General features: G+C 41.8%; 2 protein-coding genes across 3 annotated transcripts; both read left to right on the top strand.

Annotated features, from left to right (window-relative positions):
* The first annotated feature begins 917 nt into the window (after window positions 1-917).
* On the top strand, window positions 918-33,455 carry SLC25A20 (solute carrier family 25 member 20). Of its 2 annotated transcripts, none has more exons than XM_034658282.1 (9): window positions 918-1,878; window positions 7,792-7,884; window positions 13,080-13,207; window positions 16,709-16,799; window positions 27,063-27,180; window positions 27,901-27,973; window positions 28,343-28,452; window positions 28,942-29,066; window positions 29,714-33,455. In XM_034658282.1, the coding sequence occupies exons 1-9, from the start codon at window positions 1,774-1,776 to the stop codon at window positions 29,774-29,776; spliced, it is 906 nt and encodes a 301-aa protein (XP_034514173.1). In that variant the 5' UTR covers window positions 918-1,773; the 3' UTR covers window positions 29,777-33,455. The 2 variants fall into 2 exon arrangements, with proteins under 2 accessions (XP_034514173.1, XP_011231655.1); XM_011233353.3 differs by lacking the exon at window positions 918-1,878 and adding an exon at window positions 2,305-2,907.
* Window positions 33,456-36,098: 2,643 nt separating this feature from the next.
* Window positions 36,099-132,762, top strand: PRKAR2A (protein kinase cAMP-dependent type II regulatory subunit alpha). Its single transcript, XM_011233354.3, has 11 exons — window positions 36,099-36,522; window positions 88,229-88,264; window positions 98,284-98,336; window positions 101,059-101,142; window positions 105,987-106,093; window positions 107,836-107,989; window positions 116,068-116,169; window positions 116,340-116,414; window positions 125,850-125,915; window positions 128,301-128,442; window positions 128,904-132,762. The coding sequence occupies exons 1-11, from the start codon at window positions 36,270-36,272 to the stop codon at window positions 129,035-129,037; spliced, it is 1,206 nt and encodes a 401-aa protein (XP_011231656.2). The 5' UTR covers window positions 36,099-36,269; the 3' UTR covers window positions 129,038-132,762.
* Window positions 132,763-133,645: the final 883 nt, after the last annotated feature.

The raw sequence follows: 133,645 nt of genomic DNA, 5'->3' as shown, positions 1-133,645 counted from the left end.
GACTTCTAGCCCAGCCAAGCTCAGTCAGATCCCAATCCTGATCCTGTTATTCATCTTTCTGCCCCCAGCATAGACAGCCTGCCCATCTTCCCCACTTCAGGTTTTCCTCTAGCCTGAGAGTACTACAAAGGAGGACTATTATCAAGTCAGCTTGGCGGTGAGGTACCTGCCGCATGTCTATTGTTCACAGCTTTTTTGTTTATTTGTTTAAGTTTTACTTATTTAAGTAATCCTGACATGGGGTTTAAACTCAAAAACCCTGAAATCAGGAGGCTCATGCTCTTCCAACTGAGCCAGTCAGGCACCCCTGTTCACAGCTTTATAATTGAATATTTTCAAACGTACAGAAATGATGAAAAAGTAAGATAGTGAATACTTGGATACCATCCACCTAGAGTCATTAAGGCAAAAATATTAACATCATCCTTAACTCCTCTCTCACATACCTTATGTTCTATTCATTAACAATTCCTTTAGATTCTTCTTTCAGAATATATCCAAAATCCAAATACTTCTCACCACCTCCTTTTCTGTGCCATATCCAAGCAAGCACCTCTGACCATGACTTTTAGCTTCCTCAATGCTCCCTGCTTTCTCCTTGCTCCTTACAGTCTATTCTCACCCAGCAGTCAGAAGGATGCTGTTAACTATGTCACTCCCCTGCTCAAAAACCTGAATGGCAGGGCACCTAGGTGGTGCAGTGAGTTGAGTGTCCGCGTCTTGGTTTCAGCTCAGGTCATAGTCCCAGTGTCCTACGGTCGAGCCCTGCATTGGGTTCCACTCTCAGCATGGAGTCTGCTTGAGTTTCTCTCTCCCTCTCTCTCCACTCCCCCACCATGCTCTAGCGCATGCATTCTCTCTCTCAAATAAATAAATCTTTAAAAACAAACAAACAAACCCAGAATGGATTCTGTCTCCCATTTTCTTCAGAGGAGAGGCTGATGTCTTCATAGCGGCACACAAAGTCTGTTTAATGTGCCAGTATTATCTCCATGTCTTTACCGCTATTCCTTCCTTTCCCTCACTCTGCTATAGCCACAAAGGCCTCTCTGTGGTTGCTCAGTCAGGCCAGGCACAGCCCACCTCAGGGCTTTTGCATTTTCTTTTCCTCTGCTTCTTAGGTCCCTAACTCTTCACCCCATGTCTTCGGACAGGACTCACTTTCTCACCTCCTCAGTGAAACCCTCTTTTACCTACTTAAAACTGCCTATTACTCTCCTGCCCTCTCCCATACTGTCTAACCCTCTTTCCAGGTTTTTCTCCATAGCAGTTACCACCACTTGATACTCTACGCAGTTTTCACTTATCTTTGTTATGCTCTGTAAGCTCCACAAGGACAGGGACTCGTGTGCTGGGCTACCATGTGTGCCTCCAGCCCCTGGAAGGGCGGCTGGAACATAACGGAGCGCTGTCGGCCTCAGCTGAGTGACTGGAGGAATGGGAGCCCAGAGTAGAAAACATTCAAGCCCGGGAAGACTTCCTGGAGGATCCCATCTAACCGCCGCTCTCCCAAACACCGCCCAGAAGATGCGGGAGCCGGCTCCGCTTCCTCGAACCCCGCCTGTCGGGGGCGGGGCCTCCACCGGAAGCCTCCCTCCCCAGCGGAAGCCGACCCTGCGCCTGGGCCCTCCTCCCAACCTGTCTCCGGCTCTTGCCCCGCCCACCCGAAAGTGGGTGAAAGGTCAGCGCTGCCGGCGGTGTGGCTGGGGCTGTGGAGCAGGACCCGTCTGGAAGAGATAGCCGCACACTGCCGGCGAGGCGGACGGACGGACCATGGCAGACGAACCGAAGCCCATCAGCCCGCTAAAGAACCTGCTGGCCGGCGGCTTTGGCGGCATGTGCCTGGTGTTTGTGGGGCACCCTCTGGACACTATCAAGGTGCGAGGAGGCTGGGGCGCCGGCTGGAGGGAGGAGGCCCGGGAGGGGCGCGGAAAGTAGCGTCTCCCACCAGGCGCAGCCCAGGATAGAAGCGGGGCATGAGAAGTCTAGGGAATCTCCCTTTCACTCTTTTCGAGGATCGGGGTTGGGGCGGGGGGAAGCTGTTCCTCGCGCCCCAAAGAGCCAGACAGTGCAGAGAGAGCAGCCTCTAACCGTCCATCAAGGGCTCGCATTTAAAGTTCTCTGTCCCGCATCCTCTCCTGACCCTGAGCCACTTCTTTGGGGATAGGAAAGAAAAAGCGCCTCCCCAAAGTTCCTATATCAGCAAACCTTATAACATTAACAGCAGGATTGAAACAGGTCACCTGTTAAAGCCCTCCTCAGGNGTCTAACCCTCTTTCCAGGTTTTTCTCCATAGCAGTTACCACCACTTGATACTCTACGCAGTTTTCACTTATCTTTGTTATGCTCTGTAAGCTCCACAAGGACAGGGACTCGTGTGCTGGGCTACCATGTGTGCCTCCAGCCCCTGGAAGGGCGGCTGGAACATAACGGAGCGCTGTCGGCCTCAGCTGAGTGACTGGAGGAATGGGAGCCCAGAGTAGAAAACATTCAAGCCCGGGAAGACTTCCTGGAGGATCCCATCTAACCGCCGCTCTCCCAAACACCGCCCAGAAGATGCGGGAGCCGGCTCCGCTTCCTCGAACCCCGCCTGTCGGGGGCGGGGCCTCCACCGGAAGCCTCCCTCCCCAGCGGAAGCCGACCCTGCGCCTGGGCCCTCCTCCCAACCTGTCTCCGGCTCTTGCCCCGCCCACCCGAAAGTGGGTGAAAGGTCAGCGCTGCCGGCGGTGTGGCTGGGGCTGTGGAGCAGGACCCGTCTGGAAGAGATAGCCACACACTGCCGGCGAGGCGGACGGACGGACCATGGCAGACGAACCGAAGCCCATCAGCCCGCTAAAGAACCTGCTGGCCGGCGGCTTTGGCGGCATGTGCCTGGTGTTTGTGGGGCACCCTCTGGACACTATCAAGGTGCGAGGAGGCTGGGGCGCCGGCTGGAGGGAGGAGGCCCGGGAGGGGCGCGGAAAGTAGCGTCTCCCACCAGGCGCAGCCCAGGATAGAAGCGGGGCATGAGAAGTCTAGGGAATCTCCCTTTCACTCTTTTCGAGGATCGGGGTTGGGGCGGGGGGAAGCTGTTCCTCGCGCCCCAAAGAGCCAGACAGTGCAGAGAGAGCAGCCTCTAACCGTCCATCAAGGGCTCGCATTTAAAGTTCTCTGTCCCGCATCCTCTCCTGACCCTGAGCCACTTCTTTGGGGATAGGAAAGAAAAAGCGCCTCCCCAAAGTTCCTATATCAGCAAACCTTATAACATTAACAGCAGGATTGAAACAGGTCACCTGTTAAAGCCCTCCTCAGGAAAAGAGCTAGGCAGAGGCGCAATAATTCTAGAGATGTCTTTTTTTTTTTTTTAAGATTTTATTTATTTATTTGACAGAGTGAGAGGCAGCCAGCGAGAGAGGGAACACAAGCAGGGGGAGTGGGAGAGGAAGAAGCTGGGAGCCTGAGCCTGATGTGGGGCTCAATCCCAGAACGCCAGGATCATGCCCTGAGCTGAAGGCAGACGCTTAAGGACTGAGCCACCCAGGCGCCCCTAGAGAGATCTTTTGAAACATTCTCTGGGCCCCCACCGTCATCTCCTTCTCATTTTCCCCACTGCAGAGAGGGGGTTGGCCATCTTCAGCCTATCACCTCCCATCAGCTTGATAGGCCTCCTGTGGGAGGTGATGATAACCTCAGAGATTGAGTCCCTTCCAAAGAAAGCACGGGACCGATTTCTCCCAGGGCCAGGATGATCCTCACAACTCCCACATGAGGAAGCCATAATCAAACTGAGGCTCTGGGAAGGAGGAAACTCATCAGGGCTAGCTCCCTGTCTTCACATCCTACCTCAGTTCTTCCCCCTGCAGCACTTTTAGCAAGGCCTGCCTGGAGCAAAGTCCATGCCCTGTGACTTAGCATTCAAAACTTTATCTGAGTTTTTTTTTTTTTTTAAGATTTTATTTATTTATTTGACAGGGATAGAGACAGCTAGCGAGAGAGGGAACACAAGTGGGGGGGTGGGAGAGGAAGAAGCAGGCCCACAGCAGAGGAGCCTGATGTGGGGCTCATACCCATAACGCCGGGATCACGCCCTGAGCCGAAGGCAGACGCTTAACCGCTGTGCCACCCAGGCGCCCCCAAAACTTTATCTGAGTTTTCTAACCCTATTTCTGGAGATAGCTCTGGAGCTTCTTCCACAAGAGATAGGTCTGGGGCCATTTCACTCTTGGCAGGTTTGGGCAGCAACCTCCTTGCTGCCTTTAATCACTCTTTCAGAGTCAATCTACAGGGAGATCAGGATTAAAGCAATCAGGCTGGTTAGGGCACTGTGAAACATGAAATCAGATGTTTATTTAGCTGATGGTAAATGTGGTGTGTGTTAGTGCTTCCCAGAAAATGGTTGTTTTAGGCAGCACAGTCTAGTAAGAGAGAATTGTCTGGTGTCCCATCCTACTCTTGATCCATGTAGCCAGATGTCTTGTTAGTTCCAGGCATTTGGGACCTCTCTTCTAAGAAAGCAAAACCCTTCTTGGCTACCTTACACAAATGTTGCTCTTAACTTCTGAATCCTCTTGCCCATCCTCCCCACAGATGTCGCTCTCGGGAAGGGCCCAGTGATCTCTGTACTGAAGTGTAAATGACTGAAAATGTTCCCTGGCATTTTTATCAGCCAGAAAAGCCTCTTTTACACTTAAACAAAACCACAAATTGCTGATTGCCGTCCTTTTGACCTCAGAGAGCCACTTGCGCTCCAGTCAAAGCCTGGTCTAGGAGCACCTTCAAAGGTCCAAGGTCACTATTTGTGGCCTGAGAAGGCAAGAACTGCAGTACTTCAGAGTTGGAGCTTGGAAAGGCTGTATGGCAGGTGGCTAAGGGCTGGCTGAGTTCTGACTGGAGAAGTAGAAAAACCCAGACATTCTGGGCGTGGGGAGGGCAAGACTGAAAGCAGATACAGGCTTGGCAGTGGGAGTCAGGCTGTAAAATAAGATCAACCATGGGGTACTTAAATGTTCTTGCTGGCTTGGATGGTGGGTGTCATGATGGGACAAGGATGAGATTTACACAAAATCACAGAAAGGGATCAACAGTTTTGATCCATTGCTCCCTCCCTACCAAGCGAAGAAGGTTGTGCCTGATCATGGAGGAGCTGAAAGCCAATATAAGGGATTTTAGATATAAAGCAGTGGGAGCCTCTGGACATTTCTACTGTTCTGTCCTATAAACTCAGACTTGTATGTCCTCTCCATTGCCTAGAGAGTGATTCCTTATTGTGACGTGTAAGGCCCTAATAAATATAAGAATGAGAGATTCTAAAGAAACAGAGGAACAGCATGCTGAAAATGGTGTTTTGAAAAAGTTGGTATGATAGCAACCTGAGAAGGACTTGGAAGCCGAAGAACTCTGAGCAGGAAAAACAGCCAGGAAATAGACTACAGAAGAAACTGGATGTATCAGTTATCTATTGCAGTATAACAACTTACCCCAAAGCTTAGTGATATGAAAGAACAGCAGCCATTAACTCTCACAGTCTTTGTGAGGCAGGATTTTGGGGGCAGCCTTAGGCAAATAGTCTGGCCCAGGGTTGCTTGTGAGGTTGCAGATGTTGGCTGGGATCCAGAATGTGTAAAGAACTCTTACAAGTTAGGGGTGCCTGGGTGGCACAGTCGTTAAGCATCTGCCTTCGGCTCAGGGCATGATCCCAGAATTCTGGGATCGAGCCCCACATCAGGCTTCTCCACTAGGAGCCTCCTTCTTCCTCTCCCACTCCCCCTACTTGTGTTCCCTCTCTCGCTGGCTGTCTCTCTCTGTCAAATAAGTAAATAAAATCTTAAAAAAAAAAAACTCCTACAAGTTAATAAAAAGACAAATAGCCCAATTAAAAAATGGGCAAAAGGCTTAATATTTGGTAAATATTAAGCAAATTTATAGAGACATAAAGTAGATAAGTGATTGCCAAGAGTTGAGAGGAGAGAAGAACGGTGAGTAACTACTAATGGTGTGGTGTTTCTTTTTGGGGTCATGAAAATGTTATAAATTGATTGTAAGGAAGGTTGCACAATTCAAAATACTAAAATACAGAATTGTGCACTGTAAAAGGGTGAATTTTGTGGTATGTAAATTATATATTATTAAAGGCATTTAAAAGAAGTACGAACCAGGCTGCCTCGCTGGCTTAGTTGGTAGAGCATGTGACTCTTTTTTTTTTTTTAATATTTATTTATTTATTTTAGAGAGAGAGAGTATGTGCTCAAGCACAAGCAGGGGGAGGGGCAGAGGTGTAGAGGGAAAGAAGCAGACTCCCCACTGAGCAGGGAGCCTGATGCAGGGCTTGATCCCAGGACTCCAAGATCATGACCTGAGCCGAAATCAAGAATCAGAGAGCACGTTACTCTTGATTTTGGGGTCACGAGTTTGACTGCCACGTTGGGTGTAGAGATTGCTTTAAAAAAAAAAAAAAGTACTGAACCAAAGACAGTGCACCTGCCCCCACAATAGGTGTTATCTGGGACTACCCCATTGGTGTCCATGTGGTTCATTCACATGCGGGCACGTTCATGCTGCCTGTGTCAGGAGGCCTTTTTTCCTCTGCACATGGCCTCTCTAGGCTCCTTGAGTGTCCTCATGACTTGGTGGCTGACTTCTCCCAAAGCAGATAACCTGAGATAGAGAGAGGCAGAAGCTGGCCTTTTTATCACCTAGCCTTGGAAGTCGTATAGCATCAATACCACCACACTCTATTCGATAGAAGTGAGTTCACTGAGTCTGGTCCACATTTAAGGGGAGTGAATTAGGACTAACCTTTGAAGGGGAAAGAGCATTAAAGAATTAGTGGACATAACTGAAAACCACTACACTGTATGGATGGGTTAGAACTTGCCCTGGGAGAGGACTCAGACAGAGAGAGGAAGAAATTAGGATTCTGGAAGCATCTCGAAGGACCACTTTAACAGACTTGGTTCCCATGTCATAAGAGCAACAGGATAAGTAGTCAGAGGTGATGCTATGGTTTCAAATTCTGAGAAAGAGGGTGGCTAGGTGGCTCTGGCACAAATGGCACATTCATCAAGAGGGTGAGATTCCAGAGGTGATTTGAGGAGGGAGATCTTCTCCAGGCAGTTAGAAGTGTAGCCCTAAAGATGGGAAAGAAGGTCTGGAGATGACCAAGTGATCGTCATCACTGAGCAGAAGCTGAAGCCCTGCAATCTTGAGTTTTCTGAAAGGGATTGTGGGCCAGATGGGTAGGGCGCTGAGCCTTGAAGAATGCCTGGAGTAGAGAAGGACATAAAGGACGGAGTTGTAAGAAGGGAGGTTTCAAGAAGAGATAGTTTGAAGCATTGGATGCCCCAAAAGGTCGAGAAGGATGAGAACTAAGAAGAGTAGCATTAAATCCACCTTATTCCAGAATGCCTCTGTGGAGTGCCTTACCTAACCACCAGCATACCACCACAAATGGAAGGGGGGGTGGTGGCTAGAGCGGGAGCTTTGCATCAGCCAGGCCTTATTACTGGCACATCACTTGAATTCCCTAAGCCCAGTCTTCTCATCTGTAAGCTGGGAATACCTATCCCATTGGGTCACTGTGGGATCCATTAGGTAAGAAATAAATGGTGGAAGTAACTGGATGAGGGGAAAAAAGAAGCATGCTACTTGTGACCTGTAAGTGCAGCCTTTGAATAAACTGGAAGAAAAAGAAGTCTGAATCTAGCAGGTTAAGTGAATGCCGAAGACATGTACACAGGCACAGCTTTCTCTGTTCGGAGTTTGGCAGGCAGTTCTGTTTCTGGGAGATGACTGTATTTTAACTTCTGGTTTCAGGTCCGACTGCAGACACAGCCCCCGAGTTTGCCTGGACAGCCTCCCATGTACTCTGGGACCTTCGACTGTTTCCGGAAGACTCTTGTTAGAGAGGTATGGTACCCAAGTGCTGGGCATTCTTACTCAGAGGACCACATTCCCAGAGTTGGTTCGTTATCCCCCTGGGGGATAGAGTGACTTTCTGCTGGAGGTCTAGCCCACAGCTGCGGCTGTCTCATCATGCTGTCCTATGCCCTCCTGTTGTTGCACTGGAGTCTTTGATAATTCCAGCCACTTTTATATGCAAGACCGAAGCTAATAAAATGGTTCTCTCATTTGGAAGGCAGAATTAGACCACAGGGAATTAGTGGGGAATAATTAGAGATGTGAAATGAAAGAAAATACAAATCTGGATCAGTTGGTTCAATAGAGGTCAGTGTTAGAAGTTCATGTAAAGTCTCGGGGTGCCTGGTTGGCTCAGTTGGTGGAGCATGTGATTCTTCATCTCAGGGTCATGAGTTCAAGCCCTACGTTGGGCGTACTTAAAAAAAAAAAGAGAGAGAGAAAAGAAAAAAGAATGTAATCAAAAAGTTCGTGTAAAGGGGTGCCTGGGTAGCTCAGTTGGTTAAGTGTCTGCCTTCAGCTCGGGTCATGGTCCTAGGGTCCTGGGATCAAGCCCCACATCAGGCTCCCTACTCAGCAGGGAGCCTGCTTCTCCCTCTCCTTCTCCCCCTGCTCTCTCGGTCTCTGTCTCTCTCTGTCAAATAAATAAATAAAATGTTAAAAATAAAAGGGGGAGGCACCTGGTTGGCTCAGTCATTAAGCGTCTGCCTTCAGCTCAGGTCATGATCCCAGTGTTCTAGGATTGAGCCCCACATCAGGCTCCCTGCTCAGCAGGAAGCCTGCTTCTCCCTCTCCCACTCCCCCTGCTTGTGTTCCCTCTTTCGCTGCCTCTCTCTCTGTCAGATAAATAAAGAAAATCTTTAAAAAAAAAAAGTTTATATAAAGTCTAGAGGAAAAGTCACCCAGCCTGAAGAATAGTGAGAGAGGCTGGCGAGTCTTCAGACCCCTAGACAAAGACACAAATTGGTTTGGGGTTTTTGAATTACTTAATAACTTTTCAGGTATTTCTTAGAGTGAAAACATGAGATTTTATTTATTTTTATTTTTAAAAATTTTATTTATTCGTTTGAGAGTGAAAGAGCTCATGCGAGAGAGCCCAAGCAGGGGGAGGAGCAGAGGGAGGGGGAGAAGCAGGCTCCTGCTGAGCAGGGAGCCCTATGCGAGGCTCAATCCCAGGACCCTGGGATAATGACCTGAGCTGAAGGCAGGCACTTAACTAAGCCACCTAGGCGCCCCTATTTATTTATTTATTTTTAAAGATTTTATTTATTTATTTGAGAGAGAGAAGGGAAAGCACCCAAGCAGGGAGCGGGGGAGAGGGAAGCAGCAGAGGGAGAGGGATAAGCAGACTCCCTGCTGAGCAGGGAGCCTGGCTCCATCCCAGGACTCTGGGATCACGATGAGCCAAAGGCAGATGTTTAACTGACTGAGCCACCCAGGTGCCCCTGAAAACACAGGATTTTAAAAAAGTTTTTTTTACTAGTGATATTTATTACTCACTTCATTAGCACATATGTTAAAAGACCTTGTTGAGAACTTTTCCTTCACTGCCTAAAATATAACTCTCATATGAAAACTCTATTAAACATATAATCCTTACTAAAGGTACAGAAACTGAGAAGTAGATGTTACCCAGATAAAGAGGGAATGTTGGTAAGTGATGGGCTCAGCCTTGGGGGAGAAGTTGTTTCCTCCAGGACCCATGCCTGAGATGGTGCTGCCCTTTGTTCTGTAAGGCATTCTTTCTTTCATCTATGCTGCTCGGAGCAGAATTTGACCAGCATCTGATTGAGGCTTTAGGCTTTGGGTCTGCTCAGAGTCCTCTGCCCCGGAGGAAGAAAGGCAGGATTACATGCCTCTTGGTCAATAAACACTGAGCACCTGTTTAACAGCTTGGCAGTGTGCTGGGGCCTGGAGTCCTGGAGGCCTGAGAATGGCTTGTATAAACCCAACCTCCTGCAGAGTCGAATAGGCTTCCTTAGTCCGTATGTGTGCGTGTCCCTGGTTTTTGCTGTGGAGACTGAGCTCTCTGCTTTCTGAAGCTGCCAGAGGTGGTGGGGCATGGAAGTGGCTGGGCCAGCATAATGGAAGGAAGGCTCGTGGAGTTCTCAGGAGGCATGGGCTTAGCCCCTTAGTACCTGGGCATCCTTCTCAGCCCAGGCAGGGAGCTGTGGGCTTTGGAAGGACTTGGTCACATGCTGCTTTTGTATATCCTCCTCAGAACCTTCTCTTTCCCCTTCATTCTTTCCTGTGTACTGCCTTCGGACTTTGTCCTCCGAGAGTCTGCTTACGGCCTGTGGCAATGTTAGACCTTTGCAGGGTCCAAGAGTGCTGACTTGTACAGCTGGCCCCTTTAGAAGGCTGGTGGTGAATGCCCAGAGTCTGTGGAGAGACCAGTGCTTCAGCCTGTGTCTGTGGACCCTCCCAGCATGTAGCACCACCCCGTTTCTCCTGCAGCTATCTCTCTGTCTTTTTTTAAAGATTTTATTTATTTATTTGAGAGCGTGCGCGAGTACGAGCTGGGGTGGAGGGTGAACAGAGGGAAAGGGACAAGCAGACTTTGCACTGAGTGTGAGCCCAACGCAGAGCTCAATCTCAAGACCCTGGGATTACGACCTGAGCTGAAGTCAAGAGTCCAATCAATGCCTAATGAACAGAGCCACCCAGGCGCCTCACCTGCAGCTCTCTCTTAAGGAACAGCTTTTTTTTTCTTTTTTCTTTTTTTTTAAGATTTATTTATTTGAGAGAGAGCCAGAGCACAAGCCAGGGCAAGGGGAGAGGAAGAGGGAGAAGCAGACTCCCCGCTGAGCAGGGAGCCCAACCAGGGGCTGGATCCCAGGACCCTGGAATCATGCATTACCTGAGCCCAAGGCAGACACTTAACCAACTGAGCCACCCAGGTGCCCCAAGGAACAGTTTTTATATATATATTAAGATTTTATCTATTTATTGAGAGAGAGAGATCTGAGAGCCCGCGCGCGTGTGTGTGTGTGTGTAAGGGTGTGCAAGTGTGCAAGCTGGGGGAGGGGCAGAGGAAAAGGGAAAGAGAATCCCCAGCAAACTCTGAGCTGAGTGTAGATCTCACAACCCTGAGACCATGACCCAAGCCAAAACCAAGAGCCAGATGCCCAACCTTGCAGCCACCCTTGCGCCCTTTTAATTTTTGTTTTTCAAATTATTCATTATTGGGTCACCTGGGTGGCTCAGTTGGTTAAGCGTCTGGCTTTGGCTCAGGTCATGACCCCAGGGTCCTGGGATCGAGCCCCACATCAGACCCCTTGCTCAGCAGGGAGTCTGTTTCTCCCTCTGCCCCTACCCCTGCTTGTGCTCTCTCTGTCTCTCACTCCCTCTCAAATAAATAAATGAAATCTTTAAAAAATTATTCCTTTTTTTTTTAAAGATTTTATTTATTTATTTGACAGAGAGACACAGCCAGCGAGAGAGGGGACACAGGCAGGGGGAGTGGGAGAAGAAGAAGCAGGCTCCTAGTGGAGAAGCCTGATGTGGGGCTCGATCCCAGAATGCCGGGATCACGCCCTGAGCCGAAGGCAGACACCTAACGACTGCGCCACCCAGGCGCCCCTATTCCTTATTTTGTATTGAAGTGATACAAGCACTTGGGTTTGTTATTAAAAGGCTTGTAACAAAGTAGCAAAGTGATTTATCCCCCCTTCCTCAGAGGCAACTCTTTTCAGCTCTTCCTGTTTCTACCTTTACTACTATATTTTATACATTTTTATATGTCTTAGCTACCTGTTTGGGGTAGATGATTTTTTTTTTAAAGATTTTTTTATTTATTCATTTGACAGAGATAGAGACAGCCAGCGAGAGAGGGAACACAAGCAGGGGGAGTGGGAGAGGGAGAAGCAGGCTCCCAGCCGAGGAGTCTGATGTGGGGCTCGATCCCATAATGCCGGGATCACACCCTGAGCCGAAGGCAGACGCCTGACGACTGAGCCACCCAGGCGTCCCTGTGGTAGATGATTTTAAGTCTTACATTCCTTTATCCCTTCTTTCTGACCTGCCCATATAATTTTATCATATTTTGTGGTTTAATCCAATTCATTGTTGTCATGATTACAACTTCATATATGTTTTTTTCTGTTAACTAAGTAAGGTACTATGAGGTACATTTTATTTCTTGTGTGACTGTTTTTCTTGAGGTTGGGTTATTAATTGTGTCAGTTTTTTTTGTTTGTGTTTCTTTGAATTGCTGTCTCTGTTATCCTATATCTGAAAAGCTCTGTGGAGTAGTTTTCTGTTTGGTTTTCCACACTGCCTAAACAGTTAAATCTGTTGTTCCACCCTGAGTTGTTTTGCTTTGTTTTTCTTGGAAACATCCCTTCTGGAGTCCTCCATCCTCATATTCTCGTGTGGGCTGGCTTCTTTCCAGACTGACAGTACTCAGCACCATCCTGGAAACCCCATTCACCTCTCTTGGGCTGAACCCTTAGTCTCCTGGGTCCCAAATCTTCCTCTTCCCTGGGTTACTAGCCTTGTTTGGTTGGGATATCTATCTGTCTATTTATTGGCTACTACATAGTTGATTTTATCACCAAACTGTATGAGTGAAAATTGATGTGTGGTCTTAGTATTGTTTCTAACAATAAAACCCCCATGTCTTAATACTTGGAAAACACAAAAACTTCTTAATTACCTGTCATCTCACCCCAAGGAAGTCAGATCACATTGTACATCTTATTTTTTAGCCTGCTTTTATGGTGGTCTCTAAGAAGACCTAGTAGTCTCTTCTCATGTTACAATGTGATTTAATGGCTGTGATAGTCCATTTATGGAATTCCCATCATTTGTCTTGTTAGTGTCCTGTTTGGGAGTTTTTTTGGTTTATTCCAAAATTTTGGGAGCTTATAATAGCCTGATGTCATTCCCTTTTTACATCTCTGAGTATTTTCTTAGAATAAATTTCTTAACAGAGAATTTCCTGATGAAAGGGTATGCTGCATATTGCCAGATTGCCCTCCAGAATGAAAGCTGTTTCCAGTTTCTTCAACAGTGTATAAGAGGACAACTATTTCTGGGGTTTTATTCCTATTTAAAGCTCTCTTTGCTTGGAGAAGAGGTGAAGGAAGGAAGCCACAAGCTAGAGGACGCACTACTTCCCCGTTTCAGCAGTATGAAGGGTGGTTGTGTCTATAAACAGCTTCTGCTTCTGTGATTCCTTGCAGGGCATCACGGGGCTATATCGGGGCATGGCTGCCCCCATCATTGGGGTCACCCCCATGTTCGCTGTGTGCTTCTTTGGGTTTGGTTTGGGGAAGAAACTGCAACAGAAATCCCCAGAGGATGTGCTTAGGTGAGTACTTACAGATCTGGAGCACTTGAAGCTGTTCTGTCTGGTGATGTGACATGGGTTAAAGGAAAAAATCTCGGCAGATAGGGAGTGGCTGTCTTCCTGGGCCCTTAACACTGGCTCCTGGTTGCTCCCCATGAGGGAAGTACTTGAGTTTCTTTTGCCTTGTGAACCAAAGGGAAAAAGAAAACAACCCAAAGCCCTCCCCCCTCCTCCCTATCAGGTTGTCATAATTTCTTCTGTGAAGTAGTATCACTTACTAGGGATATTAGTAATGTCAACCCCTCAGCATTGGGACGTCCCAATGCTCTAGTGTGTATGAAATGCTATGAAAAGTTCCCGGTGCTGCAGTAAAGCCAGAGGCAGCCTTGTTTTCCATCACCTGGTTGGGAAAAGGGAAGGTCTCAACTTTTGTTTTACATCATTTTAATAATATGGTTATAATTATTTCAGATATTCATTTCTCTGCCAAGTGAAATAAATTAATGTATTTTCTTTTCATAAACTTTAAGAAGTTGATTTGGGTCTGAAGAGGCAGGTGAGTCAGGATTACAGCTCAGAATTTACAAAGCAGTTAATCAAAACAGGTCAACTTCTTTTAAATTAAACGTAATTTAATTTTTAAAAAGATTTTGTTTATTTATTTGAGGGAGAGAGTGAAGGAGAGAAACACAGCATGAGAGGGGGGAGGGTCAGAGGGAGAAGCAGACTCCCCGATGAGCAGGCGGGCACTTTGGGATTATGACCTGAGCCAAAGGCAGACACTTAACTGACTGAGCTACCCAGGTGCACCCATTTTTTAACTTTTTTTTGTTTGTTTGTTTTTTGTTTTTTAAAATATTTTATTAATTTATTTGACAGAGATAGAGACAGCCAGTGAGAGAGGGAACACAAGCAGGGGATGTGGGAGAGGAAGAAGCAGGCTCATAGCAGAGGAGCCTGATGTGGGGCTCGATCCCAGAACGCCGGGATCACGCCCTGAGCCGAAGGCAGACGCTTAACCGCTGTGCCACCCAGGGACCCCCCATTTTTTTAACTTTTGACTGAAGTAGAGTTGACATATAATATTAGTTTCAGATGCATAACGTAGTAATTCAGCAATTATATACATTTATGAAGTGCTCACCATGGTAAGTGTAGTTACCATCTGTCACCATACGAAGTTGTTACAATATTATTGACTATATTCCCTGTGCTGTACTTTTCATCAGACCAGCTTCTTGGGATGCAGGGGAATTCTGAATGGAAACATGAGATGACAAGGTGGCTCAGTCTAAGACTTGCAAGGTGACAGCTCCTGGGAGGGCTGCAGGCAGCACAGAACCCACAGAGGCTAGCCAGGCTTGGGATCCAAGAGCTCGAGGAAGGAAGCCCAGGGTGCTATGTGGTTGTTTTCTGTTACTACTTTAGGCCACAGCATGTCGAGTAAGGGTCTAGGACGTAGATAGAGATGCTTGTAATGTGAAACTATTTCTGGAGTCCTTGTGACCCTTTGAATGTGCCCAGCATCTATAAACAGCCACAGGTGGCCGCAAATATGGACGTGTATGGGGTCCTTTTGAAGCTGTGTTTGACTGTTGGTAGTCCAAATATCCCATGAACACATGTCCTCTCTGAGCACCTGGTCCTCTAGTTCATGTACCAGCCCATAGCTGTCCCAGGACCATGCACTAAAACCTCCAGTGGGGTCATTGTTAGTACTTTGACCTGTGTTTTGTGTTCCCTGTACAGTCACATTAGTGTGCAGAGAAACACCCTTCTTGCTTGAGCAAAGGTCGAGACATTTGGGACCCCACCCCAATAATCCTGCCATGTTCTAAATTCTGAACATCAGCCCTGCCATGTTCCCTTCCCTGCTGTGGTATATAGGGAGAGTGTGAAAATGAGCACTACCAGGACCATATAGAGGGGATGCCCAAGAGGTCCAGACTCACAGATGCCAACCTGGGGTGGGAGTGGGAGGTGGCAGAATGGGCCAGGCAGTCATAGAGTGTCTACAGAGTACCCTGTGCACACACAGAGACCCCATTCAGAGGAGAGTCCTTACTCCCAGGAGACGGGGGTGTGTCTGACCTGGGGTATGGGCATCTTGCAAAAAACAGTTGGTCTCATGAGGGAAAGTTCAGTTGCGGAGAGGGCTCCTCTTGGGGGACAGTAGTGTGAACTGAGCCTGTGAAGGAGACCGTGCATGAAAGCAAGTGTCTTGACTGTTACACAGTCAACCTGTGTCTAGACTTGTCTGCTTGAGGTATATGTGTGGGCCCTGCCTGGAGGGAAGAACCTGCAGTAGATGTCTCCCTACCCCCATTTGACTTCTGCTCTCCAGATCTTGGGCTCCTTGTGGGTGGGACCTGCCCAAAGGCTCAGCTGGCAGAGACTTGGGGTCAGGAGGGGCCTGAGGCTCTGGCAAGTAATTGAAGATGTTTGGCAACATTTTTTAAATTGTGGGAGCTCTGTTGAAATACTAATTATGGCTTTGTGCTCCACCACCTCCTGGCCACCCTTGTATTACTGATCCCAGAAAGAAAAGGAGATTCCAGAGGTGGCACAAACAGCTGTGTGCTATAAATGCCTGGAGCCTCAGACTCCTCTAAATACTTGGTGTGGTTCATTCTTTGAGGGCCAGGGTGAGGATCTGTATTTCTGGCCACTGGGGGCCCAGTCCCGGCAGAGAGGGCCACAGAACCCATCATGCCTGTCTGGGTACCACCCCTGTCTGAGTCTGTCTCAGCATCTTAGCCCTTGCAACTGTCCTGGCTGCCCCTCAGCCTGTGGAGGTGGCCACAGCTGCCCCCCCCAGCCACGATACTGTCCTGCTTGTATCTTGGCTTAAAATGTTCTCAGGACGTTGGTGGTACAGAGGAAGTGAGTTTGGAGGGGAACTAGGGTCTACTGACACCCAGATCTTGAGTTACAGGCTTTTTTCCACAACAACCCTGAAATTTACAAGTGGGGAATCAAGGCTCAGTGAAGCCTAAAAACTTGTCCGTAGTCCCTGTGCATGGCAGACCCAGGGGAGGGAGCCATGTCTCACTATAAAGCTCGTCCCATGGGTGAGGCCATCTAAGTGTGCAGGTAGCCTTCCCCGACCAAGCTCCTATTTCTCTTGGCACTGAGAAATTTGCCCTGGGAAATTTGACATCAGAATACACCTAGAACTTGGCTTTTGTGCAAATGTGACTTATTTGTGCTGGGCTTCTCCCTAGTCCAAGTGCTTATTTTTTCTTTTTCTTTGTTTTTTTTTTCCTTTTCTTTTTAATTTAAATTCACGTTAGTTAACATAGAGTGTAGTATTGGTTTAAGCGGTAGAATTTAGTGATTCGTTGCTTACACGTAACACCCAGTGCTCATCTCAAGTGCCCTCCTTAATGCCCATCACCCAATTAGTGCATCCCCCCAACCCTCACTTATTTTTTCTTACAAAGTCACCCCCTTTGCTGGAATCGCCTTTTTCCTGGGTGGTTAGTCACAGGGGCTTGCCTCTGTTTTTTGTTTTCAATACAGCTACCCCCAAATATTTGCAGCTGGGATGTTATCGGGTATATTCACCACGGGAATTATGACCCCTGGAGAACGGATCAAGTGCTTGTTACAGGTAAGGGTGGGATCTGGGGTGGCAGGATGTGGTCTGGGGGGAGGTGGCTAGCTTTTTCCATTCAGTATGCAATTTTGTGTGGATGTTTATGTCCTTTCACCTTTTATAAAGGCTTCAGGTCAGGTGTGCAAAACAGTTTCGAGGTTTTCAGGAACATGGAAGCAGTCGTAGTAGAATCGAGAACCAAGACAGTATAACAAACCAACCAAAATGTCACACCTGTGACGTGTCATTCCAGACTTATCCACTCTTATTAACAGCTTCTTCAGGAACTCTGAAAGGTGAGTCATGTCTCTTCAGAGGTGGAAGGGAGGCTGCTTCTGTCCACTGTGTCTTATGTCTCTATCAGTTCCCCAAAGGCTCAGTGCCCTTGGAATGCCTGGCTCGGTTCATAGCCCAAGGCTGCTATTACCACACAGGGCTCCTTTAAAACAAAAAAGTTACTGCTTTTTTCTTCTAATGGCTGAAGTAATTTAACACACCATTCTTGCTAGAAAATTTTGATAATGCAGGGGCGCCTGGGTGGCTCAGTCGTTAAGCGTCTGCCTTCGGCTCAGGGCGTGATCCCGAGGTCCTGGGATCGAGCCCTGCATCGGGCTCCTCTGCTGGGAGCCTGCTTCTTCCTCTCCCATTCCCCCTGCTTGTGTTCCCTCTCTCACTGGCTGTCTCTCTCTCTGTGTCAAATAAATAAATAAAATCTTAAAAAAAAAAAAGAAAATTTTGATAATGCAGAGAAGCACAGAGAAAAAAAATGTATTTCTCACCCATGATACCATCCCACTGAGGTAACCACTGTTATGCTTTCTTTTTGAATTCTAATCTTTTTGGTAAACACGAATGTTAAGAAATATTAACTCTTGAAATAAAATTGGGGTCATATATTACATTAATTTTATAACACACTTTTTTCATTTGATGTATCCTAATTTTTTGTGTGGTTATTTCTCAAGCATCATGTTCTGCATATTATTTCATTACATGGCTGTCATTTACCCAATAATTCCTTATCTGGGGGCATGACAAATTATATACGATAGTGAAGATTTTTGTTAATAAGTTTCTGTGTGTGTACCTGATTATTTTCTTAGAGTGAATGTCCAGGATTGAAATTATTATGTTTAAAGGTGTATACTTTTTAGAAAAAGATTTATTTATTTATATATAGAGAGAAAACAAGTGGGAGGGACAAAGGGAGAGTGAGAGAGAATTCCAGGCAGACTCCGTGTTGAGCATGGAGCCTGACATAGGGCTCAGTCTCACGACCCTGAGATCACGACCTGAGCCAAAACCAAGAGTTGGACGTTTAACCAACTGTGCCACCCAAGCGCCCCTAAAGGTGTATACTTTAAAAAGAAAGTGTGTATGTTCTAAGATTTTACTTATTTATTTGTCAGAGAGAGAGAGAGAGAGCACATGTAGGGAGAGCGGCAGACAGAGGGAAAAGCAGGCTTCCTGCTGAGCAAGGAGCCCCATGCGGAACTCAATCCCAGAACCGGGGATCATGACCTGAGTTGAAGGCAGACACTTAACCGACTGAGTCACCCAGGCGTCCCTAAAAAAAAGTTTTTAATACCTATTACCAAATGATCCCCCTATAAAGGCCTATCACTTTCTATTCCAGTCAATAATAGAAGAGCGACCACTCAGCAAACTCAGCATCTAATTTACAATCTCTTCCAGTCTGGTGGGTGAAAAATTGGCATTGTTTTAAATTTTCATGCTTTTAAATGGTGGCGAGGTTAATTATTTTGATGGATATTCGTTGTTTGTATTTTTCCTTTGTGAAGTGCCTGTTTGTGTTCTTTGCTCATTTGTTTTTTGACTTACAAAAGCTTTGGACGTATTAAGGTTGTTAATTACTTACAGTATGTGGCAAGTCTGTTTCATGGTGGGCATCTGTCATTTAATTTTGTGTTATTTTTTTGAGATTTTGACAGTGCAAGCTTTATTCCAGTTTTGTGAATTTTTTAAATTAAACTTTTTATTTTTAGATAATTATGGATTTATGGGCAGTTGTAAAAAATAACACAAAGGAAAAAATCATAATAATACAGAGAGATCACATGTACCCTTTACCCAGTTTTCCCCACATCTGGTAAAACCTTGGTACAATATTACAACCAAAATATTAATATTGATACAATAAAGATACAGAACATTTCTATCATGCCATGGCTACATCCACTTCCCTTCTCTCACTCCAGTTCTTAACTACCCCAACAACCACCAGTGTGCACTCCATTTCTGCAATTTTATAATTTCAAGAATGTTCTACAAATAGAATCACACTACAGTAAACTTACCAAGTAAACTTTTTGGATTGGCTTTTCTGACTCAACATAATTTTCTGGAGATCTGTTAGATTGTTGCATGTATGAATTATTCATTCCTCTTTAGTAGTCCGTGATATGTTTAACTTTTCATCCATTGAAGGACATCTGGGTTGTTTCCAGTTTTTTACTATTAGGAATAAAGATGGTATAAACATTCATGTTCAGAAGTTTTTCTAAGAAAATAAGTTTTCGTTTCTCTGGGATAAATGCCCAAGAGTACAAATTGTTGAGTCATGTGGTAGTTGCATGTTTAGTTTTTAAAGAAACTGCCAAACTGTTTCTTAGAGTAGCTATGCCGTTTTCTATTCCTGCCAGCGATGTATGAGAGTGGTCCAGTTTCTCTGCATCCTCCCCAGCATTTGGTGCTGTCACTATTTTTAATTTTATCCATCCTGATATGTGTGTAGTGATCTCATTTTAATTTGTATTCCCCTAATAGATGAAGATGTTGAACATCTTTTCAGTGCTTACTTGCTATTTGTGTATCCTCTTTGGTGAAATGTCTGTTTTTGCCCATTTTCTAATTGGATCTTTTTTTAATTGTTGCGTTTTGAGAGAGTCCTTTATTCTAGATACTAGTGGTTTGACATATACATGGTTTGCAAATATTTTCCCCCAGTTTATAGTTTGTCTTTTCATCCTTTTAACAGAGTCTCTTTTTAAAGATTTTATTCATTTGTTTGATTTGAGAGAGATTGAGAGAGAGAGAGCCCGTGCATGCATGAGCAAAGGGAGGGGCAGAGGGAGAGGGAAAGAGAATCCCAAGCAGACTCTGCACTGACTGTGGAGCCCCACGCGGGGCTGGGTCCTAAGATCCCGAGATCGTGACCTGAGCTGAAGTCAAATGCTTAACCGGCTGAGCCACCCAGGTTCCCCCAAATTAAAATCGTTTGCTCAAAATACTGTTAAGGGGTACCTCGGTGGCTCAGCTGGTTAAGCGCCCAGCTCTTGGTTTTGGCTCAGGTTGTGATCTTGGGGTGGTGACATCAAGCCCTATGCAACCCTGCCCTTTAGGCTCTGTGCTCAGTGGGGAGTCTGCTTGAGATTCTCTTCCCTCTCCCCTTGCCCATCCCCCACTCATACTCTTTCTCAAATAAATAAATCTTAAAAAAAATCAATTGGGCGTATTTGTGTGGCTCTACTTTTTTGTTCTGTATTTTCTTTTATTTATCTATGTGTTTATTCCTCCACTAATACTACAGTCTTGATTAATATAGGCGTATACTAAGTCTTAAAATTGAGTAGACTGATCCCTCCGACTTTATTCTTTTAAAAAAAAACTTGTTCTAGCTATTCTAATTCCTTTGTATTTCCACATAAACTTTAGGATAATTTAGAAAATTGAGGGGCACCTGGGTAGCTTAGTCGATTAAGCATCTGCCTTCAGCTCAGGTCATGGTCCCAGGGTTCTGGGATTGAGCCCTGTGTCAGGTTCCCTGCTCAGTGGGGAGTCTGCTTCTTCCTCTGCCTCTCCCCCCGACTTGTGCTATCTCTCTCGCTCACTCTCTTTCTCTCCAGTAAATAAATAAGATCTTAAAAAAAAAAAGAAAATTGAGAAAAATTTTGCCAAGATTTATGTTGACTCTAAAGGTCATTTTGGATGGAATTGACACTATTTTGAGTCTTCCAATCTATGGACACAGTATGTCTCTCTATTTATTTAGAACTTTAAATTGCTTTCATCAGCTCTGTGTAGTTTTCAGCATATAAGTCCGGTACGTGTTTTCTTGTATTAGTCCCTAAGTCTTTTCTCTTTTTTGACTTTGAAAAATTGCATTGTGAATGGTACCGTCATTTTAATTTTGTTATCTACATGTTCATAGCTAGTTTATAGAAATAGAGTCGATTTTTGTATGTTAATCTTATGTCTTGTAACCTTCCTGAATCCCTTATTAGTTCTAGGATTTTTTTTTTTTTTGATAGAGTCAGTGAGATTTCCTATGTAGAGAGTCATGTCATTTGCAAATAGGAACCATTTTATTTCCTCATTTCTGATCTGTTTAACCTTTATTTCCTTATTTCACTGGCTAGAACTTCCAGTACTATGTTGAATAAGAATGACAAGAGTGGACATTTTTGCCTTGTTCTCAGTCTTACTGAGAAGTATTCACTATTTTATTATTAAATATGTTAGATGCACTTTTTTTTGTAGATGTTCTTTATCAAGTTGAGGAAGTTACCTTCTTTTACTCTTTTCCTGAGAGTTTTATCATGAATGGATATTGACTTTTGTCAGATACTTTTTTGCATTGATTGATGTGATTATGTGATTTTTCTTCTTTAACCTGTTAATGTGGTAGATTACATCAGTTGATTTTCAAATATTAAATCAACTTTGCATTGCTAGAATAAACCCACCAACCTGGACATGGTGTATAATTCTATTTATATATTGCTGAATTCTATTTGCTTATGTTTTGTAGATTTCTGTGTTTTATAGATTTGTACATCTATAGTCATGAAAGGTATTGGTCTGTCATTGTTTTTCTGCATTGTTTTATCTGGTTTTGGTATCAGGATAATACTAGTTTCATAAAACGAATTGGGAAATGTTTCTTCTTTTTTCTGAGAGAGATTGTGTAGAATTGGTGTTCATTCTTTAACTTGATAGAATTTTATAATGAAACCATCTAGACTTAGGAATTTGGGGAGGAATTTTAAATTTTCTTAATACTTACAGGGCTATTCAAATTACTTCATGTTGGGCAAATTGTAGTAGTTTATGTTTTTATTTTTTCATCTGTGTTGTCAGATTTGTGTGTGTAGAGTTATTTGTAGTATTCCCTTATTATCCTCTTGACGTCTACAGGGTCTGTGATGGTATCTTCTGCTTTATTCCTGGTATAGTAATTTGTGACTTCTCTTTCTTTTTTGTCAGCCTTACTAGAGGTTTGTTACTGTTTTTGATCCTTTCAAGAAAACAGCTCTTTGTTTTATTGATTTCCTCAACTCTTTTTCTATTTTCGATTTCATTGGTTTCCGCTCATATCTTTATTATTTCCTTCCTTTTGCTTGTTTTAGGTTTAGTTTGCTTTTCTTTTAGAAGGGTTTTTGAGGTGAGAGCTTAGATGGTTGATTTGAGTCTTTTCCTCTTTTCTGATGTTTGTAGTCAGTGCTAATGGCTTTCCTCTCAGCAGTGCTTTAGTTGTGTCTCACAAACTTAGATATATAGATATGTATTTTTAAAAATTTATTTAGTTATTTAAGTAATCTCCATACCCAGTGTGAGGCTCAAACTCACAACACCGAGATTGGCAGTTGCATGCTTTTCCGACTGAGCCAGCCAGGCACCTCTAACTTCTATATTAATTGCCAGTCAGTTCAATGTGTTTTCTGATTTCCTTTGAGACTTACTTTTTTGAATTATTTAGAAGAATGTCGTTTAATTTCCAAGTATTGGAGATCATTGATTTCTAGTTTAAGTCCATTGTGACCAGAGGACATACTCTGTATTATTTAAAATCTTTTAAAGTTCTTGAGGTTTGTTTTATGCCTGTGGTCTGTCTTGGTCTGTGTTCCATGGGCACTTGAAAGGAATGTGTATTCTGCTGTCATTTGGTGGAGTGTTCTATAAATGTCAATTAGATCCTGTTGGTTGATGGTATTGAATTCTTCTCTATCTTCGCTGATTTTCAGTCTTTTGGCTCTACCAGTTTGTTGATAGAGGGAGTTGAAATCTCCAAGTATAATTCTTGGTTTGTCTGTTTCTCCTTTCAGTTCTATCAGTTTTGTTGCACATAGTTTGTAGCTTTTTTGTTTGTTACATACACATTTTGGATTGCTGTGTCTTCTTGGTAGATTATATCACTATATAATGTCCCTCATATTACCATTATGCAATATCCCATAATTTTGCTTACTGTGTTCTTGCTTCCTTCCCTGATGTTTCAGGGTTCCTTCTTTCATTGTTTCTTTTCTGTGTAGAGAACTTCCTTTCACTGTTTTTGGGGGGCAGCTTTTCTTTTGGGGGAGGTCTTCCTTTGGCAAAAGATTCTTAGTTTTCCTTCATCTAAGAATGCCTGATTTCCCCTTTATTTCTGAAGTATATTTTTGCTAGACATAGGATTCTGGGTTGACAATTCTTTTCTTTCAGTACCTGGAAGATAGTGTGCCATTTCTTTCTATCATCCCTATTTTCTGCTGTCATTCTGATTGTTCAGGTAAGCTGTCATTTTCCTCTGGCTGCTTTTAAGATTTTTTCTTTTTTTTTTTAGAGGGCAGGAGGGGCAGAGGCAGAGGGAGAGAGGGAATCTTAAGCAGGGCTTAATGTGGGGCTCAATCTCACAACCCTGAAATGACCTGAGCCAAAAATCAAAAGTTAGAAGCTTAACTGACCGAGGTACCCAGGCACCCCAAGAATTTTTTCTTTGTCTTTAGTTTTCAGAAGTTCATTTGTGATGTGTCATTGCATGGATTTATTTGGGTTTATTCTTTTTTTTTTTTTTTTAAAGATTTTATTTATTTATTTGACAGAGAGAGAGAGACAGCCAGCGAGAGGGAACACAAGCAGGGGAAGTGGGAGAGGAAGAAGCAGGCTCCCAGCAGAGGAGCCCGATGTGGGGCTCGATCCCAGAACGCCAGGATCACACCCTGAGCTGAAGGCAGACACTTAACGACTGAGCCACCCAGGCGCCCCTATTTGGGTTTATTCTGTTTAGTATTTGCTCAACTTCTTGAATCTGTATGTTTATGTTTTGCCAATTGGTAAAGTTTTGGGAAGCTTTTGGCAATGGTTTCTTCAAGTACCTTTTCAGTCCTGTCCTCTTTTCTCTTCTTCTTCTGGGACCCTGAGGCCACAAATATTAGATTTTTTGTTATAGTCACACAGGTCTTGAGGTTCTATTCAATCTGTTTCAGTCTGTTTTCTTCCTGTTGTTCAGATTGGGTATTTTCCATTGCTGTGTCTTGCAGTTGATTTTTTTCCCTCTCTTGCCTCTGTTCTGCTCTTTTTTTTTTTAAGATTTTATTTATTTGAGAGAGAGAGAGAGAGGGAGAGAATGGGGGGAGGGGTAGAGGGAGAGGGAGAAGCATATCACCTGCTGAGCAGGGAGCCTGATGCGGGACTTGATCCCAGGATCCTGAGATCATGACCTGAGCCGAAGATAGCTGCTTAACCGACTGAGCCACCCAGGCACCCCTCTGTTCTGCTCTTGAGCGAGCCATCCATTGAGCTTTTTATTTTGGTTGTATTTTTCTTTTCTCCTTTCCTTTCCTTTCCTTTCCTTTTCCCAGTTGTATTTTTCAGTTGTATGGTTTCCATTTGGTTCTCCTTACATCTTCTATTTCTGTGCTGAGACTTTATTTCTTTGCTGTGGCTTTCTATATTTTTGTCTGTTTCAAGCATATTTATAATTACTTATTGAAGGATTTTTACCATGGCTGCTTTAAAATCTTTGTCATATAAACAAAAACGCAAAGAAAACAAAACAAAACTTTGTCAGATAATAATGACATCTCTGTTGTCTTGATGTTGTCATCTGTTGCTTGTCTTTTTCCTTTCAGTTTGAGATCTACCTGGTTTGGGGTATGATGGGTGATTTTCAATCGAAACCTGGTTATTTGCGTATTATGTTGAAACTGTGGGTCTTATTTAAACTTTCTATTTTAGCGGGCTTTCTCTGACTCTTCCATCAGGAAAGGGAAGGATGCTGCCTTGTTACTGCCAGGTGGAGATAGAAGTCTAGGTTTCCCACTTGGCCTCTGTTGGCACCTCAGGGTGGGGCACTTCTTTTTACTGCTGGGTGGGTGTGGGAGTTCCAGCATCTCCACTGACCCCGTAGGATAGGAGGGTGCTGGTTACCGGCTGTCAGGGATGAAAGTCCTAGTTCCCTACCTGGCCTTCTCGTACTCCACCCTGGCAGCATGGTAGGTGCCTTTTTAGAGCCCTGCAAGGATGGAAGTCTAAGCTCCCCACTTGGTGTTTGCTGGGTGTGGATGGGAGTGAGGCCCCAGGTGGGTTTTTTTTTTTTTTAATGGTATATGGTTGGAGTAGAGTGTTTATTGTCTAAAAATTTTTTATCTTTCTAAGCTGTCCCTTTCCTGGTCGTTTGTCTAGAGAACACAGGCTTTTGCTGGGGCTTCTTTTTGGTCTATGCTTGCTGGCATTCCTGCATTGCCAGCTTTCTCAGCTCCAGGTCTGAGATATATCAGAAAGAAAATCCAAGGAACTCACCACCATATCATTCCTCAAGTTCAAAGGCCCCTAGCCAGTCTTTCTTTTTCTCCAAACTTTCAGAGTCTTCTCATGTTTGCTTTAAGAATAACATCTAGGGTTTTTGGCAGCTCTTTCTGCCCATGGGTCCTGTCCCCATGCTTTAATATAACTACCTTTTTTACACCGAAAAAAAAAAAAACAACATCTAGAGTTTTTTGTTGCACTTTAGCAGGAAGAATTTATATTTCCAACTCAGGCTTTTCCTGCACTCCAGACTAGCATTTGGATGCTAATAGGTACCTCAGTGTCACCATGTGCGAAAATGAACTCCTGGTCTTCCCCAATCACGGCTCCACCTACAGCCTTCTGCAGCTCAGTTGGTGGCAACACCATCTTTCTAGTTGCTCAACTCTAAAGCCCAGGAGTCATCCTAGATTCCTCTCTTTCTCTCACTGTACATATCCCATTTGTTGAATAGTTAAGCTTGCTTTCAACATATCCCAAGTCTATCCCTTCTCATCCCGCCTTTTGCAGCCACATTGCTCCAGGTCACCTTCATCACGTAACAGTGAGAAGATTCTCATAATAATATGTCAATTCCATACCAATCTTCTTTGGCCCCCCACGTCACTGTGAGTCAGCTCCAGTGTCCCCTGGTCACGTGGGTCTCCTTGCTATTCCTTAGACATACCAGGTTTACGTGCGCCCAGATCATTTGGGGCAGTCATATTTTAAAAAGCTATTACTACTTGATTGACGTTGTCTTAAATTAATTATTTTTATTTATTTATTTTATTTATTTATTTTTTTTTTTAAAGATTTTATTTATTCGACAGAGATAGAGACAGCCAGCGAGAGAGGGAACACAAGCAGGGGGAGTGGGAGAGGAAGAAGCAGGCTCATAGCGGAGGAGCCTGATGTGGGGCTCGATCCCGTAACGCCAGGATCACGCCCTGAGCCGAAGGCAGACGCTTAACCGCTGTGCCACCCAGGCGCCCCTTATTGCTATTTAGAAGAGGATTCTTTCCCATTATTTTCAGGTTGTTATTGCTGGTATGTAAGAAAATTATTGGACTTACATGTTTATTTCATGTTTCTCCTTGGGACTGTTAAAGCTTAACTCTTCAGCTTTAATTATTCTTTGGTTGATGCCTCTGTGTGCTAGGATTCTTCTTGGCTCTGTGCTTGATGTGGATCTTGCATGGGGTTCTTTCTCTCAGATCTTTTCTGGGATTACTCCTAACTGCTTTACTCAAGCTCTTGTCTCTTAGGCCCTGGATCCCTGAGACTGGTATGGGGGCCTCTCCTTGGCCCTCCCCTGGCTCTGCACAGGATCTCTGTTCTGGCACTTAGAGCTCTGCACAGCCATTTCCTGTTCATCTTTCCTTAACCGAGCTTTAGGATCAGTGAAAGCTTGGAATGGATTTGGTACTCAGTGGGTATTTGTTGAAGGAATAAGTGAATGACCTTCCAACTAGCTTTATTGGGAATGCTCTTATATTGGAGAGAGTTTCTCCACTTATTTTCCAAATCCTCTGCTGACTTTTTTCTTGTCAGTATGTACATACTTTGTGATATTTTCATTTAACCTTATTTCCTAGTGATTTCCACCAATATTCTATGTTCCAAATAACTATCAGTTAGACAGTCAAGTTTTTCATTGGTCTAATCCTAATGGCCACTTCCACACTCACTTTGTAATCTTCTGTAACCTGCTGAGTCTGTTGACTTTGATGTTGCTGCTACTGACTTGATGGCTTTTTCCCTCCCTCTCAGATTCAGGCTTCTTCAGGAGAAACCAAGTACACCGGGGCGTTGGACTGTGCAAAGAAGCTATACCAGGAATCTGGGATTCGAGGCATCTACAAAGGGACAGTACTCACCCTCATGCGAGGTAACCTTTTAGGTTCTCCACCTGAGGTCACCTTGCCAGGGGTGGGGGGGCTCTCACCTGAGGTGGATTTGCCACAGAAGGTCTTACCTGGATCCCCAGATTAGCCTTGGCACTATACGAGCTACACTTCTGACAAGGCTGGCATGGTGTGTCCTGTTTTTTTAGGCAGTCTCACCCCTGGCCATCATGGTCACAAATGAGGATGGGAGGACCTCTATCCTTCTGGCAGGCTGGCCCTCAGGGATGCAAGTCAAAGACAGTGGCAGTTACAGGGGAGTGGCAAGTAGATAGAAATCGTGGCTGGAAGGGTAAGTGGGAGGAAAGAGTGACTAAGGACAGTGGGGCTTTCCCTGGTTTCGAGACGCATGTCCTGCTGGGGTGGCAATAGGAGAGGCAGACACAGCCTCACGCCTGTCCTGACATGGCAGCTTGGAGGAAGGCCAGAGGCTAGCTGTAGTTGTAACCTGGAGTGGGCATGCCCGTGGGGACCACTCAGAGGGGACTTTGAAGGTGAAATGATGTCATGCGTGCTCCCTCACACCAGCACTTGCCCCAAAGCAGCATCCAGTTACTGTAAAGTGATTACTGCAAACACAAGGTGCTGCTGAGGAACTTCCTAGGAAACCTTGAAAGGGCCAGCCCCAAGCTTGGCTCTTCTAAGTTCTAGAAATCCCTGAGGATTTTATATCTTTTACTTCGCTTCTTTCTTGCCCCTCACAGATGTTCCAGCCAGCGGGATGTATTTCATGACATATGAGTGGCTGAAAAATATCCTCACACCAGAGGGAAAGAGGTAAGGAGAACAGAAGAACTCAGAGGCCATTTTGCTCGGTCATGGGTTGGTTGCCCTGTACTGTGAGTGGGTCTAAAGGCAGAGTGGGGCTTGCTTCTGGTTCCATGTCCACTTTCCTCTCCTTGCTGCTGAGACCCAGCTAACACTGCTTACTCTGTACCTCACCTGCTAGGGCAAGTACATGAAACAAATTCATGACCCCTCCTCCAAGGAGTGGCAGCTACCATGTCACAGGAGCCCTGGCCTTGGACCTCCTCCCTCTGGCCAGTTTCTCCCTCTCTGTAACTGCCCCATCTGCCACGGGAGGGATGGTCTGAATGCCTCGCTCACAGCCTTTGTCTGACTGGCACTGCGGTTGGTATTCTGCAGTGTCAGTGAGCTCAGTGTACCTCGGATCCTGGTGGCTGGGGGCATCGCAGGGATCTTCAACTGGGCTGTGGCAATCCCCCCGGACGTGCTCAAGTCCCGCTTCCAGACTGGTTAGTGGAAGGTAGTGGGGTAGATGGGGGTGGAGTGGGTACCAGAACTGGCTGCTCCTGGGGTGCAGAGCTCTTAGGGCCCTAGAGATACCCACTGTTCACAGCAGCACCCAGCATCTGTCTGATCAACGTTTTCCCTTGCAGTCATTTGTGTCCTAGGAACCCTAGACTCATTTCCTGTTGGCCAAAACACAAAATAAGTGAGATAAGCAGTCAGATCAACTCTGCTGCCTTCACAGGAGCAGAAGGACTATTATATTCTTCATTCTTCTTCTCCACTCCCTCAGCATCAGTTATCCAGACATTGTGTCTGTTTATCCCAAAGTGAACTGTGTTGTCTGTGGACTGGTCCCAGATGACCAGGAGGGTGTCCTCTTCCTGATGCGGTGACCCTGCAGGAAGACTTGACTACAGAATTGTCCCCATGTGGGTCACCATAGGCAGGTCAGGAAGCTTCCTAAAGCCTTAACAGTTGGATTCCACCCACAGCACCTCCTGGAAAATATCCTAATGGTTTCAGAGATGTACTGAGAGAGCTGATCCGGAATGAAGGAGTCACATCCTTGTATAAGGGGTTCAATGCAGTGATGATCCGAGCCTTTCCAGCCAATGCGGTAAGTGGAAGGCAGGGGCTATGCTTTCCCTTCAGGGCTTAGAGCAGGGTCCAAGGTATAGGTGGGCTGAATTTGCTTGTTACTAGGATTGGACTGGGAGCTCAATTTTCTCCAAATCCCAGCGTCAGCCAGAGCCTCCTTATTTCCTTCTTTTCCTGAAGCTTCAGGAGGGGTTGTTTTTGGGATTCTTTGAGGGGAGGGGCTTTTTTTTTTTTTTAAGATTTTATTTATTCATTAGAGAGAGAAAGAGAGAGCACAAGCAGGGAGAGAGGGGGAGGGAGAAGCAGACTCCCTGATGAGCTGGGAGCCCCACTTGGGGCTTGATCCCAGGATTTCGAGATCACAACCCAAGCCCAAGGCAGACGCTCAACCATCTGAGCCATTCAGGTGCCCCACGAGGGGCCCCTTTGATCTCCTGACTTGGTCATCAGAAATGGGTAGTTGTGAGACATGGATTTTCTTCCCCCTCAGGAATATGAAAGCACAGCCTGATTCCCTGACCTGGGGTGGGAATGAAGTTGGGAAGGGGTTCTGATGAAGTTAGGGAAGGGTTCTGGTCCTGACACGGTCAGCCAAGCGTGGTGCTGGGGTCTCTGTGATAGTCACAACTCCTGCTAGCTTTTTTCTTCCTTCTAATCCTTTCTCAGGCCTGTTTCCTTGGCTTTGAAGTTGCCATGAAGTTCCTTAATTGGGCCACCCCCAACTTGTGAGGCTGAAGGCTGCTCGAGGCTTCTGGATGATGGAAGCTATCACGGAGGAGGAGCAGTGGGCAGGACTAGGCAGTCCTGAAAGGCAAAGGGAGGGGAATGGTGGGATCACAGCTCTGTACATGCACTTGTTGAGACCATTGCCTTAATGACATCATCTACCTGGTATAACTTGGTGTGCCATTTTGAAACTTGAATTTACTCATGTCAATTTATGGGATCTCAAGAGGATTTGGAGGTGGAGTAAGTAGCTTCTAGACCAGATACTACCTATGGTCAGAGAACTATCTACTGGTTAACTACAGGCCCTACTACACCCAAAATACTCGAGAAAGAGGGAATCTCAGCTTCTCACTGGAGACACTATGCATGTTTCAACCAGCTGACCAAGAGCTGGTGTTTTCTTTGATCCCTACCTAAGAACATCCACCAGATTTCCAGGGTATCACTTAATCCTGGCCTGCACATGGGGATGTGGACTTGAGGTCCACATCTCTCTGTCCAAGTGGGCTGAGCAAATGTGCCTAGGGGGAGGGGGAGATAGCCTGTTAACAGTCGGTTGATTTTTCTTTTTAAATGCATGCAAGCAATCAAAACTAAAACTACAGTAGCCTAATTTCCCAGGAGTAGATGGAGAGCTTTCCCTCCTACACAGCGAGGAGGGTTTTGAATCAACAGTCCTAGCCTGCTGAGATAAGTGACAAAGCCTGGGGTGTAGGAAAGGCTCTTTTCACACACTCTTTTCTCATGAGAGCACCCTATTTTAACAGGAAACAATAAGCATTGTTTCTAATTTTTGCATTGTGTGAAATTATTTTGATTCTGGGTCATTTCAGCAGGCAGCCTGTGGCCTTGGTGGAGGCTGTCAGGGATCTGGTATCCTTCTTTCGTGGCCTCAGGCAGGGACTTCAGGAGAAAGAGGAGGAAGTTTTGGCTAGCCCAGCCTTCCCTGACCGTCCTAGCAGCAGCTGCCTGATGGGGAAGGGAAGTGGATGGGGTAGAGGTGGGGTTTGATTGCTAACTGTTTTGTTTTGTTTTTTTTTAAAGATTTTATTTATTTATCTGACAGGGAGACAGCCAGCGAGAGAGGGAACACAAGCAGGGGGAGTGGGAGAGGAAGAAGCAGGCTCCAAGCAGAGAAGCCTGATGCGGGGCTTGATCCCAGAACTCCAGGATCACGCCCTGAGCCGAAGGCAGACGCCCAATGACTGAGCCACCCAGGCGCCCCTGATTGCTAACTGTTCCCATAGCCCTCCATACAAGTCTGCAGCCCTTCCCTTCATTCTTTCACCTCTCTCCCCTGAGCTAACAGAGTTGATTGTTCTAAAAGCCAAAAGCAATCCTGACTTATCATGTGAGTTTGGGAGTCACTGTGATCTGATGTCACCAGCCGGGTTTTGCTAATTAGGCTATTGATGATGCCCAGGTACATCCAGAGGAGGTAAGGGAGACAGGTTAATTTGTCCTTGTCTGGTGGCTGGCGAGGCTACTGGAGCTGGGCTTCTCTGGCATTGTCCCATCTGGTGGTCACAGTTATAGTTCTGCTAGCACGTCCCACCCTGCCGCAGCTGCACAGAGACCCTTGGACTTTGGCTTTAGCGCCATCACTCTGCATAAGAGGGTGAGGTGGCAGGGACCTACCCCCATCTGGGAGTGGGCGTGGTCAGCCCAGCAGGAAGCTGAAGATTTGGGGGTTTAAGGAAGGATACTTTATTCCTGGGAAGATGTTTTTGAGTGACCAGAAAGGAATTATGGTCAAGTAAAAACAAAAACAATAATAAAAAAACATCGTTTAGAGATGCAAATTGTGTGCCCTCTGCCTAGGAAGATAATTCAGTGTTATGCCTGCCCTCTCATGCTGCAGGATGTCTTTATTTAATCTCTCACTGGTTTGGAGAAGGCCACATATGTGTTTCCTGAAGCTCTTCTTGGCAGCACCCTGTCCTTGAGATAATCCTGCAACCTCAGCCTTTGCCTGCAAGCCCCCGTGAGTGCATTTGCATTCCAGCCAAGTGACAGCCATTCTCATGGCTCAGGATCACTTTCACAGTCTGTGCTTCTGGAGAATTTGCCCTTTGAAACAGCTTCCATTTTAAAATGGAATGTTTTGGTTCCTTGATGTCAGTGGTGGTAGATTCTTCTACTCCTTTGGTTGTTCAATAGGTGCTAAGTCAAATAGGGAAGCCCCAGGAGACATATTTGTGAAGGGAGCAGAGCAGATGGTGAGTAACTCCCTCCTGGCTGGCACTTCCTTTTTATGATCCACTTTGAAATGCCACCTGTTTCTGATACATCTCTTCTCTCCCTGATGGGGGTAAGCGTGGGGGAAAGACGGGCCCTCCTCAGCAATTTCTCTGTCACAGACAGCATTAAGTAGAAGCCAGACAGCAGGTGTTAAAACAACCAGCCGGTGATAACAGCCTCACCCAAGCACAGAGAAGAGTATAACTGGGTCAAAGGTGAGGGGCAGACAGTGGGATGTTGCAACAAGCCTATTAGAAGCAACAGTAGCGCCATTTCTGCTGTAAGGTCATACCATCTCCACAGCCCTATAGTTCTTTCGAGGCTGGAACTCCCTATGCCCTTTCTAACTTTCCAATGGTTCATTCTTAATTCTTCATCCCCATATAACTCAATGTTTAGTGGGCAGGGATTTTTACCCACGCTTTCAGATGTGGAAGCCAGTGCTCAGACAGGGTAAGCTGATCTGCCAAGAGCATTGACAGATTGATAATAGAGTGCAGATAATAGAGTGATGCCTGGGTGTCCACAGGCCTGAAGAAAGGCTTGTGATACTATCAGAGGCTGTCCTGGGGCTGCTTGACCCAAGGTCCAGGAGGCCTGTCTGTACTACAGGGTCAAAGCCTGGCAACTGGCCTATGAGTCAGGCCACAGGTAGCACAGAGTCCCAACAGGCACTGGGAAAGCCCCAGGGCTAGGTGTTCCCTGAGGGCTCTCTTTTCTGCTTTCTCTGCTCTGGTGAGCATATAGGCCTGTGGCTCTCTAGCCAGGCTCTCCCTTGCTTCCCTGGCTCTGTCCTTGCCTTGAGGGGTCTCTGAGGCTGACCCAAGATCCGCAGAAACTGACACTTTCTTGGGACTCAGTGTCCTGGGGAGGGGGTGGTTCACAGGTGTAGAAACAGGTGGCCTGGGAATTAACTGCTCCCTGGGGCATGGACACTTATTAAAATACAGCAGACTTCCTGGACCAAAGGCAGTGAATGCATGAGAGAGGCATTATAGAGGCTGAAGGACAGCTTGGGTGATGACAGAGAAAATGTAGCCCACTTCCCCAAGCCTTCCTGTCCAAGAGGCTCATAAACACTTCTAAGGCAAAATAGACTGATGGTGGTAGACACTAAATGAGCTGGGAAGACTGGACCAGAGGAGATAGGATGCAGGGGTGGTCAGATGACCAATAGGTTCCAGGAGACAGGTAGGGGACTGGAGTCCCTTAGAGATCCCTTTTGGGCAGAGAAGAGGGAGGTATTGCTGCTTGGACTGAGTCCACTCCCCCATCCCTAGTAGACAGAGGGTATCAGAGGGCAGAAGGTGTATAAACTGGGAGATCTGGGCCAAGAGCAGGCTTCCAGAGGGGTCTGAGGGAGTTCGGGTGTTTCCCTTCTCCTTGGAAAGAGAAAAAAAACCCTTTTAAATAATAAACCTATCAAGAGTACATGAAATCCACTGTTTCATTGGAAATAGTAGTTGGTACCCTACCCATGTTCATTTTCACCAGACCCACTGCTGTCAGGCTAAACATGTGCCCCGCCTGTGTTACTGTGATCCATAGTTGTAAACATCTCTGAGAATCGGCACCGTTGTGTTCATGTCTGCCTCTGGTTGGTGGTGTGGCAGTCTGTGCAAGATTTGACTGCCTGCTGGGTAGTGACTCCTAGGACTGGAGCATGGAGCTGAGCACCTGTCAGTGCTCTGGGGCCTCCTCTTCTCTCCCACAGCCTCTGTATTTCTCTTGCTTTTGAGGGTCTCTGTTTTTGCCTTTTCCCCCACCATCACTTAACTGTTGGTAGGTGTTTCCCGGTTACCTGCTGCCTGTAGGTTTGGTTGCCATGGTAACCTCTAGTGGTGTAGCTGGACAGGCTTGAATGCAGTCTTGAATCCTAGGAGGGTAAGGGTAGAAGATGTGGGATTCAGGGCCTTGGTATTCTCTCTTGCTTTAGGGCACTCTTCCTTGCCCAGCTCAACTGGGCATTCATGAAGGCCCTTGGGATTCCACTTGCAACAGAAGGGCTTCCCAGAAGGGGCAGAGATGGATCCCTGCTCTTGGACCAGGTGCTAGGGAGGGGAGCCATGTAGGGCCTGGAGGCTGGCTGTCCATCCTTACTCTCAGGCTGGTCTGTGGAGACAGGTTAGGAACAGCTGTGGGGTTCCTGCTTTCTGTGGCCCTCATTCCCTCCAGGTCCAAAGATGCCCTTTGAATGTCATATTTGGTGGATGGACGGATGGCCAAGCCTTGGGGCAATTGACAGCAAACCAGCCTACTCCTGGCAGAGGCTGATGGAGTTTCCTTGGAATGACTGGGAGAACCTGCCCACACCCAGCTCTGTCATCAGCCCTAGAGTAGCCTTCCTCTATCTTATTTGGAAGTTGAGGTGAGAGTCCTAACTGTACAGGCACCTGTCCCCTTTTAAAACATATAAAACCTGAAGAATGAGCAAGCTAGGGAGTGGAGTTGTGAATTTGCCTTTCCAAAGGGTTGGTTGTAGGATTGTTTGAAGTAGGAAGATCCTCAGGTGTGGTGGTGCAGTGGGAGTGACACCCAGGTTTTCTGGGTATGGGCTGACTCCTTGGAAGGGTCAGTCTACTCAAGAGCAGAGGAGTTGATGAACCCCGCCTCATTAGCTTCTTACTGCCCATCCTTAGTGAAGTGTTCATAGGCTGAGATCAGAAACACACTTTAAAGAAAAGTATCCTAGTTCTGAGACAGGGGTCAGGAGAGCAATTTCACTCCACTTGCTGTGTGGAAGCATTCATTCATTCATTCATTCATTCATTCATTCATTCATTCAGTAAACCTTCTCCAACAGTATGTAGTAAGGACCCAGCAGGAAAAAGTTGGACGCTATCTCTGCTTTCACAAAGTAAATTGCATAAGACCTCCCCCTGGGGTCAAGGAACTTGTCCAGGGAGACACTGCTGTTTGGAATCACAAGCTTGCCTGGCCTAGACCGTGGATGGCTTCTGTACCAGCGGGGATCTGTTGCTCCTGTTTCCAGAAACTCAGTTCCCAGCAGCACTGAACTCCTGGCTGTGTGCCAAACCAATATGAGAGGCCTTAGTGCTGATTTTAATTAATACTGGGTAATTACCAGGTGGAGCTTAACCATCCCAAATTCCTTGGAGGTTCCCAAGCCTACAGCTCATCACTTTCTGTCTGGACCCAGGAAGGAGAGGCAGGATTCTGCCCTATGCCCACTGGGCCTTTCGTCAACACTGTGACCCAGGACAATCACCTTTTTCTATTCCCTTCCGATCTGGTGTGGGTGAAGGGGGCAACTTGAGAAATAGCCTAGCCTCTCCAGTTCACCTATGCCCCCTCCCTAGGGGCAAAGGATAACAGTGCCTTGTAGTCTGCTCAGCACCACCAGTATGGACCCAGGGTGGAGTGTGGGAAGAGAAGAGGCGTGCAGAATCCTGGTGGGAGTGCTCAAGAGAAGGAAGAGACACAGGTGGTTTCTGCTCTGTTCCTTATTCCAGTTTCTCAGTGTACATGTTTTGCCTAGTGACTCTTTCAGGTTTATTTCTCTGCGTGTGGCTCCCAAATTACTATGTCACTGAAACTCTGACTATCTACCACACCTACCCCGTTTGACGTATCACAGACCTCCTGCCAGACTTCTGAGGGCCCTATCATCATGCCACCATTCCACCCCGGGATCAGGGTGGTCCTGACTTTTTACCAACCCTTTGCTCTTGCTGTCCTCTATGTTCAGATGGCTTTTCTCAAGATTTTCCTGTAGTCGGATCCTGTCCAGGCCTCGGAGTCAGCTTGAATGTCACCCCCTAAAGTGGGCGCTCTTGCTCTCCACGGCAGCCAGAGACACACTGAGGTTGTAATGTGTGTGCCAGGCGTGTATCTAACTCTAGGCTGTGTCCCTGGAGCCTACCAAGTGTTGGCAAACAGGAGGCTCTTAGCGAATGTTGAAACAATATGTGAAAGGTCGTCGGGACTAGGTGGGAAGCACTGACGACTCCCTTCAGCGGGTAGACCGGCGATTCTACCCCGCGATTCTACCCCGGACCGCACAAAACCGGCGGGCGGCCCAGCGGCGCACGCGCACTGGGGGCCGGCGGTCGGCGGGGGCGCGCACCGAAAACGCACACCCGGCCGAAGGGCGGCGCGGCGCAGGGAAGGCCAGAGCCGGGTCGCGCGGGAGGAGACCTCGCGGGTGCCGGGCGAGAGACCGGCGTGAGGGAGCGCGGAGGCAGTGGCCGCCGGCGGCCCGGACCCGCCTGTCCTCGCGGCCGCCGCCGGCATGAGCCACATCCAGATCCCGCCGGGGCTCACGGAGCTGCTGCAGGGCTACACGGTGGAGGTGCTGCGGCAGCAGCCGCCCGACCTCGTCGACTTCGCGGTGGACTACTTCACCCGCCTGCGCGAGGCCCGCTCGCAACCCGCCAGCCCGCCTGCCGCCCCTCCTTCCGGCTCCCAGGCTCTGGAGCTCGGCCCTGGCCTGGTCGCCGACGCGAAGGCGGACACCGAGTCGGAGGACGACGAGGACCTGGACGGTAGGCGGCGGGCTGGGCCGACGTTCGCGGTGGGGGGACGAAAGGGGCGGTGCAGGGGTCTCCAGCGGTCTTAGAGGGGCTGCGGGGGCCGACCATACTGGGCCAGGACCTTGGAGCTCTCGAGCGGAGTTTGTCGGGGTTCCCCGTGTCGGGGTTTCCCGAGCCGCGGGCGTGAGCCCCGCGTGCGCCACTTCCCAGCTGAGCTCGGGGGTCCTCCGAGCCCGGGAGCGCACCGAGTGAGTTGTCGGATTCAGCCTGGGAGAAAACGTGCGCGCCTTCGGCCCGCGTGGTGGCGCGGAGCCCACGTCGGCCTCGCCTCTGCTGGGGGACCCTTCGCCGGGTTTGGTTCCGAAGACAAGGACGCTTACAACCACCGACTCATCTTTAATAACCAGGACGGTAACTTTGTTTGGAAATCATTCATTTTGTGAAAAGTTATGGTGAAAACTTTAAGCACAGGCGAAAGTAGAGTGAGAATAGGTGAAACGAACCCTTATATATCATCATCCACATTCAGCAGTTTAAATATCTGTCAAACAGTCACAAATGTTTCATCTCTCCTTTTTTTCTTTGCTTTGCTGAAGTATTTTAAAGGAAATCCCAGTCAGGTTATTTCACCTCTGCATAACTGGACATGGATTTCTTAAAATATTCTTACTATTTCTTAAAATTTCTTAAAATATTTCTTAAAATATATGTAATATATATTTCAAATTCGCTAAAACGATTGAATCAAGTTTGGTGAGGGTAAACGGTAACTTGTTGAGCATATAGGGTGCAGGGAAAAAAAACGAGTAACAGTTTCTATATCTGATTTAAGCAAGGTTGTCAAAAAACAATCCCATTTTCCTCGGTTGCTTCAACATAGGTTTTGTCAATTAACAGTAGAATTATCCTACTTTTCAACCGTCAAAATTTAACAGAACGATGAAAACAGAGACAAAGTTAGAGACTTAGTGTTATTAGAGCATACTGGAAAAAAACACAAAGTAGTTCTGAGTCGAATCCACATTCAGGTCCGCTAGCAAGGAGTTAATCATTGGTCATTGCTGTTGGAGGTTGTAAGTTCAGTGTTGTGGACAGCTTCCCATAGTTTATTCACCGTCAACAGTAGAAATGGTTCTCAGTGTTTCTTTGACTTTTTGCACATTCAGTTATGAGATTTTCACCTTAAGCCTAGAAATCAAATTGGTATTTTCCAAATCTCTTCCACAGATTTGCTCTGTGGTCTAAGACAAGTGGTTAAACCTGTTTGATTTCAGATTCGCTCATCTTTAAAATGGGGACAGTGACAGTGATCTCCCAGGGATAAATGTGTCTCAAAAAGTTTTATTTCAGGAGTGACTCCTACATTTATTTCACTGTCATATCTATAAATCACAAATGCTTTGTGAAATTTTTGTGTACACGTATTAGTATTTTAGAAATTAGTCCTAGATGAGTAAAATGGAGTTTACAGGTTTGTGTTATATCTACATTTTTTGTCATCTTTTATATCTTTTTCAAAATTGAGTTAACTTAAATCTTTGTAACCCTGTGCTTTATTTTATTGGCATGTAAATATTTGTTGTTTATGTCTCTAACGTGGCTGTGCTACGTATAATTATAGAAATCAACACAAGGTGAACTTCTATTTACAGATAATAGACTAAAAATACATTGCACACAATGAGATATCACTTCACACCCATGAGGATGGCTATTATGAAAAAAAATTGCAAGTGTCAGTAAGAATGTAGAGAAGTGGGAGCCTTTGTTCATTGCTGGTGGGAATGTAAAAGGGTCTAGCTGCTGTAGAAAACAATTTGGTGGGTCCTCAAAAAGTTAAATATAGAATTACCGTATGATTGAGCAATTTCACAGCTATGTATATGTCCCAAAGAATTGAAAGTGGGGAGTCAAACATATAGTTACATGTCAGTGTTCACTGCAGCATTATTCATGGTAGCCAAAAGGTGGAAACAACCCATGTCCCATCAGCAGGTGAATGGATAAATAAATTGTGGTATATACATACCATGAAATGCTATTCATCCTTTAAAAGGAATAAAATTCTAATACATGCTACAACGTGGATGAACCACGAACACATTATGCTAGTGCAATATGCCAGACACCAAAAGACAAATACATGATTCCACTTACATGAGATACCCAAAATAGGTGAATTCATAGAGACAGAAAGTAGGATAGAGGTTAACTGGAGCTGGTAATGGAGTGTTATTGTTTAATGGGTGTAGAGTTTCTGTTTGGGATGATAAAAAAGTTCTGAAATTGGATAGGTGTGACGGTTGCACAACACTGTGGATGTACTTAATGCCATGAGCTGTACACTCAAATAGTTAAAATGGTAAGTTTTATGTATATTTTATCACAATTTTTTAAAAGACCAGAAAAATATACATTACATATTCAGTGATTAGGAACATTAATAAGCCCAGAATACCTAAAATAAGAACTAGGATGTGTAGAGTTGGATCTGTTTATAGCAATGGAGATTTTGTTTAGTATGGCTAACCACCAGTTCAGTTTGTAAAATTGTATGCTATTTGAAACACTCAAATAAGTTACTAGCTGTTATTGGTTTTAATAACAATGTTTCGATGTCAAACAGCACACCAAGTATGAAGTATGGTAATGAGTATTTAATTCTTGGGAAAGCCTGAAGACTTCAGACTTATTCTTAATAAGTTACTGTAACTGCATCCTCATGAGAACAATAAATTGGCATCCAGACTTGATTCACTTCTGTACTTACCATAAAACATTTATACCTGTGGATCTCCCAGCATATATATGTGTACACACACATATACATATATACATACATACATACATATATATATATATATAGTAATAGCTTTGTGGACTATAACTCACATACTATATAATTCACTCATTTAAAGTGTATAATTCAGTGGTTTTTTTATATTCACAGATATGTGCAACCATCACCACAATTTTAGAACAATCAATTTTCATCACCCCCAAAACAACCTCATATACTAGCCATCAATGCCAACACCCCCATTCCCCTCTAATGTGCTTTCTGTTTATAGATTTGCCTATTGTGGACATTTCATATAAATAGAATCATATAGTATATGGTCTTTTGCCCTTGGCTTCTTTTGCTTAGCATAATGTTTTCAAAGTTCATCAATGTTGTAGCATATATTAATAGGTTACTCCTTTTTGTTGCTGAGTACTATTCCATGTATGGATATACTGATTTTGTTTATCCAGTCATCACCTGATGGACATTTAGGTTGTTTTCACTTTCACATAATTCATGCCATTATGAATAATGTTGCTTTGAATATTCATGTGTACTGGTTTTCATGTGGATGTATGTTTTCATTTCTCTTTGGTATATATATGTAGGAGTAGAATTGTTTGACCATGTGGTAACTCTATTTTTAACCTTTTGAGGAGCTGCCAGATTGTTTTCCACAAATGGCTGCACCATTTTACATTCTAACCAGCAGTGCATTAAGAGTTCTAGGGGCGCCTAGGTGGCTCAGTTGGTTAAGCGCCTGACTCTTGATTTTAGCTCAGTTCTTGACCTCAGGGTTGTGAGTTCAAGCCCTGTGTTGGGCTTCATGCTGGTTATGGAGTCTACTTAAACAAGCAAACAAAAACAAACCAAAAACCCCCTCTTAATTCTATTCCACTGATCTGTGTATCTGTTTGTGTGCCACTGACTACACTGTCTTGATTGCTATACTGTAGATTTGTAGTAATTTTGGAATCAGCAAGTATGAGTTCTCCAGCCTTGTTCTTCCTCAAAATTGTTTTGGCTTTCGGGGTTCCTTGAATTTCCATATGAATTTTAGGATTAATTTGTCAATATCTACAAGGAGGGCAACTGGGATTTTGATAGAGATTGCATTGAATTTGTAGATTAATTTGGAGAGTATTGCCATCTTAACATTATTCGTCTGATCTATGAATATGGGATGTCTTTCCATTTGTTTAGATCTTCTTTAATTCCTAAATTAAAGAATAACAATGTTTTGTAGTTTTCAGATATAGGTTTTACACTTCTTTTGTTAAATTTATTCCTAAGTAATTCATTCCTTTTGATGCTATTATAAATGGAATTGTTTCCTAACTTTCATTTTCAGATTGCTCATTGCAAGTGTATAGAAATTAAATTTAAAATATTGATCTTGTATCTTGCAACCTTGCTGAACTTGTTTATTCTAGTAGTTTTTTAAGTGGATTCCTTAGGAATTTTCCCCAGCATTTTTTACTGCACAGTGTATACCACATAACATAGGAGTAGGCCCAGACAGCATTAGCAGAACTTTTTTGGAACTGCTTAATAATAATATTCCTGCAGTTCACATAGCTGGATCTCTCAGCAGGATTTTGACACTGTTGAACCACTCTCTCCTGAAATTCTCTCCCTCTTGGCATTTGTGTCTTCATTCCCTTGGCCCTCCATCCACCACTTGGCCTCCTCTCTGCCCTTTAAATGATGGTTCATGATCTCTAGAATTTAGTATGTTACCTTTTCAGCTTCAGTGAGCAACCGTCTTCCTGAGCTTTTTTTACTGCCTTGAACCCGGACCTTCAAAATAAAAACTATAGCTTCAAAACTTTCTCTGCTGATACACATACCTGTTTATGCTTATTTTGCCAGCTGGTCATCTCTTATTCATCTCTCAAACTCATATGCCTAAAATTGATACTGTTAGCTTATTTGTCACATTGCTGTTTCCTCTAAGTTTTTTAGCTATAAACCTAGGAATCAGTCTTTCTCTGTGTCTCTCACTCTCTTATTTTATTCTCGGGGCTCGCTCATCTTTCCTTCCCCACTGTCCCTGTCTTGGATTGGCTTTTATTGCTTCTCAGGTGTATGCAGCTGAGCATCTGTGGGCTTTCCACTCATCTCTCCTCCACCCCGTCCATTCTCTACACTATCACTTAAACCACCCTTCTCCCACCTACCCCTCCCTGTTTAAATTGTGGTAAAATATACATAATGTAAAATTCGCCATTTTAACCTTTTTTTTTAAGATTTTGTTTTTAAGTAATCTCTACCCAATGAGGGGCTCAAACTTTACAACCCTGAGATCAAGAGTTGCATGCACGCATCAGCTGAGCCAGCTAGGTGTCCCCCTTTTTAACCATTTTAAGTATAAATTCAGTGGCATTAAATACATTAAATACATTCACAATATAACCACGTTGCTTGCTTACTTTTCTTTTCTTTGAATAAGCTCTGTGCCCAACATGGTGCTTGAACTCATGACCCCAAGATCAAGAGTCAGTATGAATTTTGTGATCAGTTTTTCCATATCTGTAAGAAAGCCTGTTTTCTTAAATTTTTATCATCAGAGTGTTGATTGTGAAGGTATACAACTACAGCTGATTTTTGTGTGTTGATCTTGTACCCTGCCACCTGTGGATTCTTCAGGGTTTTCTATATATAAGATCATGTAATCTGTGAATAGTTTTATTCCTTTTCAATCTGATTGCCTTTATTTATTTATTTATTTATTTATTTATTTTTTTTTAAGATTTTTTATTTCTTTATAAGACAGAGATAGAGACAGCCAGCGAGAGAGGGAACACAAGCAGGGGGAGTGGGAGAGGAAGAAGCAGGCTCACAGCAGAGGAGCCTGACGTGGGGCTCGATCCCATAACGCCGGGATCACGCCCCGAGCCGAAGGCAGACGCTTAACCGCTCCGCCACCCAGGCGCCCCTATTTATTTATTTTTTAAAGATTTTATTTATTTATCTGACAGAGAGAGAGACAGTCAGCGAGAGAGGGAATACAAGCAGGGGGAGTGGGAGAGGAAGAAGCAGGCTCCCAGCAGAGGAGCCTGATGTGGGGCTCGATCCCAGAACGCCGGGATCACACCCTGAGCCAAAGGCAGATGCTTAACAACTGAGCCACCCAGGCGCCCCTGCCTTTATTTATTTTTCTTGCTCCTGTGGCTAGGACTTCCAGTACTATGCTGAATAGAAGTGACTAAAGTGGGCATCCTTGGGGCTCCTGGGTGGCTCAGTTGGTTAAGCATCTGCCTTTGGCTCAGGTCATGATCCTGGGGTCCTGGGATCCAGCCCCCTGTCAGGCTCCCTGCTCAGCAGGGAGTCTGCTTCTCCCTTTCCCTTTCCCTCTCCCCCTCTCCCTGCTCATGCTCTCTCTCTCTCAAATTAATAACATCTTTAAAAAGTATAAAGTGTGCATCCTTGTCTTCTTCCTCATCTGGGGGAAAAGTTTTCAGTCTTTTACCATTGAGTAAGATGTTAGTTGTGGGTTTTTTATAAATGCTCTTCACCGTGTTGAGGAAATTCCCTTTATTTTTAAAAAAATTATTTATTTGAGAAAGAGAGAGAGAGCACGAGCGGGGTGGGGAGAGGCAGAGGGAGAAGCAGACTCCCTGCTGAGCAGGGAGTCTGATCTGTGGCTTGGTCCCAGGACCCTGAGATCATGACCTGAGCTGAAAGCAGATGCCTAACTGACTGAGCCACCACCCAGGTGCCCTGAGGAAATTCCCTTTAATTCCTTGCTGTTGAGTGATTTTATCATGAAAGGGTGTTGGATTTTGTCAAATGCTTTTTGTGCATCAATTGAAATGATTATGTGGCTTTTTCCCTTCATTCTTTTAATGTGGTATATTACACGGATTGATTTTTGTATGTTGAACCACCCTTGCATTCTTGGGATAAATCCCACTCGATCATGGTATAAATTATAATCCTTTTAATGTGCTGCTGGATGTAGTTTGGTGGTATTTTGTTGTCATGATGATTTTTTTGCTGGATTTTGTAAATCAAGTGAATATATTCTATTTAATTATTCTCTTTTAGGTTGCCCCCAGTTGTTTGCTTGAATGAACTTATTTTATGTATGTAGGTTTTTTTAAAAAACAATTGATAATTTTTTTTTCCTTAAGATTTTATTTAGTTGAGAGAGAGAAAGTGAGAGAGTGAGCAAGAATGCACAAGCTGGGGGAACTGCAGAGGGAGAGGGAGAAGCCAGCTCCCCACTGAGCAGAGAGCCTGACCCAGGATGCTGGGATCTGAAGGCAGATGCTTAGCCAACTGAGCCAGCCAGGCACCCCAACAATTGATAATTTATGAAAGTAGTTAATTTAAGTATCTGCAGTGGTGACTTCAACCTGATTCCTGGCTCAGTGCTGACGGAGTAATCTGTTTAACAATCTCAGGACTGTGCAAGTTAGTGAGTTACTTATAAATCCTCATCTGAAAAAGATTGCAAGTGTTAGTACCTTCACCACAAAGAGTTTTTTTGTCTTTTTGTTGGTTTGTTTTGATGTTTTTTTTTTGGGGGGGGAAGTAGGGGCAGAGGAGGGGGGAGAGATTGAGAGAGAGAGAAAGAGAGAGAGAGGAATCTTAAGTAGGTTCTACGTCTAGTGTGGAGCCCAACATGGGGCTTGATCTCACGACTCTGAAATCATGACCTGAGCCCAAATCAAGACTTGGACGCTTAACCATCTGAGCCACCCAGGCGCCCCAAGGAGTTTTCTAAGCAGTGATTCACAGAGTCTTGTTAGGCACCTGACTGGTCCTTTCATTTTGAGATTCTTTTCCTTTGCTCCTCTCATCAAGTCAGCATACACCTTCTTCAGAGATTTTATGTTCCGGCTGGTTAGGGTTAATTCTGGTTTGGTGAATCGCTACCTCTGGTTCCAGGGGTGACTTTCTGTTGTATTTAAGAGTCATGGATGCAGTTCAGCTTCCTGACAGAATCGTTCCTCAGGGAGGGCCGCTAGCAGGGAGTCAGGAGTAGGAGCCGGCACCCCAAGCTCCACTACAGTTGTGACCACGTCGACCTCAAAGAGTGCACAAGCCTTTTTAACATTTTTGGCTTATTCTCCTAGAATATATTGCTAGGAATAGAACTATTTTGTCAAAATGTACTTTTGTTTGTTATTTAATAAGTACTATGTAATCATATGCTTTTCAGAAGAATTGTGCTGATCAGTATACACCGTCACCAACAACATATGTGAATACAAAATTTGTACATTTGAAAACACAAGGTATTAAAATTCTTTAAAAAGTAGTAATTTTTGGAAAAATTTTCTCAATGTTTTAATTTCGATTTTATTCATTTTAGGAAGGTTGAATCTTTATCTTCATCTCATGTCTGCTTACATTCCATGTAGGGTTGTATACTTGAGATACTTATTTTGATTGAGTTGATAAGAATTATTGACTCCTTGCTTTTGGAAAGCGAGGGAGAGAGGAAAGTCAGGGTTTACTCCTCACACTCCTCCTGGGGTGAACCTGGTATTTTTCTTGGAATACTAGAGGGATAATGCTGTTAATAAAGATATTAGGTAAAGGAAAGCTGTCGTTTCTCTGCTCCCAGCACTTACAACACTACCTGGAGTTAATGCAGACCACACAGGTTAAGGGCTCAGTCCCACAAGATAGGACGCTACTTCGGTCCCAGCCTCCTATGCTTCTAACTGACCATCTGTAAATTGGGGGTTTCCATAACCCCCTCCTGGAGTTTGATAATTTGCTAGAATGGCTCACACAACCTAGGAAAGTACTTTACTTACTGTTCCGATTTAATATGAAGGATACAACTCAGGAACAACCAAATGGAAGAGATGCATAGGGCAAGGTATGTGGGAAGGGGCACAGAGCTTCCATGCCCTCTCTGAGTGTACCACCCTCCCAGCACCTCAGTGTGTTCAACCTGGAAGCTCTGAACCCTTTTATTTAGGGTTTTCTGCAGTTCTATTATGTAGGCACAGTTGATTAAATCATTGGTAATTGGTGATGAGCTCAATTCCCAGCCCTTCTCCCCTCCCTGGAGGTCAAGGGGCTGAAAGTTCCAATCACCTGGTTGGTTCCTCTGGTAACCAGCTTCCATCCTCCTTATTAGCTTAAGCTTGGGTATGGTTGAAAGGGGCTTCTTAGGAATAACAAGATACTCCTCTCAGTCACTTAGGAAATTCTAAGGGTTTTAGGAGCTCTGTGCCAGGAACCAGTGCCAGAGACCAAAGATATATTTCTTATTATATCACAATATCATACTCAGAATTGTTAAGATTAATCTTTCTTCCTCCCCTCCCTTTCTTCCTCCACTTCCTTCCCATCTTCTCCCCCCCCCCGACTTTTTTTTCTTAAATTAAGGGGAAGACAGAGTTGGACCTGTTGCATGAATTTGATAGGTTTGCAGGGTGGCCAGGTAGAAATAGCCATGGTAACGACAGCCTGGAACTGGGAGGCAGGTCAAGACTGAAAGAGAGTTGTGGGGAGCCATCAGTGTGGTATGGAAGTGGATGAGGCTGTCCATGTTGAAGAAAATAAGACTGTGACATGATCCTGGGGACCTCTGATATTCTGGGTTTAAAAAGTATGGGTAAATGCCAAGACTTAAGATTAGGATGGGGATGAGAGTAGTTTCTGATTCTTTTCCCCCCTCACTCTTACATTCATCCTTTTCAAGTTCTATGAAATACTGCCTCCAATTATTTACCTCTGCTATACTAGCTTTGATTCTATATGTTTGATAAATCTTATGTTTTGCTTTCTTTCTCTCTTTTTGTAATTGAGATATAACATATAAAATTTACCTTTTTAAAGAATACAATTCAGTGGTTTTTTGTACATTCACAAAGTTGTGCAACCATCACTGCTGTAAAATTCCAGAACATTTTCTTTTTTTCTGTTTTGGTGCAAAATGGTGATTTTATTTAAGTATGGGGACAGGACCCATGAGCAGAAAGAGCTGCTGCCAGAACATTTTCAGTACCCCAAAAAGAACCCCTGTACCCATTATTGTCACTCCTCATCCCTCTTTCTCACCCTGACAACCAGCAATCTATTTTCTGTCTGTATGGATTTTCGTATTTGGGACACTTCATGTACATAGAATTATATGTGTTCTTTTGCTCCTGGCTTCTTTTACTTAGCATGATGTTTTCAAGGTTTATCCATATTATAACATCTATCAGCACTTCATTCCCTTTTATGGCCAAATGCTATTCCATTACATGAATATTGCATTCATTTTATCCATTCATCAAATTACCTATTTTGAGTTGTTTCTACTTTTTTTTTTTTTTTAAAGATTTTATTCATTTATGTGACAGAGAGACAGCCAGCGAGAGAGGGAACACAGCAGGGGAGAGGGAGAGGAAGAAGCAGGCTCCCAGCCGAGGAGCCCGATGTGGGACTCGATCCCGGAACCCCGGGATCACGCCCTGAGCCGAAGGCAGTCGCTTTAACGACTGCGCTACCCAGGCGCCCCGACAAGTTGTTTCTACTTTTTGACTGTGGNACAGCAGGGGAGAGGGAGAGGAAGAAGCAGGCTCCCAGCCGAGGAGCCCGATGTGGGACTCGATCCCGCAACCCCGGGATCATGCCCTGAGCGGAAGGCAGTCGCTTTAACGACTGCGCTACCCAGGCGCCCCGACAAGTTGTTTCTACTTTTTGACTGTGATGAATAATGCTACTGTGAACATTTGTGTTAAAAATTTTGTGTGAACATACTTTTCTCCCCAGTTTTTTTGAGATACTTTTGACATATAACATTGTATGACTTTAAGATATACAATGTAATGATTTGATACATGATGTATTGTGAAATGATTACCACAGTAAGTTTGGTTAACATCCATCAATCACCTCATAGTTAACTTTTTTTTCTTGTGATGAGAACTTTAAAGATTTACTCTTTAGCAACTTTCAAATATATAATTACAGTATTGTTACCTATAGTCCCCATGATGTACATTACATACCCAAATTACATCACATAAAATTTTGTGTGAACACAAGTTTTGAAATGCTTTGAGTGTATATGTAGGAGCAAACTTGCTGGGTTATATGACAACTCTATGTTTAACTTTTTGAGGAACTGCCAAACTTTTACAAAGTGGCTGCACAATTTGACATTCCCATTAGGAATGTGTGAGGGTTCCAGTTTATCCACATCCTCACTAACATTTGTCTTTTGTTGTTGTTGTTGTCATTGTCTTTTTTAAAAAAAATTTTATTGAATGAAATTCACATATCATTAAACTCATCGTTTTATTTTATTTAAAAAATATTTAAATAATGTCTACACCCAACATGGGGCTCAAACTCACAACCCCGAGATCAAGAATCACCCTCTCTTCTGACTGAGCCAGCCAGGCATCTCTAAAAGTCATCATTTTCAAGTGAACAATTAAGCGGTGGAGTGCCTGCGTGGCTTAGTTGATTAAGCATTTGCCTTCAGGTCGTGATCTTGGGGTCCTGGGATAGATCCTTCCTCAGGCTTCTTGCTCGGTGGGGAGTCTGCTTCTCCCTCACCCTCTCCCTCTGTTCCTCTCCCCCCCACTCATGCTCTCTCTCTCTCAAGTAAGTAAATAAATAATAAAGTGAACAATTAGTGGCATTTAATACACTGACAATATTTTATAATAAGCACCTCTGTCTAGTTCTGAAACATTTCCATCACTCCCAAGTAAAACCCTTCACCCATTAAGCTTCTTCTCCCTGTTCCCTCCCCTGCTTCCTCCCACCCCTGACAACCACCAGTCTGCACTCTGTCTCCATGGATTTGCTTATTTTGGACATTTCATATAAGTGGAGTCATAGTATGTGATCTTTTGTGTCTGCCCCTTACTCTCAGCTTTATGTTTTCAAGGTTCATCTGTATTGTAGCATGTATCAATACTTCATTCTTTTTTTTTATTGCTGAATAGTATTCTGTCATATATACATGTATGTATATATACATGCATGTATTCTGTCATATATACATGTATGTATATATATATGTATATATACATGTATGTGATTTGTGATTTGTTTTTCCATTAATCAGTTGGTGGGCATTGGGCATTTTCCACCTTTTGGCTATTGTGACTAGTGCTGCTGTTGCATACCCGTGCATTTACTTGTTTGAATACCTGTTTTCAGTTCTTTTGGTATACACCCATAAGTAGAATTGTGGGGTCATGGCAATTCTGAGCTTAGCTTTTTGAGAGGGGCCAAACTTTTTTCCACAGTGGCTTAGCTATTTTACCTTCTTGCCGGTATACTTGGATTTCATTTTCTCCATGTCATTGCCCAAAGTTGTCTTTTTGATTATTGCCATCCTAGTGGGTGTGAAGTGTATCTTATTATGGTTTTCATTTGCATTTCCCTAATGACTAATAATGTTTCTTGTGTTTGTCCATTTGTATATCTTTTCTTTGGGGGAAATGTCTGTTTAGGTCCTTTGTCCATTTTAAAAACTGGGTTGTCTTTGTTGTTGAGATGTAAGAGATTTTTACATATTTCAGATACTGACTGGTTCCTTACCCAGTGTGTGATTTGCAAATGTTTTTTTCCTATTTTTTGAGTTGTCCTTTTACATTCTTGGAAAATACAAGTTCTGATAAAGTTCAGTTTGTCTATTTTTTTTTTCTTTTGTTGCTGTGCTTTGAGTGTCATACCCAGTATGCTTTTTCTGGGTCCCGACCCTAGCTCTCCTCTTGTGCTTGGACAACCACGGTAGTTTCTTATCTCAGACATCTTACTTCTCTGGTCCATTTTCCACCTAGTAGCCAGAGAGATTTTTTACTTTTATTTTTTTAAGATTTTATTAATTTATTTGACAGAGAGGGAGATAGCACAAGCAGGGGGAGTGGCAGGCTGAGGGAGTGGGAGAAGCAGGCTCCCCGCTAAGCAGGGAGCCCAATGCAGGACTCCATCCCAGGACTCTGGGATCATGACCTGAGCTGAAGGCAGATGGCTTAACCGACTGAGCCACCCATGCGCCCCTGAGAGATTTTTAAAAATGGAGATGAGATCACATCATTCTTCAGTTTAAATCCCCTCATTGCAAGTGGAATGAAATCCACGTTTCATCTGTGGTCTACACAATCCTGTAGGATTTGGTCCCTGTCTTTTTCTCTACTTCTCTCTCTAGCCCTACCCCTCCTTGGTTGCTAAGCTTGTTTCTACACTAGCCTCGCTCTCTCTCCTCAAGTACTTTGTGATTGTGGCTGGCCCTTCCTGTATCTTTCTCCTCTGGCTTTGACCAGCTGGCTCTTCTTTTAGGACCCAGCTTCAGATAGGCTTTTGCAGGTGCCCTGCTTAGAGTGGGTCTCTCTGTTGAGGTTTAATGGCACCCCAGGTGGTTACAGTAGAGCTCTGTAAGATCTGGAATTCTCATTTGGTTTTTGTTGTTTCTCCTTCAGTAGGATCGAAGCCCCTTGAGAATGGGAAGCTTTCTGTCTTATTCTTTGTCTCCAGTGCTTAGCTTACACCTGGCCCATAGTGGATACTTAAAAAGCCCTTGTTGAGTAAATGAGTGAGTGTATGATGACGAGCTGATTTTGGAGACTGATATCATAGAGCGTGAGAGCCCAGAGATGGGAGCTACAGAAGGGACTGGTCAGTCAGTGGTGTTGGAAGAAATGGAGAGGTCAGCAGTGATAAGGCCAGTGTTCAAGTGGTTGCACTCAGCTGTAATTCTCAGGATGTTGTGTGCTGGTCTCAGCCTGGTCTTAACAAGTATTGTGGTTAGACTGGCTCTTGTGCTTTTTATTATGATTGCAAGACACCCTTCAGCAATAACCATCAGGAAACTTTGAAAGAATAAAGGTTTAAGAAAAAAAAAAGAATAAAGGTTTATTATTTACAGGACCTGGAAATTACACAGCACACGTGGAACTACACAGCAAGAACATTGTGTGGGGTGGGGGCAGAGTGCGCGAGCACAAGCCTGGGAACAAGAGCGCAGGAGCACACACAGGCCTGGGGTTCTCCTTTTATTGGAGTTGAAGGTGGGACCTAGGGTTTGAAGGTGGGGCCTAGGGTTTAGGGGCTCTCTCTTTATTGATGAATTTAAAACATAAGAGGGGAAATTTAAAGCATGGGAAGAGAAAAGAAAAAGTGGGCCAAAGGACCGTTTAGCAAAATCAACCAAGATCTCTAAAACAAAGGAGCCTCAGTGAGGGGAGGCAGCTTGGGCTCTTTATCTAATCAAGTGGCTAGCAATGTGTTTATTCAAGATAGTCCTCTTGAAGTAGATGCCTCTTTGAAGTGAATGCCTCTTTTAATCAGTGTTTAAGTCAGTCACTTGCATTTCAAAAAAAACCTTCAAAACTGCTTACACTGTACTTAGCACTGTATAGAGCTCCAGTGGGGTTGTGGTGGAAGAGGTCAGGTGGCATTCGGGCAGGGCCTGTGTGTGTGTGTGTGTGTGTGGTGTGTGTGAGGGAGGGTGGCTGCAGATGGTGCAGGTGAGGAATGGGGACTACATTTTGAAGAAGAAAGGACCCAGTGAAAGCTTGAAGGAGAGGTGGCAGTGAGGGAGGTTTTTGTTTTTGTTAAGATACGGTCACCCCTAGCACGTTCCTGTGCGGAGGAAGAGGAGCCAGAGGAGAGGTAGCCACTGATGCAGCAAGGCCCTCAGGCTGGCTCGGTGAGAACAGGGAGAAAGTGGGGACACCTCATATTCAGAGACTGGAAGGGAGTGTTATTTACCTTCCCTGTTATTTAATTTAAAGAGTAATTTAAGGTATTACTTCAAGGCCTTGTCTTTTACAAGTTGAATCTCAGAGGTGAATGTTTAAGCTAAGGGAAAATTATCTCTTTGAAACAGGTTATTGATTTTTCTAGCTTATCTGTCTGTTGGCTATTTTGAATGCCGTAGATCCATGAGAAAGAAACAAATGCATTTTAAAAAAAAAGAAACAAATGCATGTTAAAGATTTTTATAATGCAGACCTTTTTTGGGGAAGGATCCTTTTTTTTTTAATCAACTTTTTGGGGTGCCTGGGTGGCTCAGTTGGTTGGGTGTCTACCTTCAGCTCAGGTCATGATCTTGGGGTCCTGGAATCAAGTCCCACATTGGGCTTCCTGCTCAATGGGGAGTCTGTGTCTCCCTTTCCTTCTCCCTCTCTCCGTCTCCCCCACTTGTGTGCTCTCTCTCTCTTTCAAATAAATAAATAAAATCTTTTAAAAAAAATACCAACTTCGGGCGCCTCATGGCTCAGTCGTTTAAGCATCTTCCTTTGGCTCAGGTCATGATCCCAGGGTCCTGGGGTCAAGTCCTGCATCGGGTTCCCTGCTCAGTGGGGAGCCTGCTTCTCCCTCTTCTCCCCACTTGTGTTCTCTCTCGCTATCTCTGTCTCTTTCTCTCAAATAAATAAAAATCTTAAAATTAATGCCAACTTCTTTTTACAAAATCTTTTATCTAGAAATTAATGAAAAGGCAACTTATTGGAACTTCTTTCAAGTCTCAAAACTTCACTATCTGATGAAAAATGAGCTATTTCTGGATGACTTTATTTGTTGGAATTTTCCATTTGTTGCTGTTAGAAACTTCTTACTCTGTTAAAAAAAAATGAAAGAAAATAAAAGGTCACTATTATGAAAATATTTAGGAAGCAATTATGGTAACGAGGGAATCACTAACTTTTACATTTCTAGAAATAGCCAGGGGGCGCCTGGGTGGTGTAGCGGGTTAAGTATCCAACTCTTGGTTTTGGCTGGGGTCGTGATCTCCGAGTCTCAGGGTCGTGAGAGTCTCAGGGTCGTGAGATCGAGCCCACTTTGGCTCCATGCTTAGTGTGAGTCTGCTTGAGATTCTCTCTCCCTCTGCCCCTCCCGCTTGTGCTCTCTCTTTCTCTAAAATAATAAAAAAAAAAAAAATAGAAAAAGACATAGCCAAATACTCAAAATTAACAATTAAATGATTGAATAGTTCTTGGATTAGTTTTTTTAGTGGAGATGCTTAATTGAGAGTGCTGAAGATTGCCTGCTTTTTTCCCAGCTTTCTGATTCTTACTATTCAAATTTAGATAAAGAATGATGTCCCTCAGTGATCTGCTGACACACTGATTTTATTACAGAAAAGAGCAAGACAGTCTCCAACTAGAAAAGTGAGGTACACAGTACTGTGACTCCCACACTGCTCCTCCTCTGCCTAGTCCTCCTCTTTGAGACTGACATTCATCACGTCGTAATGAACGTGTCTGTGACTCTGGTGAGACTCCTGGGGCCTATATTCCCTGGTGGGAATGGGCGCTCATCAGCTTTCTGGGTGTGGGAATGTGGGGTTACTGCTCCTCAGGGACCCAGCTCTTCACTTGTGCAACTAAAAGATATGCGGCCCTCTTCCTTCTTCCAAGCTTTTACAGTAAAATTGAGAACCTATTGCCCTTTTTGAAAACGGCTATGAGAATGAGTTGCGTGAAAGAAATAATTTTCCAAATACAAGAGAAAAGGTGGGCTCTCTTTGTATGGTGGCCCTTACTAAGAAAATATGATTATTTAAAAAAAATGAGGGGTGCCTGGGTGGCACAGTTGGTTAAGCGTCCAACTCTTGGTTTCAGCTGAGGTCATGATCTCAGGGTCCTGGGATCAAGCCCCACGTCGGGCTCCCTGCTCAGCGGGGAGTCTGCTTCTTCCTTTTCCTCTGCCCTTCCCACTGCTCGTGCTCTCTCTCTCTCGCTCTCACTCTCGTTCTCTTGCTCGCTCACTCTTTCAAGTAAATAAAATCTTTAAAAAATAAAATTAAAATAAAATTAGAGGATGCTTATTCACAGAACACAAAAGATATCTTTTAATACAAAAAACTGAACTTTCCCGCATGTTTAGTAACCTATGGGCTGTCTTTGAAATGCCCTCATTTGAAGGACCAAATACATTGGAGGATTCAAGTGCATAATATGTAGGCAAGGACAGGTTGGGCATATTTGCCCTTTTCGAGACTGAGGAACTTGTTTTTGTCATCTTTGGCACAGAATATCCTTAGTTTACAGTTCTGTTGAAGGGTGAGTTATTATTTCAAGATTAAATGTTTCCTTAGTAAAAGTGGATCGAGGCTTTCTCTTCAAATAAAAAGCAACTTGAAGGAAAATAATAGGGGAAACATTTTTCTCATTCAGTCTTTTTGTAATAATTTTAGATGATGTGGCTCCAGACTGAAATAGGTGTTGGCATAGCTATTTTTTGTCTCTAGAAACAGGTGGTCTGATAGGACTGGTCTTGTATATTGTATCTTCCCAATAAGTTCTTCTCATGTCATTTTTCCTGTTAAGTGTAAAATTTAGTTTATGATTCTTTGGAGTTAAAAAAGGTGGGAGTGTTCAGAGCTGGGTAACTAAAACTTTTAGCTTGTATTATTTATTTTGCATTTGAAGTTCCACTTAAATGAGTTTAAGATCTAAAAATAAATGGCTTGAATTTTTCTCAGTCCAAGCCCTGATACCTGGCTGGGAATTTGTCAGTAACAGTTTTTTTTTTTTTTAAAGATTTTATTTATTTATTCGACAGGGATAGAGACAGCCAGCGAGAGAGAGAACACAAGCAGGGGGAGTGGGAGAGGAAGAAGCAGGCTCCTAGCGGAGGAGCCTGATGTGGGGCTCGATCCCATAACGCCGGGATCACGCCCTGAGCTGAAGGCAGATGCTTAACCGCTGTGCCACCCAGGCGCCCCTGTCAGTAACAGTTTTAAGATGTGATACCCCATAAGATTTTGTGTCTGTGGGGCGCCTGGGTGGCGCAGTCCTTAAGCGTCTGCCTTCGGCTCAGGGCCTAATCCTGGCGTTCTGGGATCGAGCCCCACATCAGGCTCCTCTGCTAGGAGCCTGCTTCTTCCTCTCCCACTCCCCCTGCTTGTGTTCCCTCTCTCGCTGGCTGTCTCTCTCTTTGTCAAATAAATAAATAAAATCTTTAAAAAAAAAAAAAAGATTTTGTGTGTGAAGACAGTGACTAATGATGTTGAAATTTGTATAAAGATTTTTTTGCTAAGCCAGTGGCTGGAGAATTATTTTTCCTTTTGCAATGTTATAATTAAGCACTTTCGTTTTTTGAGACATCCAGTATTTTTAAAGAAAAGTAAAATGACGATTAGAGGATTTGTTTCATACTGTAAAAAGACATACTTGTCACCTTTTTGTTCTTGATGGCTCTTTCGGGAAAGATTGTTGAGGTTTTTTTGTTTGGGGACTCCATTACTTTTAACAAGGAGGTGATCTGTCTTGCCATTACTGGGCCAATGCCCAAATAATGGATTTTTCAACTGACAAAAGAGGAACCCCATCTGGTTCGTGATGTTAAGGGTTTTTTCCCCTAACAATCACTAGGTAACAGTTGGAGTATAGTTAAATTTAATTCATAAAAAAATCATTTTTTATTTTATATTTTAGAGAGAGCTCGAGAGGGAGGGAGGGGCAGAGGGAGAAAGAGAGAATCTTAAGCACGCTCCATGCCCATAGCAGAGCCCGATCCGGGACCCAGTCTCATGACTCTGAGATCAGGACCTGAGCCAAAATCAAGAGGCGGACACTTAACCAACTGAGAAATTCAGGCTCCCCGATGCATAAAAAATTTTAAAAATGGTGTGTAGTTTAGTAGATGAGTGCTATCTGAAATGCTAATAAGCGAGAATGGAATTTAGTGCTCTGAAAATGAGTGGACATCAGTGGTCTTAGATACCTTTTTTTATGTTTGTCTTTATTTTTGTAAGTTGGCTGGGGATTTTAGCATTTTGTTTTGTTGCATAATAAAGAATGTGTCTGGCCTTTGTGCCTTCCAAAAATCTTAGAATTTCCCAAGCAATAGGGGTGTCGTCTTATTCACGAGTCTCTTGGATCCCACCTGAGTTAGTGTTCATGAGATAATTCAGAATGGGCCCTGGTCACCAGAAAGACCAACCATATAATTAGAGGATTGGGACTTGGAGCCAGTCTGACTTCTGGGGGAAAAGTGGATCTGGAGTTGAGTTTAATCATGTGGCCATGATTCAGTCATGCCTATGGAATGAAACCCCCCAAAAAATCTTTGAACACCAAAGCTTGGTGGAGCTTCCTTTTTGGTGAACACATTTATGTGCTAGGAGAGTGATGTGCCCTGACTCCATGAGGAGAGGGAATGGAAAACTCTGTGTTTAGGACCCTTCTAGACCATAACCTTTGTGTTTCTTCATTTGGCTATTCCTGATTTGTATCCTTTATAATAAAATTGTAAGTTTTGTGTTTTCTGGGGTTCTGTGAGTTGTTCTAGCAAATCAAACCTGAGGAGTTGTGGGAACCTCTAAATTTGTAGCCAGTTGGTCAGAACTGTGAATGGTGTGGGGACTCCCAAAGTGCAGCTGGCATCTGAAGTAAGGGTGGTCTTGTTGGGGACCAGGTCCTTTAACTGTGACTGTGATGCTGCTCTGGGTGGTTAGCCTCAGAATTGTAGTGAATTACACCAGTTGGTGTCAGATGGGGCGCCTGGGTGGCTTAGTCATTAAGTGTCTGCCTTCGGCTCAGGGCGTGATCCTGGAGTTCTGGGATCGAGCCCCACATCAGGCTCCTCCACTGGGAGCCTGCTTCTCCCTCTCCCTCCCCCTGCTTGTGTTCCCTCTCTCGCTGGCTGTCTCTCTCTGTCAAATAAATAAAATCTTAAAAAAAAAAAAAAGAATACTTTTATATTCCTATTATAATTCTACTTAAATTGGTGGCCAGATGTGAGTTGGTGATCAGTAAGGGGACTTGGCTTTTAGTCCTTTCCAGCCTGGATAATAGGAAATAATTCATTCAGTCCATTTATATTTAGTGTCTATATGTGCCAAGGTCTGTACTAAACAAAAGGTGGCAGGAAAGCCCCTATCCCTCTTCCTTAGGAGCTTTGAGTGTGATATAGTAGACACATGGAGTTTTTGTGTGCTGTGACAGAGAAGGAGTGCTCAGCCCCTGGAAGGGAGCTGTCTTCTTTGAGTCTTGGACAACGGGACTGGGTTAGAGATGAATCTTTTTTGGGGGGTACTTTAGGAGCAGAGAGATGTCACACCTACTAGTTAGTGTACGCAGGGGCAGGGGTTGTGGGTGGCAGTGGTTATTTCAGAATAAGTGACTGTTTAGTGGTTGGATGTACGTGTTAGGGCAGTGTTTTGTAAACAGTGTGTAAATGAACCATCTGTATCAGAATCACCCTGCCCACTGGTTCCCCTTTCCCCACACATAAATGCTGGTTTTCTTTTTTAGTTTTTTTTTTTATGATGGAAAATGTTAATTATTGACAATAGTAAGAAGAATAGCGTAATAAACCCATCTACTCATCACCCAACTTCATGGTAGTGATACCATGGCAACCACCTCTGATTTATAGTGTTTGCCAGTTTCCCTTGGGAGTATTTACCCATATATTTACCTTGCTAATTTCAAGCTACCAACACAATTTCATTGAACAAGGAGTTGGGGAAAGATTCTTAGGATCAGTTTTCCTGATCTGGTGCAAGCTTGTGTCAGCTCATGAGTCATTTGCACTCACCTTCCTCCCAGATTATTAAATAAAATTCTAAAAAAAAAATAAAATTCTAGAAATAATTTTACCTATAAATGTTTAAGCTTATATTTTTAAGGATTAGTTTTAACAATATACCCAAATATACCCAAAACTTTTATTACATCTAAAATAATGAATAATAACTCCTCAGTATCATATACTCAATCTGTGTTCAAACTTCACACATCTCGAAATGAGGTCCATAGTTACATTTGGCTGCTTTATCTCTTTCTCTCTCTCCTTTTTAAGATGTTATGTATTTGACAGAGAGCACGAGCCAGGGAGTGGCAGGCAGAGGGAGAGGGAGAAGCAGGCTCCCCGCTGAGCAGGGACCCTGAGATCATGACGTGAGCTGAAGGCAGACATTTAACTAACGGGGCCACCCAGGCGCCCCTGGCTGCTTTATCTCTTAAGTCTATTTTAAACTATAGGATTTCTCTCTCTCTCTCTCTCTACTCCCTCATTCTCTCTCTTTTTCTTTTGAAGCTTATTCAAGAAAGTATATTTTATAGATTTTGTTTCACAGTCTGGAGTTTGCAGATTGTATCCCCATGATGTTTGCAACGAGTTTCTCTCATTTTTTCTCTTAAGTTCATAATTAGCACTTGAGCAGTGGTTACCAAAGTGAAGTTCCAGCATCAGCAATATCAGCCTGGGAAACTTGTTAGAAATACAGATTCTTGGTCTTACTCCAGGCCTGTTGAATCAGAAACCCTGAGGGTGGGGCCCTACAATCTGTATTTTTTAAAAGACTGTGTTTATGAAAGAGAGCGAGAGCGAGAGAGCGCGGGAGTGAGAGCACGAGGAGGGAAGGGGCAGAGGGAGAGGGAGAAGCAGGCTCCCTACTGAGTAGGGAGCCTGACATGGGGCTCCATCCCAGGACCCTGGGATCATGACCTGAGCCGAAGGCAGACACTTAACCCACTGAGCCATGCAGGCGCCCCTGCAATCTGTATTTCAACCAGTCCTCCTGATGATTCTGATGCACCCTGTAGTTTGAGAACCGTTGCTTTGTGGGCTAGCCAGATTCAGGTTTGTCCCCCACCTGCTACCCCCCACCACCTCCACCAATTATTTCATAACTTTTGATGTGTCTTCTGTTAGAAGGCACATAAAGCTAACTGGTCTTCTCATTTATGATGCTGATGATCATGTTGATTGTTGCCTAGATTATATTCATTAATTCACCAAGGTTTCAGATGGCATCAATTCTATCATTCTTTTTTCATTGCCTATTGGAATGCTTCTGTAAAGAAAAACTTCCTCTCATTAACTCTTAGGTCACCCAGCAGAATAGTTTGTTCAGGAAAGACAGGATGAATGCTTGAGTCTTTCCTTTTATTTACTTCTTTTCGGAATAATAAGTTGGTTTTCTAGTAATCTCCAAAGATGACCAATGAAGTCTTTTAAAAACTACCATTATAAAGTCAAGGATTTAATTGTATTTGATGTTTTAGTCCCTTGCCATTTGTTCTTATTTGATGCTCATATTATCCCATCTTTGTGTAATGGGAACGTCTTTAAGTTTCCTCTAATTTCTTTTGACCTGACCCTAGTAGTAGTTTCTATCATCCGTGATTTCTGGTAGATTTCTCAGTCTTGTTACATGTTTAGCTCCAGACCAGGAATCAACAATTTCTTCAAGGAGGCCTGTTTCCCTTTAGGCAAAAATGGTGAAGACCATAATCTGGATGGTAGGGGTGCTCATTGCTACTGGGGTTAGTCATATGTCCAATTCAAATTCAGGACTGTACTGCTCTTATTTAACCTAATGTATGTCCTTTCTCTAAAGCCAGAAAATTGCATTGTTCAATAATATAAGTACTCATTTTCTTAATCCCATAATGCATATACAACAGTCTGAGAATCATGAGACTAGCAGTATGATGTTTGAAAACTGTTTAAGATTTTCCTGAGTTCTTACTATCTTTAGGATAATATCCCACTAGGATATCCAGTTCAAGTCTCTTGAAGTAGTTATTTGTGTGGCTCTCCTCTCAGTTCAATATACAGTTAATTTACTTTATGATTTGGGGATTACTTTTTCAAATTATTTTTGTAATTTTATAATTCAAAGTTAAATCTACAAAATAAGGTACATTCCTTGAAGTTTGGTTTCTACCCTTAAAGCCTCCACTTCATTCCTTGCCTCCCCTGTAGCAATGTTTTTGAGCCTGGGGAGCTTTTTAAAAAAACACAAAACAACTGATGCTCAGACTCCATATCCAAGCAATTAATTCATAGCTCGGGAGGGGAATTGAAAGAGAGTGAGACCCAAGCATCAGTCATTTTTACAAGATTTCAGGTGATTCTCGTGGATAACTAAAGCTAAGGACAACTGATGTTTAATTTTTTTGATGATATATTGTTCCTTTAAAATGTGTGTGTGCATGTTTGCACACGCGCACAGATGGAGTACATCTATTTTGGTTCCTCGCTCCCTCCTTCCCTCCTTCTTTCTTCCTTCCTTCCCTCCCTCCTTCCTTCCTTTTGAGTATAGTTGGCATACAGTGTTATATTAGTTTCAGGTGTACAACAATGCTTCCACAAGTTTATACATTATGCTGTGCTTACCACAAGTGTAGCTAGCATCTGTCACCATACAGTGCTATTACAGTACCCTTGCCTGTATTCCCTGTGCTGTACCTTGTATTCCCATGACTTATTCATTCCCTAACTGGAAGCCTCTGTCTCCCACTCCCCTTCATCCATTTAGTCCATCTCCTGCCCTCCTCCACTCTGGCAACCGTCAGTTTGTTCTCTGTATTTACAGGTCTGGTTTTGCTTTTTGTTTTTTTATTCATTTGTTTCATTAGATTTCACATATGAGTGAAATCATGTGGTATTTGTCTTTTTCAATCTGACTTATTTCGCTCAGTGTAATATTGTCTAGGTCCATCCATGTCACAAATAGCACAATCACATCCTTTTTATGGCTGCATAATATTCCATTATATATATTTACACACATACGCACACATCCCACATCTTCCTTACCCGTTCATCTATTAACGGACACTTAGGTTGCTTTTATATCTTAGCTATTGTAAATAATGCTGCAGTAAACATAGCGCTGCATGTATCTTTTTGAATTAGTGTTTTCCTTTTGGTGAACACTCAGTAGTGGACTTATTGGACCTACTGCACTCTTCACTGAACATGACCTGGAGAGTTGTGACACACTGTGCAGTGTCAGAAACTCCTGGGTTTTCTTGCCACCTGCTAAAGCTGGAGAGTGCCAGTGTTATAGGTGTTACAGGACTGAAAAAAAGAAAAGTGACAGTTGAGTAATTTTTCCTCTAAAGTATATTTTTTAAGTACAAAATAAGGAATTCTAAGCACTTTTAGATAATTCTAAAAGTTAATGCTAGGGCATTATGAACACATGTGTGACTTGGGATCTGCATCTTACATTGTGTGATTCAGATTTACTAACTAGCATCATGTGTGATTTCCATTTAATTACTGGTCTGTGACATGTGTCTTGTGTTCGTATTATAACTTGTGAAATTTTGTTTGTAAGAAAATAAAAAGGGCTTAATTTTTAAATCTGTTTTTTATTTGACCATAAAGTTTATTTTATTTTATTTTTTGCATCATTTACTAAGGCCATTTTTTCCTCTCTGTTTCAGTCCAAGCACTCAGTAGATATTGTGATTGCCAGCTGATGTTCTATCAGTTTAAAACAGTTCTATGGCCACATGGGTTTAGAAATGCTGCTGTGGGTTGGTGACCCATTAATAAGCTTTATAAATGGGAGGGACACCATCATGTTTGTGCCCTAGGCTAGCAGTGTGAAGAACTGGTCTGAAGCAGGGCCAGAGTGAATGCTGGGACACCCCCTTGTAATCCATTGTAATGATACAAGTGAGTAGTGATTAGGGCCTGAACTGAGCCTAGTGAAAGAGTGTTAGGGGTTAGCAGGAATGTTATAAAAAAAATGAATGTTTACGGGGTACCTGGGTGGCTCCCTTGGTTAAGCGTCTGCCTTTGGCTCAGGTCATGATGCCAGGGTCCTGGGATTGAGCCCCATGTCAGGCTCCCTGCTCAGTGGGGAGTCTGCTTCTCCCTCTGCCTCTCACTCTTTCTCTCTCTCTCAAATAAATAAAATCTTCCAAAAAAAAAAAAAGGAATGTTTTACTTGAGTTGAGTCACCACGTCTAAGACTTGTTTTTCTGTTTTTCAAGTCCAGAAAATAGATGTTTTAAATACACCCATATACCCATATATGATCAATCCCTTGATGGCTGACTCATGTTAATTAAATTCACTGGAAACTGACTTACACAGAATCAGGCAGGTTGATATCCTTGGTTGATATCCTTGCTCTGTCACAGCTCTGACCTTCAGTAATCTCATTCTTAAAAGGGGAATTCTTGACTACTTTTCAGGGGTGGTGAATATTAAAGATAATGTATGCTATGTACCTATCATAATGACTGGTGTGGTAACTATAATTGGTTGGACAGTCTTTTCTATTGATCCTAGAGCTCCTGTCCTTGAAAACCAGGGAACTTGCCCATATTAAAATCTTTAGAGACTTGGATTATCCATAAGAAGTTTGATTGGAAAACATGGAATTATTATCAGCAATATAGCAATAGCTAAAGGGGATTGAGGTAGGTAGGGGAAGTTGTTGTTCTAGTTCTGGAAAAGCCAGATGCAAAATTGGTCTTTCTTTACCCTACAGCAGAGGATGATTCATCAGGGCCTGGATGGTTTGTGTTCCCAGAGTTGGTTTTGCCCCTGGGTTGGCAATGCTCTGTGCCACCTCTGACTTGACCCCCAGTCCCCATGCTTCTTCTGACCTTGCCACAGTCATGTCCTGTACTCAGGGCCCTGGGAGGTGTTTGGTCTCTTCCCATGAGGCATGAATTACGTCAGACTAACCAGTCCACCCTTGACCCTCTGTTACAGTCTCTGTGTTTACGAGATCATGAGGAATAATTAAAACTATCTGGTGGGAGAGGATGGTGACATTGCTTCTGAGGTAGGGAGCCTGGAGGAGCAGGAGGAGATCTGAAGGTGATTGATTTCATTCTGGACCAGTTGGGTTTCAGATTCAGTCCCTGAGGCTGGAATTCCAGCTGGCATTTAGCGAGCACTGGGAGTGTGGCTCTACAGAGGGCAAAAGTCATGAGTCAAGCTCATTTTTCATGTTTCTTCTCCTTTGCATATGCCTTCCTTTCTGCCTGGAATGCTGTCTTCCCCCTTCTTTGTCTGCTGAGCTACTCCTTGTCTTTTATCAGCCAGTTCAAGGGTTTCCTTTTCTGCATACCAGCAACTCTATAAGGTAGGTACTATTATTATCCCAGTTTTTTTTTAGATGAGGAAATTGAGGCACAGGGGTTAAATAACTTATCCAAGGTTACACTGCTAGTAAAGTGATGTAACACTGGGATTTGAACCCAAGTGGCATGGCTTAGACTCTGTTGTCATAACTACTTCATCTTACTGCTTTTTAGTTACTCAGTAAGTCACTTATTTTATGAATCAGGTGTCCACATTGCTCATCTCTATCTGTGGGATTCAAGGGGACAGGTTTTTCCTTTTAGGACAATATTTCCAGTGAGACAGAAAGCAACTCCAAAGTGTTCTCTTTTGTCTATTCCTCTTACCATTGTCTTGGTTTAAGCCCTCATCTCTTGTCAGGACTATTATTGTAGAACCATTACTGGTCTTCCAACTGTGTGTCTTACTCTCTTGGTGTCTTTTTTCATGGCTGTTACTGGAATCATCTTTCTAAGATGCATACATGACCCTGTTACTCCCCTGCAGAAGACCCTGCTTTGGCTCCCTAGTGCCTGTAGCATTTCCTAATCTAATCAAAAGAGTGAGCAAGATTTCTGTCCTTGCTTGGCTTGGCTTGGGTCAGGTTCCCATTCTAGAACAGGTCATTGTGCTGTGGCAGTGGAAACACTATGATTTGCCCAGGTTGGATCATCCACCCTGTCCTGTGGCCTAGGTGGAAGTGAGGGTGAGGGGCAGAGTTGAGAGTGAAACCCCACAAGGACTTCAAGTTTGAGAGAGGCCCCTCCTTTTTTTTTTTTTTTTAAGATTTTATTTATTTATTTATTTATTTGACAGAGAGAGAGAGAGAGAGAGAGACAGCCAGAGAGAGAGACAGCCAGAGAGAGAGAGACAGCCAGCGAGAGAGGGAACACAGGCGGGGGTGGGAGAGGAAGAAGCAGGCTCCCAGCAGAGCAGGGAGCCCGACTCAGGGCTCGATCCCCCCACGACCTGAGCTGAAGACAGACACTTAATGACTGAGTCACCTAGGCGCCCCGAGAGAGGCCACTCCTAAATGATAACTCCAGATATCTAGATGGAAAGAGGAAGAGATACTGAGTGATGCCATGGGGGTGGAGGTGGGCTTACAGCTAAATCCTGTTGCAGCTGTCAGCTTCCCTCTGCATTCTGGCTTTGGTTGGGCAGATGCTCAATTTGTTGGGTACTGGGATACAGAAGAGAGGAAGAGCATTCATTTCTGCAGGAGCGTATCATCCGGTGGAGACAGGGAGCAGGCAATGTGATGTGATGATCCCTCCACAGGAGCAAGCTGAGGAATTCTAATATACAGTATATTGCTGCAGTTCCATAATTAAACAGTGGTGGGACTTTTTCCCAAAAATGTAAAACAGGCATTGTATTTAATCACAGCTCTGCTTTTCCTGAGTTGTCAAATTTAGATAAATCACATCCTGGCTTAACCACTTCCTAGCTTTGTGCCCATCTATTTGAGGGCAGTTCTCTTAGTCTCAGTCTCCTTAGCTACAAAATGGGATGATAATAGGGTTGTTGAGACAATTGCGTTCAATGGTGCATTTGAAATTCTTGGCTCAGTACTTGCACATAGTGAAACTGAAAAAATTGTGACTAAAAAAAATGTTTGAACAGGGTACACATGGTGAAATAGCAGCTGTGAAAAAAATGTGAAACTGAGCTCCAGTCTTTTAAAGATCTATAATTTTGAAAAAATACAGAATTGAACTATGATATCCCTAGCATTTTACAGTCATAGCACCTTCATACATAGCATCATTGAGTCCCTCTTCAGGTCATTTGTGGTAAATAATACCGTTCTCATTGAATTTATGAGGATGCCAAGGCCTCAGAGAGGTTAAGTTCTAAAGTTAGAATGCGAGTCTGTCTTTGACTTCAAAACCTGTTACAACTCTTGGGGCCCCTGGGCGGCTCAGCTGGTTGAACATCCAGCTCTTGATCTCCAGGTCATGGGATCAAGCCCCCAGCCGGGCTCCACAAATCAGGGGAGAGTTTGCTTGAGAGCCTCTCCTTCTCCTTTTGCTTCCCCTGCTCTTGGGTGTGTTCTCTTTTCTCTCTCAAACAGATCTTACAAAAAAAAAAAAAATCTTAGGACTCTTACATTTGCCTCATTCTGCAAAGCCTTACCAAATATTAAGAATAAATGACTTATGGGGCACCTGGGTGGCTCAGTTGGTTAAACATCCGACTCTTGGTTTTGGCTCAAGTCATGGTCTCTGGGTTGTGAGATTGAGCCTCGGGGAGTCTGCTTCCCCTCTGCCTTTCCCTTTGCTCCCCCCCCACATATGCACACACACTCTCTGAAATTAAATAAATAAATAAATAAAATAATTAATGAGTTACGTTGTAAAATGACAGACTGAAGGTTGGTGGTATAGCTTTTGTCATTTGAAAGTATGGCAGATATTCCTTATGCAAAGAATTTGATAGGCTTAGTTGATTGACTTCAGTTTTTTTAACAGGCTAGGCTGATTTCTGTTGGTAAGAATGCCTTGGGTGTGGTAAAGGTGGGAGTGAATGTTGGCATATGAAGGAAGATAAGGAAGCCTGACTTGGCTCTTCACGAACCTTTGCATCAGAGCAGAGGCACCCAAGATAAGTGTCTGTATTACATAGTACCTCTTGGATGCAGTGTGTGTTAATGTTTATAGAAAAACTAGTGCTTTGGGGAATGGAAAATGACTGACTCTCCTTCTTCTAAATTGCAACATTTGTGTACTTGGAGGATTAAGAATCTTCCAGTTTCTTAGTAGCATGGCATCTCTGAATGCCAGTGCTTTCAAAAGAAACAAAAATCTGAAATGGAATATATACATTCAGTCTTTCGCAAAAATTTGCCAACACTTCTGAATATCAAAAGGCTTTAGCACTGGTGAATTAAAACCACCCATTTTCTTCATATCCTAAAAGACACATTGAAACTCATGATTAAATATTTACAGAACAAAAGCTTGGGGGCCCCTGGGTGGCTCAGTTGGTTAAGTGTCTGCCTTTGGCTCAGGTCGAGATCCCAGGGTCCTGGCCTGGAGCCCACATTCAGGCTCCCTGCTCAGTGGGGAGCCTGCTTCTCCCTCTCCCTCTGCCCCTCCCCCTGCTTGTGTTCTCTCACACTCTCTCTAATAAATACAATCTTTAAAAAAAACCCACAAAGCTTAAAATTAGAAAATAAAAGGGGACTAGCTGTTTGCTACTAGACAGAGCTATGCTCTGAATTGCTGGAGAGCTGCTCTGATTTAAGGGCTTCATAAGCTTTGAACTACTCTGTTTCTGTGATATGTTATTCATTTATAGCAATGATTCTCTACTCTGGTGCACATCAAACTTATCTCTTAGAACTTTATGGAAATATAAATGGAACAAGGCATTGAAGAATGTTAAAAATCAGCAGAAAGTTCAAAGTTTGTTCAAGATTCAAAGTACATCTTTCTTAAAAGAAACTGGAAACCATAAACCTGTTCACTCTTTGGGTGAATAGAAAGGATTATAAAGTCAGTTGAATATCCTACTCAGTGACCCTTCACTATTAACATTCTTGGTAACTGCCCCCCCCTTTGCCTTATCTAGCTTTACTTAGAACCTTTAACATGGCTCACAGCAGCTACCTAAATCACAAACTTTCTGGAAATTGCAGAGTTTTGTCAATCCCACAGAAGAATTGAGGCTCTGTTGCCCAAATCTCTGTAATCAAGTGGACTTTTGTTTTCTATATCCAGAAGCTGGGGAGGTACCTCCTATTCCTTTCTAATCAGAATCATACCCCAGTCTTTATCTCTTGTCTTTAGTTCTTTGTGCTTTAATATGTACAATGTTATATTTAATTTGGTTATTGTGACTAACACAAGATTAGACAAGTTTTTGCTGTCTGTAGAAATCAGTTGTGTTTACAAGTTCTCAGAGTTTAAAAAATCTGAGCACATTTCAGAGCCGAATTTTTAAAAGTTTAAACAGAACACAAGGCTTCACACAAAGTAGTAAAAACTTTTTTTTTTCTCACAGTTGTCTGTAACGCCAAATGAAAAAAAGGGTATGATGAATTATTTTCTTCCTATTAATATACCTCAGAACCTGCTAAGTCTGTGCCTTATTGTGTTACAGGATATGTTTGTTTATTGTTTGTTACCACAATTAGATTATAAACTCCACTGAAGACAGGTTACTTGTTTTGCTCTCCACCCTAATCCCAGTGCCTAGCATATAGTAGGCACTCAATAAATATTTATTGAATGAAAAAGAATGATATTTTCCCTGTTTTTCTCTTTACTCTGTTTCATTTCCTCTCCATCTTCCTTGTACTTAATATTGATATGAATCATGGCTAAGGGCTTTCAGTGTTTTTTTTTAATGAGTTTTATTGACATATAATACATATAACATAAAATTCATCCATTTTAAGCACACGATTCAANCAGTGTTTTTTTTTAATGAGTTTTATTGACATATAATACATATAACATAAAATTCATCCATTTTAAGCACACAATTCAATTTTTTTTTAAAGATTTTATTTATTTATGTGACAGAGAGACAGCCAGCGAGAGAGGGAACACAGCAGGGGGAGTGGGAGAGGAAGAAGCAGGCTCCCAGCAGAGGAGCCCGATGTGGGACTCAATCCCGGAACGCCAGGATCACGCCCTGAGCTGAAGGCAGCCGCCTAAGGACTGCGCTACCCAGGCNGAAGCAGGCTCCCAGCAGAGGAGCCCGATGTGGGACTCAATCCCGGAGTGCCAGGATCACGCCCTGAGCCGAAGGCAGCCGCCTAAGGACTGCGCTACCCAGGCGCCCCCACAATTCAATTTTTAAAAAAGATTTTATTTACTTATTAATTTGAAAGAGAGCACAAGCAGGGGGAGCGGCAGGCAGAGGGAGAGGGAGAAGCAGCCTCCCCTCTGAGCAGGGAGCCCAATGTGGGGCTCCATCCTAGGACCCTGAGATCATGACCTGAACTGAAAGCAGACACTTAACAGACTGAGCCACCCAGGCACCCCCAATTCGTTTATTTTTTGTAAATTTACAGAGTTGTACATTCATCACCACAATTTTAGAACTTTTTATTATCCCAAAAAGATCCCTTGTGCCTATTTGCAATCACTTCCTTTACCCACCCTGGTCCCAGGCAGTCACTAATCTGCTTCTGTCCTTCTAGTTTTGCCTTTTTGGGGCATTTCATTTAAATAAAATCATACAATACGTGGTCTTCTGAGCCTGGCTTCTTTCACTTAGCATAATTTTTAAAAATTGAGGTGAAATTCATATAACATACAGTAACTTTTAAAGTGTACACTTCAGTGGTATTTAGTATTTAGTGCACTCACAGTGTTACGCAACCACCACGCTTCTGGTTTCAGAATTGTCTCAGTGCCGCAGAAGAACACCCTGTACTTAGTAATCACGCCTCGTATTCCCTTCCCCCATTCCTTGGCAACCATCAGTCTGCTTTCTTTCTCTGTGGATATATGGATTTCCTTTCTGAATAATTCATATTCGGAATATGAATCATACAGTATTTGAGCTTTTGTGTCTGGCTTCTTTCATTTAACAGGCTTTCACGGTTCATCCAAGTTGTTACCATGTGTTAGTACTTCATTTCTTTTTATGGCTGAATAATATTCCACTGCATAGATAGACGGCAGCTTATTTCTTCATCTGTTGATAGACATTTGGGCTGTTTCCACCTTTTGGCTATTGTGAATAGTGCTGCTGTGAACATTTATAAACAAATATCTGTTTGAATACCTGTTTTCAATTCTTTTTGAGTATATACCCAAGAGTGGAATTGCTGGGTCGTTTGATAATTCTACGTATACCTTTTTGAGGAACCACTAGACAGTTTGCCACAACTACCTCACCATTTCACATTCCCATCAGGAGTGTTCAAGGGTTTGTTTCTCTGCATCCTTGCCAACATTCATTAACCACTTTTTTTTTTTTAAGATTTTATTTATTTATTTGACAGAGATAGAGACAGCCAGCGAGAGAGGGCACACAAGCAGGGGGAGTGGGAGAGGAAGAAGCAGGCTCATAGCGGAAGAGCCTGATGTGGGGCTTGATCCCACAACGCCGGGATCACGCCCTGAGCCGAACACAGACGCTTAACCGCTGTGCCACCCAGGCGCCCCAACAACTTTTTGAATTAAAGCCATCTTGGTGGGTGTGAAGTGGTGTCTCATTGTGGTTTGATTGGCCCTTCATTAATGACCAGTGATGTTGAACATCTTTTCATGTGCTTTTGGCTGTTTGTGTATCTTCTTTTGAGAAAAGTGTATTCAAGTCCTTTGCCCATTAAAGAAATTTATTATTGGGGCACCTAGATGGCACAGCAGTTAAGCATCTGACTCTTGGTTTCAGCTCAGGTCATGATCACGGGGTCGTGGGATCAAGCCCCATGTGGGGGTCTGCACTCAGTGTGGAGTCTGCTTGGAATTCTCTTTCCCTCTCCCTCTGCCCCTCCCGCTCATGCTCTCTCTCTCTCTCTCAAATAAATAAATAAATCTTTAAATAATTTATTATTGAAGTATATAATCGACCTATAGTATGTAGTTATATGATAGTGATTGACAATTCTAAACATTATGCAGTGCTCACCATAATTAGTGTAGTTGCTGTTTGTCACCATACAAGTTTATTGCAATATTATTAACTATATTCTCTATATTGTACTTTCCTCCCCATGGTTTAACTTATTTATTTTATAACTGAAAGTTTATACCTTTTAAATTCCCTTCACCTATTTCAGTCATCCCCCCACCCTCCTCTCCTCTGGCAACCACCAGTTTGTTCTCTATGAGTCTTTCTGTTTTTGCTGTTGTTTGTTTATTCATTTTAATTGGGTTGTTTGTCTTTTGTTGTTGAGTCATGAAAGTTCCATATATATTATGGATACTAAAAGTTATTAGATATATGATTAGCAAATATTTTCTGCCATTCTATATGTTGTCAAAATTTTCACTCGCTTAATAATGTCTTTCGATGTACATTTTGGTTTCAAATATAAGAATCCATTGAAAAATCCAAGATCATGAATATTTACTCCTATTTTTTTCTAATAGTTTTATAGTTTTAGCTCTTATATTTAGGTCATTGATCCATTTGGAGTTAATTTTTGAACGTGGAGTTAGGGTTCCAACTTCATTCTTTGCATGTGGATATTCTGTTGTCTTAGCACTATTTGCTGAAGACACTATTCTTCCCATTGAATGTTGTTGGAACTGTTGCTGAAAATCAGTTGACCATAGATGTTTGAATTTATTTCTGGACTCTCAATTCTATTCTGTTGGTCTGTATGTCTCTCCTCATGCTTGTACTACACTGTTTTTGAATACTATAGTTTTGTAGTAAGTTTTGAATTTGAGAAGTCTCACTTTTTTTTTCTTTTCTTTTTTTTTTTTTAAGATTTATTTATTTTCAGGGGAGGGGCAGAGGGAGAGAGAGAACCTTTTTTTTTTTTTTAATGTTTTTTTATTATATTATGTTAGTCACCATACAGTACATCCCTGGTTTTTGATGTAAAGTTCAATGATTCATTAGTTGCATATAACACCCAGTGCACCATGCAATATGTGCCCTCCTTACTACCCATCACCAGCCTATCCCATTCCCCCACCCCCCTCCCCTCTGAAGCCCTCAGTTTGTTTCTCAGAGTCCATAGTCTCTCATGCTTCATTCCCCCTTCTGATTACCCCCCTTTTCTTTGTCCCCTTCCTCTCCTACCGATCTTCCTAGTTCTTATGTTCCGTAGATGAGAGAAACCATATGATAATTGTCTTTCTCTGCTTGACTTATTTCACTTAGCATTATCTCCTCCAGTGCCGTCCATGTTGCAGCAAATGTTGAGAATTCGTTCTTTCTGATAGCTGAGTAATATTCCATTGTATATATGGACCACAGCTTCTTAATCCAGTCATCTGTTGAAGGGCATCTCGGCTCCTTCCATGATTTGGCTATTGTGGACAATGCAGCTATGAACATTGGGGTGCATATGGCCCTTCTCTTTACTACGTCTGTATCTTTGGGGTNGGGCCCCCAGTTTGTTTCTCATAGTCCATAGTCGAGAGAGAGAACCTTTAAGCAGACTCAAGAGTGCGGAGTCCCACGTGGGGCTCAGTCCCACAGCCCATGAGATCATGACGTGAGCTGAAACAGAGTCAGCCCTCAACCAACTGAGCCACCCAGGTGCCCCGGTTTTTCTTTTTCATATTGTTTTGGCCATTTGGAGCCTTTATAATTCCATGTGAATTTGAGAATCAGCTTTTCCATTTCTAGAAAAGAGGCCATTGGAATTTTGATAGAGATTGTGTTAAATCTGTAGATCTCTTTAGAGAGCATTCCATCTTAACAATATTAAGTCTTCTAATTCATGAACATGGGATGTCTTCCATTTAGTTAGGTTTACTTTAGTTTTTTTTTTTTTTGGTTTCTATGTTGTATATTTCTATAATGTTGGAATTGCTTAAATGAATCTATTTCTTTTGTTGGTAGAAAAAACAATAAAGATGATTTTGAAAAAATTTTAAATCCAGTGTAGTTAACATATAGTGTTATATTAGCTTCAAGTGTATTTCTTTCAGTGGTGTTTTGTGGTTTTCAGTGCGTACATCTTTACTTCCTCTGTTAAATTTATGCCTCGGTATTTTATTCTTTTTGGTTCCATTTAAGTGGAGTTGTTTTTCTTTTTTCTTTTCTTTCTTTTTTTTTTTTTTTTAAAGTAAACTCTGTGCTCAATGTAGGGCTTGAACTGAGGACTCTGAGATGAAGAGGCACATGCTCTACCCACTGAGCCAGCCAGGCAGAGGCTTAACGATTGAGCCACCCAGGCGCCCCGAAAAGTTTTCAGTTTTGCACAATTGGGTATGATGTTAGCTGTGGACTTTTATAAATACTCCTTTCCATGTTAATGAAGTTTCTTTCATTCCTGTTTTTCTGATTCTTTTTTTTTTTTTATCATGGAAGACTGCTGAATTTTATTAAATGGTTTTCCTGCATTTATTAAGATGATCATGTGGTTTTTTTCTTCATTCTATTAATGTGGCATATTACATTGATATTCTTATGATGAACTACCCAAGCACTCCTGTGCTAAATCCTACTTGGTCATAGTGTATAATCTTTTTTTTTTTTTTTAAGATTTATTTATTTATTTGAGAGAGAGCAAATAAGGAGGGAGGAGCAGCGGGAGAGGGAGAGACAGAATCTCAGGCCAGCTCCTTGCTAAGTGTGCGCCAGATGCGAGGCTCGTTCTCATGACCCTAAGATCATGATCTGAGTTGAAACCAAGAGTCAGCCACTTACCTGACTGAGCCACCCAGGCACTCTAGTGTATAATCTTTTTAATGTGCTGTTGGATTCAGTTGGGTCTGTTAGATTTTGGTTGTTTGTTTGGTTTTTTTTTTATCTGTATTCATAGGGAATATTGATCTAAAGTTTTCTTGTGATATCTTTGTCTAGCTTTGGTATCAGGATAATGCTAGTATAATTATGTATTAGGAAATGTTGCCTTCTCTGCTATTTTTTGGAAGAGTTTCAGGAGAATTGGTGCATGTTGTAAGTGAATGAAAGCATGAAAAATAACTCAGAATTTTGTTTTTACTCATTAATGAGTTTGCATTCGAGTTCTTAATTTTTCTGGCATTTATCACTAAATTTTATCCCTGAATTTTGTGATTTAAGAAAAAATTTTTTTAATTTAAGTAATCTCTATACATAACGTGGAGCTTGAACTCATAACCCCGAGATTAAGAGCCACATGTTCTGACTGAGCCAGCCAGGTGCCCCGAATTTTGTGATCTTTTGTAGTCTCTGTGTAGGCATTTACATCATATTCCTTACCTGTTTAAATAACTGCCTTGAACTTAGGCTATTTGCATTTCTAAAAACCTCAATTTTATTAATAATTTCATATAATTTATTTTTGATTATTGCTTAATCAATTACATTTTTAATATTTATTCCTAACTAAATATTTAGGCCATTTTTCAGTATGTTAACAACTGAACACAAATATAAAGTTATCATGAAATGAGCTCATTGTATATTCTTTTGAGAGGCTCACATATTTCAGCTAGGAAAAGAATGTATGAATTTTTAATACATAAGACACTAAGTTCTGATTCTCAATACTGTTTTCACTGTTCACTAACAAAGAGCTGGTGGTTCATAGTTCTATTTTGTTTCATACTTTACGTTGAAAGAGTATATTTCTTCTAGCAGTAATATATTTTCACTTTTAAATTTAGAAATTGTACAGGAGCATAAAGAAAATGTAAATTGTCCCTGATTCTACCCCCCAGAGAAATCCTCATTAACATTTTGGTGGTTTTCTTTTTTATTTATGCACGGGTGAAAACGTGTATGTAAAAACTGACATTGTATACCATAGTCAGGCAGTTTTTGCACTGATTAACGTACATGAGCATTTTTTCCTTGTCATTAAATAGTTTCAAAAACATGATTTTTTTTTCAACTAACATCTTCTTTTATTAAGTTAGAAGTTTTGGAGGTTTTTAAATTTTGTTAGTTAGCATGCAGTGCAATATTGGTTTCTGGAGTAGAATTCAGTGATTCATCCTTATGTACAACACCCAGTGCATATCACAATCAGTGCCCTTTTTAATACCCATCACCCATCTAGCCCATCCACCCCCACCGCTTTCCATCAACCTTCAGTTTGTTCTCTGTTGTTAAGAGTCACTTATGGTGGGGAGCCTGGGTGGCTCAGTCAGATGAGCATCCGACTCTTAGTTTCAGCTTAGGTCATGATCTCCAGGTTAGGAGATGGGGCCCTCTGTTGGGCTCCACACTCAGTGAGGAGTCTGCTTCCCCTCTCCCTCTGCCCCTCCTCCTGCTTGAGTGCTCTCTCCCTCTCTCTGAAATCTTAAAAAAAAAAAAGTCACTTATGGCTTGTTTCCCTCTCTCCTTTTTTTCCTTCCCCTTCCCATATGTTCATCTGTTTCCTTTCTTAAATTCCGCATATGAGTGAGATCATACCGTATTTGTCTTTCTCTGACTGACTTATTTCACTTAACATAATGCACTCTAGCTCCATCTAGGTTGTTGCAAATGGCAAGATTTCATTCTTTTTGATGACCAAGTAATATTCCATCGTGTATGTGTGTGTATGTATACATACCACATCTTCGTTTTTTAAAGATTTTATTTATTTATTTGAGAGAGAGAGCAAGCAAGAGAGAGCATGAGCATGAGCTGGGGCAGGGGAGAGGCGGAAGCAGGCTCCCCACTGAGCAGGGAGCCTGATGCGGGGCTTGATTCCAGGACTCTGAGATCATGACCCGAGAAGAAGGCAGACACCCAACTGACTGAGCCATCCAGGCACCCCTATACCACATCATTTTATCCATTCATCAGTGGATGGACATTTGGGCTCTCTTGGGTATTGTTGATAATGCTGCTATAAACATTGAAGTGCATGTATTCCTTTGAATCTGTATTTTTTATCCTTTGGGTAAATACCTAGTAGTGCAATTGCTGGGTTGTATGGTAGTTCTTTTTTTTTTTTTTAAGATTTTATTTATTTATTCATTTGAGAGAGAGAGAGCATGAGTGGGAGTGGAGGGAAGGGCAGAGGAAAGGGAGAAGCAGGCTCCCCGCTGAGGGGGGAAGCCCGACACAGGGCTTGGTCCCAGGACCTCAGGATCACGACCTAAGCCAAAGGCAGGTGCTTAACAAACTAAGCCACCAAGGCACCCCAGGATAGTTCTATTTTTAACTTTTTGAGGAACCTCCAAACTATTCTCCAGAGTGGCTGCACCAGTTTGCATTCCCACTAACAGTGCAAGAGGGTTCCCCTTTCTCCACATCTTTGCCAACACTTATTTCTTGTGTTGTAAATTTTAGCCATTCTGACAGGTGTGAGGTGGTATTTCATTGTGGTTTTGATTTGCATTTCCCTGATGATGAGTGGTGTTGAGCATCTTTTCATGTGTCTGTTAGCCCTCTGGATGTCGTCTTTGGAAAAGTGTCTATTTCATGTTTTCTGCCCATTTCTTAACTGGATTGTTTGTTTTTTGGGTGTTGAGTTTGGTAAGTTATTTATAGATTTTGGATACTAACCCTTTATCAGATATGTTGTTTGGAGATATCTTCTTTCATTCTGTAGGTTGCCTTTTAGTTTTGTTGACTGTTTCCTTCACTCTGCAGAAGTTTTTTATCCTGATGAAGTCCCAGTAGTTCATTTTTGCTTTTGTTTCTCTTGCCTCTGGCGACATGTCTAATAAGAAGTTGCTATGGCTGAGGTCAAAGAGGTTGCTGCTTGTGTTCTCCTCTAGGATTTTGATGGTTTCCTGTCTCACATTTAGGTCTTTCATCCATTTTAAATTTATTTGTGTGCGTGATGTAAGAAAGTGGTCCAGTTTCTTTCTTCTGCATGTTGCTGTCCAGTTCTCCCAACACCATTTGTTGAAGAGAATATCTTTTTTCCATTGGATAGTCTTTCCTGATTTGTCAAAGGTTAGATTTTGATGGCTTCCTGTCTCACATCTAGGTCTTTCATCCATTTTAAATTTATTTTTGTGCATGGTGTAAGAAAGTGGTCCAGTTTCGTTCTTCTGCATGTTGCTGTCCAGTTCTCCCAGCACCATTTGTTGAAGAGAATATCTTTTTTCTATTGGATATTCTTTCCTGCTTTGTCAAAGATTAGTTGACCCAAATGGTTGTGGGTCCATATTTTTTTTTAAAGATTTTATTTCTAAGTAATTATTACACCCAACGTGGGCTTGAACTCACAACCCTGAGATTGAGAGTCACATGCTGTATTGACTGAGCCAACCAGGCACCCCTCCAAAAACATGATTTTTGAAGGCTCTGTCATGGATCTGCTTAACCATTCTCTTAGGAATAAACATATTTTCTAATTTTCCATATATCCATGTTTTCATTCAGAACTCATTTTTTAACTTCTTTTGAAATAATTTCAGATTTATAGAAAAGTTCAAATAGAACAGAGAATTCTCATACACATTCCCCAAATGTTAACATTATACCACATTTGCTTTGTCATGTTCTTTTTCTCTGTTATGCACACACATTTTTTTTTTTTCTGAATTGTAATAGTAGGGCTGGGACTAGCATGAGGAGAATATGCCCATTTGCCTTGCGCACAAAATTTGAGTGGGTACCAAAAACCTCAGGAATCAAGATAGATGTTTTACTGCAATACTGAAATAAAAATTAATGTAAAATAATGTATGATTACTATAAACATTTTAAAGACAGTGTCAGTAATTGCAGGCATGATGTCTTTTTTCCTTTTTTTAAAAATTTTTTTATTTTATTTTTTTTAAAGATTTTATTTATTTATGTGACAGAGAGACAGCCAGCGAGAGAGGGAACACAGCAGGGGAGAGGGAGAGGAAGAAGCAGGCTCCCAGCCGAGGAGCCCGATGTGGAACTTGATCCCGGAACGCCGGGTTCACGCCGTGAGCCGAAGGCAGACGCTTAACAACTGTTACCCAGGCGCCCCCCTTTTTTTTTTTTAAAGATTTATCTATTTATTTTAGAGAGAGAGACAGAGAGAAAGAGGGCATGAGTGGGAGGGGCAGAGGGAGAGGGAGAGACTCCACGCTGAGCACCACCCTGAGATCACAACCTGAGCCAAAACCGAGAGTTAGATGCTTAACTGACTATACCACCCAGGTGCCCCAATGCCCCTTTATTTCTAAACATTTCAATGTGTTTCCTTTAAAAAAGGAGGGATGGTATTCTCTTACATAACCACAATACAATGATCAAAATATAGAAAATAACTTTGATGTAATTCTAGTACCTAATATCTAATCTACAGATGTTCAGTTTTTCTCAGCTGTCCTAGTAGTGTTCTTTATAACAAAACAACTTTTTCTGACTCAGGATCCTATCCAGGATCAAACGTTGAATTAGTTGTCTTGTCTCCTTAATGACATGACAACTTTGAACTAAACAATGACATCCTTTGAACTAAACAATGTTTATCCTTCATGACTTTAACACTTCTGAAGAGCGCTGACCATGTATTTTATAGAATGTCCTTTGATTTGGGTTTGTCTGTTATTTCTTCTTGATTAAATCCAGGTTATAAATCTTTAGTAAGACTACCACAGAAGTCGTGCTGTGTCCTTCTCAGTGCATTACATCAGAAGACACAAGGTGTCTTTTTCCCCCACTACTGGTGGTGTCTGCTTTAATCATTTGGTTAAGGATGTATCTGACCAGGTTACCCCACTGTAAAGTTATGATTATTTTCTAATTAGTTGATATCTTGTGGGGAGATACTTTGAGACTGTAAAGATACTATTTCTCTTCATACTTTTTAGTATCCATTGATGATTCTTGCCTTAAATAGTTATTTACTATGATGCTTGCGAAATGGTAATTTAAAAAATTTTCCATCACTCCTTTCTCATGTATTGGTCAGAATTTTGCTCTAAGGAAGAATTTTCCTTTCTTACTTATGTGTGTATTATGTTATTAATATATATCAGTATGGACTCATGGATTCATTCTTCTATGAGTTATAATCCAGTACTATCATTATTTATCTTGTTAAATACAGGGTTTTGTTTTGTCTTTTCTTGCTCAGGTCACAGTCTAATGTGTATCAGCTCCCCACACATTCAAGACCCAGGCTCCTTAAACCCCTAGAGTAGCCGTTTCAACTGGAAGTCTGGGGAAATAATTAAGCCCTAATGCCATAAGACATCTACTGCATGCAACAAGTTAATTTGTCTTAAGATTCTGGAGTGGTAACTAATTATATGCCATCCTTGGGAGAACTGAGGAATTAGTCTAGTCATTCACATCATTGTATTAAGGGCTTAATTCTCTCAGGAAACCCTGGTTGGGAAGGGCTTCTCTGGAGACTCAGTCTTCTGCTGACTTCTGTGCAACTGGTTGAAAGAGGAGGGAAGAGAACATAGAGGATCCCGTGGGAGGATTCTGTGAGGGGTCAGGCCAGAGTTGGCAACATCAATTGCCAATGTTCCATTAGCTGGAATGGTTCAGTGTTGTCCCTAACTGCCGGCTAGGAAACAGTCTAGCTGTGTGTCCAGTAGGAAAAGAAAACAGGATTTGGTGAACTCAGAGCAATCTCTGATTTGCTTCCTTCTTTACTCTGCTTCCTTACTCTGCTTTGCTTTTCTTTCTCTCACTTATTCCTGATGCCACATGTCTATTTCTTGTTTGTTTCTCCCACTAGAATGTAAATTTTGTTGATAATCTGTTTTATTTTCCATCTCCTGATACAGTATCTAGCACATAATAGGCAAAATCTTGAATTACCTCAAACCCTACTGTATGATGTTCCAGCATTAGAGTGTTCTTGCCATCTTTAGTCTGACAAGACAGAAGGAAAGGATATCTTGAGAAGGCTCATACAATAGCAGAGGCAATGAGGTATTTACCCCTTCTTTGTTGATGTGAGAAACGTTGCAAGGCATTCTGGAAGTGATATTTAGCCTTTGGGTTGTAATTTATTACTGAGTTTTGAAATCTATTTATTTTTTTAAGATTTATTTATTTTATGTTAGAGAGTATGTGCATGAGTGGGGGGAGGGGCAGAAGGAGAGGGAGAGAATCTCAAGCCAACTCCTCGCTGAGGGCAGAGCCAGGTGCAGGGCTTGATCTCACAACCCTGAGATCATGACCTGAGTGGAAATCAAGGGTTGGGCACTCAACCAACTGAGCCACTGAGGCACCCCTGAAATCGATTTAGAATCAATGACCAGCATTATGTGTTTTTTTTAATCAAATAGAATAGAGAATACTAGAGTTTATTGCATGTAATAAGGTTATATGTTTTCAGTTATGATTGTATATGTATATGTATACTGGGTTGCAGTATCAAATGTGTTTAATTGTGATAAAAAATACATAACATGTAATTTATTAAATATTTTTAAGTATACAGTTCCGTCGTGTTAAGTATATTCACATTGTTGTGAAACAGATCCCCAGAACTTTTTCATCCTGCAAATCTGAAACTCTGTACCCATTAAACAATTCCCTTTTTCCCCTGCCTCCTAGTTCCTGGTAGCCACCATTCTCCTGTTACCATATATTAAATGTATTTTTTACTGTCCAAAATACATTTGAGAAATATTGGTCTAAGACATCAGCAAACACTGTCTACTCCAGCTCAAACATCTGTGTGCCATTGTATGTCAGATCACTGTGCTAGGTGCTGGAGATTCCAAGATGAAGTAAACATTGCCTCTGCTTTTGAGACATTCCCATTCTACCTGGGGACAAAGACCAACAAAGCAAGTGCTGTTTGCCAAGCAGAGAAAGATAGGAATATGTTGTAGGCCAGGTTAAAGGAGAAACAAAGGCACAGAAACCTCAGAGTACAAGATCTGTAGCTTGGTGAGTCAGGAAGTGGCAGGCGTTAAGATTAGGGAGGGGAAATAAAAGATTGTGAAAAGTCCTTGAAAGAAATACTTTGGACCTTGTTCAGAGTCAATGGCAAGTTATCAGAGATTTTATTCATTGGGGGGAATGATGTAGTTAGTAGTCTGTATTTGGAAGATTGTCTGGAGCTGAATGGAAGGTACTGGTGTGCTCTCTGGGGGTATTTTTTTTTTTTAAGATTTTATTTATTTATTTGACAGAGATAGAGACAGCCAGCGAGAGAGGGAACACAAGCAGGGGGAGTGGGAGAGGAAGAAGCAGGCTCATAGCGGAGGAGCCTGATGTGGGGCTCGATCCCATAACGCCGGGATCACGCCCTGAGCCGAAGGCAGATGCTTAACCGCTGTGCCACCCAGGCGCCCCACTGGGGGTATTTTTTAATTTTTAAGAAGATTTTATTTATTTATTTGACAGAGTGAGAAAGAGCACAAGTGGGGGAAGGGTTAGAGGTATAAGCAGACACCCCTCTGAGCATGGAGCCTGATGTGGGGCTCGATCCTGGGACTCCTGGATCATGACCTGAGCTGAAGGCAGATGCTTAACCAACTGAGCCACCCAGGTACCCCATGGGTATTTTTTTAAAGTTGAGGCTAGAGAAAGCATAGAGAGTGGACAAGAATTTCAAGAGCAGACTCAAGTCTTGGTGCCCAGTTGAATGTGTGTGGGGGTGGGGGAAGGGTGATGTGGTGAGGCAGAGGGAGGAGGTATAGACAGGCTTTAATGGTGACGGTGACAGGGAGACCTAGTACAGATTTGGTCTCAGTCATTCAAGTGTAAACCTCCAGAGGCAATGAGAAATAGAAGTTTGGAGCTCAGGAACAACGTAGGAATATAGAAATGGTTTTGATACGTGTGTGTATTGGAGTAGTAGCAGCAGCAGCAGCAGGAGTGGGAGACGGAAACTGCTACAGAGGTTGCACAGAGAAGATGGCCCAAGAAGGAAGCCTGGAGCTTTTCAACAAGAAGGGCAACAGTGACAGAGAGTGCCAGTGAAACCAGAAAGGTAGGAGGAGAAATGAACAACATTTTGGCCAAGCCAACAGAAAGGGCAATTCGAAGAAAGCAGAGTTAGTCAACCATGTCAGGTGTATGGGAAGTCAGATAGAATGAGGAAGGGGCAGAGGGTGATGATGGTGAACTGTCAGCCTCTTGGTGAGTGAGGACCATGGCCCAGCTGCATTGGTACTGAGTTCCACTGAGGAGAAAGGTTTGTTTATCATCTAGTGTATGGCTCTGCGTGCTTTACCAAACAAATTGCCTGGGGTATTAAGATAATTTATTTCTGAATTTGCTAACCTTAAAAGCTTAGAAACGTGTTAATTTTGTATCTTTTATGAAGTTAAAGTCTCACTATGAAAAGACTTACCATCTTTTTCATGTTACCTAGTTTCTGTAGGTGGTCAGCATTGATACTTTTTAGATCTTTCCTCACCCCACTGCATGGGAAAGGCAAATCAATTTCAGATTAAAGAATTTACGTGAATTGGATGTGTTGTTTTGATTTAGAAACTTCTGAAGAATGTACAGTTTTCAAGATCACACAGTGAAGAAAATAAAGATGTTCCAACTTTTCCTGCTTTGGACTCTGCTTCCTTTGGAGTTGGCTTCTGTTAATTTAGGTCATTAAATGTGTTGTATTTTTACTCCCTAGAAGAAAGGTGAAATCAACCACAAAAGTGGTAAAGAGAGAGAGAGCATGAGCAGAGAGGCAGAGGCAGAAGCAGACTCCCTGCTGGGCAGGGAGCCCAACACAAGTTGGGGCCGATCCCAGGATCCTGAGATCATGACCTGAGCCAAAAGCAGACACTTAACCGACTGAGCCACCCAGGCGCCCCTGAATTGCATACTCTAGATGGTGAACGGTATGGTGTCTGAATTCTATCACAATAAAGCTATTAATTTAAGAAAAAGATGTTACTTTTGAAAAGTGGTATGTTTTCCGTTTTGTCCCCAGCAATTGCAGACTCAGCGCCCCTGAGAGTTTAAGCTATGGCCAAGTATGATTCTTTTTCTTTTTTTTCTTTTTTAAAAAAGAAAGTATAATTGACACACAATGTTATATTAGTTTCAAGTGTACACCATAGTAATTGGACAGTTCTATACACTGTTCATTGCTCACCACACTAAGTGTAGTCACCATATAGTATTATTACAGTTTTATTGACTGTATTCCCTATGCTGTACTTTTCATCCCCATGACTTATTTATTTTATAACTGGAAATCTGTACCTCTTAATCTCCTTTGCCTGTTTGGCCTGTACTTCTCTTTTCCTTTATATTGACTCACTCTTTGTACTTAAATGAATTTATTTTAAAATAGGGAAAAAAACAGTTTTAAAAATAACTTTTTAGGGGCGCCTGGGTGGCACAGCGGTTAAGCTTCTGCCTTCGGCTCAGGGCGTGATCCTGGCGTTATGGGATCGAGCCCCACATCAGGCTCTTCTGCTGTGAGCCTGCCTCTTCCTCTCCCACTCCCCCTGCTTATGTTCTGTTTCTCGCTGGCTGTCTCTATCTCTGTCGAATAAATAAATAAAATCTTTAAAAAAAAATAACTTTTTAAAAAAGATTTTATTTATTTGAGAGGGACATCCGGGCGAGAGAGAGAGAGCATGAGTGGGGGGAGGGGCAGAGGAGAGGGAGAAACAGAGTCCCTGCTGAGCAGGGAGCCTGATTTGGGGCTCCATCCCAGGACCCCGGGATCATGACCTGAGCCGAAGGCAGACACTTAACCAGCTGAGCCACCTGGGCGCCCCTAAAAAGAACTGTTAATGCTGATCTTAGAAAACTACTCAATTTTGAACCTGGTTCAACAGATTTTGCTTAGTGAAAGTACTAATATTTGATAAACTGAGCTAGTTCTAAGAAATTATTCAATCAGGACTCCAGATGCAAATTTCTAGTGGTGGCTTTTAACTTCATTTAAAGAGACATTTTAGACATTTCAAGAAAGAAGGTGCTTTCACAAAGTTGCATGGATGTGAGTGCTACCCAGTTACCCTGCTAGCACCCCCTGGGTGGTTCTTGATGTTAACCTCTATCTACAGCTACCTGTGTGGCTGGCTGAGAGCATGGGCTATGAAGCTAAGGCTGCCTGCCACCAAACCTGGTTCCACCTTTGTTAGTAGAGTGAGTTATTTAACCTTGTCTTCGATTCTTTTTCTATTAAGTATTACCTCATAAGGTTTGTGTGAGAATTAAGTGACTTGATACCCATAAAGTATTTAGGCCAGATCCTGGCACATAAGTGTTAGATATTTTATTCCATGTCCACAATTTCCAGCATTCTTTGTCATCTTGATAGGCTAAATTTGCTTTGGTTTCTGTATTGTTTAGGATTAGGTTTGTGAATGACAGAAAATCTAAAATAATAGCCCTTAAATGAAGCCTGAAGCATAGCAGCCCGGGGTCAGTAGGACAGGGAGCTTCAGGAAGTTGTCAGGAAGCCAGATTATCCTATCTTGCTACTCTGCAAGCCTATTCCTACCCTTTTTTAGAGTTAAAAGTCAAAAGAGGGGCACCTGGGTGGCTCAGTCAGTTGAGTATCTGCCTTCGGGTCAGATGATGATTCTGGGGCCTGGGATTGAGCCCCAAATCAGGCTCCCTGCTCAGTGGGAAGCCTGCTTCTCCCTCTCCTCCCTCTGCAGCTTCCCCTGCTTGTACTCGCTCTCTCTCTCTGTCAAATAAATAAATAAGTCTTTTTTTTTTTAAGTCAAAAAATAAAAGAGAAAGAGGATCAGTAATGTGATTGTTATTTGGAAATTTGAAGTAAATCTCAGGAGAAATAGCTGAAAGAATTGATGTGGTTGCCTCTGGGGAGCAGGAATTGGGAATAGAGAGATGGATTGAAGGACGACTGTGTTTTGCTGATATTGTTTTCTTAGTTATAGTTTTATAGTACTATTTGGCTTTTTAAAATTTGTGATATGTAATAGTTTGATTAAAGACAAAATTGTTAGAAAATCAGGATTATGTCATACTGTGCCTGTGCAACTTTTTTCACATAACAGTGTATCTTGAAGATCTCCCTGTCAGTTCACATTGGTGTGTTGCATCCATTTTAATGGCTACCTAGAGGTTTGTAGTCTAGCCAAACCAACATTTCCTTCATTTCTTCTTTAGACAATTTTCCTTTCCTTTCCTTTCCTTTCCTTTCCTTTCCTTTCCTTTCCTTTCCTTTCCTTTCCTTTCCTTTCCTTTTCCTTTTCCTTTTCCTTTTCTTTTCCATTTTCTTTTCCCTTTCTCCTTTCCTTTCCCAGCTATTATATACAATACTGTGGTGATTGTGTGATATATATATTCCTAACTGTTGCTTGGTTAAAGGGTGTTCACATTTAAAATTTTGACAGAAACTGCCAAATTGTCTTCCAGAATTTTAAGATCGCTCTGATAACTGTGTGGGGAATAGATTTCACGACCCTGTGGAGTAGGGCTGGTAGTTGGTGGACACATTTGGAGGCTGTTGTGGGTCATCAGGCAAGAAATGATGCACTTCAGGCTAGGATAACAGTGGAGTTGGAGAAAGGTAGACTGATGTAAGAAATAAAGTGGGAGGGAAAACAGATGGAGTTGTTGTGTGAGTAATAAAAGAAAGAAAAGAGTCAGTGATGATTCAGGTGGACCACTGACATCAATTAGAGTTACCACACGAGATGGGGGGCGCCTGGGTGGCTCAGTCGTTAAGCGTCTGCCTTGGGCTCAGGGCGTGATCCTGGCGTTCCAGGATCGAGCCCCACATCAGGCTCCTCTGCTGGAGGCCTGCTTCTTCCTCTCCCACTCCCCCTGCTTGTGTTCCCTCTCGCTGGCTGTCTCTGTCTCTGTCAAATAAATAAATAAAATCTTAAAAAAAAACAAAACAAAACAGAGGTACTACATGAGATGAACCTTACTTGTCATGGCCAGACCGGATGACTTCATAGATACTTTACAACTCTGACATTTTATGATTTTGGGATCTATGACAGCACCCTTATTTATAGGTTGAATGATATCTTTCTGCTCCTCCCCAGCTGGAAGAGAAAGAAAATGCATGCAAATAACCAGCTTATTACTTCTGAATATTGCCCTGCCATAGGATAGCTTCCAAAATGGCCCTTGCTCACCTCTTCACCCTCATCTCTGTGCTCTTGTCTCACATTGCTCATGCCATACATAACCCTTTCATTTCCTGAAATCACAAGCTTACTCAACTCCCAGCCCAACCATGCTGCTAACATCCTACCCGCTCAGCTCTTTAAGTTCAGTGTGCCTCCTGTTAGCCTTTCCAACAGTTGTAGAATGTTGTGTCTTCCTGAATTTTGCCTTGCCTTAGTTATGCTTGGATTATGATCTCCAGGTTTTTACTCCATGTCCTGTTACATTCATAATGAAGATTCTACTATCTTACTGATCACATGTTTGAACTTAAAGTAGAGACTTTTGGGGTGCCTGGGTGGCGCAGTTGGTTGAGCCACTGGCTTTTGGTCTCAGCTCAGATCCTGACCTCAGGGTCGTGAGATCAAGCCTCATGTTGGGATCTGCACTCAGCACGGAGTCTGCTTCAGATTCTCTCTCCCTCTGTCCCTCCTGCTTCTGCTCTCTCTCTCTCTCTCAAACNCACGGAGTCTGCTTCAGATTCTCTCTCCCTCTGTCCCTCCTGCTTCTGCTCTCTCTCTCTCTCAATCAAACAAGTAAATCTTTAAAAAATAATAAAATAAAATGGGAGAGACTTTTGGAAATGTTTTTGATTTCTCCAGCATGATCTTAATGTTATTCACCACATAAAATATCCTACTTGTTCCAAGAGAACCATAATTTTCAGGGCACATCAGCATGTAGGAATTCCTTTCATCAGGAATCATGAATTTTAGTTTCCACTGAGATGGCATTAATGTTTTTGAGGCACATGTTTTCAGACCAGGTTACATTTTAAGTCTTCTTATCCCACCAGTATTTGTTTATAATGAAAATCGGAGAACATTTGAGGCAGTGTTTTCTGTTGGAAGATTTTCTTATACCTATGCTAGTTGAATATTTTGTCTGATCCATATAAAGTCTGATGTGATCTGTTTTGAGCTTTCTATAAACAGGGGCGCCTGGGTAGCGCAGTCGTTAAGCGTCTGCCTTCGGCTCAGGGCGTGATCCCGGTGTTCTGGGATCGAGCCCCACATCAGGCTCCTCCGCTGGGAGCCTGCTTCTTCCTCTCCCACTCCCCCTGCTGTGTTCCCTCTCTCGCTGGCTGTCTCTCTGTCACATAAATAAAAATAAAATCTTTAAAAAAAAATTAAAAAAAAAAAAAGAATAAGGTGGTCTCTTTGCTGTAATTGCAGATAGCATTCTCTGGATGCCTTGTCAGTGTATCTTGTTCTAACAGCAGCTGTTTCTTCTGGCCCCGTAACACCTTAGAAGACATGTACTAATTTAAAATTAAATTGCACACAAGTTTAACAGGTGGCATGTTCATCCTCTCATTCATTCAAGCTAAAGACCTTAAGACCCTTGTTTTCGATTATGTTTTCCAGTGCAAGTCAGCTTTTTTTACACGTTTGAACTCTTTCATAGTAATAGAGAATGCTTCAGAAATTTAAAAAAACATTTTGTCTTTTTTGCATGATATATGAAAATAGTGATTTTAAGTTTGCATTTATTTATTTGTTTGTTTGTTAGTTTGTTTATCTATTGGGGTGGGGGGAGAGAGAGAGTGCGCACAAGCAGGGGGAGTGGCAGGCAGAAGGAGAAACAGGCTCCCCACTGAGCAAGGAGCCCAATGCGGGACTTGATCCCAGGACCCCAGAATCATTACCTGAGCCGAAGGCAGACGCTTCACCAACTGAGCCACCCGGGTGTCCTGATATTCTTATTTTGAACCACCCTTGGACTCCTGGATAAATCCCACTTGGTCATGGGGTATAATCACTTTAATATGTTGCCAGGTTTTGTGTGCTAGTATATTTTTGAGGATTTTTATGTCTATATTCATAATGAATATTTTCTTTACTTGGAGTGTCTTTGTCTAGCTTTGGTGTCAGGGTAATGCTGGCCTCATAAAATGAGTTAGGAAGTGTTCCCTTTGGTTTTTTGGATGAATATGGGAAAGATTGGTGTTAATTCTTTAAATGTTTAGTAGAATTTACAATGAAAACATCTGATCCTGGGCTTTTCTTTGTTAGGAGATTTTCGATTACCAGTTTCATCCCTCTGTTTGTTATAAATTGTTGAGATTTTTCTTTCTTCTTGAGTAAGTTTCAGAAGTTTGTGTATTTCCAGGAATTTGTCTATTTCATGTTTCATCTAGGTTATCCAATTTGTTGACATACTGTTTTTCATAGTATTCTCTTATAATCCTTTTTATTTCTGTGTATTCCATTGTAATGTCCCCACTTTAATTTTAGTAATTTGAATCTTCTTTTTTCTTAGTCATTCTAGCTAACAGTTTGCTGATTTTCTTGATCTTTTCAAAGAACCAACTTTTCGTTTCACTGATTTTTTTCTATGCTCTATTTTATAATTTCTCTCCACTCTGAATTTCCTTATTTCTTCTGCTTTAGGATTTAGTTTGTCCTTTTTTTTCTACTTCCTTAAAGTGTACAATTAGCTTATTAATTTGAGACTTTTTTTTTCTTTTTAAATCTAGACACTTAGGGGCGCCTGGGTGGCACAGCGGTTAAGCGTCTGCCTTCGGCTCAGGGAGTGATCCCGGCATTATGGGATCGAGCCCCACATCAGGCTCCTCCGCTATGAGCCTGGCTTCTTCCTCTCCCCCTCCCCCTGCTTGTGTTCCCTCTCTCGCTGGCTGTCTCTATCTCTGTCGAATAAAAAAAAAAAAATCTAGACATTTATAGCTATAAACTTCCCTATCTAGCACTACTTTCCGTACATCCCATAAGTTTTGGTATATTGTGTTTTTGTTTTCATTCATCTCAAGATACTTTGTAATTTCCCTTTGATTTGCATCTATACATTTGAGTCAATATAATTGTAGTAAGTTGTTGGTAATGATGTTTTACAGTGATTTTTTTCAGCATTTTTAGATTTTATATACCCAGACAGGGTACCTTGCATCATAGTTTTTAAAATTTCAATGTGTTATTTTTTTCTTAGAAGTTCCAAATTTTTTTAAAAGTCTTCCTGTTTTGCTTTGTTTTGGTTGTATCTTATTCCTTTATTTATGGTTTTGATTCCTGTTTTTATGTCTTTATTTCAAACATTCTGATCTCATTTTATAATAGTTCTTAATCTTAGTATCTAACCCTTTGTTTGAGATATTCCCTGATAGCACCCATGCTAAATTGTTTCATTGTATGTTTTAAAAGTTTTAAGTTGTATACTAATGTTTAGTGGGATTTTTATTATGGAAATTTCATGAGGCCTGGGTTGTGGGTGTAAGTTGGTATACATTTCATCTGTCTACCTGAGTGACAGCAACATGTGTTTTAAGTAATCAAAGGAAACTCCTACATCCCTCAAGCTAGAATGCAAGCTTCTTAAACTAGGAGTCTTTGTTTTATTTACCAGTGTCTTCCAAATTCTGTACTACAGTGCATGCCATTTACTAGGCACCCTACCTGTATTTGTTGACTGCATTTGTCGTCTTCGTTTGCTGGTGGGTGGATTAATTTTGACAGATCCATAGTTTTTTGGTTTTGTTTTTTTGTTTTGGGGTTTTTTTTTTGGCAGAGCCACGGTTTCATTGAGGAAGTAGGAAGGGACTATTCTGTCAATAATGGCTGGAGTTCTCTTTTGAATTTTTGCCTCTTTGTTGCTAACATGACTTTTACCCCATGCTGTGAAAAAAGATAATTCTAGTCTTGTTATGGTGAATGAGCATTTGTCTCCATCCTGGGTCTGTTTTTATTTCAGAGGCCTCACATTAGTTGAGTTTGGTTCTCTGAGCCATCTTCAGTTTGTTTTTCACTAATCTTCAAGTTTATCTTTTTATGGTGGGTGAGAAGGCATATTTTACATATTTTTTTAAATAAATATAATCAGATTAAGCTCTGAAGGTCAAAACCCACTTGGGGTGCCTGGCTGGTTCAGTCGGTGGAGCACGTGACTCTTGATTTTAGAGTCATGAGTTCAAAACCCACATTGGGTGGAGTTTACTTAAAAAAATAAATAAAATCTTTAAAAAAACATTGTATTCATGATATAGTTTAGTAATGAGAATTTAGATAGTCGTCAAACATAAGGAATGATAGGTGAAAAGTAGAAGAGATTAGCAAAGGGAAAATGTATGTGATTTTTTTCAACCTAAAGACATTTTTCTGATTAATACACTGAGTGTGGATGTACTGAAGGAGAATATAACTTAATGGTTAATTTCTTTTTCATTTTAGTGTAATGCTCATTAAAGTATTTTAAAATGAAATTTAAATGCTGCTATCCAGCAGGTCTTGGGATTATCTTTGAAAAATATTAAAGAAGAAAATTAACTATTTAATATCATAACATTATCAATAAATTTAGTATTTATTTATTATATTATATATTTATTATTTATTTTATTTATTATTTATTTATTTAGTATTTATTTGATATGATACAAATTAGGTGGAACATGAATGTAAACAGAAATAAAATTGCCACCTTCAGTACGTTAAAGTTATAAAGAACTTGTTTTCAAAGACGTAAGTTCTTCCTTATATTGCCTCATGTGATCATGTTTAACTACTATCTGTGGTTGATTATACAAGAGTATGAATTGCTCCAACATTTGGTATTAAGGTGCTTTTAGTTCTGTTGTTAAAAATGGGGTCATGTGACATAATGATGACTAAATGTTGCTTCTTCTTTGTTTTACAGTTCCAATTCCTGGCAGATTTGATCGACGAGTATCAGGTATGTATTCTCTTTCATAACATACTGCTAAAATGCTGTTTTAAGATGGAATTATTTTAAATAAAAATAAACTGATCTTTTAAATAAAAAGGTAAGTTAGTAGCATTATAGAACATTATAAAACTTACCTGTAATTCTGTTTCATTTTGAGTTCTGAGAATATATGTACATATTTGTCTCAATGTCATTAAAATTTTTTCATGTTCATAATTATGGCTTCTAAAAGCTACCTTTTTTTCAACGCTTCCATACATCACCCAATGCTCATCACAAGTATACTCCTTAATCCCCATCACTTGTTTAACCCATTCCCCCACCCACCTCCCTTCTTGTAACCATTGTCTTCTCCGTAGTTAAGAGTCTGTTTCTTGGTTTGCCTCTCTCTTTTCCCCCCTTTGCTCATTTGTTTCTTAAATCCCACATATGAGTGAAATCATGTGGTATTTGTCTTTCTCTGACTGACTTATTTCACTTAGCATTATATTCTCTAGCTCCATCCATATAATTACAAATGTCAAGATTTCGTTCTTTTTTATGACTAATATTCCATTAAACACACCCCCCATATTTTCTTTATCCATTCATTAGTCGATGGACACTTGGGCTTTTTCCATGATTTGGTTATTGTAGATAATACTGCTATAAATATCAGAGTGTATGTATCGCTTTGAATTAGTATTCTTGTATTTTTTTGGATAAATACCTAGTAGTGTGATTGCTGGGTCATAGGGTAGTTCTATTTTTAACTTTTTTAAGAACTTCCATACTGTTTTCCAGAGTGGCTGCACCAGTCTGCATTCGCACCAACAGTGCAAAAGGGTTCCTCTTTCTCTGCATCCTCGCCAGCACCTGCTGTTTCTTGTGTTATTGATTGTAGCCATTCTGACAGGTGTGAGGTGGTTTTGATTTGCATTTCCCTGATGATGAGTGATGCTGAGCATCTTTTCATTTGTCTGTTAGCCATCTGGATGTCTTCTTGGAAAAATGGCTATTCATAAAAACTACTTTTCATATTATTATTATTTCTGGTATTCTAAAATATGCTGTGTTAACTACTTGCATACATTGTTGACCCATTAAAACTATTCCCTCAATTATGGTGCTGGGTAGCATTCTCTGGTCAGAGACTGAGCATTGCCTGCATTTTTTCCTGTGTATTGCTTTCCAGAGTCAGTCTACACAATAGGCTGCAGGGAGAAAGACACCCTACAGAGGCTTCTCTTCCACCACCATCTCACTGACATAGATGGTGCCTACTACTTTAATTTAGATGTAAAATAGTACTTCAGATTGTTTTATTTGGTACTCCTTTGATTACTAACAAAAATGAATATTTTCCAAATATGAAAAATCTATTTTTATTTTCCTATATGGGACTAATTTGGTAATATTTTTCTCTATTATGATCCAGATTATTTCTTTAATAAGTTTAAGTAAATTTCTATCATGATTTTTAAACTTTTGAAATTTTTAAAAAAGATTTATTTATTTGAGAGAGAGAGAGAGAGAGAGAGAGAGAGAGAGAGAACATGAGCAGGGGGAGGGACAGAGGGAGAGGGAGAAGGGAGAGAATCCCAAGCAGACTCTGCTGAGTATGGAGCCAGATGGAGGGCTTGATCTCACGACCCTGAGATCAGGACCTGAGCTGAAACCAAGAGTCAGATGTTCAACTGACGGAGCCACCCAAGTACCCCACCTTTTGAAATTTTTAATGCAAAATTTTCCTGGTTCATTGTGCTACTTAGTTGAATTTTGCTATTTTTTTTATTGACTCAAAAATTTTAATATGTGACTGGTTCCGTGAACACTGTGGTGCATAGCAAGCTTTCACTAAATATTTATTGAATATATATATATATATATATATATATACATACATATATTCTTTTTTTTAATAATTTGCTCTTAAGCTGAGACAGTCCCCCTTTTTTTTATAAAGCTGATAAGTATATTTTCTGGATGTTTCCTTATAATTAAAATGTTTGACTTTTCGGATACATCTAGAGTTTATTTGACTGTACAGTGGGGATGTTAATGTGTTTCAAAATTGCTATGTGAGCTATATGTATCACATCATTCTTTCATATCCCCTCATTCTGGGAAGGTTTCTTGATTTTAAATTGTCACATGACCTAATATGTAGTGAGACTAGGAATCCCTTTTCTATCCCTCTGTCCTTTTCTTTGAGAAAATCTGCTCATTTATGTTTCAGAAAGCCTTTGGTAAGGTTGTACACCAAAGTCTGTTGAAAGGAGATGGAAAAAAATGTTCTTATGTGTAGAGAGACATTACAGAGAAGAAATAGAGTGGAGATTAAGGTTGGTACGAGATCCATGAGCTATTATCTTCCATTTTTATTCGTCCTTGCCCTATACCCCCCTTTCCCCAAATGATTAGTAATATTTCTTGACATCTGTAGGACAGATCTGGGAGATGGAGAGTACAGTGACATCTCGTCCAGAGGTCACGCATAGTGTTCACGAATTGCTGCTTGAGCTTCTATCAGTGTTGTTCAGGCCTTGAACTCTGTGGAGAGCTCAGACAAGTACATGGTATTATCCCTCCTCCTCAGATTTTACAGTCTTATTGAAGATTTAAAACTTTTTAATATTATTCAGATGTTAAGTTAAAATAAAAGCTTCTTTAAAGAATCCAAAATGATTATGCAGAAGAGAAAATAGCCTGTAGGAACAGCTTATGTTTTTTTAATCAAGACTATGTGCTAGGTGCACAATTTTAAGGTCTCTCTAAATGCCTCCCTTGTGTCATTGAACATAATCCTCACATTAACCCTATGAAATACATGCCATCATTATCGCCACTGTACAGATGCAGAAACTGAGGACAAAGCGGAAGTCAAGTCACTCGGAACAGTCAAGGCAATAATGTGCCCAAAGGTAGCATGTGTCCTAACTACTACCCTTCCTATCTCTAAGGACCCTTTCTTATTACCCTCTGGACCTCTTGGTCAGTTTTCATCTAAATCCCCTAAATTCTCAGCCTGCACACTCTTCCCTCTCCAGCCTTTCATCTTCTGGATCTAGCTGAAGCTTGGCTTACCCTGCAGGCTTCTCAAATGGTGATTCTTCTCTTCCACCTTTCTTTTTTTTTATTTTAAAGATTTTATTTATTTATTCGACAGATAGAGACAGCCAGCTAGAGAGGGAACACAAGCAGGGGTAGAGGGAGAGGAAGAAGCAGGCTCATAGCAGAGGAGTCTGACGTGGGGCTCGATCCCATAACGCCGGGATCACGCCCTGAGCCGAAGGCAGACGCTTAACCGCTGTGCCACCCAGGCGCCCCTCTCTTCCACCTTTCTTGTAACATGGACAGGAGATGGGTAAATGTTTCTATACTCCTTAGTGCTTCCAGACTATTCTCTCTCCCTCCTCCCTACAACCCTCACCTTCAAACCTCATATCATTATATCCTGTCAGCCACTTTCCCTCCTTGTTTTAGTTATCTAATAATCCAAGGGCTGTTTTCTTATTTCCATATAGATGATTCTTTCAATGTCTTGCACTTCCATTCTTTGACCTCTTGTCTTCCACCCTACTTCAGCCACTCACCCCCAGGGTCATACTCTGGAATGACAAGCATTACAACTCTTTTTTTTTTTTTTTAGGAGTGGGACAGAGTGGGGGAGAGAGAGAATCTTAAGCTGACACAGGGCCCGATCTCATGACTCCAAGATCATGACCTGAGCTGAAATCAAGAGTCAGATGCTTAACCACTTGAGCCACCCAGGCACCCCAAGCATTACATTTCTTCCTAGTCAAACAGTGATCCTAATCTCCCACCACCTGCTGTCGCCTGGGCTCTTTTGCTGTCCTGCTCCAACCCTGACAACTTGATTTTCCTTTTTGTTCCTCACTTCATCTGTTACTAACCTTAAATTCCTTGATCAGCAATCATAACCATTCTGTGGCTCATACCCTCAATTTCCTTTTTCCTTTTTACTTGCTTGGCTAAACTATATTCTGTTTAAGGCCAGCTGTCCTTAATTCTGCCTCTGCACCATAGCAGTACTTGATTGAAGGAAAATACACAGCCTTGTTGACTGATCTTACTTTCAGTGCCTGATCATTCACTACTAGTAGGCTCTGGATGCCAGCAGTCACACTGTGTCTCCGTTCTTCTTTCAATCTCCTGTTCTCTCAGACAAGCCTTCATACCTTTTTTCTCCCAAAACCTGCACCTCCTCCTTAGTCCTCATCCCTGGCAGATGATTTTGTTCTTAATTAAGAAAATAGAAGCAACGGATGATAGTTTCCATAGACTCCCACCACCACATCTATCCTTCCTTACCTGCCTATGAGTCCAGTGTCTACCTGTACACTAGTTCATCCCTTCATCCTTCCCGCAGTTACCTCCTCTTTATCCTGCATGCTCTTTATCCTTCAACGGGATTATTCTTATCAGTAGAGAAACAGCATTGACTTCCACTTCTTAAAAAATAAAATAAAACTTTTTTTTAAGATTTTTATTTGACAGAGAGAGACAGTGAGAGAGGGAACACAAGCAAGGGGAGTGGGAGAGGGAGAAGCAGGCTTCTCGCCGAGCAGGGAGCCCGATGCGGGGCTCAATCCCAGGACCCTGGATCATGACCTGAGCCTAAGGCAGATGCTTAATGGCTGAGCTACCCAGGCGCCCCTAAAATAAAACTTTATTAAACCACTCTTCCCTCTCCAGCCACCACCCTTTTTTTCTCCACATCTTTACAGCAAATTCCTTGAAGGAGTTGTCCATATTTGTTGTATCTAGTTTCTCTTCTATTCTCTCTTGAGTCCAGTCTAATCAGACTTTTGCTCATGCACGTGCATTCTCTCTCTCAAATGAATAAATAAAATCTTTTTAAAAAGAGATTTATTTATTTATTTGAGGGGGGTCAGGGGGAGAGGGAGAATCTCAAGCAGACCCCCCACTGAGTGTGGAGCTGTTGTGGGACTCGATCTCGGGACCCTGAGATCATGACCTGCGCCAAAATCAAGAGTCAGGTCCTTAACTGACTGAGCCATCCAGGTGCCCCGCAGCCCAGTGTTGTAAATGTCTCCTCCTGTTGTTAACCTTTTACATGATTTTAGTATCGTTATGCCCTCTTACTCTTGAAGAGACAGACCAAGGATCTGGGACACAGAGAAATAGTGAATGAGTGGTGGGTGGATCCACGCCCAGACCCCAGTGCATGTAGTAGCTTTAGAGATGAGCTCTTCCCCCAAAGCAATGGAATTGAAAAGCTGTGCCTTCCAAGTTTAAGTTCTAGCAGAACAGTCCTATATCTATCATGTGATAAATTCATTAAATGAAGAGAGTTCATAAATTCTTTAACGGCAGCATTCTTAAAATAGTCCTAAAGTACTATTAACTGTCTCTGAGTTTGAAATGTTAGTCTGATTCTGTTAATTAAAAAACTTCACCCCCAGAAAACCCTTTCTTTTATTAAATACATGTTGAAGCTTCAAAGCATTTTAATAGAAATTTGTGTGTTGACATCATGCCACATCTGGGCAGGGAGTGTCTGACTCTGGTGATGACTGTGACCAGTCAGTCGGTAGAGTCTGCCGAGAATGTGGTGCCACGGTAGTCACTCATGTCTGCACAGTAGGTGCTCTTCCTTCCCCAGGGGTCCCTGCCTTTGAAGGCTTGCATGCTTATAATGGACTGAAGTACTGATGTTTGTCTTACTATCCTTTCACAGTATTCAGTATTTTTTCCACCAATGGCTGTCTTCAGGTGAAATATTACCAAGCATTACTGAAAATAATTGAGAGGGGCGCCTGGGTGGCAGAGCGGTTAAGCGTCTGCCTTCAGCTCAGGGCGTTATCCCGGCGTTCTGGGATCGAGCCCCACGTCAGGCTCTTCCGCTATGAGCCTGCTTCTTCCTCTCCCACTCCCCCTTTGTGTTCCCTCTCTCGCTAGCTGTCTCTATCTCTGTCAAATAAATAAATAAAATCTTTAAAAAAAAAAAAAAAAGAAAATAATTGAGAAAACCCAGGGTTACATACTGAATTGTGTCCCCCTCAAATTCCTGTGTGAGGCCTAAGCCCAATATGACTGTATTTGGAGAAAGGGCCTTTAAAAAAAAAAAAGAGGCAATTAAGGTTAAATGAGGTTATAAGGGTGGAGCCCTAATCCAATAGGCTTGGTTTCCATATAAGAAGAGGAAGAGATACCCGGAGTGCGCCACAGAGACAAAGGGCCATGTGAGGACACAGCGAGAGGGCAGCCACCCATGAGCCAAGTGAAGAGGCCCCAGGAGAAACAAAATGTGCCAGTTCCTTGACCTTGAACTTCCATCCTCCAGAACTGTGAGAAAATAGATTTCTGTTCTTTATGTCTCTCAGCCTGATATTTTGTTATGGCAGCCCAAGTTGACTAATACACACAGGCTGAGTCAGCTTTTCATGGGAGCTAGCAGGAGAGCTTAGAGCCTCCGACTGTGACCAGGATCTGAGCTCATTTCTTTGTAGAAATGAAAACGTTTTCTCTCACCGGCACATTTTAATGATTCACATTTCTGGGGGCGCCTCGCTGGCTCAGTGGAGTGTGCAACTCGTGATCTCAGGGTTGTGAGTTTAAGCCCCACGTTAGGTGTAGAAATCACTTAAAAATAAAATCTTTAAAAAGATGATTCACATTTCTGGATGACAGAAGCATCAATTAAAACTTAGAAGAAGAAATTGTGCTGGATAGTCTCTTGTCACTTTGTACAGTTTCATATTGCTGAACAGTGACATCTGGTGGAGAACTGTGACAATACAAATTCCCGGGAACAAGGGATTGTGCTCTTTCAGTCTTCATTTTCGGTGGGTCTTAAGCATCTCTAGTGACACTTAGTGTTGTTCTGGAGGCTTCATAGGGGATCACACAGACTCTGGGGCAACAATCACATAAACAGTTAAAAATGGACTTTTTTTTTTTTAAAGATTTTATTTATTTATTTGGCAGAGATAGAGACAGCCAGCGAGAGAGGGAACACAAGCAGGGGGAGTGGGAGAGGAAGAAGCAGGCTCATAGCAGAGGAGCCTGATGTGGGGCTCGATCCCATAACGCCGGGATCACGCCCTGAGCTGAAGGCAGACGCTTAACCGCTGTGCCACCCAGGCGCCCCAAAAATGGACTTTTATATGAAAGATGAGAAGAGTGATCTTGGATCAAGACCAGGAAGAAGTAAGGAGGTTGGATGGAAACCGAAAAAGCGAAGGGAAGTGAGTCTGGAGTTCAAAAGAAAAGGGAAAAAATTCAAAACCAGTTTTGAAAAATAAAATAATGCTTTTCCATAAATAGAAACATTAATAAGTTTTCTGGAAATAACTATTTTTGTTTAAATCACAGTGCTGTACCTTAAGACTTGAAGACTGTAACATCTGCCTCAGTTATGTTAATGTCTAAAAACATAAAAGTGAGGGGCACCTGGGTGGCTCATTTGGTTAAGCATATGACTTGATTTTGGTTCAGGTCATGATCTCAGGCTCTGTGCTCAGCGTGGAGTCTTGAGATTCTCCCCACCCCCCGCCCCCACTTGCTCAGGCGCACATGCATATGCTCTCTGTCTCTCAAAATAAATAAAATCTTTCTTAAAGACCTTTGAGTCTTTTTTAAAAAATAAAAATATAAAAACAAGCTAAGTCATTAAAGTACTTTCCTTCAAAATCAAAGGAAAAGCAAGCCTGGTGATAGGCCGGCCCAAGACTGCATCATTATCAGTAAAATCCTGTCAGTCTTAACCCTGCAGGCTTATTATTTTAAACTTTTTAAATGAGAATTTCCATACATATGCAGAAGTAGAGAAAGTTATTATAATAATACTCATGTACTCATCTGTCTCCAAAGTGAGGGTTTTTTTTTTTTTTTAAGATTTTTGTTTATTTATTTGATAGAGACACCGTGAGAGAGGGAACACAAGCAGGGGCAGTGGGAGAGGAAGAAGCAGGCTCCCAGCGGAGGAGCCTGATGTGGGGCTCGATCCCAGGGATCCGGGATCAGGCCCTGAGCCGAAGGCAGACGCTCAATGACTGAGCCACCCAGGTGCCCCCAAAGTGAGGGTTTTTAAATGCATTTTTCTAGGAACACACTTTGAGTTCCTGGACCAAGGAGTAGCAACTGGAGTACACCAAATAAAGGTCAGCTAGGAGACTCTTTCTGAAGTAGAATTTGTTGTATTCATTGGGTAAGAGGTGAAGGAAGAAAGTCATGACGAGTTGCCAGTTTCTGGCTTAGAAAACTGGGCTGCTTATGACAACGCTAATCAAAAGCACAGAGAACCAAGAGGCTTGCAGTTTAACAGTGTCTCCCCTCAGTGCGGCTTCCTCAAATTTCCTACCGAAATACCTATGAAGAGGCAAAAAGTGGCAGTATTAATGTCTGGAAACTCAGGAAGGTGTGTGTCTTTTTTTTTTTTTTTTAAGATTTTATTTATTTATTTATTTGAGAGAGAGCCAGAGAGCACAGGGGGAGCATCAGAGCGAGAGGGAGAGGAAGAAGCAGGCTCCCTGCTGAGCAGGGAGGAAGGTGTGTGTCTTAATCTTTAGGACAGATCTGAGATAAATGTAGCCTTTGGAATCGGGAATGACTTGGAGAAAGTTAATGAGTCCTTATCTACATCCTATTGTCCCTTCCCTGGCTCAGCTACCCAAAGCCTGGACCAGCCAGGGACGAGGCGGACCTTCCTGCAGAACGTCACCTGATGCTGGTTTAGGGACCAGAATGGTTATTTGTCCTCTTAACTCCCTTCTCCCTAATTTTTCTCTGTGTAAGGATATTGGATCTCTGTTGGACAGGCAGAGTAGTGATGGCATTACAGTATAGGAGGTGTGGCCCACACTAGAGTACTGCAGGCTAGGCAGGGAAGGGACTCCCGACTACATGACATACCATTTCTCAGGTTATTCTGTGAGTTCAGAGAATCAATAGAAATGGGAAGCTGGGATGCAGCTAGACCAAGGCTGCAGTGAGTAAATGTGTCTAAGAAACCAGGGGTTAAATCGAGAGCAGTGTGTATCAGCTTGTCCCCTAGTTGTTAGCCATCACACAAATGCATTGAGTGTAGGGTCAAGAACCATTTGCGTTCCTTGCCTGCTGACTTCCTGGTTCATCCTGCTTTTGTTTCCCTTTGGGAAAAAAAAATAGGTAAAAAAAACTTTTGCATATATACTAATATTTATATATTAATTTTCCCCTCTTCTTAGCTCTCCTTCTTTCTCATAGACATCCTTTCTTATGGAAGGGATAGCACACTTCATATATTCTTCACCTTGCTTTTTTTTCCCCTAGAACTCACTTTTAGCTGGTGGAGATCTTCCTCATTCTTTCTTGTAGCATATTATTCAGATAGTTAGTTATGTCATATTTTTTGGGTAGTTCTATCATTTCCGATATTTTGCTATTACAAACAAATGTTCAGTGAATATTTTCTGAATCTTTGAATTACAACAGAGACAAGTCCTGCAGGCAGCCGGCACAACAAACACAGGCTAACTACAAAAAAATCAAGTTGATTTTAGATTTATATAATATATTGTACCCAGAACAAAGACTGACACGTAGTATTCATTTTGTTTAAAATTCGTTCTTATTTTTAAGTCATTCATACGAATGACTTAATGAAAAGAATGATGTTGAGTGATTCTTTTCATAATTATTCCATATGCATATCCATGTGTTTATATTGCATATGTTGTACTCTCTGGTTTTCCACCTCTGCTTAAAAATTCAGCAGAAGACAGCACCTCCTTGCTTGTCCTTGCCACCACCATGAGATCTACTCTATGATATATTTTACCAACTCTCTCCTATTTGGGACTACCAATCCCTAGAAAGCTGGCATTTTAGCACCTAATAGAACTCCTGGCATGAGTAGGTACTTAATATATTTATTAATTGACAAAAAGACTTTAAAAATCATTACAGCTTTAGAAAACAGTGAATAACAGGAAACCATGTTCACTTCCTATTTTTCCAGTAAAAGTACACGTCTGTTTTATTCACTTTTCTCTTTATGTTTTTCTCTCCAAATTTAGTCTGTGCTGAGACCTACAACCCTGATGAGGAAGAGGAAGATACTGACCCAAGGGTAAGAACTGCTGCGAAGGCCTTAGGTAGAATTGTTTTATTCCCCACTCACTCCCCTCCACCTCTACATCATCCTGATAATTAAAGTAAATACAAATGAACATCTCAACAAGATGCGACTTTTTTTATCTACCAGATTGACAAATATTAAGAAGAATGAAAGCAGGACTGGTTGAGGTTATGGTAAGATGGGGTGCCTAGCTGTAGCTGTCAAAGCCTTAAACACAGTCAAGCCAACTGACTCAGCAGTTACCCGAAGGAGAATTCATCCCTAACAAGTAGCTGGATCCTTCCCAAGGATGTATAAACAGAGATCGTTGCAGTGTTGTCATAGTAAAAAATGAGAACAGTGCCCCCAAATAGGGGATTACCAGGAGCTAAGTTATGGTACATTCAAATTAAGAGAATCTGCAGCCATTTTCTAAAATAAAAAATAATTTAAAAAAATATTTATCTGGGGCATCTAGCTGACTCAGTCGGAAGAGCATGTAACATTTCATCTTGGGGTCATGAGTTCAAGCCCCATGTTGGGTGTAGAGATTACTTAAAAAAGTAAATAAACTTTAAAATACATATATATATATATATATATATATATATCCATCTGTGTAGTATTTATTAGTACAAAGAATTATTTCTGGGTGGATATATCCCAGATGTTAACAATAGTTGTGGCAGGACTACAGTTCACTTTTGGTCTTTTCTTAAAAACTCAGATTTTTTAAAACTTTTGTACAATTACCAAATTATTTTTATAAAAGCATATCTGAACCACCATTTTTAAAAGATTGATGTTATAAAAGAAGCTTTAATAATCTTTCAAGTATGCCTTAAAATGAGCAGAAAGATTTCTGAAAGATTTCTGAAGTATTCTAATAATAAAATGCTACCATTGTGTGAATATAATAGATATGTAAATTTAAAAATTTATTCTGGATATTATAAAATTCTTGATGACTTTTAAAAGTTAAAGCAGTTTAACAGTTTTTATCCATGCATTCCCTCTGTCCCTAGAGGGAGAAGCACCTGGGTGGCTCAGTCAGCTAAGCATCTGACTCTTGATTTCAGCTCAGGCCATGATCTCAGAGTCATGAGATGGAGTCCTGCATTGGGCTCCGTGCTCAGCGTGGAGTCAGCTTGGGATTCTCTCTCTCCTCCTCCCTCTACCCCTCCCCCTACCAAAAAATTTAAAGCATTTTTTTACTAAATTTTTAATATCCCAAATTTAAAATACTTAATACTTTTGACATCTGTTATTTCTCATCAGATTAAGAAATGTACTTTTTTTTAGTACTTAGGTCCCTAAATTATAACAGCAATACTAAGCACTAATTATTTTTTTAGCTCAATAAACATTTATTTAATATCAGTAATAATAATAACAGTTTTTTAGCACCCACTAAATACCAGGTACTGTTTTAAATACTGCATGTATTATTTAATCCCTCTGACAACTCTAATTTAGTAGATACCACCACCGCTACTACTAAACTGTTAATGTTTGAACTCCAGCATGTACAGCCATTATTTACTTGCCGTCTCCACTTAGATTTCAATAGGCAACTCATGCCGAATGTGAGCTCCTGATTATTTCCCTTTAAACATTCTTCTCCACCCATGGTCTTCCCCAGCTCAACTCATGGCAGCTCCATTCTCCCAAGGGCTCAGGTCCAAAACTTGAGGATCACCCTTAGCTCCTACATTCAGTTTTCCAACAAATCTGATGGGCTTAGTCTTCGAAACATATCCAGCATTCTCCTCCTTCTCAACACCTCGTGGCTACCACCCCGGTCCTGACCACCACCATCTGGCGCTGGAATAATCACAGGAGTCTCTTGGCTTCCACTCTTGCTTCCTTCCCTCAAGGCTGTTCTTCCAGTGTGAGCCTTTAAAAACATTAGTCAGATCTTTTTCATTCCTCTGTCAGAACCTTCAAATTGCCCCATGTGGCTAGGGAAAAGTTGTAGTTCTGTGACCTACAGTGCCCTCTGTGGTTTGGGCATTACCCTCACCTAACCCCCCGACTTGGTCTTTTCCTGATCTTTCACCCTTGCTCTGCATGAGTCATACCTATTTCTTGGTTCTTTCTCAGACATGCTCCTCACCTGCCACAAGGCCTTGTTTTCACTTATTGTTCCCTTCGCTTGAGGTGCTCTTGCTGTACAGATGTCCACATGACTCACTCCCTCAGGTCATCCTCATTGCCTTGAGATCTCCACACAAATGTCACCTTCTCAGTGAGGCCTCATCCGCCCACTCCACGCACACACTTTTTTATCACCCTTCCCTAACTTATTTTTCTCTTTAGCCTTGTCACTTTCTAACATATTTTACAGATTTATTGGATGAGAGCGGGTGTTTTTATCCATGCATTCCCTCTGTCCCTAGAGTTGGAACAGTGCCTGGCACCTAGTAGATGCTTAGTATCTGTTGAATGAGCAAATCGATAGCCTTTCGCTTTACAGATGAGGACGCTGAGGCTCCCAGGGGGTAACTGACTTGCTGCTAGTCACACAGTCAGTGAGTGGCCCCAGGGTGAGTGCTCTGCCCCTGTCACATTGCCCCTCCGTGGTCAAGGCACTGCTTGGTGTTTGTGTAGAATTAAAGTCATAATAAACATGCTCTTAATTTTCCCCACTTTTTAGGAGAAGAAATTTACTGATCTGTAAAGTCAAATTTTAAAATGGAATAAAATATTTCTGTGCTTTCATTTGGATTGGCAGGTGATTCATCCTAAAACTGATCAACAGAGATGCAGACTTCAGGAAGCTTGTAAAGATATTCTCCTTTTCAAAAATCTTGATCAGGTAACATTGGTTTTTAAAAATATTTTTGTCTTTTAGCTTTTCTCCTGTTTGTCATTTAAACAATTTTTGTCATCTTAGCCTCAGCCATATGAGGCATAAAACTTCAGATTCATCTTACTTATAAATGTTTGCATTGCATTGCCTATCATAACTCATAATGAGGTTTTCAGATGACTTCTAGTATTTCTCTGAATTGCTTTCAGACTTCCTCCATGAAAATACCATCTGAGAACCATACAGTTTGGTCATGTTGAAAGGAAATGTTCAGGTTTGCATGACCCTGACTTAGTTTGGAGGGTCTGAATTTATGCTGCAGAGTAATTTCTCCAAAGATACTAGTTATGGAGTTCTCTTCTCTGGTAGCAGTTAACCCACTGGAGGTGTGTGACTTCTCAGGCCTGAGACGTGGAGCATCTCTTGTGATTACTTCTCAGCAAAGACCTCAGACATGGGGAGTGGTGTGTGTCTGCAGGGCTCTGGTACAGGATCTATGCTTGGTCCTGTCTTCCCTCCCTTGGTGGAGATAGAGAGCAGGGGCTACCTCATGAGGACAGAGAATCTTCGAATTTCATTACTTCTCTACTTTGAGAGCCACATGCTGAAGCTGCATGAGTGGCTGAGGTACTGGGCCTCCTGGAGAGTCCTAGAATGTGCAGAGACAAGAAGGATGGGATTAGAATTCCCCTACTACCCAGCTCCTGCAAATAAGTCTTTTAATGACATCCTCACAGCCATCCCTGGTATCTGTAAACCAGTCTGGTAGCTGTGTGGTTATAAGAATAGCCAGAGCTTTATTAGTCTCAGGCTAAATAAAACAAGGACCATGACCTCAAGGAGAGGCTGGTTGTGAGAAATACTGGTCTGTGTCTCCTGTTTTCCCTAGAAGATCCATCTGTATCAATGGAAAGAAGAGTTGCTTTTACCTACTGAACAAAACCCCTTGTAAATTTTATATCATCAGATGTTCTAAAGGAAGTTGCTATGTCAATCTAATATTCAGAGTTTTTTTAGTGTTGAAGAAATCCATTTTACCATTTTATTTAAAGCTAAAATGTCACGGGGCGCCTGGGTGGCACAGCGGTTAAGCATCTGCCTTCGGCTCAGGGCGTGATCCCAGCATTATGGGATCGAGCCCCACATCAGGCTCCTCCGCTGGGAGCCAGCTTCTTCCTCTCACTCCCCCTGCTTGTGTTCCCTCTCTTGCTGGCTGTCTCTATCTCTGTCGAATAAATAAATAAAATCTTTTAAAAAATAAATAAATAAATAAATAAATAAAACTACAATGTCAGATGTAATTATTTTTTTCTAACATTTTTCTCATGAAAATACTCAAACACAACAAAGTTGAAAGACTTCTCTGGAACACATATTTATCCACTGTGTTGATTCTACGATTAACATTTTACTGTGCTTGCTACGTTATATACCATCTACCCATCTTTCAGCAAAGGGGTTGGTAAACTTTTTCTTAAAGAACTAGGTAGTAAATATGCCTGTCACAACTACTCAACTCTGTTATTGTAGCAGGAAAGCAGCCACAGACAATACATAAATGAAAGGGTGTGACTGTGTTCCAGTAAAACATTATTTACAAAAACAGGCAGCATTTGCTGGCCCCTGCATTAACCTATCTTACTTTTTTGGGTTCATTTCAGAATAAGTTGCAGATATCATTATACCTTCCTTTAAATACTTTGGCATGCATATCATGGAACTAGAGTTCAATATTTGTTTATAGTCTTTTTTTTTGGGGGGGGGTCCAGAAAATGAGCTTTATTGCAAGCGCCCTCGGGCGAAAGAGCGATGAGTTGGGGGAGTCACGCCCAGGGCAGGGCAGCGAGGGTGTCCTTCAGGAGGAACTTTATTGTGTGCACCCTTGGGCAAGGTTCCGCTACTCCGGAGGGGGGAGTCGGGGAAGTCGCCTGTTTATAGTCTTTTGATAGAAAGTTTGTATACAATGAAATGCCTAAATTTTAAGTGCGTTCACTGAGGTTTGAGAACTGTATACACTTGGGTAACCCAAATTCCCTAACAAGTTGTGGAACATTGCCACCACCCCAAAAAATTCCCTCGTGCCCCCTTGTGATCAATTCTGGCCCCCCTTCTCTCAGAGGCAACTACTATTTTTTATTTATTCTACAATAAATTAATTTTGCCTCTCCTAGGATTTCATATAAACGGAATCATACAAAATGAACTCTTTTGTGTGAGACTTCCTTCAGTCAGCACAGTTTTTGAGGTTCATCCCTGTTGCATGTATCAGTAGTTCAGTTCTTCTCCTTTTTCACTTTTTATTTGGAATTAGTTTTAAACTGACAAGAAAACTGCAGAAATAGTGCAGAGTTCCCATATACCCTTCATCCAGCTTCCTCTAGTATTAACATCTTACCATAACCATAGGGCAATGAGCAAAACCAGGAAATTAACATTGTTACAATACTATTAGTTAAACTACAAACCTTATTGGGATTTCTCACTTATGGTTTTCTTTTTTCTCGTTAAGGATCCAATCACATTTCATTCTTCTTTCTCTTCAGTCTGTCATGGTTTTCAGTCCTTTCTGGTCTTTCATAATCTTGACACTTTGAAGAATACTGGTTTGTTGTTTTATAGAATGTACCTCATTTGAATTTGTCCAGTGTTTCTTCATGACTGGAATATGGATATACATTCTTGGCCTGACTGCTACAGATAGTATATTGTGTCTTTCTCAGTCCATGATGTCAGTGTGCCTTATTGCTGGTGATGTTAGTTCATTCCTTTTTGTTGCCGAGTAGTGTGCTGTTATATGGAAATACTAGTTTGCTATCCGTTTTTTTTCCCATTTCTCTTCAGTAAAATACCTGAGGTCTAAATTGCTGAGTCATAGGGTAGGTATATGTTTGATTTTATAAAGATCTGCCAGATCTTCTTCAAAGTGGTTGTACCATTTTGCATTCCTTCAACAATATATGAGATTCCCAGTTGCTCTATATCCTTACCAACATTTGATATTGTCTGTCTTTTCAAATTTTACCCATTCTGGTGAGTGTACTTGTTTCAGTTTTTAAAAATTTATTTACACCTACATTGGGTGTAAAGCTTATTTAAAAAAATAAAACTAAAAATATATGAATAAAATAAAAATTTATTTCCCAAATTTCTGGTTTTAAATTTTCAAATTTCAGAAAAGTCAAAAGAATAGTACCAGGAACACTCATGTATCCTTACCTAGACTGACCAGTTGTTAACATTTTGTCACATTTACTTTCTTTGGTGTGTGTATGTACACACGCATAAGTATATATGAACTGCTTTTTTTCTTTGTTCTGAGCCATTTATGAATATGTTTAAGACATCTTGACTCTTAGCCACTGAATACCTTAAGATGTATTTTCCAAGAACGAGGATATTCTCCTACATTAGCACAAGACCATTATTAACAGTGATGCAGTAAGTAATGTTATCTAACACCCACTCCATATTCAGATTTTCCCAGTGAAGTTCTCTACAGCCTTTTTGTTTTGTTTTTCAGTCCTGAATCGCATGTTGCCTTTGTTTGTCATGGTGTCATTTTAGTCATCTCCAACCTAGAACACCTTATTCTATGTCTTATGACACTGATGTTTTTGAAGAGTCCAGACCAGAAGAAGAGTTACTCAGAATGAGAGGCTGCCAGTGGACAGCCCACAGGCCAGTTACAGCTAGAATATGTTTGGTCTGTTTGGGACATGAAAATTTGAATTGTTACCTGTATTTAAACATGAGATTTCTGGCAACACTGGGCTCACATTCCATGTGAATGCGGAATGCACATGAATAGCACTACCTTTTTAGTATTTGCCAGCTTGTACAGTATTCAACACACATGGAACTGTGGAACTAAAGAGATGCTTTTAGCGGTAATCGGTTATTTTAGGTGGTGCAGTCACGCTGACAGACACTAAATCACATGGAATTACGCAGCAATAAAATTTTTCCTTGCCACGTCTTCAGTCCACATTCCTCCAAGGAGAAAGTCTTTCTTTGGGCTAAAGCTGGTTTTCGTTAGTGTCCCCTGACAGTCACTAATCTCCCTCCCTGACAGAGGGATGCTGGCCCTAGACAGAGACCACTGTTTTGTTCGAATTTAATAGCATTGTTTTGTTTTCACTACATTAACCAGTACAGTTAGTTACCTTCTGGTTATAGCAGGTAATGATAAGTAAGCAATTGTGTGTGTTGTATATAAATGTTTGAAGCAGTAGTAGCTGTCCAATAATCTCAATTTTTGAGTACCTCTTGTGTGATACTTTCCTTAGATTTTTCTTTTTTAGTCATAAAAATTAATGAGCTAGAAACTATTAAACCCTTTTTAAAATATGAATTAACTGAGGCTCGGAGAGGTTAAGTGATGTGTGTGGCTAGTCAGAGCAGTTGTTGTGCTGCTCTGTGAGGTAACTTCTAAGTCCCTCCCAGCCCTTTAGATTTGATGATCCTGTTAAGATCATCACCTATAGGAAGGTGGCATTGCATGGCTTTACAGATGACATAGTGGAGCCATCAAGGCACCTGACAGTCTGTGGGTGTGACTGGGAGAATGGGCACCATGATTTAGATACCTGTGGTTGTATAAATTACGGAATGTTTTTAAAAGCAGTACTGCCTCAAAAAAACCTTGGCAACTATGCTATATATATGGAGGTACAAAGCTGAATGGTCAGAGGAAAACATTTGTTTCAGGCAGCTTTAAGGATTTTGCTTGAATATGGAGAGCAATCTGATACTCGTACTTCCACTGTGTAGTCGCAAACTGAGATGAGCATAGTCATTTTTTGCCAGCAAATGTAAAAGCCATCTTTTCTCTTTGTGTGTCTGCGGTGCAGGAACAACTTTCTCAAGTCCTTGATGCCATGTTTGAAAGGACAGTCAAAGTTGATGAGCATGTCATCGACCAAGGAGATGATGGAGACAACTTTTACGTCATAGAACGGTAGGAGATGGAGCTTTGCAGATGTGTGGCTGCGCTTAGTACGATTCCTGACGCAAGGCATGTACTTTACCCTATGCTTTGCAAGCATACAAGCTTCTTAAGGCTTGTATGGAATTTAAGAAACAAAACAGAGGATTACAGGGGAAGAGAGAAAAAAATAAGACAAATCAGAAAGGGAGACAAAACATAAGAGACTCTTAATCATAGAAAACAAACTGAGGGTTGCTGGGGGGATGGGGTAACTGGGTGATAGACATAAAGAAAGGGCATGTGATATAATGAGCACTGGGTATTATATAAGACTGATGAATCACTGACCTCTACCTCTGAAACCATAATACATTATATGTTAATAAATTGAATTTAAATAAAAATAAATTTAAAAAGGGGGGGGAAAGAGTTGGGTGCTTAACTGACTGAGCCACCCAGGCGCCCCAAGAACTTCTCTTAATAAAAAGACATCATGAAAGGGAAAAAAAGGAAAAAAAAAAAAAAGCTTGTCCCTGCCCCTCTATCTAATGCTGTCCTGAGGCCTCAGTACAATCCATATTTGGGTTGCCATTATCAATACTAAAAAGTAAGATGTGCAAGATGTGCTTTATAAACATGTTATTTGCAGTGTTCAAGTGAATTGATTTCATAAAGAAGCCATTTTGCTCTGTTGTCATCTGGATCTTTTGGTCCCAGCCTAATTTTACACATGAATACACTGCCTCAGTTTCCATGTCCCTGACCCCAGGTATAAGCCATGTTGGGAGACATGACATGTGGGTTTGACCTGTTGGCCTTAGCGTGTCGTCAGCTGTTAATATCATCTTGGGGGCTGCTTCTGACCCCCTCTCAGACCTGAAAGGAACCACCCTCACCAGATTATCTCCTACAGAATGCCTAGAAATGGTGTCACTGGTAAAAGGGTCTCTTTAAGGAATTGTTTATATGTTGTTAATTATCTGCAGAAACATTGACACGTTTAAGTTTACCTCAGTGGTGTATTGAGAGTGCCTGTTTCTCTAAATGCTTGTCAGTTCTGAGTATTATTCTTTAGCAGTCATTACCAGTCAATAGGTAGAATGTTGTACCTTTTGGTTTCTTTATTTTAATCAGTTCTATAACCTAGTTTTCAACAAACTACAAAAGAAGACCCATGCAGTCATTTCAATCCCTTCAGGAAAAGCATTTGACAAAATTCAACTCCTTTTCAATGTAAAAACTCTCAGCAAACTAGGAATAGATGTGGTTTTACACCAAGCAGATGAAAGGAATTTTTTTAAAAAACCTATGGCCAACAACGTAGTTAATAGTGAAAGATTGACTGTTTTCCCCTTAAGATCAAGAACAAGACAGTGATATCTGCTCTCATTACTTCTATTCAGTATTATACTGTAGGTCCTAGACAATGCAATGAGGCAATGAAAAAAGGAGAAGAAAAAGAGGGAGGAAGGAAGGGAGGGCTTATAGATTACAAAAGAAAAAGTGAGACTGTCTTTGTTTGCTGATGACATGATCCTCTCTAGAAAATCCCAAGCTACAAAAAAGCTACTAGAACTGATAAGTGAGTTTAGCAAGGTCACAGACTACAAAGTCAGAATGCAAAAATCTATTGTATTTCTGTATACTAGTGAAAATCTTTTGGAAGTTGCCTATTTTATATCATATGTACCTTCTATTTCTGTACCACCTGCCAGGTCTAAAATTTTTTTGTTAGAAATAATAAATGAAATTATTTCTTGTTATACTTCCAGGGGAACCTATGATATTTTAGTAACAAAAGATAATCAAACTCGCTCTGTTGGTCAGTATGACAACCGTGGCAGTTTTGGAGAACTTGCTCTGATGTACAACACCCCGAGAGCTGCAACCATTGTCGCCACTTCCGAAGGCTCCCTTTGGGGACTGGTGAGTTAGAGAAATGATTCTTCTAGTGTGTCATAGTGTTAATTCCCCTTACTTCGGGGTTTCCTGTCCTTGGGCTGTTGGTTCACACTATATTTTATAGCTAGTTCTCTGAAAGACATTATGAAACATCTTGTACCAGTGTGTTTTTCCATTTCTCTAAAATGATTTGTCAACAAACCATTTACTCCAAATTGCAGGGGAAAGACTGGGTCTTATAATCTTGTAGTCATGTCAGTTCTTATTACGTTTTCTGTTTATGTTTTTATCAGACAGGTAGAGACAAAGGGGATAATTTTCTATACAAGAGGCAGCCTAGAAAAATAATTATCATGGAAAGCTCTGCCAACAGTGTTTTCCATTTCTAGCTGTCCCAGAATGAACTTTTGTCCATGGCCACCCATCCACTTGTTTATTGGTCCATACCAATATCCAGTAGGTTTGGATGACTAGAAAGGCTGATGGCCATATTCTGGGAAAGAGAACTTTCCTAGAGTGTCTGTGGCACAGCACTACTGTGATCCCTATCCTCTATTATCCATGGTCCACTTTGCTTCCTTCAGCATCAAGCCTTCAGAATCTGTAACTGTCTTCTTTCTTAAACAAATAATTATCCTCTTGTACAAATCCCAAATTTCACTTTTAAGATATTGACATCTGTGATAATTTGTTTCCATTTACTTTACAAGCAGAATTAAATGTATACCATAGCATTATCAATATAGTTCTTCAAATGAAGTCACATTTTAAAGACATAACAGAGCACTTTCCTGTAATATATTGACGTAGAACTAAGAATGTCTTGAGAAATGAGAGACATAATGGCTTAAGAATAGATCACACACTTGGGGACCTAGTGGTTGAAGAACTCAAGGATAGTGGTGCCTGGGTGACTTAGTTGTTAAACGTCTGCCTTCGGCTCAGGGCGTGATCCTGGAGTCCTGGGTTTGAGCCCTGTGTCGGGCTCCACCTCTGGGAGCCTGCTTCTTCCTCTCCCACTCCCCCTGCTTGTGTTCCCCCTCTCGCTGGCTGTCTTTCTCTCTCTCTCAAATAAATAAATAAAATCTTAAAAATAAAAGCAAAACAAAAAAACAACTCAAGGATAGGGGCTCCTGGGTGGCTCAGTTGGTTGAGCATCCGACTCTTGATTTTGGCTCAGGTCATGATCTCAGGGCTGTGCACGCCTTGCTTAAGATTCTCTCTCTCCCTCTGCCCCCCGCTTGCATGCTCACTTGTTTTCCATCTCTCTCTCTCTCTTAAAAAAAAAAAAAAAGAAAAAAAACCTCAAGGATAGCTCATAGATCAATAAGTAATGGGGGAAAATAAACTCAGTTTTAAAATGTACTGATGCCAGGGCACCTGGCTGGCTCAGTCAGTAGAACATATGACTCTTGATCTCAAGGTTGTGAGTTTGAGCCCCACATTGGGTATGGAGTCAACTTAAAAAAAAAGTATTGATGACAACTACTGGTCCAGGTCAAGGTGAAATAGCCCCATTCCTCACTGGTTTCCTCTCTTAAAACTATAGAAGTCCAGATATCATACAATAAACAAACTTAGGAAGACCCTGGAAGATGGAAAGGAGAAAGTGGAATGGCTAGGGATCTTGGGACTTAAAGAAGGACAAGAGAGTGAGTCCCAGATGGTGTTCTGGAAAAGCCTACAACCTAGATCCACCAACCAAGTACATACAAAAACAAACCCTTTAGCTAAAGGACCAGGAAAAGGTCAGCCTAGCAAAACAGATAATATCACCCTATTGCAGCCAAATACCAGAGGAAAAACTGCTTCTTCCTCCTCACAGCGTTACTGGGGCTAGCAGCAAGCTGAACTTACAGCCTCACCGAGCAGCAAAGAGGCAAAATGAGATTATATGTAGTGTCACTAGTTGGCACTCCACTTTCCCTGCCAGGGTTGTGTCAGTCGAGTCCAGAGGGGAGCTGAGCATTCACTTCCACGTGTACTTGCGCACCATACCTAGTAGAGTGCCTGCAAAAGAAGATTAAATTGGATACCTAATTTCACAACATAATACCCCAAATGTTAGAGAGACAATAGAAAACCACTTATTAGGGCGCCTGGGTGGCTCATTTGGTTAAGGGCTGCTTTTGGCTCAGGTCATGATCCCGGGGTCCTGGGATGGAGCCCCATATCAGGCTCCCTGCTCAGTGGGAGCCTACTTCTCCCTCTCCCTCTGCCCTCCCCGCCCCCTGCTCATGCTCTTTCTTGCTCGCTCACTCTCAAATAAATAAATAAAATCTTTTTTAAAAAAAGAAAAAAGAAAAAGAGGGGCGCCTGGGTGTCTCAGTTGTTAAGCGTCTGCCTTCGGCTCGGGGCGTGATCCCGGAGTCCTGGGATCGAGCCCCACATCAGGCTCCTCCGCTGGGAGCCTGCTTCTTCCTCTCCCACTCCGCCTGCTTGTGTTCCCTCTCTCGCTGGCTGTCTCTATCTCTGTCAAATGAATAAATAAAATCTTTAAAAAAATTTTTTTAAATAAATAAAGAAAGAAAAAGAAAAAGAAAGAAAAACACTTGTTATACATAGAACAGGGAAATTCTCAACCTGAGTGAGAAAAGACAATCAACAGTTGCCAATACGAAGATGACAAAGATATTGCAATTAACTGACAAGGATTTAAATCAGTTATCATATAATCAATAATATAAGCCATCAACAAGCAATTATGGACACACTTGAAAAAAAATGAAGAAAAAATAGAAGGTCTCAATGGAGAAATAGAAGATAGAAAGAAGATCCAAATAGAAAATTTTAGAACTGAAAAATAAAATGACCAAAATAAAAACTTACTGAATGGGCTCAAGAGCAGAATGAATATGAGAGAGGAAAAATATCTGTGAACTTGAAGGTAGAAAAATAGAGATTACCCAGTCTGGACAACAGAAAGAAAACAAACTGAAATGAAGTGAACAGAGTGTGTGGGATAATAACAAAAGATATAATATTTGTATCAATAGAATCCTAGAAGGAGAGGGGAAAGAGTATAGAACTAAAAGATTCTTCAAAGAAATAATAGTTGAAAACTTCCCAGATTTGGTGAAACAATAAACCTACAGATTAAAAAAACTGAGTGAACTCCAAATTGTATAAGCACAAAGAAATCTATGCCAAGAGAGGAAAAAATGCATTACCTGTAAGGGAACAAGTTTGAATGATACCAGATTTCCTGGCCGTGGAGGCCAGAAGGAAGTGGCACAGCATTTTTCAGTGTTGAAAAAAAATCTATCAGCTCATTCTATGCCTGGTGAGAATATCCTGCAGGAATGAAGATATGTTCATATCAAAGAAAACTAAGAGACTTTGTTACCAGCAGGCCTACCTTGAAAAAATGGCAAAAGGAAGTTCTTCAAACAGAAAGGAAGTGATGAAAGAAGGACATTTGGAACATGAAGAAGGAAGAAAGAACAACAGAAAAAGCAAAACATGGGGAGATAAAAAGACTATCCTTTTGAATTTTCTAAATCTAAAAAATTTCTAAATTTTCTAAATTAGATGCTTAAAGCAAAATTATTGTCTGATGTCGTTCTCAGGGTATGTAGAGGAAATATTTAAGACAATGATAGTCTAAAGATGGGGAGGGTAAAGGGGCCCAAATGGAAGTAAAGGTTCTACACTTTATTCCAGCTACTAAAATGTTGACATCAGTAGATCATGATAAATTACATATATAAATATAACACCTAGAGCAACCAATAAAATAATCTGTACAAAGGGATGTATTCAAAAGCTCTATAAATCAAAATTCTAAAAAGTGTTCAAGAAAACCATAGGAATACAGGAAAATGAAATGGAGGAACAAAAAACAGAGGAATAGCAGAAAACATATAGTAAAGTGGTAGACTTAAGCCCTAGTGTATGAATAATTACTGTAAATATAATGATCTAATTATACCAACTAAATGACAGAGACAAGTCACATAGATTTTTTTGATGACCTAACTCTATTCTGTCTGCACCAGCCTCACTCAAACATAATGATATAGGTAGGTTGAAAGTAAAAAGATAGAATTATATATATACCATGCAAACATTAACCAGAAGAAAGCAGGAGTGATTGTATTAATATCAGATTAGATAGACTTCATAGCAAAGAAAGTTACCAGGGACAAAGAGGAACATTACATAATAATGAAGGGGTTAATCTACTAAGAAGACATAGCAGCTCTAAGTATGTATATAGCAAACAACAGAGCTTCAAAGTATGTGAAGCAAAAACTGATAGAACTGAAAGGAGAAATAGACAAATCCACAGTTATAGTTGCAGACTTTAACACTTCTCTCTCAAGAGTTGGTGGAACAATTAGAAAACCAGGAAGGATATAGAAGAACTTAACCACACCATCAGCCAAAAAGATCTAATTGAAATTTATAGAACACTCCATACAACAACAGTAGAGTACCCATTCTTTTTAAGCCCATGGAACATTCACCAAGATAGACCATATCCTGGCATATAAAATGAAGCTTAACACATTTAAAAGAATTGAAATCATACAGCGTACTCTCTAACCACAATGAAACAAATCCAGAAATCAGTAGCAGGTAACAGGAAAATCTCCAAACACTTGGAAATTAAATAGCACATTCCTAAAGAATCTCTAAGTCAAAGAGAAAGTTGCAATAGAATTAAAAAAAAAAAAAACCAACTGTAAAACCACCTGGCCCATGGTTGGGGACTGAGAATTCAATAGATGGACATGAGAGAGGCAGTGCCCTTGGGGTCTGGCAAAAGGTAGGGGCTTACGGAATGGGACAACTGCGCCTCCATGGTTGTGGTGCTGCTATCACCATTCTCTTCCTGAAGCTCCCTCTCCTGAGATCCCTGCCTTGTCTTTCTGCTTCCTAGCCTTACCTTTTGCAGTCTTTTCTTCCTTTCCCTACTGTCCTTAAGCATCCTATCAAGATGCCCTTCCGGCCTCTGCTTTTCTCCTGCTTTGTTCATGCGCTTTATAGCCCAAACCCTCTCAAAAGCTTTAGTACCGCCTCCAGGAAAGTGACTCCCAGAGGGTCCTCTACAGCGTGACTTTTTGTACCTTCCAAGGCCTCAGAAATGCCTTGTGAGGCCAAAGCAGGGAGGACTTGGTGTTGTCACTTGAGTTTCTGCAAATTTCTCTGCATTCCTGCTCTTCCTGGGGGCATCTGCCACCATGACCACTGCACGCAGTCTCTGCTCCCATTCTCTCTTGCAAAAGTGAAAGTCAATAGAAATTTTCTTAGGAAACACTTGCAATCACGGGAAGGCACAGTATTCCTTTTCTCTTTTGAACTTCAGGCTTGACTCTAAACATTTGCTGCCTGAAAGAGCCACTATTTCACAGTGGGAGTTTCCTCTTCACAGCTCCATTGGAAGCTCCCCGAAAGCTGGGGTAATGTCTGGTGCTTTTGCACACCCTCCACAGCCACAGGAGCCGGGTGGGCACAGCACGAGAGCTCCGAGAAGGGTGGAAGTATCTGTAGAAAGGGTTGGAATGCGAATAAATAAGCCATTTTGAGAGATACCAGTTGTTTACTCTGCATCTAGAAATAGTTTGATATTGCAATTGTAGCAATCTTTGTACCATTGTAGAGGGATTTTTAAAATATAAATATGTATTTTTTTGAATAATAATTTTTTATTATGTTATGTTAGTCACCATACAGTACATCCCAAGTTTTTGATGTAATGTTCCATGATTCATTACTTGCATATAACACCCAGTGCACCACGCAATACGTGCCCTCAATACCCATCACCGGCCTATCCCGATCTTCCACCCCCCTCCCCTCTAAAGCCCTCAATTTGTTTCCCAGAGTCCATAGTCTCTCATGGTTCATTCCCCCTTCTTTTTACCCCCCCTTCCTTCTTCCCTTTCTTCTGCTACCAATCTTCCTACTTCTTATGTACCATAAATGAGTGAAACCATATGATAATTGTCTTTCTCTGCTTGACTTATTTCACTTAGCATTATCTCCTCCAGTCCCGTCCATGTTGCTGCAAATGTTGTGAAATCGTTCTTTTTGATGGCTGGGTAATATTCCATTATATATATATGGACCACATCTTCTTAATCACTCTCTGACTGCTGTAATGGGCCGCATGATTTGCCTACTACTTTTTTAAAGTCCAAAGTTAGCGATGTATCATTTAAAATGTTACTGTTACACTTTGGAATATTATTCCATTATCTTTAGAATTCAATTTCTACCTGTTTTCTGGGCCAATCTAGGCATGAGTGCTATGGAAAGAGGACAGTCAAAAGTTATTATTAAAATATTAAAAATATTAAAAATCTTTTTAATCCGAGATGCCCTTCAACAGATGACTGGATTAAAAATATTTTTTTGGTAATGCTTACTCAAATAGAAGGAAGAGGACTTTATAATTCCCATTTTCTCACTTTTGACAGTCCTCTTTCCATAGCACTCATGTCTAGATTGGCCCAGAAAACAGGTAGAAATTGAATTCTAAAGATAATGGAATAATATTCCAAAGTGTAACAGTCACATTTTAAATGATACAACACTAACCTTGGACTTTAAAAAAGTAGTAGCAAATCATGCGGCACATTAGAGCAGTCAGAGAGTGAATGGTTCTTTTCAAGCAGACAGATGGAGAAGAAATGCAGCAGAATCGGGCTCTATGCTGAAGAGCAGACAATTTGTACAGCAGTTCAGAGGGAGGTTTGGAGTCTGCCATAGCTCATACTAGGAGAATAGGGTGTAGTAAGTGACTCTCTTGTAAGGCAGATGAAACATGGTATGGGATAGGGGCTGGGAATTCTGTAGCTAATAGAATATGAGCCAATGAAACCCATCTGTAGCTAATGGAATATGAGCCAATGAAACCCATCTAGACATCTCAATTCGTTGTCTTCTGTGTGATTTCTCTACCCCACTACTGCCCCATCATAGGGAATACTAAAATAGCAAACTTACAGTTAAACATGTCCTTACCTTGCTATGTTTCGTTTTGCCAGCCTTGGGGATTTCATTATGTGCTTTCAAAGGAAAAAAAAAAAAAAAAAAACCCACCTTTCCACTCCTGACAGCCTGAGGTGGACAAAAGGTATAATTAACTTAGATACAAGAAACCTAAAACTAAGCAATTAACATTCTCCTGGCTCTGTGTCCCTCCCCACACGTATGTACACATATTTGAGAGGGGCCTGACGGTAGCTCTGGTTAGCTGTCTCCTGATCTGAATCCATGACTTGCTGGGGTCAAGGGACCTTTCACATTCCTGCTTTCCATCTTGAGTTTCCTCCTCTCTATTGCCGTTTATTTAAATCCTCCCCCTCTTTCAGGTCCCCTCCCAAATTTATAGTTTTTTGAATTTTATAAACATACATTTATATAATATATATATACATGTATTTGTATATACAAATACACACACACACACATATTTGTTTTTTAGGTATGCTCCACACCCAGTGTGGAGTGCAACATGGGGCTTGAGCTCATGACCCTGAGATCAAGACCTGAGCTGAGATCAAGAGTTGGACGCTTAATCAACTAAGCCACCCAGGCGCCCCACCAAAATTTGTATTTTTACAACAAAAATATTCTTGATCACTCCAGCCTACTGTGATCTCTCTCTCCCTCAGAATTCCTGTGGCTCTTCTCTTGTCTTTATCGTTCACCTAGCACATTTCATATGCTGTCTTGGACTGTAGATTTTTTATTGCCAGATATTTTGTATTGTCTCCCCATTGAGACTGTAAAGTCCGTCAGGGCAAGAGCCCTCTCATTGTTTTATCCCTTTTTTTTTCAAAGGTGCATGTTTTCACATTGAATAGTGGCTCTTAGCTTGCAAGTGTCTGGGAGTTTTGTATTTTGTATTCTGCTTATGACCCATAGGTGGCAGTCATGGAGTGCTATACAGCAAGCAGTTACACGGGGGACATCTGTCTGACACAGGCTGCCAGTCTTTCTCTTCCAGTGATGACTCAGATTAAAATGTCATTAAACAGTTGGCTCAGTACATTCCATAGTCCTCTAATTTTTGCTGTCATCCAGTTAATTAAACCATAGATGTTCTGTCACAGAGGCATTTACCAGAATTTTCTTGTTCTTTCTTGTAGGACCGTGTGACTTTTAGAAGAATCATAGTGAAAAACAATGCAAAAAAGAGAAGGATGTTTGAATCATTTATCGAATCTGTGCCCCTCCTTAAATCACTAGAGGTAAAGTGTATTTGAATAAGAGTCTGTTTATGGAGATTTAAGATTTAAAACTAATCTATTAAATTTTCAAATTGGACTATTCTAACCCGTTTCTGTGTTGTTTAGGTATTATTTGTGACTTTCAATTGAGGTCTTTTCCTTGAAGTTTATGGGTATGTCCATTGTTCCAGGTGTCAGAACGAATGAAGATTGTGGATGTAATAGGAGAGAAGGTCTATAAGGACGGAGAGCGCATAATCACGCAGGTGAGCAGGTCCCCGTGCAGCTTCTTTCCTGCGAGTCCCCTCCTGAAGGACTAGTGCATCCCTTGTCCTCTCACTTTGGGAGCTCCTGTTGCCAGCTACTAGAGTACATCTCCTGCAGAGTCCTCTGAAGCCCGCTGATGTTAATTTCGTGGACACATGCACATCTCTTGCCTCCATTCCCCTTTCGCTGGTTTCTGGTATTTGTTCTTTTGGACATCATTCTCTTTTGACCCTTGAGTAAGCTTCATCCATTAGTGCTAAAGCCTGGAGAAGGTCTAAGGGTTGTGCCCTTTACCTTCTATATTTGGCACAAAGGTGCCCTCTTAGCTAATCCAACATAAGCCAGTCTCTTCAGTCTTCAGTGATTGACCAGATTTGTAAGTTGTCTTTAATGTTTCCTTTGTGCCTTTCTCTCATGTTATTTTTGGGTGCTGTAAGGATCACCACACAGTGGCCTGGGTCATTGTGATGAGTATTGTGTAATAATTTTCCTTGTCTACTGTGTTTGCATCTTTAATTATATGTGAAAACTTCCAGATGTAAACTTCTCTGCCTGTGATTCTGGCAAGAACACTGGGAAGATACCTGGTTGGTCTGGGTTTGGTAATGTTCCCATCATGAACCCAGAGCTGGGGCTGGGAGGAGGAAAGACTCAGATTGGTCAAACCTAAATCCTGAGCGCATCCCTGGGGCCAGTGGGTGGAGTTGGCCCAACCAGCCTACAAGGACTAATCAGGCTTATTGTCACAAAAGGAGAGAGAGAAACTCCCAGAGAAAAGGGACTAAAAAACACAACTATGTCTGAGTGGCATCTCCAAATGCCTTTGTTTTCTAGGTACTCCTACTGTTAATAATTCCTTCAATTAAAAATTGGTTTACTTCTCTATAGACATTAAGATACACGGGTAGGACTAGATAAAGCACTGTAATGAAGGAACACGTGACTGTCCGTGAGAATGTTGGAAAGGAAGTATTCTGTATGGTTCTGTGAGGGAAATACCATTTGGGCTGGGCTTAGAATAAGTGCAGCTTAGGGGCGCCTGGGTGGCTCAGTTGTTGGGCGTCTGCCTTCGGCTCAGGGCGTGATCCCGGCGTTCTGGGATTGAGCCCCACATCAGGCTCCTCCGCTCGGAGCCTGCTTCTCCCTCTCCCACTCCCCCTGCTTGTGTTCCCTCTCTCACTGGCTGTCTCTGTGTCAGATGAATGGATAAAATCTTTAAAAAAAAAAAAAGAAAGAAAAAGAAAAGAATAAGTGCAGCTTCAGCAGTTGAGGTCAGGGAAAGGTCTCTCCGAACAAAAGAACAACATGAGCAGTGGCCTGTGGGTGTGAGCTGTGTTCCAGGGCAGGTGTTCTGGTCTGTTAAGAATGTGGGGCTGAATTGCAGAAATGGGAACATGTTGACAGGTCAAATTTGCTTCTGAACCTGAGGTGCTTTAATTTACTCCCAAAGGACCTCTAGTTCATTCTGAAAGCCCCAGGCCTTCGGGAGGTATATGAGAAAGTATGAGAAGCTGCAGTGTTTTCTGGAGTATCTGCCTTCTTGAAGATAGGAGTGCTGGGTGGCTGCCCAGAATGGGCAAGAATTAAGATGATCTCAGCTAATTCTAGACCCGTTTCGGCACTGTCTCTAGACAAGGGGTCTCCAAGTGAGGTCCCAGGAACAGCAGCATCAGCGTCATCTGGGAATTTGATAGGAATTATTAGAAATGCAAGTTCTTGGGAGTCAGAAACTGTGCTTTATGTTGGTCTGTTTGTTTGTTTTGGTCAGCTTTGTTACAGTATATTTGACATATAATAAAATCACCAAGTGTACAATTCTGGAGTTTTATAGCCATCCCTACAGTCATAAAATCGTAGTATAGGGCATTTCCATCACCCCAGGAAGTTCCCTCATTTATAGTTTTAGTCAGTTCACTGGTCCACCCACTTATTCTTGGAAACTCCTGATTTGCTTTTTAACACTACAGAAATTCCTTTTCTAGAATTTCAGATAAATGAAATCGTATAACAGGTTGTCTTTCGTGTCTGACTTATTTCTCTTAGGCTAATGTTTTTGAGATTTTTTCATGTTGAATGTGTCAGCAGATAGTTCCTTTTTATTACTGTGTAGTATTTCACTGTATGGATGTACCACAATTTGTCTTTCCATTCACCCGGTGAGGGACATTTGAGGTCTTTCCAGTTTGGGGCAGTTATGAATAAAGCTGCAATGAACATTTTTATACAAGTCTTTGTGTGGACATATGTTTTTATGGAATTGCGGGGTCATATGGTATATGTATGTCTAAAAAAACTGCCAAACTGTTCTTAAAAATGGCTCTACCATTTTGCATTCCCCCAGCAATGGAGCAGAATTCCAGTTGTTCCACATCCTCATCAACATTTAGTATCAACAGTCATTTTAATTTTAACCATTCTAGTGGGTAATTCATTTTGAAGTGGTAATTCATTTTGGTTTTAATTTGCATTTGCCCAAAGTCTAATGATGTTGAGCATCTTTTTCCTGTGACTGCTTGCCATCCATATGTTTTTTTGATGAAGTTTCTGCAAATCTTTTGCTCTACTTACATTTAGGTAGTTTGGTTTCTTATTATTGAGTTGTAAGCGTTCTTTATGTGTTCTGACTACAAATCATTTATCAGACAAATGATTGGCAAATATTTCTCCCAATCTGTGGCTGTGGCTTGTCTCTTCATTTCCTTTTCTTTTTTTATTTTTTTAAAGATTTTACTTTATTTGAGAGAGAGAGAGCGAGCAAGAGAGAGCACGAGGACGAGGGGTAGAGGGAAAAGCAGACTCCCCACTGAGCAGGGAGCCTGACGCAGGGCTTGATCCCAGGACTCTGGGATCATGATCTGAGCCAAAGGCAGGCTCTTAACCGACTGAGCCACCCAGGTGATCCATTTTCTTTTCTTTTTTTAATTCTTTTTTTCTTTCCAAACTTTTATTTAAATTCTAGTTAGTTAACACACAGTGTAATATTGGTTTCAGGAGTAGAACTTAGTGATTCATCAATGACATATAACACCCAGTGCTCATCATAACAAGTACCTTCCTTAATCCCCATTACCCATCTAGCCTTTCCCCATCCACCTCCCTTGTCCCTTCACTTTCTTAATGGTAGTTTTTAAAAAGCAAAAGTTTTTAATTTTGAAGAATCTAGTTTATAATTTTTTTCTCTTGTAATTCATTCTTCTCATGCCCTATTTAAAAAAATCTTTGCAAGGTCAATAAGACTTTCTCCTGTGTTTACCTCTAGGCCAGCACCATTAAATAAATATCATGTAAGACACATATGTGATTTAAAATTTTTTAACAGCCAAAATTTCTTTAAAAGGTGAACTTAATTCTAATATGATTTTTGTAACCTAATAGCTTCAAATAATACCATTTCAACATCTAAGTGGTATAAAAATTCAATGATGAAATATTCTACCTTTTTTTTGGTACTCAGTTTTCAAAATTTAATGTGTAATTTATACTTACAGCACATCTAAATCTATAGAAGCCACATTTCAAGTGCTCAGTAGCCACATGCTACTGTATTGAGCAGGAAAGTTGTAGATATTTCAGAGTTTTAACTCATACCTTTAGATCTGTGATCCCTTTTTTTTTTTAGAGTAGGCTCCATGCCCAACATGGGGCTTGAACTCATGACCCTGAGATCAAGAGTCACATGCTCTACTGACTGAGCCAGTCAGGCACTCCTGATCTGTGATCCATTTTGAGTTAATTTTTGTACAAGGTGTAAAGTTTTTTACAGGGTTTTGCATATGGATGTCCAATTGTTCCAGCATCATTTGTTGAAAAGATTATCCTATCCCATTGCCTTGACAGTTGTATTGAAAAATATTTGGGGTCTATTTCTGGTCTCTGTTTTGTTCCACTGAATACTGCACTATCTTGATTATAAAAGCTTTTTATACTAAGTCATAAAATCAGGTAGTTTAAGCCCTCCAAATTTTTTATTCTTTTTCATAATTATTGTGGCTGTTCTGTGCTCTTTGCATTTCTGTATATATTTTAGAACCAACTTAACAATTTCTACCAAAAAGCCTGCTGAGATTTTCTTTTAAATTGGGAATATGTTGAATCTATGGATCAATTTAGAGAGAAATTGACATTGTAACAATAATGAGTGTTTTGTGTCAGTCTCAGGCCGTCAATAGTGATGCTATCAGCTAGGAATGCCTGGGGCACGCACCTATGTCTAGCAAGCCCCCACAGACATTTCTCCAGAGCCAGTGTTGTAGCTGGACCAGCCCTTGTGGTTCTTACTATGACTGTAAGACTTACCATAGCAACAACCATGAAGGAACTTTGAAAAAACAGGTTTATTATTCACAGATCCCAGAGGGTCCATGGCACATCCAGAGCCACACAGTGAGGTCACAGGGTAGGGTGGGGGACCTGGAATTCTGTCTTTTTTTTTTTTTTTAAGATTTTATTTTTTTATTTATTTGACAGAGAGAGACAGCCAGCGAGAGAGGGAACACAAGCAGGGGGAGTGGGAGAGGAAGAAGCAGACTCCCAGCGGAGGAGCCTGACGTGGGGCTCAATCCCAGAACACTGGGATCACACCCTGAACTGAAGGCAGACGCTTAACGACTGAGCCACCCAGGCACCCCCTGGAATTCTGTCTTTTGTGGGGGGCAAGGGTGGGGTGTCCAGGGTTTGGCAGGTTAACTCTTTTATTGGTGAATTTAAAACATAAGAGCAAGAATTAGGTGTGGGAAGAGAAAAGTGGGGTCACTCAAGTGGTCAGTTTTCTACATTTCCCAGGGCTTTATAAAAGGGAAACTTCATAGGTGGGAGCAGCCTCCCTCTTTATCTAGCTGTGTAGCTAGCAATATGTTTATTCAAGATGGGTATCTTTAAAATGGTTGCCTCCATAATCAAACGCTTGATGTCAGTCACATTACAACCAAAAAAGCTTATTGTCAGATACGTACACTACAGTGAGCTTGTTCATGAACATTGTATATCTATATATTTTTTTTAATTTCTTTTTTTTAAAGATTTTTTATTTATTTATCCTACAGAGATAGAGACAGCCAGCGAGAGAGGGAACACAAGCAGGGGGAGTGGGAGAGGAAGAAGCAGGCTCCCAGCAGAAGCCTGATGTGGGGCTCGATCCCAGAACGCCGGGATCACGCCCTGAGCCGAAGTCAGACGCTTAACCGCTGTGCCACCCAGGCACCCCTTTTTTAATTTTTCTATATATTTTAATTTTCCTCTGTAATATTTTATACTTTTCAGGTCTTTATACTTTTTTATACTTTTATATACTTTTTATGTACTTTTATTTATATTTTTCTATATATGTGTATATATATTTTTTTTAAGATTTTATTTATTTGACAGAGAGATAGCCAGTGAGAGAGGGAACACAGCAGGGGAGTGGGAGGAAGAAGCAGGCTCCCAGCGGAGGAGCCCGATGTGGGACTTGATCCTGGAACGCCGGGATCACACCCTGAGCCGAAGGCAGACTCTTAACGACTGCACTACCCAGGCGCCCCATATATTTTTCTATATATTTTAATTTTCCTTTGTAACATTTTATACTTTTCAAGTCTTACATATCTGTTAAATTTATACCTGGATATTTCATACTTTTAACATTATTCTAAGTGGTTTTCCTTTTTTCAATTTTTAATTATTTATTGCTAGTTTATTATAAAAATACAGTTGAATTTTGTGTATTGATCCTGCATGTTGATTGCTAACCTCACTGATTTTAGTACCTTTTTTTTTAGCTTCCTTGGGATTTTCTGTATAGATGATTATCTTATCTATGAACAAAGACAGTTTACCTTCTGTATGTCTTTTTAAAATTTTTTAATTAATTAATTAATTTGCCTTATTGCATTGGCTGCGTCCTCCAATACAATATTGAATAGAAATGCTGAGAACAGACATCTTTGTCTTGTTATTGATCTTGTTATTGATCTTAGGAAGAAAGCATTTAATTGTTCATCATTAAGTATAATGTAAACTGTAAGCTTCTTTATAAATGCCCTTAATCAGGTTAGGAAAGTCCCTTCTCTTCCTAGTTTTCTCAGTTTTTATCATGAAAAGATGTCGAATTTTGTCAGATGCTTTTGCTGTTTTTATTGAGGTGCTCATATGGGTTTTCTTTTTTAGTTAGTAAATATGAATTACATTGCTTGACTTTTTTTAACATTGAATTTTGAATATTGAACCAAGCTTGCATCCTGGAGTGAGCCCTACTTGGTCACGATATATTATCCTTTGTATTTATTACTGGATTTAATTTGCTAAAATTTTGTAAATTTTTTTTATTTGAAGATCTAATTGACTTTATTAACTAATTGTGAATTAGGCAGCATCCCATCTAGCATGTAGTGGGTAACTCCCTTGTTTAAGATTTCATAAAGGATATTGGTCTGTAGTTTTCTCTCCTTGTGACGTCTTTGTCTGGTTTTGGTATCAGAAACACCTCCAGATGATTTTAATGTTTGCTAAGGTTTGAAAACCACTGCTATAGACTATTCCAAGGCTTGGAAATGCCCTTGCATTAAGCATACTTGGTGGAAATGTTTGAGAAGCACTTTCAAAGATTTTTGAGAGGAAGGATGACACTATGAGAGTTGTCTTCTCAAAGCATAGTTCTGGCATCAGTGAAAAATGAATTAGCTTCAGCCTCATTGAGTAATCAGGAAATGCAAATTAAAAACCATAGTAAGAACTATTTTCATACCTAGTAGCTTGCCAAAAAGTAGGACTCTGACAATTCCAAGATGTAGTAGGAAGTTTTATTCACTTAGCTGAACCCCTTTTGAGAGAAATTTATTCTTATCCCTTAAAGCTGAATTTATTCTATAATCCAGAAATTTATTTTCTAGGTATTTTCAGAGAAATACCCTTACACCTCAGAAGCTGTTCCACCCTCATGAGTTCCTTCCCAGTCACAGCCCTCCTACCTCTGGGTCTCTGGGATCATGACCTGATCCGAAGGCAGATGCTTAATCAACTGACCCACCCAGGCACCCCCCAAAAGTAGACAGTTTTCAACTGATACTGTCATCATTCATGGTTTTATTTTAAATTTTTCTTCTTAAATTGTTTGTGAACTATGACAATCCTTTCTGGTGATATAATAGCAAATTAGTAAATTAAAAGGATCAGAGATGGTCCTGCCTTCTGGTCCAGAGAAAGAGAAGAGCTTTTACCTAGGCAAGCCTCCTTATTCCACATGGTCTTAGTAATATTCCTTCCCATCTCCTCTCAATCTTGAATCCACCAGCTATTCCCCCTACCTCCTATGGCAAAGTTATTTATCTTCTGATCTTCCAAGGAAACACATCTGTAAAATGGGATAGCAGTAGTACTGACTTTATTGACTTCTTGGGTGATCGTGTGAAGCAGTGCACATGCAGTGCTCACCAGAGTGCCTGCTGGGAGTGAGCACACAGTGTCTTTAGCAGATTCTGTTTTATTTGAGCTCCTCTATTCATCAAACTCATTCTTTTCATCCCGTAGATATGCCTGAGTCTCTCTCGTCCTCACAATACACTCACATTCCTCCACTCACTCTGTTTTTACTCCAGCTACTAGCTTCTCATTCCTTTCACAGGCAGGCATATCCAAAGTGTGGTCTCACAATGTGGACTAGAAGAAGCCAGACACAAAAGGCAATGTATGAATCCATGTGTATGAAGTTAAAGAACAGCCTTATTTTCATAAACAGAAGTGAAGGAAAACTGCAAGGACAGAAGTCAGATTTAGTTACCTAATAGGTGAAGCGTGGTGGTTTTGACTGAGAAACACTCCATAGGGTGGAGGCCAGAAAGATTTTCTGTTTTGATTGAGGAGGTGGTCACACAGGTGCAAACATGTGTAAAAGACTGAAGCCTTGAAAAATGAGCACATCTGTCTAAACAAAAAGAGCTCAGGCACCACCCTTCACCACCTGTCCCTTTTGTGGCTCATTGCTACCACTCACCACCCTCGTCTTGGTCACCAGAATGTTTCCCACATTTGAATCATTATTACTCTTGACCTCCCAACAGCGGTGAACACTGGTAATCACATCTTCCTTTATGAAACTCCCTTCTTGGACCTAGAAACCACTCTTCCTCCTGGTGACCCTGCCTCTGGCTCCCCCTTAGTTTCCTTAAGCAACTCCTGTCAGGGAGCTGTTTGTGTAATTCTAAAATTTCATGCTGATTTGGCTCTGCTGGGTGCAGGGTACCTACCCAACACAGCAGCGCAGAAACCCACAGACCCCCTTTATAAAGCTGTGGCTTTTACACACATGGAGCAGTGATTATTACATAGTGAACTGGGACTAGACTAACTCAGGAATGATAGCCTCAGCTGTAAGGTGTCCACTTGGAGTTCTGTCCGGTAGTCAAAGTTGAAGTCTTACGAAAATTCAGAAGTGTAGATTCTTCTGAAGACATAAGACCCACATGGAATGAAGACACATGATTTAATATTGAATTATCCACTGTAGATGGTCATTGCTCCAGATGTTAAGAGAAAGGGGTCAGAGACTGAAGAGGGCCTGTGAAAGCCTCTTCTCCCGGTCTGCTTCCTTAACTCTAGCCTCACTCCAGCTTTTGCTCGGATCTCACCCTCTTGATGAAACTCTGCTGTGTACTGTAGCCATCTCCTCCGCCAGCACTCCAGAACCCCCGTTAATGCTCTGCTTTCACCCCATAGTACTTAATTGCCTTCCAACACAACAGTATCATTTGCTGATTCACTCTGTTGATTGTTTACAGTTTGTTTGCCCCATCAGACTGTAATTTCCACAACGGTAGGGATATTTGTTTTGTCCACTGATACATCTCAACAGGGCCTTGGCACATATTAAGTACTTAATTACTTGTTGAAGTACCTGAATGACTGGTTCAGCCAAGTGGTTTAAAATCAAGCAAAGAAAGCAAGCAAAAGAAAAGCCTGAGGCTCATAAGGGTGATATCAACCCACATTAAAGTACCTCCCTCACCAAAGTAGGGCTTTCTCCAGATCCACACTGTCCTCTGGAGGGCTGCATTTGGTGGTCCAGATTATCCGTGGGCCCTAGGCCCAGGGGCAGCCAGGAGTCACCTTGATATCGTCTGCAGCAGTATCGGCTGCTGGTCCCCGCCCCCACCCCCACCCCCCCCACTTCAACAGCAGACTAACCTGAGCAGCAGCAGTAGTGATGCTGTGTGCAGCCTGGGCATATTCATGGGGAGAAATACGAATATTCCATGTTAGGAAGTGAGAAGTGTGTGTCAGTTACAGTTGGACCGACATTCCTGGTGACTGGGATCCTCTCATTTTGTACTGAATATGTTAGCCACTGGTTAATTTGTAGAGTTGGCAAATAAATACAAATTAGGGCAATGAGAAAATGATCTATTTCTGTGTCCCTCGCCAATACATATGAATAGCTCTGATGACCTTCTCTGTCTTTCTAGGGTGAAAAGGCTGATAGCTTCTACATTATAGAGTCCGGAGAGGTGAGCATCCTGATCAGAAGCAAGGTGAGTCTGTGCGTGGTGCGAGTTATGCCAGGTGCATGCACAGAAAGTAGCTGCTTGCGTTAAATAACATGAAGCGTCTCTATGTAACAAAGCCATCACTGTTCTATGAGGTATGGGACTGGCAAACACCCATGTTGTTTAAGTACCTCCAGTGTAGGGATTTAGTATATTTCTCCTTGTTCCCATTGCCTTTGCCTCTGTGACATAATTAATGATATAAGAAATATTGGCCTACAAATCAATAAGAAAAGATAAATTCCCTAGTAGAAAGTGGGGGAATTACATGATAAAGGCATACACGAGGGTGCTGACTATGAAAAAAGCTTCCTTTCTAGAGCACTGGTGGGGAGGTCTGTAGGACCAGTATTACTCTGCCATTTTGTGGATAGGGAGGCCTAGAAAACTGATGACCAGTAGGTGGGAGGAATCATCTTCATCATAAATCCATTGTCACCAGATTTCCTTATTCCAATTTTTTTTAAGAATGTAGCATTTGTTAAAATAGTTAAACATAACTCTAACCTAATATGAAACCCTTTACAGAATATCTTTGTAAAAGTTAAACATGGAGAAAGAAAAACATGATTACTGCTTCTATTAAAAACAGGTCTGCTGTTTCACATGAAACAATAGGTTGGAACGTCTATGTTCTTTTACTTAGTGTTTTTGGACTAGTGATATATGTTTGTACTTTTCTCAAATACTCATTGACACCTCCTGATCACAGCATAGTGTTGGGTATGTGGGACCAGCAGCACTGTGGCCCTGGGGGTTGGGGGAGCTTGTCAGGAATGCAGAGTCTTAGACTCTGCCCCAGCCCTACTGAATCAGCATCTGCATTGTAACAAATCCCCCAGGGGCCTGGTGTGCATGTGACACTGTGGTAACTGCTACTCTGAAGAAGGGATTGGGGGGGCACAACATGTCTACAGTCCCAGAGAATGCTACAGAAATTGGAAGGGGAGTGTTGGCTCTGGAGCACATCAGCTTCAGAGCAAACAGGTTGGGGCAGAAGTGTGGAAGGGGGATTATCTGCCTATAACCTAAAGTGGCTCTTAGAGATTGAGACTAATTCTTATTAATAAATTCTAAATATTTTTTTCTGAAATTATTACTTCGCTTAGCAGATGAATTTGTAAAAAAAAAAAAGGGGGGGGGAAATTCTAGATATTAAATATAATATGCTACATTATTTTCCATAATTTGATAAGCACAAATTACAACCTGCTTGATTTCTTTTTTTTTAAGATTTTATTTATTTGAGAGAGAGAGAGAGAGCACAAGTGGAGGGGAGGGGCAGAGGGTGAGGGAGAAGCAGGCTCCCCACTGATCACGGAGACCAATGCAGGGCTGCATACCAGGAACCCAGGATCATGAGCTGAAGGCAGACACTTAACCAAGTGTGCCACCCAGGCGCCCCCTCTCCTTGATTTCTTAATACAGAGTTAAAGCATTAAATGTCCAGGTTGAACATTGTTAAAAAAATGTTTTTAGTTTCTCAGCTCTTGTAAAAAATGTGTGTGGTGGGGGGGAGGGGGACTACTAACTTAAGAAGCAGACAGTACCTAAAAAGAAAATTCATCACTGTATTGTTCAAGAAAGGCATGGTCCGAAATCAAAAAGAAGTAACCCAGAGTTGTGACTTTACCTAAGAGAAACATTGACATCATTTAGCAGGAATTCGCAAAAGACCTTGTCTTTTGGGGCGCCTGGGTGGCGCAGTCATTAAGCGTCTGCCTTCTGCTCGGGGGAGTGATCCTGGCATTCTGGGATCGAGCCCCACATCGGGCTCCTCCGCTAGGAGCCTGCTTTTTCCTCTCCCACTCCCCCTGCTTGTGTTCCCTCTCTTGCTGGCTGTCTCTCTCTCTCTCTCTGTCAAATAAATAAAATCTTTAAAAAAAAAAAAAAGACCTAGTCTTTTCCCTTGTACCTTAGAAGTCAGCATTCATATATATAAAATAAATGTTAATGTGTTATAAAAATATATATGTATTTTACGTTAATATATATTGACACTATAATATGATTATATATATTGACAAATATAATGTATGTTATAATAATAATTATATATTTTTTTTTCTTTGGAAGATATACATAAATCTTCCAAAGAAAATGGTCTGCTCCCTGTCTCTTGATATTTAGCCAATACCTGAAAGGTGTTGGGACTTGGATAAAGCCCTGGTAAAAGCCAACTCCTCTAATTAAACCAGACCACCGAGATGAATTAGCCCATGCTGTTGACATGGTACAGTGTCTCCGCAAAGTGCCTTTCTCAGTAATTGTGTTTTAAGTGTCCTGAGAAGGGACTGCAAATATGTGTAACTGAACATGCTCAGCTGTGATTCTGGAGTCAGCCTAGGTCATGTTTTCCACCTGTTCTAGACTAAAGCAAACAAGGATGGTGGGAACCAGGAGGTCGAGATTGCCCGTTGCCATAAGGGGCAGTACTTTGGAGAGCTTGCACTGGTCACCAACAAACCCAGAGCTGCTTCAGCTTATGCAGTTGGAGATGTCAAATGCTTAGGTAAGAAAAATAAATTCTTTATGCATGAATACTTTTTTTCTTAACATGCGGTATTTTTTTTTTCCCATCAGTAAGCCTTGACTCATTTCACCAGTTCTCACACACATCTAGGCTTGAACAGTCTGTGGGACCAACTAGAAATGGGTGAATGTACCCTTTGAGCAGACATTTCTGAGCACTGAGTGAGCGTAGCCTGTGAGAAGACCAGTCACGGAGGCAGGTGTCCAGGGCTCTGCCGGGACCGAGTGAATAGTTGTGGCTGGGCTCTGCAAAGTCGCAGATGACAGAGTCCGGCTGCACTCACATAGAAACATCCGTCCTTTTCCAAGCGCCCAGCATCCCACAGTCTGATTCCCTAAAGTGAATGGGTATATGTAAGAAAAGGTTTGCACGAGGGAAATGACTTTGAATTATTGGTGTAGAGAATTCATTCTCTCTCGCGCCTCTTTTTAACAATACAGTTATGGATGTACAAGCATTTGAGAGGCTTCTGGGGCCCTGCATGGACATCATGAAGAGGAACATCTCACACTACGAGGAACAGCTGGTGAAGATGTTTGGCTCCAGCATGGATCTGATTGATCCCGGGAAGTAGGTGTGCCACATCCCGAGCCTTCTCAGTGTGACACCAGAACCTTCCGGTCAGCCACAGAACACACGCAGAAGACAGACACGACAGACCGTTCCTGCTGTTGCCATCGCTGCTGCCATTGCTATGGCCATGGGCATTTAGAAAACTTGAAAGTCAGCACTAAAAGATGGGCAGAGGTTCAACCCACACCTCCTCCACTTTGCTTCTGAAAGCCCATTATTAGACCACTCGTAATGATTATTCCAACCCAGTTGTCACATCTTTGGTTCAAAATGGCATGTCTCTCCAACAATTTAAGTGCCTGATACAAAGTCCACAGCGTAATCATCTTTCCTCTCTGGCTGCTACTGTTGCTGTTGGAAGTCACCACGGGTCTGCACAGACCTGTGTTTAACTGTAGACACCCGCCCCTGACCTTTCTCAAGGGAGGAAATGTTGTAGCCCTTGGTCTTCTTGTTTGTCCTTTGAGAAAGTCTGCATTTGTTCACAATGATAGCCTTCGGTTTTACAGTAGAAAATGGCGGCAGGTAGGCTAGAGGTCTGCGGGCCTGTGGCATTGTCCTGCCTGCTGACAGCTGCACCCCCGTGACAGCCATCTCCAAACTCACAGTGATGCTGCCCCGGGCCCAGCAGGTCAGCACCCCAGAGCACACTGATTGGTCATGAGGACCCATGTTAGAGCAGAGAATTTGGGTTCAGCAATTCTTCAGGTAGCGGAGAGCCAGGGAGGGTTTTCTGGGTTGGGGGTTTGGTTTGGTTTTGTTTTAGTAGATTTTGTTTTGTTTTATTTAATCTCTGTGAAGTTTGCATGAATGAATTACTGTCCATTTCTAAGGAGCCAGGGTCTGGATGTGCCATCACTTTATCTGACCCAAATACTTCCCTGGGCAGCTCCTGCCATCTCATTTCCAGTTGCCCCTACCAGCTGATAATGGCAGTGTGCCAGCAAGAGGTTGTACTACAGAGAGAGCCCTTCCTTCTACTCCAGTGTTGTTACATAGCTTTGCTGTTGAACTATCAATTTTTAAACTCTTTAAAGAAGAAGCAGCTATTTTTTTGAAATTAAAAAAAAAAATTTATTTCTGTATTTAGGGAGTTCCCGTTGGACCTATTCCAATATATCAGTGTGTTGGCTGACTCAGGCATTCATCCTGAAGATCAGGTCTTTTCGTTTTAAAAATTGGAATCATTCATCATTTCATAGAATTAACTGCAAACCTTTCTAATTAAGGTGTTGGGATATTTGGGGTTCCAATTATTAATCTCAGAGGAAAGTAAATTAGCTTGTATTCTAAAACTTTTTAGCCTTTTAATTGTATCAAGTAAAATTCTGATGAATTATCCTAATTAAGTGGATATATTTCAGAATGAATTTTTTTTTCTTGAGAATGACTTAGAATCAGATGCTACAAGTGATCCTAAGAGCAGTGTGAAGTTTGCATAGATATTTGATTATAGCCAAGGTTATATTTAATCAAGAGGCCCTTTCCAATATGATTTACTTTTTCAACTTGTGTAACTCAGTAAATCCCTAAGAGAGTGTATGCTGGGGCTTGAGTCATTCCTGTTGTAGGATAATGATAGAGCCCACATGGTCACTTCCATAGAAGCCAGGCTCTCTGCTTTTGCCATGGATAGTGCGGCAGAGATTTCCAGAGTGGTGACCCACCACAACCTTGGTCAGGTCTCCCTTTTCTTGTGTTCTGTGAAGTGAAAGCAGAAGGACTCTTTTCAGACTGCCCTAGCTAGGTAGCCTGCATTGCAGCTCCCAGAATCCTGAAAGATTGTATCTTGTACCCCAAAATACCCCAAAACAGGCAGCTAGCACTGGGAAAGCCCATATGGTTTTTTTCCCACGATTTTCCAAGGTTGTTCTTTTCTAGGGTGTTGCTTTATTATCAAATCAATTAAGAAAGCAGATCATGCACTTTAACACACAAGAATCACACCTTTTCTTCCAAAAGTAGCAGGTACATAGAGCTTTAGGAATGTCACAGAAGTCTAGCCCCGACTATGTGAGGACTCTGTTTAACCACTGAGCAGATGGTCCCTTGTACCCCCCCATACCATCATTAGTCAGGGCTGGCTGTGAGCCTAGTTCCAGAGTCACTCCTGCAGGCGGCTAGGCATGGGCCTTCTCATCCTGCCTTCTTGCACATCCCAGTTCAGTCTTCCCCTTCACAGAAGCCTCTTTGATACCCCCCAACTCACTGATGGTTGCTGTTTTACAGAGTAGAATTCATCCAGGTTTAAGTCCTCCTGCTCTAACTACAGACTGACATATGGATCGTGAGTCCAGGTCCTCACTGCATACAGGGCCCCTTGGGGGTCTGGGTTGAGGAAGGAAGACTTTAAAGGGACCAGTGTGAGTGAAATAGTGCTAGGAGTCTGACAGTGTTCCAGTTCTCTTTGCAGAATGGGGAATCAAAGGTGGCAGACCAAGTTTGACTGAGGGCTCTGGTGTCCACATTATGCCAGGCAAGCCCTGCACTTTTGGCTGAGCCTCAAGGGGAGGAGCGTGTTGGGAAGAGATCCCTTTGTTGTTTTATATTGTTCTCTTCCATGGGTTAGAGCTTCACGCCCTCTTTCCTGGCTTTGCTATTGATTTGGGATCGTGGAGGATATTCCTGAGAGCCTTGAGGTCCAACCTACAGTATTATCCTTCCTTCTAGTCCCACTCTCTTCTTTTGGTTGTGGTCTCTGAAGGAAGGGTTCGTGTGCACTATCCTATTAGTTGATAGCCTTATAGATTCCCAGAAGTCAGAGTGCAGCTTTTCTTTGAGCAGTTTAATGAGTGAATTCAGCAGCAAAGTGGCAAGAAATGGTTCTCCGGCCAGGAGAGGTCATGTTCACCCTCTTAACGCTCAGATTCTCTGCTCACAGTGGTAATCAGTGAGAGGTGCCACTGGTGCCCAGCGGCACCCTGGACACACAGCATTTCCATGTCAAGTCGCAGTGTAGAAACAACCTTCTCTCATTTAGAAAAAGTGGAAGAGCATTTTTGCACAGAGAAAAAGGAAAATGACCCATGAATGTCATCTTTTATCTTTTGTTTTCGGTTGGCTGATGTTGGAATTTTTGTTCGTGAAATACACTTGTAAACCAGTCTTGCCAAGATACAAGTTGTTTTGGTTTTCCACTACAATTACCTCTTGTTCCTCCTGTCTTGACTGCTGACGTTCCTCAATGATTCTAATGTCTATTTTATGGGAAGCAGCCTTCCCCTGTGGGTTTCCTTTTACACACTGCAGGGCTATCTTTATACTTAAAAAAAAAAAAAAAGAAAGAAAGAAAAAAAAAGAAAACTGTCACTAACCTCATGGGGGATTTGCAGAAAACCATTTAGCCCACCTTGAGCAAAAGGTAGATATCCTCATTGTTTTCTTAAGCTCGTTGTAATAAAAGAAATCTAATTCAGCATTATTGTGCTACCTCAAAGGTAAAATGTTTTAAGGTCTTTTTTTGGTCCTGAGTTCTACACATAGTGTTTGAAATGTCTTTCAATTGGAATTGTTTTTAAATCATTGGGGAGAATCTTATTTTAACTGTTTTACACTTGTATTTTAATCTCAGAAGAATAAGTGATTAGAAAGTGATCAATTCTTGCTCTGTAGTATCGAACATATAATTAAATCATTGTTTGCCATAAACAAGGTTGGGTTTTTTAAAAGGAAACTCTAGGGCTTGGCTTTGTTCTTCGTTAATAAAGGCTGACAAATCATGTCTGACTTTCTGGTGCGGCCCTGTGTTGTTTGTCCTCTCATTTTTGGGTTCCAGGACATCATAGTACTTGTCTGGCAGATACATTGTTGGGACTGGAATGTGAGCTCTTGAAAATTAGACAGGCCTGGGAATATGTATTAGGGTTCTCCAATAAGAACCAATAAGAAGTGAGTGTGAGTGTGTGTGTGTGTGTGTGTGTTTGTAAAGAAATATTATAAGGAATTGGCTTATGCATTTATGGAGGCAGGCAGATTCCATGATCTTCAGGATGAATTGGCAAACTGTAGACCAAGGAGAGCTGATGATTTCATTCCAGTCTGAGTCTGAAGTGTTGAGAACCATGAGAGCTGATAGAGTATTTCCTTTTGGAAGGCTAGCAGGCTGGAAATCCAGGAGGAGCTGATGCTCCAGTTTGAAGGCAGTCAGGCAGGAACATTCTCTTACTTGAGAAAGAGTCCTTTTGTTATATTCGGGCCTTCAACTGATTAGGTGAGGCTCACCCACATTGTGGAGGGCAATGTGCTTTACTCAGTCTGCTGATTTAAATGTTGATCTCATCCCAAAACACCCTTACAGAAACTCCCAGAACAATGGTTGACCAAATATCAGCCCCCCATGACCCAGTCAAGTTGACATATAAAATTAACTATCATAGGGGCACCTGGGTAACTCAGTCGGTTAAGCATCTGACTGTTGATCTCAGCTCAGGTCTTGATCTCAGGGTCATGAGACTGGGATTGGAGCCTACTTAAAAATAAAAAAACTTAGGGGCGCCTGAGTGGCTCAGTTGGTTAAGCATCTGACTCTTGATTTTGGCTCAGATCGTGATCTTAGGGTCATGAGATCAAGTCCCACATCGGGCTCCACACTGGGTGTGGAGCCCGCTTA

The sequence above is a fragment of the Ailuropoda melanoleuca genome, chromosome 4 (genome assembly GCF_002007445.2).
Source record: "Ailuropoda melanoleuca isolate Jingjing chromosome 4, ASM200744v2, whole genome shotgun sequence".
NCBI lineage: Eukaryota > Metazoa > Chordata > Mammalia > Carnivora > Ursidae > Ailuropoda > Ailuropoda melanoleuca.
Note: the sequence above shows the minus strand (reverse complement) of the source record. Positions and strands in the feature narration are given on the sequence as shown.

Coding starts and splice junctions, on each gene's coding strand:
- SLC25A20 (XM_034658282.1), top strand. CDS start 1,774: ATGGCAGACGAACCGAAGCCCATCAGCCCGCTAAAGAACCTGCTGGCC. Junction 16,800..27,062: donor GGATCAAGTGCTTGTTACAG/GTAAGGGTGGGA, acceptor CCTCCCTCTCAG/ATTCAGGCTTCTTCAGGAGA. Junction 27,974..28,342: donor CTCACACCAGAGGGAAAGAG/GTAAGGAGAACA, acceptor GGTATTCTGCAG/TGTCAGTGAGCTCAGTGTAC.
- PRKAR2A (XM_011233354.3), top strand. CDS start 36,270: ATGAGCCACATCCAGATCCCGCCGGGGCTCACGGAGCTGCTGCAGGGC. Junction 116,415..125,849: donor GAGAGCGCATAATCACGCAG/GTGAGCAGGTCC, acceptor CTGTCTTTCTAG/GGTGAAAAGGCTGATAGCTT. Junction 125,916..128,300: donor GCATCCTGATCAGAAGCAAG/GTGAGTCTGTGC, acceptor CACCTGTTCTAG/ACTAAAGCAAACAAGGATGG.